Source organism: Salmo salar, chromosome 10, assembly GCF_965601325.2.
Source record: "Salmo salar chromosome 10, fSalSal1, whole genome shotgun sequence".
Classification (NCBI taxonomy): Eukaryota; Metazoa; Chordata; class Actinopteri; order Salmoniformes; family Salmonidae; genus Salmo; species Salmo salar.
Window position 1 is genome coordinate 16,795,553 of NC_138300.1, and position 141,984 is coordinate 16,937,536.

Sequence of the window (141,984 nt, forward strand, 5' to 3'; positions counted from 1 at the left end):
CAAGTAAAGTGTTAGCGAAATGGTCGTATGACAAGTCAATGTTTTACGCACATAGAATTTGGCACAGGAGCTGTGTCTATGGTTCATAGTTGTTTACTTAGCACACAGCCAGCAACTCATTAAGTCATTTGGGTGAACTATCCCTTTAAGCCACACAATATGAATCCTCTTTTTGTCTGTGTTGCCGGTGGTGAAGATTATAATGATCTATCAAAGGGTGTACTGCAAGACAGATTAAGCCATGCTGCTGCAAATTTAGAGCCCTGGCCATTTTGCTGAGTGGGTATTTTTGTAAGCAGGGCAAGATAAATGTTTCCTCCCAATTTCTTTCCCTGTCACCCATAAGCCATTAAATCCTTACGATAATAACCACAACCATTGAATCCTTACGATAATACCCAGCAGCCATTGAATCCTTACGATAATACCCAGCAGCCATTGAATCCTTACAATAATATCCAGCAGCCATTGAATCCTTACGATAATACCCAGCAGCCATTGAATCCTTACAATAATACCCACAGCCATTGAATCCTTACGATAATACCCAGCAGCCATTGAATCCTTACGATAATACCCAGCAGCCATTGAATCCTTACAATAATACCCACAGCAATTACTGTAAATCCTTACGATAATACCCACAGCCATTGAATCTTTACGATAGTATCCAGCAGCCATTGAATCCTTACGATAATACCCAGCAGCCATTGAATCTTTACGATAATACCCAGCAGCCATTGAATCTTTACGATTACACCCAGCAGCCATTGAATCCTTACGATAATACCCAGCAGCCATTAAATCTTTACGATTACACCCAGCAGCCATTGAATCCTTACAATAATACCCAGCAGCCATTGAATCCTTACGATAATACCCAGCAGCCATTGAATCCTTACAATAATACCCAGCATCCATTGAATCTTTACGATAGTATCCAGCAGCCATTGAATCCTTACGATAATACCCAGCACCCATTGAATCCTTACGATAATACCCACAGCCATTGAATCCTTACGATAATACCCACAGCCATTGAATCCTTACGATAATACCCACAGCCATTGAATCCTTACGATTATACCCAGCAGCCATTGAATCTTTACGATAATACCCAGCAGCCATTGAATCTTTACGATTACACCCAGCAGCCATTGAATCCTTACAATAATACCCAGCAGCCATTGAATCCTTACGATAATACCCAGCAGCCATTGAATCCTTACGATAATTCCCAGCAGCCATTGAATCTTTACGATAATACCCAGCAGCCATTGAATCTTTACGATTACACCCAGCAGCCATTGAATCCTTACGATAATACCCAGCAGCCATTGAATCCTTACAATAAGGTTACGTACAGCACTCGTTGTAGTTAATATTAGCAAGGTTTGTAAGTGGCTTTTAAGATTCAAGTAAATTCTCACACATTCATATTGCATTCCACTATTCACATTATATACAGATTTTGTTTTCTTTGCAATTAATGAAAATAAGTACCCTTAGGTGCCATTTTGTATTTAATTCTGCCCAGAGTGGCACAAGATCAGAGGAATGGTCATGAATGGTCATGAATGGTCATCCCTCTGTAGTACACCATAGGGAGCAGAAACACATATAGACCACTGACATGCGAGCACACAGCTGCTGCATGTAGGCTGCACTGACACACAGACACAGGCAGACATGCAAGCACTCCCAAGGGCCCTCTCTTTCCCTCTCGCTCGCTCTCTCGCACAAACGCACGCACGCACGGGCACACTCAGAGTGAGTGCTGTTATCTCGTCTGGTGCAGAGACAGAGATGGGATTGGTGGGGGAAATGAAAGGAAAGGACCAGAGGGAGAAAAGCCTATTGCAGCACAAATGACCAGGAAACTGAGCGGCGTTACAGTAGGGGAGAACATTGAGAATATGATATGTGTGGGGTTTGGAAATGGTTGACCTGGTTTATAAGATGGAGTCAGTGTTTAGAGTCAAAAATCTAGTTGAAAAGGGTACATTCAGCCACCAACTTGGTACTATAAGATTTGTGTAATAACCTGGTATAGGCCAAGGTGAAACTTGTATAACCAGCTAAATCTTCTACCAGTTCAGTTGTTGGCTTAGCTTAGTTGCCTGTTTTGAAATGGCAAGACATGGCAACAACTGTACTTTGAATTGGTGTTTCATAATCCCTTTGACGAAGTGTTGGTGTTTGGAGTGACATGTTGGTCATCCTCAATACGAGGAGCTTTGAACATATCCGCTTGCGGTGGGTCGGAGAAAAGGCTTGACACAGCCAGTGAGGCTTTCGCACCTGCGGATCAAACACACCCAATTAAAGCTCCTGAAATTTTAATCGTGGTGAATGAACTGCCACTGAGTAGGAGAAAAAAAGAGAGAAGGTGCAGAAAACGAGGTAACCTAATGATCGTATCGTGCCCTCCAGAAGCAATTTGCTCTCGCTGCGATTTGCGGCACCCCGCGTCACAATCACAAGGTTCATTTAGGGCACACAAACAACTGTGAAGGGTGCTAATTGCTGATAGTGTCACCACCAGCTAATTGCTGATATTGTCCCAACATAGTTATGGCTGTCCATTTGACAGCCATTCCGGAGGGAATGTCAGCTGAAGTGCAGTGGTTGTAGCCTTGTCAGTAGGCATACAAACATTGCGTTAACAGTTTCCACGGGGTGCCGTTCTGAGGGAAAACGTGTCATTGCTCTAGCTATCTGTGCAGTGCATAGCAGCACTACCATAACACCATACTGACAGACACAGTTTAGGGACAGAGTGACAGAAGACAGCTAAGATACTGATTGAACTGGATATGTGTTTGCCATTTCTAATCAGGACTGAATGAAGGGTTGTGACAGGAAACATAAGCCCTGTCCAGAAACAAGCCCTAACCGCTACCTCCTAGGGCAGTTGGATCCGGAAGGGAGGATATTAACAAGTTGGCAAAAATTCAACCAAGTGTATTAGAGTGTAAGTGGAGATACTGCCATAATTCTTTCTAATCTACCCAAGTGTCTAGGCTTAGGTGGGTTAGAGGTTGTTTCTGGACAGGGCCATAGTTTTAATCAATCGGGATAGAGGGCTACTGGAAAATGCTTTTAGGAGGTTCACACTCAGCAAACACAAGAAACATTTGGGAGACACAGATCATGAACAGCATTTACAGTGAGGGAAAAAAAGTATTTGATCCCCTGCTGATTTTGTACGTTTGCCCACTGACAAAGAAATGATCAGTCTATAATTTTAATGGTAGGTTTATTTGAACAGTGAGAGACAGAATAACAACAAAAAAAGCCAGAAAAACGCATGTCAAAAATGTTATAAATTGATTTGCATTTTAATGAGGGAAATAAGTATTTGACCCCCACTCAATCAGAAAGATTTCTGGCTCCCAGGTGTCTTTTATACAGGTAACGAGCTGAGATTAGGAGCACACTCTTAAAGGGAGTGCTCCTAATCTCAGTTTGTTACCTGTATAAAAGACACCTGTCCACAGAAGCAATCAATCAATCAGATTCCAAACTCTCCACCATGGCCAAGACCAAAGAGCTCTCCAAGGATGTCAGGGACAAGATTGTAGACCTACACAAGGCTGGAATGGGCTACAAGACCATCGCTAAGCAGCTTGGTGAGAAGGTGACAACAGTTGGTGCGATTATTCGCAAATGGAAGAAACACAAAAGAACTGTCAATCTCCCTCGGCCTGGGGCTCCATGCAAGATCTCACCTCGTGGAGTTGCAATAATCATAAGAACGGTGAGGAATCAGCCCAGAACTACTCGGGAGGATCTTGTCAATGATCTCAAGGCAGCTGGGACCATTGTCACCAAGAAAACAATTGGTAACACACTACGCCGTGAAGGACTGAAATCCTGCAGCGCCCGCAAGGTCCCCCTGCTCAAGAAAGCACATATACATGCCCGTCTGAAGTTTGCCAATGAACATCTGAATGATTCAGAGGACAACTGGGTGAAAGTGTTGTGGTCAGATGAGACCAAAATGGAGCTCTTTGGCATCCAATCAACTCGCCGTGTTTGGAGGTGGAATGCTGCCTATGACCCCAAGAACACCATTCCCACCGTCAAACATGGAGGTGGAAACGTTATGCTTTGGGGGTGTTTCTCTGCTAAGGGGACAGGACAACTTCACCGCATCAAAGGGACGATGGACGGGGCCATGTACCGTTAAATCTTGGGTGAGAACCTCCTTCCCTCAGCCAGGGCATTGAAAATGGGTCGTGGATGGGTATTCCAGCATGACAATAACCCAAAACACACGGCCAAGGCAACAAAGGAGTGGCTCAAGAAGAAGCACATTAAGGTCCTGGAGTGGCCTAGCCAGTCTCCAGACCTTAATCCCATAGAAAATCTGTGGAGGGAGCTGAAGGTTCGAGTTGGCAAACGTCAGCCTCAAAACCTTAATGACTTGGAGAAGATCTGCAAAGAGGAGTGGGACAAAATCCCTCCTGAGATGTGTGCAAACCTGGTGGCCAACTACAAGAAACGTCTGACCTCTGTGATTGCCAACAAGGGATTTGCCACCAAGTACTAAGTCATGTTTTGCAGGGGGGTCAAATACTTATTTCCCTCATTAAAATGCAAATCATTTTATAACATTTTTTACATGCGTTTTTCTGGATTTCTTTGTTGTTATTCTGTCTCTCACTGTTCAAATAAACCTACCATTAAAATTATAGACTGATCATTTATTATGTCAGTGGGCAAATGTACAAAATCAGCAGGGGATCAAATACATTTTTTCCCTCACTGTACAAGGGGAAAGTAGTTGGGGTGAGTGGGCTAAAGTGTGGTACCTGACAGTACTGCCCTCTGTCTCCGAAAGGTCTTTTGCTGCGTATGATTGAAGCTGACATCCACACTTCAACTACCTTCACCACTGAGTCAGAGAGCTGCAGAGGAGTCGTGATCTTGTAGAATAACTCATGCCAACAAGTAGACAGGCACACCAAAGCTCTTTCAGGCTAAAGTGATGATATCTGAGTAGGAGGTAAAGAGGGAAAATGGATAGTTGAAACCAAAAAGAAGACAGAGGATCAATGCAAAAAATGTACTCACTCTAAGCCCTGGTAAAGCAAAATGAATGGAAGGATTTTAAGTTGAAAATATGTAATCGTTTTCTCCGTTGATAGGTGGGTCACGAACCAGTGAGGATAGTGATAATTGCATGTCAAAGTCATCCATCATGGATTCGGGTTGGAGACAGAGAAAAGGCCAGCCAGGGAGAAAAAAATCCAGCGTTAATGTTTAACTGTTTGATTAAAAGTCGTGACAGGTTTCCCCGTTTTAAAAACATTTAGATACTGTATGTACAAATCTTTTTATAGCATCTACATACAGGTAATTGCCAAAATAATGGAAACACCAACATACAGTGTCTTAGTAGGGTGTTGGGCCACCACGAGCTGCCAGAACAGCTTCAATGCACCTTGGCATAGATTCTACAAGTGTCTGGAACTCTATTGAAGGGATGTGACTTCATTCTTCCATGAGAAATTCCATAATTTGGTGTTTTGTTGATGGAGGTGGAAATCACTGTCTCAGGCGCCACTCCAGAATCTCCCATAAGTGTTCAGTTGGGTTAAGATCTGGTGACTGAGACACACACATAAACACACACCCTTTAACCCCCCTATGCTCCTTTGAGACCCCTCTATCAAATTCACTGAGATCTCTTCTTCGAAACCATGGTAGCAAAAATAATGGGCAATCGGGCATTTTTATACGTGATCCTAAGCCTGATGGGGTGGTAATTGCTTAATTAACTCAGGAACCATACCTGTGTGGAAGCAGCAGCTTTCAATATACGTTGTATCCCTCATTTCCTCAAGTGTTTATTTTATCAGTTACCAATATCTTAAGCTACAGCTGAATAGCCATACTCCTGTGGGTATTGAGATATTCCCACACAAGAAAACAATGGGAGGTAATGACGGAAATAAATAGACCAAAATAGAAAAACTACCACACAATTGAAAAAACAATGCCATATTATAATTTCCTCTGTGGTATAGTCTGTAGTATATCTGTTCAATGATGAATAGTTTGCTCACAGTGTTTTTAAATTAGATATTCACATTACATTAATTCACACATTCTTCACATTGAATAGCAAAGGGAAAGAACAGTAATCTGGAAGGAGAAAGTTCTTTCCATTGGGTATACTGTACCTCCTCTCATGCACACAGCAGTTAATTGCCTTGTGATCAGGGGGATATTGAAAAGATCAAAACAGAGTTTCATTGGTAAAGAATTTACATTCCAGTTTTTCAAAACTTTGCCTCTAGAGTCTAGACCTACCCAGCCTCCAGTATGAAGCGATTTCAGTGCCAACAGAAATTGCATTTGAATTCCGTAATATTGAATTTGTAATGCGCAAATTGAATCCATAAATTGAACATGTATTTCATGATTTGAAACTGAAATGAGTGAATATTGCATTCAGTTAAAAAATTCTATTGAATATTAAAATGGGATATTTATATTTTTGGTTTCAAAATGGTAGATATTGCATTCATTGTTTGCGTATCAAGTTTACACACTATAATTTCAAGTTGATCAAGGTTTCATATACTCAACTTCTCAGATGCATTCAGATTCAGTTTCCAAATTCAAAACCAGAGAAAACATGCTGGTACTTTGCCAGCCAGGAAAAGTAGATGAGAACAGATAGAATTAAACACGCACCGTGGTAAATAGAAGTTTCTGGTGCTTTTTGAAGCCAATATGGCATGTTGAATTTATTTTCTTCCTGTGAATTTGGCTCTAGTGTTCTAACCTTTTCGGCTATAAACTATCCTGAACAAAAATATAAACGCAACAATTACAGTTCATAGAAGAAAATAAATTAATTAGGCCCTAAATCTATGGATTTCATATGACTGGGCAGGGGCGCAGCCTAGGAGGCCCACCCACTTGGGAGCTAAGTCCACCCACTGGGGAGCCAGGTCCAGCCAATCAGAACAAGTTTTCCCCACAAAATAGCTTTTTTACAAACAGAAATACTCCTCAGCTTCCTTTGTGCAGGGACAACTCATTAACCCCAATACTGTACACCTCAGGTGTGGTGAGTGTGGCTCAGGTCCCTAATGAACACATTCATTTACACAATGAGACAAGCATTCAAAAGGGGTTAACAAATTGAAAGGAAAGGAAGTCACTCAAATAAGTAAATGAGAAGTAAACCAAAACACAGCACACACTAGGAATAAATACAAATTAAAGCACTTCTAAGTAAATCTATTAAAAATAAAGCACGAGGTAAACGGAAAAATGACTAAATAGAACCATAGGCACATGGGACATGAGTTTGAGTGATGGGGTTCTAACCCAGGTCTCCTGTGTGCCAGACAATGCAACTTTTCAGGTCTCAGACAAGTCACTCATCACATGAGCATGGTCACCGAGCCACCTGTGTTATATTTCACCCCCCTTTGAGCTCCTTCTTGAAGAGACCCATCCAAGTCAGAGGACCAATGCCTAGACTTTAGCTCAACCCAGTCAGTCACATGTTAACCTTATAATGACTACCCTTGCCGGAAACTTGAAACTAACACGTCTAACACAAACCATTTACAATTTCAATGGGGTAGGGTCATCCCAAGGATCGCGGATAGCATGGACCCTTCTGTTTACCACAGTGATTGTTTGATTCTATCAGTTCTCTTCTACCTTTCCTGGCTGGCAAAGTTACCAGGATGTTGTCACTGGGTTCAAATCAAATCAAATTGTATTAGTCACATGCGCCGAATACTTACGAGCCGAATACTTACGAGCCGAATACTTACGAGCAGTTAAAAAAAAAAATACGAATAAGAAATAAAAGTAACAAATAATTAAAGAGCAGCAGTAAAATAACAATAGCGAGACTATATACAGGGGGATACCGGTACAGAGTCAATGTGTGGGGGCACCGGTTAGTCAAGGTAATTGAGGTAATATGTACATGTAGGTAGAGTTATTAAAGTGACTATGCATAGATGATAACAACAGAGAGTAGCAGCGGCGTAAAAGAGGGGAGGGCAATTCAAATAATCTGGGTAGCCATTTGATTACATGTTCAGGAGTCTTATGGCTTGGGGGTAGAAGTTGTTTAGAAGCCTCTTGGACCTAGACTTGGCGCTCCAGTACCGCTTACTGTGCGGTAGCAGAGAGAACAGTCTATGACTAGGGTGGCTGGAGTCCTTGACAATTTTTAGGGCCTTTCTCTGACATGCCTGGTATAGAGATCCTGGATGGCAGGAAGCTTGACCCCAGTGATGTACTGGGCCATACGCACTACCCTCTGTAGTGCCTTGCGGTCGGAGGCCGAGCAGTTGCCATACATTGCAGTGATGCTACCAGTCAGGATGCTCTCGATGGTACAGCTGTAGAACCTTTTGAGGACCTGAGGACCCAAGCCAAAACTGTTCAGTCTCCTGATGGGGAATAGGTTTTGTCATGCCCTCTTCACGACTGTCTTGATGTGCTTGGACCATGTTAGTTTGTTGGTGATGTGGACACCAAGAAACTTGAAGCTCTTAACCTTCTCCACTGCAGCCCTGTCGATGAGAATGTGGGAGTGCTCAGTCCTCCTTTTCCTGTAGTCCACAATCATCTCCTTTGTCTTGATCACGTTGAGGGAGAGGTTGTTGTCCTGGCACCACATGGCCAGGTCTCTGACCTCCCCTCTATAGGCTGTCTCGTCGTTGTCGGTGATCAGGCCTACCGCTGTTGTGTCATCGGCAAACTTAATGATGGTGTTGGAGTCGTTCCTGGCCGTGCAGTCATGAGTGAACAGGGAGTACAGGAGCGGACTGAGCTGGCACCCCTGAGGGGCCCCTGTGTTGAGGATCAGCGTGGCGGATGTGTTGTTACCTACCCTTACCACCTGGGGGCGGCTAGTCAGGAAGTCCAGGATCCAGTTGCAGAGTGAGGTGTTTAGTCCCAAGGTCCTTAGCTTATTGATTAGCTTTGAGGGCACTATGGTGTTGAACGCTGAGCTGTAGTCAATGAATAGCATTCTCACATAGGTGTTCCTTTTGTCCAGGTGGGAAAGGGCAGTGTGGAGTACAATAGAGATTCCATCATCTGTGGATCTGTTAGGGCGGTATGCAAATTGGATTGGGTCTAGGGTTTCTGGGATAATGGTGTTGATGTGAGCCGTGACCAGCCTTTCAAACCACTTCATGGCTACAGACGTGAGTGCTACGGGTCGGTAGTCATTTAGGCAGGTTACCTTAGTGTTATTGGGCACAGGGACTATTGTGGTCCGCTTAAAACATGTTGGTATTACAGTTTTATAGTTTTTTTCCCTCTGGTTGCACATTTAACATGGTGATAGTGCTGTTAGTGCCAGCATTGGTCTGTGGTGGTATGTAGACAGTTACGAAAATACAGATGAAAACTCTCTAGGTACATAGTGTTGTCTACAGCTTATCATGAGATACTCCACCTCAGGCGAGTAAAACCTCGAGACTTCCTTAGATATCATGCACCAGCTGTTATTTACAAAAATATATAGTCCGCTACTCCTTGTCTTACCAGACACCGCTGTTCTATCCTGTCGATACAGCGTATAACCAGCCAGCTGTATGTTGATGTCGTCGTTCAGCCACGACTCCGTGAAGCATAAGATATTACAGTTTTTAATGTCCCATTGGTAGTTTAATCTTCCGTGTAGGTCATCGATTTTATTTTCCAAAGACTGCACATTTGCTAGCAGAACGGAAAGCAGTTGGGGTTTATTCGATTGCCTAGGAATTCTCAGAAGGTAGCTCGACCTCCGGCCCCTTTTTCTCCGCCTCCTCTTCACGTAAATGACGGGGATCTGGGCCTGTTCCCGGAAAAGCAGTATGTCATTCAGGTCGGGCTCATCGGACTCATTAAAGGAAAAAAAGGATTCTGCCAGTTCGGGGTGAGTAATCGCTGTTCTGATGTCCAGAAGTTATTTTCAATCATAAGAGACGGTAGCAGCAACATTATGTACAGAATAAGTTAAAAAATAAGTTACAAACAACGCAAAGAAACAAACAAAAAAAGACAATTGGTTAGGAACACGTAAAACGTCAGCCTTCTTCTCTGGTGTCGTCTTATCATTGAATCTGAATGCATCTTTGAATCTTATCTTTGAATCTGAATTTAGAGAACTTCATTTGAAAACTGAATCCGAATGCATCTGAGAAGTTGAATATATGCAACTGAAAGCTTGAAATTATATTTTGTAAACTTGATGCACAGACAATGAATGCAATATCTACCATATTGAAACTGAATACATAAATATTCAATTTGAATATTCAATTTAATTTAATTTTAAAATTGAATGCAATAGTCACTCAATTGAGTCTAAAATCATGAAATACAAGTTCAATTTATGAATTAAATTATTCAATTTGTGCATTACATATTCAAAAACATGACATTCAAATTCAATGTCCTAACACAAATGAAAAATTATGGAACTCTTGGCACTGAAATCGCTCCATACTCCTGCCCTGCCTCACTTTCTTCCTGCCTTCCCTGTAGTCCTGTCCTGCCTCTAGTCCTGTCCTGCACTGTTTGTTTAACACGTTTACCAAACATATTACTGCCAAAGGTACTGGATCACAGATATTTGGCTCTCAGCTCAGATCACATCAATACTCACCTTATTGATGTGCAAACTGTCAAAGAGTGTAATGATATGCTTGAAATAAGATTTTGATGAAGGCCTGTCAGTGTATTCAGAAGCACAGACAAGGAAATAGTAAGAGATTCATCCAAATGGATTCTTTCATGAAATGCCAGAAAAATCAAATGAATTGAATGCCTGTCTCATGTGCACCTTTTGACCCGTCCTCTGACGCCCCCCGCCCACCCCCCCCACTCACACATTAACACTCACACAGTACACACACACACCTCATTAAAATGATAAATTGATTCACACTCCAAGCGCACATTGCAGAGCCCCTGTCGCCATAGCAACAGCCTGGGCCGTGCTCGTCTCCAGGAAATAAAGAAACAAATGTATATCACAGGGTGCTGACCGCCGTCTCTGCCCCTTGCGGTGTGTGGGTGCGTAGGTGGAGTGTTGAAACTACCAAAAGTTCAATGCAAACCAGCCGAGGAAAAGTGACCATTAGGCACTGTATGTAGAGGCTGAACGCAAGTCGCTCTCTGTGTCTGAGTCTGGTCGTTAAAGAGATACTGAGAACAAAAACACCTCCCCTTAACAGATGGCTGATATTACTCACATTTTTCATCATCCTCAGGCTTCGGCTGTTGACTCTTACATTGAATAAATCATCATCGCCTGCTACTTTCTTCATGTTAATAATTATTAAATGAAATGACACTGTACCAGGTCTCTTCCACAATCGTGTAATCACAATGCCTTTGCAATTACATATTTTAATAGTGCGTGTCTATCTGATCTGGCTTTTAATCAGACGGCATAGGAAGCCTCTGTTTGATCAGATATTGCTGGATGAAATCGTTAGAGATAAGTGTTTTTGTATCAGACGATCTGAAAAATTCAAGCACTGAGGATATGAATTTTCATTGACGCTCAAAGCTGGAATTTATCTATCCTAAAGAAAAAGCTTAAAAATGCAAGCCTGAATTCGGGTTACAATGCAGTGTACAGAAAAAAATCGACTTTGCACTGCAAATCTACAGCACGTTCCTATCTGTCTGGCAGCAAAATCAAATCAAACGGTCTTCACCAAGTGGATGCTGACCCCAGGTGTACATTAATGCAGAATTATGCTGATCTGAAATTGACTGGTAGTAGGCCTGTCTCCAGTCTCCTGTGTGTGTGTGTGTGTGTGTGTGTGCGTGCGATGAAAGATAGAGGGAGAAGGATAGAGAGATAAAGAGAAGGAGAGTAGGAGGAAGAAGGGAGGGGGGAGTGTGTTTCTCCTACACGTTGCCCTGGTAACTGCATAATGAGGCCCCAGGTGTGGACCACAAGGTTCCGTGTGCATCGTCAAGGATACCATCGGGGGATGGACGCTGTTTAACCATCCGATAGGGCAACTATTCTGCCCACTTCTAACCTTGCATTATTCATCTTTCCATGACAAAAAAAGACAATTCACAATAAGCAAGAAAACAGTTAACTCCCTTAACACGATCAATTAAAGGGCCTCTCTGCGGGTTGAGAGAACCTGTTTTGGTGGAGCATGTGTTAAATAGGCAGGGCTTCGGATGGTGGATAGCAGACCATTTCTGGGGGGGGGGGGGGGGGGGTTGAAAACTCCACCCTTGAGACTATCTAGGATTCTGCAGTTCATGTTTGGCAACATCTTTTCATATCTCTGGCTCCCTTTAATCTCCCTTTAATTGGCGAGTTTAACCAGTCACCTCATGGGGCATGCAGATCTCTATTCCGGCACCTCAATTTAAGAGCATCGTTTGAAATCCGCATGAGAGAAGAAGTTAACAGACTAAAAGAGAAGGATTAGGGAAAGTAATGATTTGGAGACTACACAATTTGCCCTGAGAATTGACTCATTAAAATGGCTGCAAAACATAGTTTAGCTTAATTTATTAAACAGAGAAGATGCAATGCTGTGTTTTGCAATGATTCCATTTGGTTAATGAAGTGAATTCCTGTACTACTGTATGTAGCTATGCATGTGTGCCTTTGTGAGTGGAGACATCCATGTGAACACGTGTGTGTGTGTGTGTGTGTGTGTGTGTGTGTGTGTGTGTGTGTGTGTGTGTGTGTGTGTGTGTGTGTGTGTGTGTGTTTGAGCATACATGCCTGTGTGTCTGTCGAGCATATTCCTCAGTAATAAATCATAGTCATTGTATGCCCGCAGGCGTTTTGGTGCTCATTTAGACCCCCAGTGGCCGTGGACACCATCCACAGCAATCTGTTTGGTGCCTGGGGCTCCCTTCTCTCTCTCCATCTCCCTGACACCAGCCTGATCGCCTAGCTAGTGAACCCCAACTCGCACGGTAATCCAGCAAATGAGCGCCTCTCCAACGGTTGTGTAGTCCGTTGTGCATTTGAGTGCGTTTAGGATAAACTACTTTAATTAAACAAATGGGGGAGAACACATTGTGCTGTTCCCAGACAAACCAATGTGTCTACTTTCTAGACAAAATAGTGGTCTGTTTGGCCTTTAATTAACTACTTATGGTAGCCTATAGTGTAATGAGGATGGATGTGTATCATGGTGGCTGAGAGTTTTAGAATGAGGAAAATAGACAGCCTTTAAAGAGCTTAATACCCCACACAGCCAATACTCTTCCTGACTCATCTCCTTTTGGAAGAAGATTCATGCATGATTCATGAGTACAGTGTTACGGTAGGCCAACTCTAGGAAGACAGACTGTGTGACCTAATCATTCTAGTCTAAGATATTGTATTGTTAGGGGACAACGCAGGGTGCTACTCAAACCAGGGACTCGGGGTATCTCTAGTGCCACTAGAGATTCAGAGTCCAGACTCTGTTGCAACCGGCCGCGACCGGGAGAACCATGGGGCGGCGCACAATTGGCCCAACGTCGTCTGGGTTAGGGGAGGGTTTGGCCGGCAGGGATGTCCTTGTCCCATCGCGCACTAGCGACTCCTGTGGCGGGCCGGGTGCAGTGCATGTTGACACTGTCGCCAGGTGTACAGTGTTTCCTCTGACACATTGGTGCGGCTGGCTTCCGGGTTAAGTGGGCATTGTGCCAAGAAGCAGTGCGGCTTGGTTGGGTTGTGTTTCGGTGTACGCACGGCTCTTGACCTTCGCCTCTCCCGAGTCCGTACGGGAGTTGCAGCGATGAGACAAGACTGTAACTACCAATTGGATACCACGAAATTGGGGAGAAAAAGGGGTAAAAAATAAAAACAAACCAAAAAGTAATGGGTTCGTTTGGGTCATAATTTACTGAATTAAATGATACAGTCGACACACTAAGGCCAGGATTCAACCCGAAATGCATTGACAACAAATATATTGCACTTGTTCAGACGGTGTCGGAAGGTCCTTTTAAAGGTAATTTACGTTTGAGCTGACATCGGCAGCATTTACCATGAATGCAATCTCTTTAACAGTGGGTAAATTCCCTTTAAAAAGGCACATGGCTGGAATTTCGTGCGCAGCACTAGAACGCGCTTTGAAAGAAGCCAGAATACAGCATATTCTAAAGTTGTTGTGAGGAATCGATGCATATTCTGATTGTAAGTTGAAGGGCTTTGGTGGACAATAAAGTCTCAGATATACAACATTTGCCACACTAGTACCTCACAGTTCAGTTACTAATGACAACTTTTAATTTCTTTCTTTTTTTGTTCTTGTTTACTGACAAAGTAGTATTTCCAACCTGACAGCCACATACATGCAGTAGTCCATCCACAGGAGTATGCTGATTTGTATACATGTTAACTTCGAGGCTTTCAACGATCAGCAAAAAGAAACCATTAAAATAACCCATTCTATTTTACACATACTGCCTCTATTGCTTTGATCAAATGACTGATGTCACTTTTCTTATTGTGGTTTCTCTTATACCATGTCCAGCCAAAAATACACACGGTTAATGCTTTAAGTTAAAAGGTACTCCCGTCGCTGTCTCAAAAGTAACATCCATATGGAAATGTTGAAATTGAAAAACACTCCTTTGCACGATTTACAGCCATTCAGTCCTCTTGGTATTCTCCATTCAAATAAGGAAGTTCATGTTACATTTTGTTGTTTTTCTTCATTTTGAAGTTAAGATCAAAGGTCTGAATTTTGTTTGAGAATCGGCACCATCACGGGCCTCCGAACGTTCTGCCGCAGAATAACGTTTTTTTTTTAAAAGCACACTGCTTGTTCAACACATACCCACACACCCATACACACAAGCACCTGACCCACTGACCCAAACACACAAAAACACCCAGACATACATGCTCACAATCTACACATTAGCAATCAAGCACTAACACCGGAGAGAATACAACATACAGTAGATGCCATTCCAACACTAGACAATCAGCCCATCGAGTGGTCATAACAGGAGAAACATTGGAAGGAAGATGGAGTCAATAAAGAAATGTAACAAAATTGCCTGGTTCGGCTCAGCAGACGGAGCTTTAATACGGTGTCCTTTTTTTGGTTTGTGTTGCGTGGTGGTGTGCTTCTGATTTGAACCTTTGAAAAAATGTCTATGTGCTCCTGAAAATACCTCAGGGTCCCACATCAAGTCAAGATGTTTCCCTCCGTCTAGCATACATCATAGTAGCTTACAACCGTTTTGCACAGCTCCTTTGATAACACACAAAGTCCGAGAGATGCATAACAGCAGAGCCCAGCTTGTCAGTCCAGGTTTTGTGCTGTTTTGTGGTTCGACTGTAAGGCTTATCAGTTAGTTAGTGACTAATCCTTATACCTCCGGCCACCTTGAATTTTTTTATAGTAGTTCTCCTGCTCACTCTTGTTTTGAAATTGAATGTCCCTCTCCAGGAGGACTAGCGCAGTCTTGCGTCGTAAAGTGGACTCCCGGCTTCTCCCGTCGTGGGGGACCTCCGTGTGGGGGAGGGGCAGAGGGGGAAGCATCTCTGGGTCTCCGTCGCCGGTGGAGGAGCACGGCGAGATGGTCTGGTGCGGCCGGAAGCTGCCAGTGCTGCCGCGAGCACCAACGCTGTCGCCGCGGTTCAGGTCGTTGAGCTCGTAGGAGTCTCGAGGGTCGCTGCCGTTGGACGCGCCCCTCCACTCCCAGGGGTTCCCGTTGCCCGAGCAGGGGGGCGGGCCACCGTGCACCACCGGGTGGTGGGGGGCGTGGGCGTCTACGGTGATGATGGCCGAATCACGCTGGGCCTCTGAGGGCGGGCGGTAGTGGGGCGAATCGGCGCTGGCCGTAGAGGAGGTGCAGGAGGAGGTGGAGGTGGTCTCGGAGGACTTGGGCGTGCCCCCTGAGGAGGAGGAAGGGAGGAGGCCCTGCTGCTTGGACATGGCAATCACCTGCATGATGCGCGGCTGGTTGGGTGCCCCGCGAATCGACCCGCCGCCACCGCTCTTCTCTGTGATGGACAGCCACTTGGCGCGGGTTAGTGCGCTTTTGGGTGACACTGGCGGGGGACCCGCCTCGGGGATGTGGGGGGGTCTAGGAGTTGCCACCACCCTGGCACTCCCTGGAGGCCCCACACTGATGGGGATTGGACCGGCGGAAGCTCCCCTGTTGGACTGCACCATAGATGGATAAAGCGAGGCCTGTGGCCCCCCGTCCTCGGACCCTTCCTCCCCCCCTTCAGAGCCCTCCTCGCTGGCATCCCGCTCGGCTTCATCCCTAAGGCTCAGACCCCGCATCTCCATGGACTTCTGCTTCCACTCCGTCACCAACTGCTGTGAGCGCATGGGGTCCATGGGCACTTGCACAGCCTTGAGCCTCCTTTGTACGGGTTGAGTAGGCATCATGGGCTCCTCTGGGCCCCCGTTAGTGCCCAGGCCCCCATTAGCGTTCATGCTAGATCTGGGCAGCGTGTTGCTGAAGGTCACCATTGTCTGCTGGCCCATGGGGCTGCGGGGCGCCAGGAGCTCCACGTCCACGCTGGCCCTTTTCAAGCTCCCGATGGAGGCCTTCTCGCGCTGCAGCGGCCGCACCATGCCCTCCAGCCGGTCCAGGGAGGGCGGTGCGGCGATCTCGTCGGCGCTCTCCGATGCTGAGGCGACACCTTTGTTGTAGACCGAGTCGTGGCCCCGCTGGGTCAGCGCTCGCAGGGCGTCCTCCTTCTGGGGGGGCGGAGCTGGCTTGAAGATGATGTCGTCGGAGGACCTGAAGTTGCCAACGGCGTGGAAAGCCTGGAAGAGAAGAAGAGAAGGCCTTGGTCGCCTGAAATCCCTCCACAGCTACTCGGCATAATAGTCCTGTGGAAAGTCATTATCGTTCACTATCATTCGTCTGCCTGGTTTATTGCCCTGCGCTTTACACTCCAGAGGAAGCCGACTTAAACAGAACTGACGAGCTAGCTCTAACCACCGCTCGCTATCTCCGATAAGAGTGAGAGAACATAGGGACCAAGAGGAAATGAGAGAAGGGAAGAGATATGAGACAGAAAAGAGCTATGAGAAAAAAATGACATACGAATGAGCGAGCATGATAAGACAAATGGGTATGTAAAGTAGGCCCCACCATAGACAGACAGAACGTCATAGAAAGACAATTCCAGAATCTGTTCAAATAATCCCCAGTCAGACGAAGGATGGAAAGAGAGTGTCTAAAATGGAGAGAGAGAGAGAGAGAGAGAGAGAGAGAGAGAGAGAGAGAGAGAGCAAGAATGGAATGATGGGCATAAAAGTGAACTCCATCCCTCCCTGAGGACAGATAGTCGTGTGAAAGCGGAACGCAAATGAGAGAGGGAGGAGTGTGAAAAACTTCAATAAGAGCAGCAATCTGGAGATATCAAAGAGCCTAGCACTAAACTGCAGGTAAGCCGTTTAAGTGGGGGAGGGAGGGAGAGATGGTATGCAGTGCAGTTTGATCAGCTGAAATTCTACATCACTGTCTGGTGAATAACACGTTCCTCTCCAGTGCTCGCCTCAAATCAAATTGCAGAATGGTTTTGGCTACTACAGGAAGTAGTCGGTAGACTCCCCTCACATATACAGTACCAGTCAAAAGTTTGGACACACCTGCTCATTCCAGGGTTTTTCTTTATTTTTTACTATTTTCTACATTGTAGATTAATAGCGAAGACATACAAACTATGAAATAACATATATGGAATGATGTAGTAACCAAAAACGTGTTAAACAAATCAACATATATTTTATATTTGTTATTCTTCAAAGTAACCACCCTTTGCCTTGATGACTGCTTTGCACACTCTTGGCATTCTCTCAACCAGCTTCATGAGGTAGTTATGAGTAATGCATTTCAATTAACAGGTGTGCCTTGTTAAAAGTTAATTTGTGGAATTTCTTTACATTTGAGCCAATCAGTTTTGTTGTGACAAGGTAGGGGTGGTAAACAGAAGATAGCCCTATTGGTAAAAGACCATATCCATATTATGGCAAGAACAGCTCAAATAAGCAAAGAGAAACAACAGTCCATCATTACTTTAAGACATGAAGGTCAGTCAATGCGGAAAATGTCAAGAAATGTTAAAGTTTCTTCAAGTGCAGTCGCAAAAACCATCAAGCGCTATGATGAAACTGGCTCTTATGAGGACCGCCACAAGAAAGGAAGACCCAGAGTGAGGTCTTCCTCATTAGAGCTACCAAAGTTCATTAGAGTTACCAACCTCAGAAATCAACAATTAACTGCACCTCAGATTGCCTTCATTGTCGAATTGCTGCAAAGAAAACACTGCTAAAGGACACCAATAAGAAGAAGAGGCTTGCTTGGGCCAAGAAACACGAGCAATGAACATTAGACCAGTGGAAACCTGTCCTTTGGTCTGATTAATCAAAATTTTAGATTTTTTTGGTTCCAACCGCTGTGTTTTTGTGAGATACAGAGTAGGTGAACGGATGATCTCCGCATGTGTGGTTCCCACCGTGAAGCATGGAGAAGGAGGTGTGATGGTGCTTTGCTGGTGACACTGTGTGTGATTTATTTAGAATTCAAGGCGCACTTAACCAGCATGGCTACCACAGCATTCCGCAGTGATACGCCATCCCGTCTGGTTTGCGCTTAGTGGGACTATCATTTGTTTTTCAAAAGGACAATGACCCAACACATGTCCAGGCTGTGTAAGGGCTATTTTACCAAACAGGAGAGTGATGGAGAGCTGCATCAGATGACCTGACATCCACAATCACCCGACCTCAACCCAATTGAGATGGTTTGGGATGAGTTGGACCACAGAGTGGAGGAAAAGCAGCCAACAAGTGCTCAGCATATGTGGAAACTCCTTCAGATTGTTGGAAAAGCATTCCAGGTGAAGCTGGTTGAGAGAATGCCAAGAGTATGCAAAGCTGTCATCAAGGCAAAGGATGGCTATTTGAAGAATCAAAAATATCAAATATTTGATTAACAATTTTTTGGTTACTACATGATTCCATATGTGTTATTTCATAGTTTTGATGTCTTCACTATTATTGTACAATGTAGAAAATAGTAAAAATAAAAATAAAAACTTGAATGAGTAGGTGTGTCCAAACTTTTGAATGGTACTGTACCTTTCAGAAATGTATGTGCGCACGAATAGCCCTTTTTATATCAGCTTTGATAGAATCCTTAAATGTCATGTTCCTAAATGTTTTAACCACCTGTCAATCCTGCAGATAAAAAAAGAAATGAAGATTAATATGCATCATCACTGTCAAATAAATGTCACAAGTCAAGATAGATGTCAATGGAAGTTAGGTCTTACCAGGTAAGCAGCGATGCCGGCCCCTATGAGGAAGCCCACGTAGACGTCGATGGGGTGGCTGCGGTACTGGGTGATCTGGGTGAGGCCGGTTAGAGCCGCCACGATGGCAAACGCAAACACCAACACTGGCTTCAGCAGCTTGGTGCTGTCTGAGATGGTTGAGTTGAAGTACATCTGCAAGTAGAGAGAAATTGAGAAAATACATGGTGAGATATTATAACAGAAAAACTCAAATACATTCCATTCTTCTATGTATATGATACATTTTATTTCTGCTCAAAAACGGGTCCTAAACCATTAAGTTCTTGAGCTATTTATAAACCAAAAATGCCTTGTACATGTTTTCCCTTAATTTAATCCACATATTTTAAGCTTGATGATAATATTTTAAGCGGTTTGAGGCAAAAATTTCAATTTAAGCTATCAAATATATATATATATGGGGGAAAAGCCAGCATGGCACAATACGTTAAGCTCTTCCTTAAAATTATATAGTTGGGACAGACTTGCGCAAGGGATTTGTACATTGAGAATCTGGTGTGAATACTTTGGTTACAATTCCACTTTATTCTCAAACAATATTAGCACACAATTCCCTAATTTGTGGCTAATCAATCTGCTATTGTACTTGACCAGCCACTGAACAACACACAAAAAAAGCCCAAAACGGAATCTGGGGAGTGATCCTTCCTTAGCATTCTCGGCATGTTTAATCAATAAAACTAGCCAATCATGTTTAGTCGCAGTTTTTGTTTATAAATTGACTTAAAGCGACAGGCACTTTTTCATTTGAGTCTTAGGGGCCTATGAGAAACACTGCCACATAAAATTTCACCTGGCCCTAGCAATACACTCTAACAGTGCTATGAACTCTCTGGATGCTTTTGCTTACATGAATGTCAATGCTGCCTCTTTAATTGGTGTGTCCACTGTAACATGTAATATGGTCCCTAACCAGGTTTAGTACATGTCGGATAAAAAATGTCACGACAGGCCTGATGGAAACAGCAAATTTGTTGGCCAAACTTTCCAAAATGTCGACAAAAACCAAATACGCTAGACAAGGAGGGATCTTGTAAGTGTAACCGATGTGAAATGGCTAGTTAGTTAGCGGTGGTGCACGCTAATAGCGTTTCAATCAGTGACGTCACTCGCTCTGAGACTTGAAGTAGGGTTTCCCCTTGCGTTGCAAGAGCCGCGGCTTTTGTGGCGCGATGGGTAACGATGCTTCGTGGGTGACTGTTGTTGATGTGTGCAAGGGTCCCTGGTTTGAGCCCAGGTTGGGGCGAAGAGAGGGACGGAACCTACACTGTTACATAAGGAGGGATCTTGTAAAATGTATTATGGCGTTGGAAGCCTTCCACAGGGATGCTGGCCCATGTTGACTCCAATGCTTCCCAAAGTTGTGTCAAGTTGGCTGGATGTGAAAAACCCAGCAGCGTTGCAGTGCGCGCCTGGCACCTACTAACATACCTCGTTCAAAGGCACTTCAATCTTTTGTCTTGTCCATTCCCCCTCTGAATGGCACACCTACACAATCCATGTCTCAATTGTCTCAAGGCTTAAAAATCCCCTTTATCTACACTGATTGAAAATTGCTTTCACCTGGATTCACCCGGTCAGTCTATGTCATGGAGAGAGCAGGTGTTCATAATGCTTTGTATACTCAGTTGGAGAGTTTATTAGGTATACCCCTACAGACAGTGAGTCTCGTGGCCGTGGCTTGCTATATAAAGCAGGTATACAGGCATTGAGGCATTCAGTTGCTGTTCGATTGAATGTTAAATGGGCAAAACAAGTGACCTAAGTGTCTTTGAGCGTGGTATGATCGGCCGTGCCATGGGCGCCGGTTCCAGTATCTCAGAAAAGGCTGGAATCCTGGGCTTTTCACATACGACAGAGTCTAGGGTTGACAGAGAATGGTGCGACAAACAATAAACATCCAGTCAGCGGCAGTCCTGTAGGTAAAAACAGCTCGCTGAAAAAAGGTAATAAACTGCATCTCAGAACGCACATTTTGTCAGTCCTTGTCATGGATCGGCTATTGCAGCAGACGACCACACCGGGTTCCACTGCTATCACTTAAAAACAAGAAGAAGCAGGCCCAGTGAGCACGTGATCATCAACACTGGACAACTGAGGAGTGGTCTGACGAATCCCAGTTCCTGTTGCATCATGCTGATGGCAGAGTCAGGATTTGGCGTAAGCAAATCCTGTCAATAGTACAGGCTAGTGCCGGGTTGTGTAATAATGTGAGGAATATTTTTCCTGGCACATGTTAGGTTCCTTGAGACCAATTGAGCAATGTTCCCATGTCCTGAAGAATTCAGGCTGTTCTGGAGGCAAAGGGGGGTCTGACCCCGCTACCTTCTGTATATCCAAGATGGCGTAGCAGTGCAGACGTGGTTTGTTGTCCTCTCGTTTACTTTTTGTATTTTTCGTCTTTTTTGTATGTATTCCAATTTATTTTCAATCTCTTTTCCATTTTTAAATTAAATATACCTTCCGGTAACCCGCCTCACACAATGTGACACGGATCCACAATTTTTTTTAGACCCTATAGCCAAAACTTTCATCAGAAGGTAGTCAGCTAATTAGCTAAGTTACTAGCTATTTAGTCATTGTTAGCCACTGCTAGCGGCCTTTACCCTCTGCTCAGGCACCAGGTGTTTTTTTAGCCTGGATAATACCTGCCAGCCTCGGACTGTTTTTCTCCACTACAACGCCAGATTCCTGTCGTAAACCCTGGACCATTGATCATCACAGCTAGCTAGCTGCCACTGAGTGACCCAGCCCCGAAGCTAGCCCTGAGCCAGACTCATCTCCCGGCTAGCAAACGAAATTACCACAACTACAATACCTCTTTCGCCATCTGGCCAGTCCCTTCGTCGACACGGCGCACCGCCGTACCACCACGACTGGTCCGCAGACGTAATTCCATCAGCTGTGCATTCAACCGGCCTTTGCCGGACGACAGAGCAGACGCTTCTACTTACCCCGGACTGCTAACTTTAAACGCCGTGTCTCCCGCGTGCTAGCGTAGTAACGACTACCTTGCGGCTTCCTTGTTTCATCTATTTCTGTACACTGGACCCTATGATCACTTGGCTACATAGCTGATGCCTGCTGGACAGTCCATTTATCACGGTACTCCACTATGTTTACCTTTGTTTATCTGTCGGCCCTAGCCCCGAACTCAGGCCCTGTGTGTAGTTAACCGACCCTCTCTGCCTATTCACCGCCATTTTACCGGTTGTTGTTGTCTTAGCTGATTAGCTGTTGTTGTCTTATCCGTTGTTGACTTAGCTAGCTCTCCCAATCAACACCTGTGATTGCTTTATGCCTTGCTTTATGTCTCTCTCAAATGTCAATATGCCTTGTATAATGTTGTTTAGGATAATTATCATTGTTTTAGTTTACTGCGGAGCCCCTAGTCCCACCTCCCACACATGCCTTGACCTCACCCAGTATAACTAGCGTGTCCAGAGATCATCTTATCATCACTCAGTGCCTGGGTTACCTCCACTGTACCCGCACCCCACCATACCCCTGTCTGAACATTATGCCCTGAATCTATTCTACCACGCCCAGAAATCTGCTCCTTTTATTCTCTGTGCCCAACGCACTAGACGGCCAGTTTGCTAGCCTTCAGCCGTACCCTCATCAAACTCCTCCTCTGTTCCTCAGGTGATGTGGAGACTAACCCAGGCCCTGCGTGTCCCCAGGCACTCTCATTTGTTCACTTCTGTAATCGAAAAAGCCTTGGTTCATGCATGTTAACATCAGAAGCCTCCTCCCTAAGTTTTTTTACTCACTGTTTTAGCACACTCCCCCAACCCTGATGTCCTTGCCGTGTCTGAATCCTGGCTTAGGAAGGCCACCAAAAATTCGGAGATTTCCATACCCAACTACAACATTTTCCATCAAGATAGAACTGCCAAAGGGGGAGGAGTTGCAATCTACTGCAGAGATAGCTTGCAAAGTTCTGTCATACTTTCCAGGTCTATGCCCAAACAGTTCGAGCTACTAATTTTAAAAATGAATCTCTCCAGAAATAAGTCTCTCACTGTTGCCGCCTGCTATAGACCCCCTCAGGACACCATATGTGAATTGATTGCCCCCCATCTATCTTCAGAGTTCGTTCTGTTAGGTGACCTAAACTGGGATATGCTTAACACCCCAGCAGTCCTACAATCTAAGCTAGTTGCCCTCAATCTCACAGAAATTATCAAGGAAACCACCAGGTACAACCCTAAATCCGTAAACATGGGCACCCTCATAGATATTATCCTGACCAACTTGCCCTCCAAATACACCTCTGCTGTTTTCAATCAGGATCTCAGCGATCACTGCCTCATTGCCTGCATCCGCTATGGGTCCACGGTCAAATGACCACCCCTCATCACTGTCAAACGCTCCCTAAAACACTTCTGCGAGTAGGCCTTTCTAATCGACCTGGCCCAGGTATCCTGGAAAGATATTGACCTCATCCCGTCAGTCGAGGATGCCTGGTCGTTATTTAAAAGTAATTTCCTCGCCATCTTAAATAAGCATGCCCCTTTCAATTTAGAACTAAGAACAGATATAGCCCTTGGTTCACTCCAGACCTGACTGCCCTTGACCAGCACAAAAACATCCTGTGGCGGACTGCAATAGCATCGAATAGTCCCCGTGATATGCAACTGTTCAGGGAAGTCAGGAACCAATACACACAGTCAGTCAGGAAAGCAAAGGCTAGCTTTTTCAAACAGAAATTTGCATCCTGTAGCTCTAACTCCAAAAAGGTTTGGGACACTGTAAAGTCCATGGAGAACATGAGCACCTCCTCCCAGCTGCCCACTGCCCTAGGCGACACGGTCACCACCGATAAATCCATGATAATCGAAAATGTCAATAAGCATTTCTCTACGGCTGGCCATGCTTTCCTCCTGGCTACCCCAACCAACAGCTCCGCACCCCTCGCAGCTACTTGCCCGAGCCTCCCCAGCTTCTCATTCACCCAAATCCAGATCACAGATGTTCTGAAAGAGCTGCAAAACCTGGACCCGTACAAATCAGCTGGGCTAGACAATCTGGACCCTCTCTTTCTAAAATTATCCGCCGTCATTGTTGCAATCCCTATTACCAGTCTGTTCAACCTCTCTTTCGTTTCATCCGAGATCCCTAAAGATTGGAAAGCTGCCGTGGTCATCCCCCTCTTCAAAGGGGGTGACACTCTAGACCCTAACTGTTACAGACCTATATCCATCCTTCCCTGCCTTTCTAAAGTCTTTGAAAGCCAAGTTAATAAACAGATCACTGACCATTTTGAATCCCACCGTACCTTCTCCGCTGTGCAATCCGGTTTCCGAGTTGGTCACGGGTGCACCTCAGCCACGCTCAAGGTACTAAATGATATCATAACCACCATCGATAAAAGGCAGTACTGTGCAGCCGTCTTCATCAACCTTGCCAAGGCTTTTGACTCTGTCAATCACCGCATTCTTATCGGCAGACTCAATAGCCTTGGTTTCTCAAATGACTGCCTCGCCTGGTTCACCAACTACTTTGCAGACAGAGTTCAGTGTGTAAAATCGGAGAGGGCCTGTTGTCCGGACCTCTGGCAGTCTCTATGAGGGTACCACAGGGTTCCATTTTTTTTATTTTTTTATTTTTTTCCTCGGGCCGACTCTTTTCTCTGTATATATATGTAACCGATGTGAAATGGCTAGTTAGTTAGCGGTGGTGCGCGCTAATAGCGTTTCAATCGGTGACGTCACCCGCTCTGAGACTTGAAGTAGGGTTGCCCCTTGCGTTGCAAGGGCCGCGGCTTTTGTGGCGCGATGGGTAACGATGCTTCGTGGGGTGTCAGTTGTTGATGTGTGCAAGGGTCCCTGGTTCGAGCCCGGGTTGGGGCGAAGAGAGGGACGGAACCTACACTGTTACATTGGTGCCGTGACCCGGATCATTGGTTGCTGCGGAAAAAGGAGGAGGTCAAAGGGGGGGTGAGTGTAACCGATGTGAAATGGCTAGTTAGTTAGCGGTGGTGCGCGCTAATAGCGTTTCAATCGGTGACGTCACCCGCTCTGAGACTTGAAGTAGGGTTGCCCCTTGCGTTGCAAGGGCCGCGGCTTTTGTGGCGCGATGGGTAACGATGCTTCGTGGGGTGTCAGTTGTTGATGTGTGCAAGGGTCCCTGGTTCGAGCCCGGGTTGTTGCGAAGAGAGGGACGGAACCTACACTGTTACATATATATATCAACGATGTCGCTCTTGCTGCGGTTGATTCCCTGATCCACCTCTACGCAGACGACACCATTCTGTATACATCTGGCCCTTCTTTGGACACTGTGTTAACTAACCTCCAAACGAGCTTCAATGCCATACAACACTCCTTCTGTGGCCTCCAACTGCTCTTAAACGCTAGCAAAATCAAATGCATGCTTTTCAACCGTTCGCTGCCCGCACCCGCACGCCCGACTAGCATCACTACTCTGGACGGTTCTGACCTAGAATACGTGGACAACTACAAATACCTAGGTGTCTGGCTAGACTGTAAACTCTCCTTCCAGACTCATATCAAACATCTCCAATCCAAAATCAAATCTAGAATTGGCTTTCTATTCCGCAACAAAGCCTCCTTCACTCAAGCCGCCAAACTTACCCTAGTAAAACTGACTATCCTACCGATCCTTGACTTCGGCGATGTCATCTACAAAATAGCTTCCAATACTCTACTCAGCAAATTGGATGTAGTCTATCACAGTGCCATCCGTTTTGTTACCAAAGTGCCTTATACCACCCACCACTGCAACCTGTATGCTCTAGTCGGCTGGCCCTCGCTACATATTCGTCGCCAGACCCACTGGCTCCAGGTCATCTATAAGTCTATGCTAGGTAAAGCTCCGCCTTTTCTCAGCTCACTGGTCACGATAACAATACCCACCCGTAGCACGCGCTCCAGCAGGTATATCTCACTGGTCATCCCCAAAGCCAACACCTACTTTGGCCGCCTTTCCTTCCAGTTCTCTGCTGCCAGTGACTGGAACGAATTGCAAAAATCGCTGAAGCTGGAGACTTACATTTCCCTCACTAACTTTAAACATCAGCTATCTGAGCAGCTAACCGATCGCTGCAGCTGTACATAGTCCATCTGTAAATAGCCCACCCAATCTACCTACCTCATCCCCATATTGTTTTTATTTACTTTGCTGCTCTTTTGCACACCAGTATCACTACTTACACACCATCATCTGTTCATCATCATCTGCTCATCTATCACTCCAGTGTTAATCTGCGAAATTGTAATTACTTTGCTACTATGGCCTTACCTCCATGCCATTTGCACACACTGTATATAGACTTTATTTTTTCTCTATTGTGTTATTGACTGTATGCTTGTTTATTCCATGTGTAACTCTGTGTTGTTGTTTCTGTCGCACTGCTTTGCTTTATCTTGGCCAGGTCGCAGTTGTAAATGAGAACTTGTTCTCAACTAGCTTACCTGGTTAATTAAAGGTGAATTATTATAATTTTTTTAAATAGTTGTGTGTGCCTAATAAACTTGCTACTGAGTGTACGTAATAACTATCATATCAAAGTAAACTTGGAGTCACGCGATGATATGTTCTGTGGGCCTCCCATTACAACTCGGGAAAGAATGCAGTTTATTAGGCTACAGATTTAAAAAATGATGGTGAACTTCACAGGATGGTGAAAGTGCACGGTGATGACCTTGATGCTTCTTTCCAATAAATATCGAGGGTCTTATTCTGGTGACATGATGATCGATGCTTGGCTGCCGTTTGACAAATACAAATGATCTTGCTCTTTTGTCCATAATAATGTCATCATGTACTGTAGGTAACCTACTCAGAGTACCCACACTGTATCTGTGAGCTGTTGGCTTGAGTGCATGTGCTGAGACCAGAGTGGGCACACTCGCTATATAGCGCAAAACATTTTTGTGACAAAACCATCAGTAAATTTGAAAATGCGCTGGAAACCCACTTAAGTTGTATTCTTTTATTCGATACATGGGCATTTAACTGCAAAATCAATATTTATGTGCACTACGTCATCACGGACAGCCTTTTATCCGCAACAAGTCAATTTGATGGAAACCCATATCTGGTGGGAAAATGCATTGTTTTTGTGCAGATTTTGAATATTTGCTTGAAAATCTGTTGCCAATGGATGGAAACCTATCCAGTGACACTTCATACGGTGCATTTGTTGCAGGAGGTGTACTTACTGATATGTACACAGCAGCAAAGGCAGACAGGGTTGCGTGCTGAGAGGGAAAGGTTTTCCTGACGAGAAAGAGAAAATATGTTTGTGGCGAGATGAAATGCAAGAGCAGCAGACAGACAGACACCATATGTCCCACAGCTTTGATCACAATGTGAAAGGGGAGAGAACAGTGCTAGTATGGAATAAAGATCACACCTACACATTGCTACAATGCGGGTTATTGTTGTTGTGGTGATGCTGTCAAGGTGTGCTGTATCTGTCTAAGTGTACAGTATCGATACATCCTTGTTTATCTGTCTATGACTGATCTGTGAATCTGTGTTGAAATACCCCAAAATGGCTTCCTTACTAACACCAATTCCTGATCACTTAGTATATCTAAGACTGGATGAGATGGATTATCTGAAAGCAAAATGGAGGAACAGAAAACCTGTCTTGGGTTTCACCTAGCCAGTCGGTTCAGATCAGTGGTCCAGAGAGGAAGAAAACAAGAAAAGTAGGCTTTTCATGAGTATTGAGACTCATCCTCTGAGGATATACAATGTTCTGTCCAAGGCTGCATTCCAATACTTAGTACGTAATTTCCTTGAAAACCCATTAAATTCATATCTATCCTTCATTTTTCCCAATGAATCTTTTTCCCTTTACACTGTTTATATTGCCTCAGTGAGAGCCTTTGAACCACTCTGTCTTTTTGATTGGGACTTCCGGCATGAGTGATACACAGAGACGAGAACACACAAAAGCTATGTTCCATTATCCAGACTAGCATACTACTAACAATGCATTCCAAAAACAATTGCTTAATTCAAACTGGTATTCTAGTATGGATACTGTAACAGAACCTTAATCCTTCCTGGGTCAGGTGGTTATGTTATGTCATGTAGCTACCTGGCAGAGACGATGGCGTGCTGGTCGTGACCGGAGCAGATGTCCTTGGTGATGTAGGGGTTTTTATCACAGGCCACCCCTGGCTGTGTGTAGTTGGGCTTGCACACAGTCAGGAAGAAGGGAGTGTGATAACCTGTGGCCAACTGAATCACATCAGTCATTAGAGCCGTGGCACACAACCCAAACACATGGACACCTGGAGAGACAGAGGGCGAGAGAGAGAAAAAGGGGAGTGAAAAGAGAGGACGGTGAATGAGAGGAAAAGAGAGGGAGGAAGAGGGGGAGCAGAAATACAGAGAGAGAGGTGGGTGGTGATGTGAAGAGAAATACGGGGAGATTGAGAGAAAGAGGAGGGAGCGGAGGAGTGACATGAGTTGAAAAAGAGAGTAGTGAAAACAAGAAAGAAAGAGCGAGAGGGAGGGAGTCATTGTCACACTGGATATATCCCTGAACAAGCGACATTCCTCCACAGTGTGGAACCATACCTACGAAGCGCACCGTTCGCCGAAGGAAGGAGTTGAAGTTGCACCCGCCGGCGTTGATGCTGCCCTCCACCCCGGGGCGGATCTTAAGCCGTGACTGCATGAAGTAGACCAGGCCCTCCCCCATCATGATCTGACCAGACGACAAGATCACACAATCAGAGATACGGCAGCACTAATCAATACATTTGGACTTGCTCATTGTGTTGAACCCCATCTCAGAGACTGGGCTATTTGAGTATTAGATTGTTGTATGTGTGAACTTGGTCCCATGTTATATGGTCCGATTTAAATGTAAGCCTATATATTTGACAACTATACTTTGTCTGAATGTTTTTACCATGAGTTCATATAGTTTGAGTGTATAATGGCTTAATTATACATAATGTTTCACATAGGCCATGTGTGGGAGTGTTTAGATGGGTACTTTTGCAGGCAGAGCAGCATCGTGCGTGTTTGTGTGTGTGTGTGTGGGTGGGTGCCTGCACGAGCGCAAGTGTGTTCAGAGGGGTGTACTCACCGAAGCGGCCGGACCAGCGAAGGCCAGGCTGAGCAGCATGAGTAGAGGGATGAGCTCATCTCCACCGTCAACGTAGGGCATGCTCAGCATGCGGTCATGGCAACGGAAGCCTACCTGGGCAGGCTGAAGCAGGTCCGTCAGCTCCAGGAAGTAGAGCGACACCATAGAAGAAGCCACAATGGGCAGCTGGGAAACAAGAAACAGGAAGTGCAAGTGTAGGTGAAAGGTTGCTGTCTGACCTATCACTATACTTACTACCACTAACTCTAATCTTAAAGATAACTATATAGAAGTTTTGCGTTTTGAACCAGAAGGGGTCCCTTAAATAGACTAACTAGATACTTGAATAGATGAGGTTCAGATCGTTTAAAATAATGACATGTGGCCGGAAAAGATAGGAAAGCAGGTCATCCTCAGCTTCAGCGTATTGACCCAAATGTATCCACCCATGATAATGACAAACCAGAAGACACAGAGAGAGAGAAATGCAGAGCGCCAGACAAATATATTCTGATGGAGTTAATCAATATGTGTTTGTTAGTTGGTTCATTCATTTGTCTGTTCGTTCATTCGTTCAGTCAATCAATCAGATACAACCACAGATTATCATTATAACATGTTGAATTTCCCCTTTTCTTTGCTATCATAACGCTGATATTTCTACCCACCTCTACAAAATAGAAGCATGGCAACAGAGTCAAGCTATCTTTCGGCGGTTTCTTCTTGGGCTTTGGGTCTCTTGGAGTCATCATTGTGACGTCTGATGTGGACAAACCTGAAAGAACACATAGTTGAAGGTTAACAAAAAAATATAGTACTGAATGAGCTCAGGGCCATTTCTTAGCTATTTTAATAGACTATATTAAAATGGATATAATGAATTTATTTATTCCATTAAAATTGATAAGAGCCCTGAATGCCATGTAGTCAAATTCAATGGTAAAACACATAGCTGTCCATGATAATGAATGAGATTTTAAAACTCCTGGGGAGCACAACTCAGGCCCTCATGTTCCGCAGTACCGCTGGGTTTCGTTTCTCCTTGGCATTGAATTGATAAATGAATGTTACTGGTTTAGTGGAGAGAGCACACACCTTGTTCCAGGTAGAAATCAGTCACAGGTTAAAAGCCAAAAACCAGCAGGACAACCAGCGGCCTTCGAGGACCCGAACTGCACCCTCTAACCTAGACACTAATCTATTTTCCTGATTCCATTGCTTGAGCATATGGTTTACAGGCACGGTAGGCCAACTTGTATAAGCCTAGTTTGCCAGTGAGTGGACACACATTGAAAGCGGATCCTTCATTGTTATATTTCACACATACAAAACCTTGATAAGCTTATTCTGGCACAGAATTGTTATTTTTTTATTATGTTTTTTTTAACCTTTATTTAACTAGGCAAGTCAGTTATGAACAAATTCTTATTTACAATGATGGCCTACTCTGGCCAAACCCGGACGACGCTGGGCCAATTGTGTGTGATACAGCCTGGATTCGAACCAGGTACTATAGTGACACCTCTTGCACTGAGATGCAATGCCTTAGACCGCTGCGCCACTCGGGAGCCCAACTAGTGCTGAAAACCCATACCTACAGAGAGGATGATGCCAAAGTAACTAACTAGTGCCGAAAACCCATACCTACAGAGAGGATGATGCCAAAGTAACTACTAGTGCCGAAAACCCATACCTACAGAGAGGATGATGCCAAAGTAACTAACTAGTGCCGAAAACCCATACCTACAGAGAGGATGATGCCAAAGTAACTAACTAGTGCCGAAAACCCATACCTACAGAGAGGATGATGCCAAAGTAACTAACTAGTGCCGAAAACCCATACCTACAGAGAGGATGATGCCAAAGTAACTAACTAGTGCTGAAAACCCATACCTACAGAGAGGATGATGCCAAAGTAACTAACTAGTGCTGAAAACCCATACCTACAGAGAGGATGATGCCAAAGTAACTAACTAGTGCTGAAAACCCATACCTACAGAGAGGATGATGCCAAAGTAACTAACTAGTGCTGAAAACCCATACCTACAGAGAGGATGATGCCAAAGTAACTAACTAGTGCCGAAAACCCATACCTACAGAGAGGATGATGCCAAAGTAACTAACTAGTGCCGAAAACCCATACCTACAGAGAGGATGATGCCAAAGTAACTACTAGTGCCGAAAACCCATACCTACAGAGAGGATGATGCCAAAGTAACTAACTAGTGCCGAAAACCCATACCTACAGAGAGGATGATGCCAAAGTAACTAACTACTGCCGAAAACCCATACCTACAGAGAGGATGATGCCAAAGTAACTAACTAGTGCCGAAAACCCATACCTACAGAGAGGATGATGCCAAAGTAACTAACTAGTGCCGAAAACCCATACCTACAGAGAGGATGATGCCAAAGTAACTACTAGTGCTGAAAACCCATACCTACAGAGAGGATGATGCCAAAGTAACTAACTAGTGCTGAAAACCCATACCTACAGAGAGGATGATGCCAAAGTAACTAACTAGTGCTGAAAACCCATACCTACAGAGAGGATGATGCCAAAGTAACTAACTAGTGCTGAAAACCCATACCTACAGAGAGGATGATGCCAAAGTAACTAACTAGTGCTGACTGTTGTCTGTTTTTGGAAAGGTATTGCTAGCCGTCTTAATGTAGGTACTGAAGAACAGCAAAATTGTGATAGGTTCTCATTTTCTTATTTTGTTTTGCCAAGAGAATGTTCCCAAAAAATGTGCCATACATTCCAGTTAAGTGATAATTGGCACCAATATCGAAATGTGTTGGAGGTTTTCATACCTCAACAGCAGTGCAATGTGGGGATGAGTGCATGTGCCACACCATCTGTTGTGTAGATTGATACATATGATATATATAGCTGCATCTCATCTTCACATTAGACCCCTGTTGAGGTCTGAGTGATTTAGATATTTAGGAATCAGAATATGTACAATATGGAGGAAAACAAAAGACAAAATAAATAAGGCTCTCTCTCGATATATATATATATATATATATATATATATATAAAAGACATTGATGACTGATTTATAACACCATGCACTGTACAAACATTTACAACTGCTTATGTCAGCTTATATCAACATCTACAGGTTGAAATAGGGTATGCGGTGATATCAACTTGCAATTGACATAGTGTAGCATTAATGCAGCTGTTATGTATGGTGTATAAATGTGTTATGTAATCCCTCAAAAAGAAAGTGCTTCCCTGAGCATATAGATGCTTGCTGTTTGTGTAGGGAAAATACAAGTGCCAAGATACTTGACAAGACAACCCTAGAGTGAGGGAGGTAAAATGCCAACAGAGGGCTCGTCTTTCATTGGGGAAAAGACATGTTTATCTAGAGGAGCCAGATTTTCCTTAAAAGAGGGAGGGAGGGAGGGAGAGAGAGAGAGAGGGGCGAGAGGGAGAGGGGTATGTGTGTGTTGAAGGGGTGGGGAGTGTGGAGAGGAGAGAAAGGGGGTGTAGACAGTGCCTCAAACAAACTGAGGTCTGTGTATGCCTGTGGTCAGAAAACCTGCTTGACAGCCAGCGAGAGGGTTTGAATGGGGAGTCTTTCAATTAAACAAGACGGATTAGAAAATGGCAGATCACAGCTGTCCTCACTGGGGCTATTGTTGCTCTCAAGTGGGAGTCAAAATGGTCCCTCAGTCTAAGACCAAAAAAAATAAATATATATATATATATATATAACCCCTGTAACTCACCAATTTTAATCCCAACAAACCAGGGACATTCTGAGGACATTCAACCACGTTTCCATCTGGTCCCTTAAGGGTTTCGGTGCAATGTTATCCCTCTGACGTTCTGAGAACATTCTAAGAACATCGCATGACGATCCCAAGGGAACGTTCTCCGGGGGACCTTTGTCTAGTTCACTTTAAGTTCCTAGGACATCACTGAGGACCATGTCAGGATCGTTTTAGGATGTTCTCAGGACGTTCATTTTACTATTCCTTAGGACATCACGTGATGGTCCCAAGGGAATGTCCTCTGGGGGACCTTTGTCTAGTTCCCTGTAAGCTCCCAGGACGTCACTGAGGACCATGTCAGGACCTTCATGTCAGGACCTTTTTAGGACGTTCATTTTACTAGTCTTTAGGACGTTGCGTGATGGTCCCAAGGGGGATTTTTTTCTACTTTCCAGTTTGTCCCGGGGATTTCCCTGAAGACGTTTTCAGGATGTTCTTGGGACGTTGTGTCATGGTCCCCTGGAGGTTTTGTCTAAATCAGTCACTGATACAGACATGGTGGAGTAGCAGGAAGATCCATAATGCTACGAACCAAGAGATTTTGAGTTCAAATCCCAGCTGAGGACATGTTAAATCGTAATTACTGTATGAATAAAAATACACAACGCTGCTGGTTATGATACCATCAGGTGACGTCCCCAGGACAAACCCGGTAACTAGACAAAAACCTCCAGAGGACCAAGACACAATGTCCTCAGGACACCCCGGGACAAACCGGGAACAAGACAAAACCTCCAGGAGATAATGACACAACGTCCAAAGAACGTCCTCGCGACAAACCAGGAACTAGATTAAACCTCCAGGGGACCATGACACAATGTCACAAGAATGTCAACAACAAAAAAACGTCCCGGGACAAACTGGGAACTAGACAAAAAACCAGGGGACCATGACACAAGACCTGACGACTTTAGGTGACCATTTCGTGACATCCCTAGGACCTCCTAACAACTTATTATTGATTGCAGGGATAAGACTGGCAGTGTATAACTAAGGCAGGATCAGACTGATAAAGAGGATTAAGCAAGTTCAATATTCCAAAACAAACGAATAATGCTACTACTGTAATACAACTTAATTAACTTAGCTATACAACTATGGTAGGTATGTAATGTAAGTAGGTAGATACAGACAGACAGACAGACAGACAGACAAACACACAGACACACACACACAGGCAGACATGAGCATAGTTGGTGCAACAATAAAACAAATTCCAAGCATTAGCTCCTAGGTGTACAGCTGCCATACAACGTGCGGTGCTTATCAATTGAGAAAAATCCAGAGATAAAACTGCTGCATTGATTTTTATCTTTTAATGTATGCTAAGCGTCAGGACACCAAAAATTAACGGCGGTTACATGGCACAACGACAAAACGTGCTGTCTGGTGAGTGAGGCAATAGCCTATACCTCAAATCCATATGGGAATCACATTTTATATGAATCACTAGGACAGGCTACCTATATGACTATTAACAGCACATGGCTGAAAATAACATGATCATTTATGATGGTTGCTTTACATGCACACAGTGAAAGTGCTATAATTAATTCGATCAATTAGCCTAGGCTATGCATATCAGACATCAAGTAAAAAATAAAAAAAAAGACATTTAAAGCATACAATCCTTGTAAGATAATAATAAAGACCAAAACTCACCTAGGCTCTACGTAAATACAAATAATAAATTGAAAATCAGCTAAAGTTAACTGATTAGATATAGCACGAGGAATAGATGTGACGGTAAGACTAGGCTACTACTGCTGCTGTCCCCCCTTTACGCGCCGCAAGAGGAAATACTGTCAACGTTTCTCACAGCAACTCAGTCCATTTCACTTTCTTTTTTCTGCTCACGTTTCACACGGAGCGATCCCGAAGAAAGCGTGTAGTGGGTGCAGCTTTGGTGGAGTGAAAATGCACGATTCCCCGGCCTCGGGAGTCTTTTGACTTGGGCAACACTGGCGATTCAGCGAGAAATGCCTTGCACCACTCCTGGTTCAAAAGGTTGCCTCGGATACTGTGGTCTCGCTCCTGACCTTGGCTAGATAGATGACAGATAATAATTGATAACCTGTCTATTTACAGCCCTAGTATTCCGTCATGGGGGAACGGGGGGCTGTCAATGATGCATCATAGGCTACTGCAAAAAGAATGTGAGAGCAGAAGAAGCGGGGAAGGGTGTGAGCGTGTAGCCTTTTGTGAAGTGCGTAGCCTTTTGTGTAGTGCGTGCGTGCGTGTGTGTGTTTGTGTTACTGCCAATGCGAGAGAAAGGCGGTTTCTTCCCCCACCATCATTTTAGGGACACATGGTGTCAGTCTGCCCTCATGCATACTCTCTCTCTCCCTCGTGTTCTTTTGATTGCTCAGCGCTGTAGTTTTAAACCAGAATAACTTCAAGGAGTCTTTGTTTGGGACCACGAACAGGCATCTGTGCAGCACGTCCATTTTAAGAGATTCTCTCACTAATCAGGTAATTGCAGCAGACACTCACTCACTACCTTTCAATGAAAAACGATCCATCCTCCTAATCTGCACCACCTGCATGCTACACAGCATTGTCCACAGGAGAGTCTGCTGTGCTTGCCTTAGCCCTACACCTCTTGCCTCTGCCTTGCAGGATTTTCTGTGGGTTTTATTTGGGGACAATATGATATACCAGCATTGCAGCCTAGACACTACCTGTGCCTGCATTATATCCCCCATAGTCCTTATTATAGGCTACAGGGATCAGTAGGCTATACCCTTTGAGCACACTTATCTATCTTTAATAACATAATTTCTGTGCACATTTGACCCTGGCAAGCTTAGCATTACAACAGGAGGGAGCAGATGGAGTCTCACTGCCATAAATGACTAATAATATACATGTCCGGAAACTCAGCATAACACAGTGCTACATGAGCAAGTATTTCCACCGAGCAAGCAATGGCACCACATTGTAAGCAACCGTGTGAGCAGGACCCGGACATGGATCCAAAATGTCACGGCGGGTGGTGTGATCCACTGCATCGCTCCACTCTGCCTGCCCGTGTGAAAAGCCTCATATCTGCACTGACACCCACGCTCAATGCAGACAGGGAAATGTCTAACAGTGAGTTGGGGAATGGAGGAGGTTGTTTAAGTGTCATCATTCCAAGCCAGAGGATCTCGGCTCACTTAATGAAGGGGATTTTTAATTGACATCTGTCACCGGTTGGTTGTCGTGGACCCCCAAGGAACAACATACATACAGTACATGCACCCATGAACACACACAAGTATCCACGCCACACACACACACACACACACACACACACCAGGGCAGCCTGCGAGGCAGACAGCTAATGAATGAGCTCCATCCAGCCGTTTAGTCTCATCCAACCAAACACTGGGCCATTAACTACTGCTGCTAGTAGCCAGGCTGGGATTCTCTTACACTCCACACCAGATACATTCCTCTTTGGACCAATAGTCTATTTACTATTTAGTCTATTTATTATTTAGATCTTTGCAAGAGCACTACACAGTGCCTACCAGCAGCCGTTGGGTTAAGCATTTATGTTTAAATATAGGTAGAAAGGTGCAATGAATTGTTTATGAATGTGTTGTCATCCTTATTTCGGGCAGCTGTACTAAAGTGTTACCCAGAAAACATCACTGGGGGGGTAGTTAGAAGGAGAGAGAGAGAGACTGTATAAAGTTCTACTCTTTATGTGGAGAAGGAAAGAAAAATGTAAAAGTGCTTTGTTATTGTCCACTCCATTCCTCCCTGGTGAAAGGTGTCACGGCCTACATTCCTGAAGGCCTTTGTTACAACAATATAATTATTGTACATTGGTTTTAATAAGGGACACCGGCCAGGAAAACCTAGTGGGAATTTGTCTACGACTTATGGCACACTGTTACTGTATGCATGTATGCTGCTGTTTTGACCTTCCTTGAAAAAAAAAGGGATTCTGAACCTCAATGGATTTCATCCTCAATTCCGACTCTGAATCTCAACCTAAATGAATAGACTAGACGAAAGTACAGTCTTCCACCTGGCATACGAAGGCAGCTCAACTCAACATTTTAATGTTTAATTGAGAACACAGCAAATAAAGGCTAATATTCCCTGTTGAGGCATCCGCTGCCTCAACACTTTTTCTTTAGTTATCAGTTGTACACAAAACGCGTGTTTTCTTTCAGTACAGCGCATTGCCAATTTCTACCCTTTGTATTCCCACGACTGTAGAAGGAAGAACCCCCAAAGGATCTATCCGTCTCGAGCTGATTAAAAAAAGCCGATAACGCGGTGGAAATGCACTCCCGTTCGCCCTCTCTCTCAGTGTTTATGGTCCTGCGTTGACTGATCGCATTGTGATTGATTTTTCCCTCTCCTCCCCCCTCCTCTTCCCTCGTTGTTCCCTCGGCTCGCTCGCTGCAGAGTCGTTGCGCGGATGCCTCGACAGAGGGCGAGAAGAAACAGCTGCCTCGCATGAACTTACACTCGACGACTCACCAGCCGCCACAGCCTGTGCCATCGGCTGCTCTGCTCAGTCAGTGGAATCAGTCAGTTCGGTTGGTCTCTCCTCTCCACTGAGCTTTCAGAGGACTCCTGGCACTGGGAGACCAACAGGAGGCATGGCTACATCCCAAGAGGAAATGCATTCCACTTGTTTCCTTATCTCCTGATCTGAAAGGACTTGGTATAGAAGAGGAATGGAGGGTTTGAAAGAAAGAGAAAAATAGAAAAGAGAGGAATGTCAGGGTTTTCAATTTGTATTATTCAATTTCTATGTTGTGCACACAATTCAGTCCTTTGCCTATGAGTGCATGTTCGCAAACAAAAGGAGACAAGGAAAGGAAGTGATCAAAGAGTTTTGGGATAAAACAGCCTGAATGTTAGGCCTAATCTCCACCCTCAGAAGGGCTAGTTAAGAGCCTTCCCACCCAGAGCCTATAAGTGCTCTCAAGTCTCACCAGCATTCACTTCAATCAAGCCTAATTCAATCACACGTCTATTATGCAACCAACATTTACAGCACTTCAAGACTGGCGTTTCAAAACTCTGATTTTAAAGGGCACTTGATTCAGGTCGCCCGACGGGCGACGTGGGCGGGATATACGCTTGAGGGAAAATGGAATGGCTCCAAAAATGCACACCAGGCGAGCTAAATCCCATATTGAGAAAGCGTCATTGTGGCAACCAGATTGTCCTGGCGTGACGGGGACGTAGCAATTGCGGGGGAAAACCTCTAATAGTCAGTGATGAGAGACTAAACTCTCCACTACTGTTACTGTATAAAACAAGATCATGAGGGGACCATAAAACACACTACAACCTTGGTATGTGGGCCTAGGAGTCCAAGAAGATTATTCTAAATCTGTTCAGTTTAACCTATCTTTCCTACGATGTCCCCAGGAAACTGTCTGACGATCTTAATATCAGTATCTGCTACAACATGAAAGATACTGCAGCTCTCGATTTAATGCTCTTTGACAGTATCTTTTGGTAACCTTATTGCAGAAGCGAGAGTAACTGTCAAATGGGATGAGTGGATCCCCTTAGGCTAATGGAATAGAAGTCAAAGCCCTTCTGTGCTGGGTCTTTTGAGTACGGTGAGCAGGGTAGTAGTCCTAAAGGGTATTACCTGACACTTCAGACTGAGGCACAACTATATGGAGAGGCTGTTCTCCAGTTGTGTGATAGAGAACCATATGTCGTACCTTTTTGATTCCAGATGTCCATTTAACCCTGGAAAATCAGCCCTGTACAAGAGATGCATTCAAATGTTCCCGAATGTTGCAGATGAAAATATTATGAATTGAGTTGACCCAATGTCCTACTTCACAACATGAAAGCATTGTATATGTTCTACAGAATACATACAGTATCTCACTGAACATTCTATAATGTTACAACCTGCTGTAAGGCCATGATACTAATTTAACCCTGAACATCGGATGGATACTATCTACTGTAGATACACACTTCTTTATACCACCTAATACCAGACACCCAGTTATCCCCATAATTAACTTCACTAAGTCACTCAGGTCATTCATTTCTCTAAGAGATATATTAACAGAACTGAATACAACTTTATTGTCCAACAGGAGATAGACAGGATAAATTGGCCTTTGGCTTCCATCTCAGAAAGGTGCCCCCATCAAGGTGACCTGATTGTGTGGAGACCTCATGAGGCGAGGGCAAGCAGCGAACCTGTCACGTCCTGGCCAGAATAAGGGTTAATTGTTATTGTAGTTTGGTCAGGACGTGGCAGAGGGTATTTGGTTTATGTGGTTCGGGGTGGTGTGTTTGTTGTAGGGGATTTGATTTATGTATTCTGGGGTTTTTTGGGCACTGTTCCTTGTTTATGTATTTCTATGTTGATCTAGCTGGTTGTATGTCTATGTTTGGTTAATTGGGGTTGGGACTCTCAATTGAAGGCAGGTGTTGTCTATTTGCCTTTGATTGAGAGTCCCATATAGTAGGGTGTGTTTGTCTTTTGTGGGAGATTATTTGTGAGCACTGCGTTATTGAGCCTGCTACACTGTTGTGAGTGTCATTTATTGTTTTGTTTTTCCTGTGGATGCTTTTTGTTTTTTTCCCATTAAAAGAATGAGTATCCGCAACTCTGCTGCATTTTGGTCCTCCTCTCTGCAACACCACGACATAATTCGTGACAGAACCACAACGGAGCGAAAGACAGGAGGGCACAGAGTTCACCTGAAGGGGTTTGGTTGAGGTGGGCAGTGTGCCAATGGTAGGAGGCGCTATTTTGGTGGTTGAATATAGAGGGGAGTTCGTCTAATATATTCTTTTGTTTTATGGGGTGAACCAAGCGGTTCTTCTGATAATATGTAAAGCAGTGGTCCATAGGAAGTATTAATTTGAGTGCAAATTTCTTTGACTTTATACTATTGGGAAATACAGGCAGTTCTCTCAAAATTGATCGAGAGACATTCCCTGGTTAAATCAATCTCATTTCACTTGGACCTGGACAAAATTGTGTTTGAAAATGATATAGATGAAAGTACATTTTAAATCATGCTTTGAAATGTTTAAATCTTCTGGTCAATTTAAATAAAAACCGACACTCTTTACCCTCAATTGGCTAGACAAGATCTTTCAAAGTTGGCCAGACTAGACAGTCAATTTCATTCCAGCTATTTCAGGGACTGAGATATGACTTCAAAGAAAATAATTTGTGTTTGAAAAAATCTCTAGTCCTTTTTTATTAAACAGAACCTCTGCTGGGAGTGGGAAGTAAAACCCTTCATTTTGATATAAAACCATCTTCAGTTAATTCCACGCATTATTAGTTCCTTCATCTAATCCCTGGTGCACATGACAGGACTAAAACCAGATTAGGTTCTATACACACACGAGATGTCTAGAGCCCCCATGTGGCACAAATTTCCAACTACATCTGACACAAACCACCAAGGGCCAAATCCTAAGTATTGCGCAAATCTCCCATTGACATCAATGCACAATTTACATGAAAATATGAGCAAAAGCGTCCAAATAGGATTCAAAGTGAAAAGTCACACCTCTCAACCGTAAGGTCCTCAAGAAGCTTTATTTTCTTGACACGTGTTTGAATATAAAAAGAGACATGGAAAAACGTGGTTCCTACTTACAGGTAGGAAACAATGATGGCATGATCACAGCCTTTCCAAATGGTGATATGTGCAATACAACTGCATCGATATCCAATACTTCATCATATTGGATATGGAATCTGTCCTTCGTGATATCTGCTAGGAGGCAGCAGTGCTGTGCAATCTACTGTCCAAACTCCAAAGGCTGATCTAGAGTCAGGGTTTGCCATGGGCTTGTCAGAGTCAATAGTTGTCCGTTGACTGATCTCAGGACAGTGTGGAGAGAATCCTTCTCCAGAGGCCTCCGCACAGGCAGTTCTTGATCCAGCGTTGCTCCCACTGCTTCATTGCGTTGGTCTTGTTGGGCGAGCGGAGCATGGTCACACAGCCACACCTGAGATGGAGAGCGAGAGGAAGAAATAGGGAGAGAGTCTTTTCCCGACCCTGCTTTTTCAATATTTATTCAATCTTCAAATTGTTGCTTGCTTTGGACCAACAAAAAGGTTCTTAAAGTGTAAAATTACATGTAGAGGGATATGCTGATGTTATGATATAATGTTAAGGTAGAAATAAGGGAAAGATGCAAGTGCTAGGGAGTGGGTGAAAGAGCAAGTGGTGTCTGACCGGGTGCAGGCTTTGCTCTCCTCTGTGGGGCAGACTCCCATGTGGAGACAACGTAGATTATCCATCCTCTGGGCCCCTGGGCTCCTGGAAACACACATTTTAGCAAATGGGCTGTTACTTTTTCAACTTTATAGCAGGCTGAGCTTCATCTGACCTTTGACCCCAAATAGTGATCCAATGACAACTGTGAATTTAGATTTTTCGCCGCAACATAGTACAGCGCTACTGCCTTGGTCACTATCCCCAATTGTAACCCTAAAAAGTCTACCAGGTACCCTAAAAAAACATTTTCTAAATGCCAGCTAGCCTGCTCCTGTGGGTCTCACCTAGAGAAGATCTCCACCTGGGCGGTGGAGTTGAGAACCGGAAGGCTGTAGGGCTTGCCAAACTGCAGCCGCAGCGGTTGCTTGCCCTGCAGCTTGCAGATGATGCCGTCGTTGACGGGCAGCCAGTCCATGCTGGGCACCAGCAGCTGGCTGGGCAGCAGGCAGCACTCGTCTATCAGTGGCTCATCAGGCTCCTGGGGGTGGCCTTCGTCCCGAGCTGGAGACATACATGTGTGAAGGACAGGCACACATACAGTGAGGTCCAAAAATATTTGGACAGCAACACGTTTTGTTTTGGCTCTGTACTCCTGCACTTTGGATTTGAAATGATACAATGACTATGAGGTTAATGTGCAGAAGGTTAGCTTTCATTTGAGGGCATTGTTATCTATATCGTGTGAACCATTTTACCAAGTAGTATTTGGTCCCATATTCCTAGCACGCAATGACTACATCAAGCTTGTGACGAGTGAGTGAGAAATGATGATGAGTGAGAAAGTTAGAGGCACAAAGATCATATCAAGACATGCTAACCTCTCACCATTACCAATAACAGGGGAGGTTAGCATTTTATATCATACCCCCAAGACATGCTAACCTCTCACCATTACCAATAACAGGGGAGGTTAGCATTTTCTATCATACCCCCAATACATGCTAACCTCTCACCATTACCAATAACAGGGGAGGTTAGCATTTTCTATCATACCCCCAATACATGCTAACCTCTCACCATTACCAATAACAGGGGAGGTTAGCATTTTCTATCATACCCCCAATACATGCTAACCTCTCACCATTACCAATAACAGGGGAGGTTAGCATTTTCTATCATACCCCCAAGACATGCTAACCTCTCACCATTACCAATAACAGGGGAGGTTAGCATTTTTTGGGGGGGTAGGTATGATATTTATAACTTTCTCACTCATCATTATTCACAATTCATTATTGAGCCATCTATTTGGCACAAAATAATCGGAAACAAAGAAAACTGCAAATGCATCCAACAAATTTGTAGTCACAAGCTTGATGTAGTCATTCCATGCTACTTTTGACAACTTTAATACACATGTGAATTTGTCCGAATACTTTTGGATATTGGGCAGGGCTCTCCAACCCAGTTCCTGGATGACTACTAGGGCTGGACAATATGGCCTAAAATCATAACTAGATTTTTTTTTAATGTTCTCTAAATAAGCTAGTTGTCCAATTAAAAATAAAATACACTGCATTTTAAACAGTCAGCAATAATCAAATGAATTCAGGGCTTGTGAAATGACACCTAGGCTAAATATAACCCTTCGACAAGCATAAGACCCACTAATAAATGACATTATTTTATCATTTTTACAATAATCACTGATCTGGTTTTCATGTCTGTCCCTTTTGTTTACAAATGTAACCACAATCATGCACAATGCACATTCACTAATAATGTCCAACTTCTTGTAGCAGGCATTATAGAAAATGAACACAGACCTCATAAACAACCTCTCAAGCACAAGCCCACATGCTACCGAGTAGCCAGTTAATCTTTCTATTTAAAGTCTAGCCAACTTGGATCTATTTGTTAGCTAACAAGGCAGAACAGTCAAATTGTTATGAACACACCCCTCTGTCCTTCTCCAACTGTTTGAACAGCACACTAGTCTGTCCACTTTGTTCAGATGTTGAAATCAAGTGGCCTACCTTATTTCTCAGAATAAGAACGAGTTGCCAAATCCTTATATAACTGTATTTTATGCTCATTGCACTTTTATAAAACGCAGACTAGATGGCTAGTATTACAGTCTGGGGTTAAAATCCTACTAGTAGTATGTGGTACCGCAATGCCGCGCACAACAGAAACTGAACATTCATTTTCCAGAATCAATGTTCATTGTAGCCCTTGATCATGGACGAAGGAGTCTTCTGTAGGGAGGAGTTTTGTTAAGAGCCTAGACGCTCAATATGAACAGTAACGCGTCGCTTGCAGTACGGTTTTGGAAGCAATTTTTTAAAAAATTGAAGTAAAACTAAAGGTTAAATTGATACACACCTTGATAGGGTTAGGGTTCCCACACGGCCATATCTCCATGTTATAGCGCTTGCTTACGGAAGACGAGAGACGAGCACCTGGGTTAATTAGCCACCTAGCTGCTCCGAACACCCGTGTGCAAGCATAACTCGGGAAGTCTAGTTTTGTCGGTTGCAGCCACCCATGTCTGTACGGATCAAAAACTGCTACAGTAAGTGTGTTTTTTATTTGAAGGATTCTTTCTGGCTGATGAAAGAGAAGGGCCATATGTTTCGAAAGCCGCGTCGCAGAAAAAAAACCTTGAATGAGTAGGTGTTCTAAAACTTTTGACCGGTAGTGTACACCCCATGCATCCACATAGTCAGCTACACATGTTCGCCCCATCCTTACAGCAGAGCCAGAGCTTGGTGAGCAGGCGGAAGAGGAGCGACATGCTGTCCTGGTTGTCCGAGGTGGCCGTGTAGATGGGCAGGCAGCCAGGCTTCAGCAGGCCCCAGATCCGGATCATCACCATCATTTCACGCAGCATGCCCAGGGACGAGCCGTCGCGCAGGAACCCAAAGCCGGGACGCACGATGGAGCCCTGAGAGAGGACACGGGTTAATACAGACAGACGGATAGAGACAGACAGCACAGACACACACTCTATACTGGCACCAACTCTACCATTCGATAGAACGCTACATTCTTTCAATGCAACATCATATCATTAATATCAAATGTGGTAAGCATGGGTTTCTGGAGCGTTGCACAATTTTTCAGCACGTTGTGTAAAGGCCTACACCGATAGCTCGAGTTAATGGAAATGTAGGAGTAAATCCACACACAAATGGTGGTGCACTGGAGACCCACCTGATTGGGTAGGTTAGCCATCAGATAGAGCACAAAGTCTCCCACCCATTGGATGAGCTGCTGCAGAGACTGGAGCGGGGGGCCGTCCAGCACAAACTCCTCTGTCTTCAGGTTGATCATCACCTTATCGATATCTACGGAGAGGGGGAAGGTCAATCTCCACCAGAATCACTGACGTCTTGAAATAAAACGGCCCATAATTGTAGGTACTAGCTAGCAGATAGGAGGGCCAGCAACACAGCCTTATGCCTACAGAATCGGTCTGGTCAACAATAACAACAGGTCACTATGTACAACTCAAGCTCGGTTACAAACTGAAAAGAGTTCCAGCCTTACATTAAAACTACATTTTGTAACTTTTTGGGTCGAACAGACCAAATTCACATAGAACATATCTACCGCGTCATTTCTATGTGTGCCATTTCTATGCTTCCCATTCTTAAATTTAGTTTTTGCTTCTTTTACTTCTGGTTTTGTACACCAGCTTCAAAACAGCTGAAAATACAATATTTTTGGTTATTGAAAAGATATTTCACAGCAGTTTAGATGGTACAATGATTCTCTACACTATACATTGGTTGAAATATTCGAATTTTAGCAACCAGGAAATTCCTGCATATTGCACCTTTAAGTGAAATTGGTGTCCGAAGTAGGATCCGTCTATTCATTGATTATACAGGTATAATGGTAGTGATGCTAGTCCTCCCACCAGTGTCAGTATTTTTGGTGCATATCTCTGCCAGCCTATCCCCGGGGCTCTTGTCTGGCGTGTTGAGGACGTGGGGCCTCAGCAGGGACTTGAGGGTGGCGCTAATGGCGATAAGGAGGAGCTTGGCGTGGAAGTCGCAGGCTCGCGCCGCCGTAGCCGCCGACAGCTTACAGAGAGAGGCCTTCACTGCGACGATGCGTGTCGAGAGCACCTACCTCAGACAGACAGACACACACACACACACAGACACACACCAGAGTATATTATAAAAACAAACAATTCCATCCCTTCATTGTCACACATTTCAGTTTGTCAAACCTAATGCCCTGCAGTGGGGATCCCTGGGTTGTGTTTTGAAATGTCAACTAACAAATTTGTCCGATAAGAACATACACTACATGACCAAAAGTATGTGGACAGTATGTGCTCGTCAAACATCTCACTCAACAACTCATGGGCATTAATATGGAATTGGTCCCCCCTTTGCAGCTATAACAGCCTCCACTGTTCTGGGAAGGCTTTCCACTAGATGTTGTAATATTGCTGCGGGGAGTTTCTTCCATTCAGCCACAAAGGCATTAGTGAGGTCAGGCACTGATGTTTGGTGATTAGGCCTGTCTCGGGGTAGAGGTCAGGGCTCTGTGCAGGCCAGTTAAGTTCTTCCACACTGAGCTCGAAAAACCATTTCTGTATGGACCTCACATTTTGCATGGGGGTATTGTCATGCTGAAACAGGACTGGGCCTTCCCAAAACTGTTGCAACAAAGTTGGAAGCACAGAAATAATGTCATTGTATGCCGTAGCGTTAAGATTTCCCCCAAACCATGAAAAACAGCCCCAGATCATTATTCCTAATCCACCAAACTTTACATTTGGTACTATGCATTCGGGCAGGTAGAGTTCTCCTGGCATCCGCCAAACCCAGATTAGTCCGTCAGACTGCCAGATGGTGAAGCGTGATTCATAACTGCAGAGAACACATTTCCACTGCTCCAGAGTCCAATGGCGGTGAGCTTTACACCACCCCAGCCAACGCATGGCATTGCGCATGTTGTTCTTAGGCTTGTGTGTGGCTGCTCGGCCATGGAAACCCATTTCATGAAGCTCCCGACGAACAGTTCACGTGCTGAAGTTGCTTCCAGAGACAGTTTGGAACTCGGTAGTGAGTGTTGCAACTGAGGACAGATGATTTTTACTCGCTATGAGTTACAACACTCAGCGGTCCTACCACTTGGTAGCTGAGCAGTTCTTGCTCCTAGACATTAGCACTTCACAATAACAGCACTTACAGTTGACCGGGGCAGCTCTAGCAGGGCAGAAATTTGACTAACTGACTTGTTGTTAAAACCTGTTGTGTATAGGGGGCAGTATTTTCACGGCCGGATAAAAAACGTACCCGATTTAATCTGGTTACTACTCTTGCCCAGAAACTAGAATATGCATATAATTAGTAGATTTGGATAGAAAACACTCTAAAGTTTCTAAAACTGTTTGAATGGTGTCTGTGAGTATAACAGAACTCATATGGCAGGAAAAAACCTGAGAAGATTCCATGCAGGAAGTGGCCTGTCTGACAATTTGTTGTCCTTCTGTTGCATCTCTATCGAAATTACAGCATCTGTGCTGTTACGTGACACTTTCTAAGGCTTCTATTGGCTCTCTAAAGCCTTCAGAAAGCAGAATGACGCGTTTCCTGTCTCTGGGCAGATAACAGGAGCAGAGTTTGTAAGTGGTCTGCCTGGGGACAGTGAGACTGGAGATGCGCGTTCACGAGACCTCGCCATTTTATTATTTTCCTCTTTGAATGAATACAACGTTGTCCGGTTGAAATATTATCGCTATTTTACAAGAAAAATAGCATAAAAATTGATTTTAAACAGCGTTTGACATGCTTCTAAGTACGGTAATGGAATATTTTGACATTTTTGGTCACGAAATACACTCGCACGTTACCCTTCGGATAGTGACCTGAACGCACGAACAAAACGGAGGTATTTGGATATAACTATGAATTATTTGGAACTAAAACAACATTTGTTGTTGAAGTAGAAGTCCTGGGAGTGCATTCTGACGAAGAACAGCAAAGGTAATCCAATTTTTCTAATAGTAATTCTGAGTTTAGGTTCCCCCGACGTTGGCGGGTGTCTGAATAGCTAGCCTGTGATGGCTGAGCTATGTACTCAGAATATTGCAAAATGTGCTTTCGCCGAAAAGTTATTTTAAAATCTGACATAGCGTTTGCATAAAGGAGTTCTGTATCTATAATTCTTAAAATAATTGTTATGTATTTTGTCAACGTTTATCATGAGTAATTTAGTAAATTCACCGGAAGTTTTCGGTGGGTATGCTAGTTCTGAACATCACATGCTAATGTAAAAAGCTGGTTTTTGATATAAATATGAACTTTATTGAACAAAACATGCATGTATTGTATAACATAATGTCCTAGGAGTGTCATCTGATGAAGATCATCAAAGGTTAGTGCTGCATTTAGCTGTGGTTTTGGTTTTTGTGACATATATGCTTGCTTTGAAAATGGCTGTGTGATTATTTTTGGCTGGGTACTCTCCTGACATAATAATGTTTTGCTTTCACTGTAAAGCCTTTTTGAAATCGGACAACGTGGTTGGATTAACGAGAGTTTTATCTTTCAAATGGTGTAAAATAGTCATATGTTTGAGAAATTGAAGTTATAGCATTTTTAAGGTTTTGTATTTCGCGCCACGCTCTACCATTGGATATTTGGCGAAGCGTTCCGCTAGCGGAACATCTGTCCTCAGGTTTTAAGGTGGCATCCTATGACGGTGCCACGTTGAAAGTCACTGAGCTCTTCAGTAAGGCCATTCTATTGCCAATGTTAGTCTCTGGAGATTGCATGGCTGTGTGCTCGATTTTATACACCTGTCAGCAACGGGCGTGGCTGAAATAGCCGAATCGACTAATTTGAAGGAGTGTCCACATAATTTTGTATATTGAGTGTATATTTAAATTTCCCGTTGCATAACATTTCACTACGGCGTGCCCTACTGAACACGACCCTGGTCCACCTACCTGCTGCAGGGCTTGGTTCTGTCTCATGTACTCTTCATGAAGCTTCTCCACCAGGTTATGGACCATGCCGGGCTGCACGTGGAGCAGCACATCCCACCAGTCGTAGCCTGTCACCATGCAGTACTCCAGCAGGAACAGCAGGTGGCGCAGCAGTGTGTTCATGTCCAACATCTGGCCCATGGAGGGAGACACACGGATCATGTGCAGCTGAGGAGGGGGAAAGAGCCAAAGCGGAGATCTAAAATTTGCCTGGAGTTTTTTTGTTGCTGTTCATATCTGGGGGCTCGCCTGACTACCAGAATTAAGGACAGGGATATGGATAGCTTACTGTTGCTAGAGAGGATACATTTTATTTTGCCTTTAGACCACACACTGCTGTAAGCTTTATTAACGCCAATGGCTGGTTGACATTCAAGGGACATTGAAGGTACAAATACAATATTTTGCCTTTTTTTTTTTTTAAACATGAGCCATCTAAGCAATACTATCATCTACCGAGATAAAAGGGTGATATGGTACTGTGTGGGAAATTTTAAGGTCCCTGCATAGTCAACGGATCTGAACGCATTGACGCACGATTGATGTGCTCCAACTAGCTAACTCGTGCTACCGTCTCTCACCTTGCCATGGTTGTCCACTCCGGCCAGGGCCAGCGAGGTCCAGGAGAACTGCAGGGCCTTGAAGTGGACGGTGTGGCCGCCGGCACGCTGCCGCTTGATGGCCGGCTCTTCCCCGGGCCGCTGGGAGGAGCCCGAGGAGGAGCCATAGAACACGCCCATAGTGTGGAGGGACAGCCGGTGGAGGATCTGGATGCTGCCATCGTGGAAGGCTAGGGCCAGGCCTGGGAGGGACCACCACACAGAATCACATCAAATGTAATTAACTTTATTGATCTTCAGAGGTGGACATTGACACCAGCAGTACACACAGACAGGAGCAACACAGTGAGTGTATAACATTACACACTTTCTCTGCCATTATACTTCAGTCTGTCTTGATACAACTATGTTGTGTGGGACACATTCAATGTAGCTCCCACTTCCCGACCATGTTTCTTGAGCATAGAATTACTTCTTCTTTGGTGGGTTTAATAGTACTGCAAATCAACATTCTGGAAAGGAGTATGCTGCCACCTGAAGTAATCAAGAGTAGATATGGAGGGTCAATGATGGGTTATTGGGCACTTACCGAGGCCTGGGCAGAACTTTGTGTCCGACGCCACCTTTAAGTCAGGGTTGGAGATGGAGATGGGCAGCTTGGGCAGAGCAACGGCCGACACGCGGTCCAGGTCATTGGTGGCTGAGAGGATGCGCCATTTCAAGATCATCGGCTGTTTCTCACCCACTGTGGGGATGGAGAGGAAAAAGGGTGAGTAAGGGTTGTGTCTGTGTCTTTATGGGGGCACCTCAGTTGTGAAATCATTAACTGGTCTCCTTTCCTTAAACTGTATTGATCTGAAAACACAATGGAGGATTCCTAAAGAGAATTTACTGTCAACTGTTCAGCTCTTTAAAGAAAGTGGACGATTGGAAACAACTTTAAACTATTGAGATACCCCCTATAGCTATACTTATATTTTCCATTAGAGTTGTTCCTGGTTTTTGTTGTTCTCCTCCTTACCTACTGGTGAGCGATGCTGGAATATGTTATTAACAGGGAGGCCTTCTTTTCGCAGTGACCAGCACTCTACGATGCTGCCCGTCTGACTGGAGGCACACAACAGCACCTAAAGGAGTATTAATATCATAGTCACACACACACACCTCAGTCAACTGGTTAACACTCCCTGCAATTTAACAGGACTTTGTATCATTCATTAAAAGTAGGGCTGTGATGGTATTGGATTTTTGGATGTTGGTTATTGGTCAGCCAAATGACTGCGTTCACCGTAGCAACTGTTCGAATAGCAAAGAGATAAAGACATTTTCAAATATTATAATAAATTCAAAGACGCACATTTCCTACTCCTGACTGCATGTGCTGCTGCTGCAGGGAGGGGGGCATTGTCTAGGCAACCAAAGACTCGTTAGCTACAACACCTGGCTCGTTTCAGCAAGGAGCAACAAAGTTTCATCACGATGTAGAGTCCAAGTTACTGTAGAGTCCATGTTACTGCAGAAACGGACTCAAACGCACCAATGTCCGGCTGTCCTGTCTTCAGTCAGCGTTTTTTTTTTTTACGCTGATGACTTATTTTATTTTCATGATGGTCTTCATTCATAACCGTCCATCACACGGTTATACGGTAATTGTGCCAGCCTTAATCAAAAGTATGCTCTACACTGTTTGAATACATAAACTCAGAAAAAAAGAAAACGTCCTCTCACTGTCAACCGCGTTTATTTTCTTACTTAACATGTGTAAATATTCGTATGAACATAACAAGATTCAACAACTGAGACAAACTGAACAAGTTCCACAGACATGTGACTAACAGAAATTGAAAAATGTGTCCCTGAACGGGGGGGGGGGGGGGGGGGGGGACAGTCTGAGCACTGATGGAGGGATTGTGAGTTCCTGGTGTAACTCGGGCAGTTGTTGTTTCCATCCTGTACCTGTCCCGCAGGTGTGATGTTTGGATGTACCGATCCTGTGCAGGTGTTGTTACACGTGGTCTGCCACTGTTAGGACGATCAGCTATTCGTCCTGTCTCCCTGTAGTGCTGTCTTAGGCGTCTCACAGTACGGACATTGCAATTTATTGCCCTGGCCACATCTGCAGTTCTCATGCCTCCTTGCAGCATGCCTAAGGCACGTTCACGCAGATGAGCAGGGACCCTGGGCATCTTTCTTTTGGTGTTTTTCAGAGTCAGTAGAAAGACCTCTTTAGTGTCCTAAGTTTTCATAACTGTGACCTTAATTGCCTACTGTCTGTAAGCTGTTAGTGTCTTAACGACCGTTCCACAGGAAGCATGGGAAACAGTGTTTAAACCCTTTACAATGGAGATCTGTGAAGTTATTTGGATTTTTACGAATTATCTTTGAAAGACAGGGTCCTGAAAAAGGGACGTTTCTTTTTTTGCTGAGTTTATGTTGTACTGGTAAGTGATAAAGCTGGAAAGAACTCCCAATAAAGGACACTTGGAAAGACAACGTGTTCACAGTGTGTGTCTCTCACCTGCTCTGAGTTCTCCCTGGTGAGGAACTTGAGGTGTGTGACGGCCGGGTACTTGTCCCTCCTGACCGGGTCTGTGGTGCAGCGCATAAAGAGCGAGGGCAGCAGCTCCGTGTCGATGCGACACTTCTCGTTGACCACGCTCACGCACACCTTGAGTAAGGATCACGATAATGGCATTGCAATAATAGTACTACTTGATAAATTACATTGGAGTAAAACTTCATATTATCGTGCATTAAACCCTCTTTACAAGAAAAGAAAATGCATTAGCATTTGTACAGTGCCGCTTGCCAGACTTATCAGAGACACGACGACTGGCTAGCACTTATGGTGTTAGCCAGTAATGTTACAAAATTATGTTGTAACATCATTGCTAGCTAATACCTTGTAGAACTGCACAGGTGAGGAGCTACTGCCGTCCGTTGCCGCCACCACGATGTTGCCCCCGCCAGTGAAGGCGATGTCGGCCAGGGAAACACGGCCCCTCAGGCGACACAGGCTCTCGCTGGCTGTCAGCAGCTGACCGTTGGGCTTCAGCAAGGACACCGTGACCAGGCCGCTCACAGTCACTGCCAGCCAACCTTCCATGGGCTTACCCCCGAACAGTGTGAGAGACGGCGAGAACTTGACCCGTGAAAACTTCTCCCCAAAGTTGGTGGAGCCCGACTGGGTGGGGGAACGTTGGAGGAGAGGTAGAGAGAGAGTGGGTAGTAGCACATTTCAACAAACTAAGTGGCAAATTACAGATATGTCTGTATATGCTTGTTATATGCAGTGCTACACAGCCATTTTACAGCACCCCTGCCAAATAATGGCATATACAGTACTGGCAGATCTCAAGCGCTTTAACCCCTTAAACTCATGGGAATTAGCCTATACAGGACTAAATTGAAATGTTTCTTACAGAAGAAATATGGAAAGCATATGCATAACCATTGTAGAAATTAAAAAGGGAACAATTAGGAGATTATGGGAAAAGAATAGACTAAAGGTGAGGACACAACAGTTCACCTGACACAAGACTGAATCCAAACATTACACTGTTGATTTTATGTGCATTTTACATTTACTGTACTTTTTGCAGCATTTGTTGATAACGAAATCTGAAAATACTCTGGATACATTCAGTAACATAATAAGAATATTCTTGGAAAATTTGGAGTAGGTGCAACATAAGGCAAAAAAAGGTCTAACTGGTGTTTCCAAGTGGCCACACACCTCTCCAAAGTGTGCACAGTTCCTAAGTCATTTTAATGCATTTTTATGACTCAAAGAAGAGTCTTCAACTATAAGGTGCATTTTTTTAGCTCTCCTAACTTTAAGTTGTTTTGACGTGAACCCAGCCCTGCATTCCCGCCTTTACACAATTACTGTTGTTGCTTACGCAATCCAAAAACGGTCCATTATAAATCGCAATCTGGGTCAGGTGGGCATAATTTGAAAGTTCTCTCTATTGCCAACATGACAAAATACAATTTTACAGTGTTAGGCTTCATACGGCAATTCAGAGAAGCAGATCGTAATTTTGGCGCGCATAGAATGGAGTCATGAGTGCATTCTGATGTGTGGGTCCGTGGCAAATTTTCTTCAAAATACAACAAACATAGGCTCATTCTGTTCAGAACAACGTAGGATGTAAAGCCATGTCATCTTGTAACTGTACATCAAACATTGTATTCATAAACATTGACACTGGGTATTACATAGGTTTTATGATATGGAAATGTGAAGTGGACATTTGGACTCACGGGTGTTTGGCTTGCTTGTATGATTTTTATTATAATCCTCAACGTATCATCTTTCAAAATACATTGAGTCCTCGTAATTTACAGCTTCCCTCACTCAGACAACAAAACATTAGCAGAAGTTGCCCAATTAGCGCGAGGAATGGGGGCAACTTCTTGTCAAGCGCAGTGCTCATGTTCAGAACGGCTGTCAGTCAAAACCCATACAGAGCTGTGAAGCGGAGACCCTGAGCTCTGACATCATGTATAGCATGTTACTGTACAGCCACTGCGTTCCAATTTAGCCGCTTATCAGTGTCTAAATCTGCCATTTTCAACCAGTATACAGGTACGAGTGTAAAGGGTTTCATTTTTTTTTAATTAAACCTTTATTTAACTAGGCAAGTCAGTTAAGAACAAATTATTATTTACAATGACGGCCTAGGAACAGTGGGTTAACTGCCTTGTTCAGGGACAGAACGACAGATGTTTACCTTGTCAGCTCGGGGATTCGATCTAGCAACCTTTCAATTACTGGCCCAACGCTCTTAAACAGTCTATAAAGCTGGTAGACACTGTGAATATGAGAATAAGCTGGTTCATTACCATCTCCACATGCAGAGCCAGCTTGACTCCATTATGCAGCCAGGACAGAGCTATGATAGGGTCTCCGTCCACTGCACTCCCTAGTGAAGTCTCCCAGCTGTTCACCAGGTGATCTGCCATCGCCCAGCACTTGATCTGCCCGTCTCCATCAGCAGACAGCAATCTGGAACCTGGAACACACAAAGACACATGAACGGATGCAACCTTTAAACTCAATACACCAGGGACACTTCCTGGCATTCCACATTAGTCCATCTGGACTGATAGGGCAGTTGCACTTTTAAAGGAATAATCCACTCAAAATACTTTTCAATAACTTGCCACATCATCATGATTATGTGGCAATTTGCTTTTTGAAAGACCTATATCTTGAAAACTTCATTGTTGAATCCAAACATTTTGGGACCGTATCAACAGTGGACTAATTAAAAATAATAATAATATATATATATATATAGTTTGAGTGGATTATTCTTTTAAGGGTGGATTTGGTGTTCAACCTTCCCAAGTTCTCTCACGTCACCCCGCTCCTCTGCTCTCTCCACTGGCTTCCAGTTGAAGCTCGCATCCGCTACAAGACCATGGTGATTGCCTACGGAGCTGTGAAGGGAACGGCACCTCCATACCTTCAGGCTCTGATCAGGCCCTACACCCAAACAAGGGCACTGCGTTCATCCACCACTGGCCTGCTGGCCCCCCTACCTCTGAGGAAGCACAGTTCTCGCTCAGCCCAGTCAAAACTGTTCGCTGCTCTGGCACCCCAATGGTGGAACAAGCTCCCTCACAACGCCAGGACAGCGGAGTCAATCACCACCTTCCGGAGACACCTGAAACCCCACCTCTTTAAGGAATACCTAGGATAGGATAAAGTAATCCTTCTAACCCCCCCCCCCCCCCCCCCCCCCCACCCCTTAAAAGATTTAGATGCACTATTGTAAAGTGGTTGTTCCACTGGATATCTTAAGGTGAATGCACCATTTTGTAAGTCGCTCTGGATAAGAGCGTCTGCTAAATGACTTAAATGTAAAATGTAATGTAAATGTGTTACTACTATGTTGACCCACCTGATTGGTCCCACTCCAGACAGGATATGACCTCGGCATGTCCAGAGTAAATGGAGTACACATCCCATGGGTGCTCTGTGTCTATGATGTGGACCATATGACTGACTTCTGAAATAAAGCAAATTGATGCAGTGCATGTTCTGCTAATCAAGTCACTAGGCGTTGAATTACATATGCAAAATGATATCCGTTTATAGGATCAAAACTGATACGGGCAATGGGATTTGTTTGATTTGCACAACAACATCAAAACTGTCAGAAGATCAGTACCAAAAGCACAGCTGTGTACCTTTCTCATCTTCCTCATTTTTTAGGTCTGTGGTAAAGGCAACTAGGTTCCTGCAGGACCAGGCACACACCAGTGGGATGGATGGACAGTGGTTGCTCTTGGGTCTCTTCTCCCACTCACAAACATAGGCCACTTCCATCATTCAGCCATACACTTGTCCACTGATTGAGCATGTGTTTTCAGTCCTTGTCCAATCAGAGAAATTGTTGTTTAATCAGTCCCTTTGCATGGCTTCATTGGGCTACACTTTGCAGATATAACACACGCAAGAGACATAATTCTAGCTACCTGCATGTCAAATTTGCTTGTATCACCTTTGCAATCGTATTCTTCTAACATCGTCACTTATTAGTTCGTTAGGTTACTTAGTTAGCTAACCGTTATATGCTCATGTAGGTTGCTCTGGATAAGAGCGTCTGCTAAATAACTCAAATGTAAATATATGTTGTAATAAAGCTTACTAGCTAATATGCATTAGCTGCTAGCTAGATGCATGCATAAACTAGCTGGTTTATAGAAATAATTATCCTGATTAGCAAGCTAGCATTAGCTAGATAGCATATAGCAATGGTAAAATGTAGAGAACCTGACCATGAAGCGACTACGTTAGACGAACTTCTAATAAAATAGTAATAATCTAGCTAAATGTACATCTCTTATTCATAGAACTAGTAGGTGAGATTTAAAATGTATTTCCTTACCATCTATCTAGCACTGTGCAATAAATCAGGGGTGTATTAATTAGTTCGATCCTGTTGCAAAACATTTTACAACGGAAACCATTTACTCCCAAAAGTAAAACGTTTTTCAACGAGAGTTTCTATTGGACAAATTGTCCAAAAAGTCCCTCCCCAGTTGTCGTATTCCGTTGCAAAACGTTTGCAAATCTGATGTTAATTTGACAAAACTTTTTGCAACGGAATATGATTAATGAATACACCCCATCCAACAACATCCTGCTACAAAACAAAATATGGGTCATGGCTAGAAGAGATACAGCTTTTGTCAAATTAACACAATATTTTCCTTTTGATAGCAGGTTACAAGAAATTTACGCAGCAGATTATGATAATTAGGTTAAGGTTAGCTAAAATACAACAAAATGTAACTTTTGACAAAATATGGATACCTTATAGCCATGAACACAAATATGGTACGGTAGGACCCCTTACGGCGAATGTAGAACTATTTTGAGTTGCCTGCAACAGTGTTTTTATATATACATTGCGTTTTCCTTGGTAGATTATAATTTCATCGAAAACGAATCACAGTTTAATCTGTCAATTTTTGTTTACACTGAGTATATATTTTTTATGATCCCTTTATAAAAAAGTGTATGGACGTTGCATCTACAGAGGGCGTTCGCGCTAATCGACTATTGTCAAACTTGACTTGCCTTGTTTGTTTTCAAGGCTTAATGGTTGATGCTAAGGAATCGTTAAACTGGTTGAGAGCATTGCAAATGGTAGAATTTAAAAAAATCGGGAATCATACTCAATCTCCATCTAAAAAGTCAAACTGAGATGATCGACATTTTCGAGGCGAACTCTCGACTAAAAAGTAACATACGGGTTATCATCGTAGAACTTGAACGTTAGATAGCCACTATAGCGTGAGCAGGGTAGTGCTAGCTAACTTGATAAACGTTTTCTTATTTTATTGGACGTTTCTGGTGAATTGCAATGAGACAAATGCATACAAGCTAAGTTAGCATACTATACTAAGAATATACATCACCATAATCGTCAATGTTTTCGCCTCGGAATGTTGCTTACCACCAGTGCTAACTAGCATGTTAGCAATGGTATGTTGCAGGTAGTTAATTAGCCGGGGTTTGAATGTTGACTGACGCTTAGTTATAAGGCCTAAAACGGCTAGTAGAGATTTGTAAAGAATATTTTAACATTCCTGTATGCGCCATTGTTAGGTTGCTACAGTAGTTGAGTTGTATTGGAACTCATTAGCGAACGTTAGCTACGCTAGTGGGGGCGCTTTGGGAGTTAAGCCAGAATGCCAGATACACAACGACCATGTCGGAAAATTTTATATAACGCACAGCCCTTCTAGACATCAAATTGGTCACCTCTAGTAATTGTGACTTTTCTATGTAAACTGACAGTTGCATTATTGCATTAAGTTAATGCAGTTTTGCACCATCCTACAATTGGAGTTGTTGGTGCCAGTGCGATTAAGTTGCGTACATAGATCCACATTTGAACTAGATTGAGATAGCAAGTCACTATCAGTCGTCTTGCCAGACATACAATGTCAGAAAACCAGGGCAACGTGAACAATAACGTCCCGCTAAATAACAATGGGGGGGCGAACAGAATACGAAACCCTAATATCAACCAGAACCCACTCATCAATGTTCGAGACAGACTTTTCCATGCCCTATTCTTCAAGATGGCAGTTACCTATGCCAGATTGTTTCCACCATCTTTCAGAAGAATCTTCGAGTTCTTTGTCCTATTGAAGGTAAGACTTTCCTCTCAGTATTTTACCTTCATGTAGGCTACAATGTCAAGAATCAGCTAACAAGAACGAACGGTAGGTTAATTAGCTTCAAATTGGTTTTGTACATGTGTGATTTCTGCTTCTCACAGGGTAACTTCTTCCAATGATAACAGAAAATGTAGGCGCTTTTAGCAACGCGGTTCTGTTACATGCACTCGCATTGCTTTCAATTGTATTGGGTTGCACAAAAAAGTCAGTGGGAAGCCAGAAGTTAAATCCAATTCCATTTCAATTTACTGTGCCTATGGGCAGGGAATTTGAGACAAAATATCTCATAGATCTTCTTAAACAGTTTCCAAACGTGGGTCTGTTGTAGACCCAATTCATCTCTGCTTACCTCATGTCAAAGTCCCCCACAAGTTATTCCTTTTTGTCCACATAATGGTGCACTTGCAGGACTTGCATTTTGACATTAGGTAAGCAGGTCTACAACAGACCCACGTTTGGAAAGTATGTTTAATAATGCAATCCTTTAGATATTTTGTCTCAAATTCATAATGACCAACCGTCCTGAAATTGTATTTTGTTTCGGACTTCCCATGGACTGTTTTTGTGGAACCCCCCAGGCTGGTTAGTTTCTCACCCAACTATAGTGTAGTTTGTTGAACCTCAACTTGACCTGCCAAAAGTGGGACGTGAATGGGTCTATGCAGCGTGCCCTCGCCGTTCTTTGCATCCTGTGATCATGCCACAGTCCAAATTCCGAATTTGTTTGGAGTGGTTCTGCTACTGCTGCTGCCTCTGTTTTGATGTGTGGAGTAGTGTGGGCCTTAGATCTTACAGTTGAGTAAAACATAAGTAATCAACCTCCACAATTGCCGCTTGATTGCATCAGATTCTGACCAAATAAACAAATCATGTACGTATTTATCTCTGCCACATCACACTGGCGCATAGGAATGGTTTGATTCAGCACAACAATAACCAAGAAAAACCTTAGCATTAGGTGGAAAGGTTGTACATGTCAAATGTATTAGTTCTAGCCACATCCTTGTCATCAACAGAGTCAATGATTGACACATCTATTCTACACAATGTATTATTATAGCCAGTAATTAGCTCGAGTTTCATCATTGCAGTAAGGCCGGCCTTTCCAAACTGTGATTAGGCTTAAACCCGGGAAAGCCTTTGCTTGTGCAACTCAGGGCATAAAGGAACACATTGACCAAAATGCACACTCATCCTCATCAGCTCCTCATGAAGGTTGCAGGCAGCATAACACCAAAGACAGGCATTTTCAGAGGGTTATAATTGCAGTGACCCTCAACTCAGTCTAGTCACTAGTGAGTCATCTCATTAGAGCTCTCCTGTCCTAGCTTTTTTCCCATATCTGTGTGAATAAAAACTATTAGAGGTAGTTAATTATGTTTTTATGCGGTCAAGGTGTGTGTGTGTGTGTGTGTGTGTACAAAGCATTAAGAACACCTGCTCTTTACATGACATGCTGACCAGGTGAAAGATATGATCCCTTATCGATGTCAGCATTTTAAATCCACTTCAATCACTTTAGATGGTGAGGAGACAGGATAAAGAATGATTTTTTAAGCCTTGAGACAATTGAGACATGGATTGTGTGTGTGCGCCCTTCAGCGGGTGAATGGGCAAGACAAAAGATTGAAGTGCCTTTGAATGGGGTATGGTAGGAGCCAGGCGCACCGGTTTGTGTGTCAAGAACTACTTCGCTGCTGGGTGGGGATGGGGGTGGTGGTGCAACTCATATTAGGAAGGTATTGTTAGTGTTGTATCAAATCAAAAGTCTAATCAAATTGTATTTGTCACATGCACCGAATACAACCTTAGAGTGAAATGCTTACTTACAAGCCCTTAATGTTGAGGACAGACGTTCCTCTAGCGGAACCCCTCGCCAACAGCCAATGGAATAGCAGGGCGCGAAATACAAAAATCTCATAATTCAAATTTCTGAAACAATCAGCTATTTTACACCATTTTAAAGATAAACTTCTAGTTAATCCAACCACATTGTCCGATTTCAAAAAGGCTTTACGGCGAAAGCATAACATTAGATTATGTTAGGACATCACCTTGACTAGAAAAACCACACAGCCATTTTCCAAGCAAGAAGAGGCATCACAAAAACCAGAAATACAGCTAAAATTAATCACTAACCTTTGACGATCTTCATCAGATGACACTCCCAGGACTCAATGTTACACAATACATGTGTGTTTTGTTCGATAAAGTTCATATTTATATCAACAAAAACCCCATTTTACATTGGCGCGTGATGTTCAGAAAATGTATTGCCTCCAAAACTTCCGGTGAATGAGCACATCAATTTACACAAATACTCATGATAAACATTGATAAAATTTACAACAGTCATTGAAAGATTTATAGATACACTTCTCCTTAATGCAACCGCTGTGTCAGATTTCAAAACAGCTTTACGGGGAAAGCACATTGTTCAATATTCTGAGTACAGAGCTCAGCCATCAAAGCAAGCTATACAGTTACCCGCCAAGTTCTGGAGTCAACAAAACTCAGAAATAGTATTATACATTTTCACTTACCTTTGGTGATCTTTGTCGGAATGCACTCCAAGGACTCCCACTTCCACAAGAAATGTTTGTTTTGTTCGATAAACTCCATATTTATGTCCAAATACCTCCTTTTGTTCGCGCGTTCAGATCACTATCCAAAGGCAAAATGCGCGAGCGCAAAACCCAAGACAAAAAGTCAAAAAGTTCCATTACCGTTCGTAGAAACATGTCAAATGATGTTCACAATCAATCCTTAGGGTCTTTTTATCATAAATATTCGATAATATTCCAACCGGACAATAGCGTATTCATTACAAAGGAAAAAGAAGGAACGGCGCGCCTGTGTGACTGCGCAGTAAACACCTCATTGGCATCAGGCAGTCCACTTGTTGAGTGAGCTCTTATTCTCTCCCCAGTAACAGTAGAAGCATGAAACAAGGTTCTAAAGACTGTTGACATCTAGTGGAAGCCTTAGGAAGTGCAAAATGACCCCACAGACACTGTAGTTTGGATAGGCAATCACTTGAAAAACTACAAACCTCAGATTTCCCACTTCCTGGTTGGGTTTTTCTCAGTTTTTTTCCTGCTATTTGAGTTCTGTTATACTCACAGACATCATTCAAACAGTTTTAGAAACTTCAGTGTTTTCTATCCAAATCTACTAATAATATGCAAATATTTGACTCTTGGCCCGAGTAGCAGGCAGTTTACTCTGGGCACGCTTTTCATCCGAACGTGAAAATACTGCCACCATACCATCATTTAAGATGTGTATATAAAAAAATACATAAATATTTAAGGATCAACAATAAAATAACAGTAGCGAGGCTATATACAGGGGGTTCCGGTACAGAGTCAATGTGAGGGGGCACCGGTTAGTCTAAATAATTGAGGTAATATGTACATGTAGGTAGAGGTAAAGTGACTAGGCATGGATAATAAACAGTAGCAGCAGTGTAAAAATGGGGGGTGGGGACAATCAAATAGTCCAGGTAGCCATTTGATTAATTGTTCAAGAGTCTTATGGCTTGGAGGTAGAAGCTGTTAAGAAGCCTTTTGGACTTAGACTTGGCGCTCCGTGTGTGTGTACATTGTGTACCAGGCCTCCACACAAGCTAACTGACAGTGGGAATCCGCCTGCCTGAGTCCGTCACCAGGCAGGAGAGAAGAGCGACGCTCTGATGCAGAGAGAAGGGGGGAGAGAGAGAGGGAAGGACAGAGGAGAAGAGAGATGGACAGCCATTTTCAGAGGCACCTGCCTGCCATAACTCGTTGGGATGCGATGGATGGGAAACAAAATGGCACGTCCCCTATCTGTCTCTGTTGTCACTGACACTTTAGCTTTGGACACAAGCATCTTTTTGATGTTCTGAGTGTTGGCTTCCTGATGAAGAGGATCATTCTAAATAAACCAGGCTCTCTAGCATAGCACCTCACGTTCCTCCTCAGCTGACTGCTCTCTGTAGGAATCTATCCTACTGCACCTTTTGTAGTGGGAACCTTCACTAAGCAGCCTCTGTGACGGTCATTTAGGCCAGGGTTTCCCAAACTTGGTCCTGGGGGCCCCCCCTGGGTACACAGCTGATTCAAATAATCAAAACTTGATGATGAGTTGGCCATTTGAATCAGCTGTGTAGTGCTTGTGCAACAACCAAAATGTGCACCCAGGGGAAGCCCCAGGACCGAATTAGGCTATTTCTCCACCATTTGATGTATAGGATTCAGGGTTGGGGGGGAACATTTTGAAAAGCAATTGACCCTGATCCTGACAGGATCTCTTTCTGCTACTCCTCAAACCTTGTATGTATGTGAACTATCTTTTGTTTCTGTTTCTGTCAATGTGGTTGTCATTAACAGTATCAGTGTTGCAGGAGGGGAAACATACAAAAATGTATCCCTTAAACTAGGGCATTGCCAGTGACCTCACAATACGATATCATCATAATTCTTAGGTGCCGATACGATACGTATTGCGATTCCCATGATCCTATATGTATTGCGATTCGATATTCCAAACATGTTGCTCACTATATGTCTGCTGCAGAGATGACAAGAGCAAGAGAAAATGAGTTGAAAACATGTTTGCTCACTTTAAAAAAAGATGGAGAACAAGCTATAAAATGAAAAATACCAGACTTTTGGCGCAGGTAAAGCCGACTAAGACTACCTATCAAAGTATCTATATAATATTGCGATATGTAACTGTATTGATCCCCCCCCCCCCCCCCCCCCCCCCCACAATAAACATCTGTAAATCCCAATATCGCCCTAGACAATCTGCAAGAGTTTAACGCCCTCCACCCTCTCTCGCTCTACCTGTCTCTACCTCTACCAGGCCCTGTTTGTGCTCTTCATCCTGGCCTACATCCACATCGCCTTCTCCCGCTCGCCCATCAACTGCCTGGAGCACGTGCGGGAGAAGTGGCCGCGTGACGGCATCCTGCGCGTGGAGATCCAGCGCAACTCGTCGCGTGCGCCCATCTTCCTGCAGTTCTACGACACGGACGGCTTCCAGGGCCTGGTCAAGGAACCAGAGGGGGAGGGAGAGGGAGGAGGAGGGCTGGGCCTGGCCGCGCTGCACCACGAGGAGGAGGATGACGAGGAGGAGATGACCCTGGAGATGTTTGACAACAGCTCTGTGCAGGTGAGGGTGAGAGAGAGGGAGGGAAGCAGGGATGGGGGCTTGAGAGGAAGGCTAAATGCAGAGACGCCAATGATCCTGCTACCGCGTGCCCCTGTCCAGAATAATGACCATACAATGACCTTCCATTGTTCACACAGTGCCTTCAGAAAGTATTATTCCACATTTTGTGTTACAGCCTGAATTCAAAATTGATTACATTTGTTTTTCTCACCCATCTACACACACTATCCCAAATGTATTGACTCAGGTGTGAATACTTAAGTAAATGAGATATTTCTATATTTTATTTTCAATACATGTTAGAATCACCTTTGGTAGTGATTACAGCTATGAGTCTTTCTTGGTAAGTCTCTAAGTGCTTTGCACACCTGGATTGTACAGTATTTGCACATTTATTTTAAAAATTCTTCAAGCTCTGTCAAGTTGGTTGTTGATCATTGCTAGACAGCCATTTTCAAGTCTGGCCATAGATTTTCAAACTGATTTAAGTCAACTAAAACTAGGCCACTCAATGTCATCTTGGTAAGCAACTCTAGTGTGTTTGGCCATGTGTTTTAGGTTATTGTCCTGCTGAAAGGTGAATTTGTCTCCCAGTGTCTGTTGGAAAGCAGACTGAACCCGGTTTTCCTCTAGGAGTTTTCCTGTGCTTAGCTCTATTCCATTGCTTTTTATCCTAAAAAAACAACCTCGTCCTTGCTGATGACAAACATACCCATAACATGATGCAGCCACCGTCATGCTTGAAAATATGAAGCGGTACTGAGTGATATGATGGATTTGCCCTAAATGTAAGGCATGATGTGTTCAGGACATAGTTAAAAAAAAAAAAATCCACATTTTTTGCAGTTTTACTTTAGTGCCTTCTTGCAAACAGGATGTATGTTTTGGAATATTTGTATTCTGTACAGGCTTCCTCCTTTTCACTCCGTCATTTAGGTTCATATTGTGGAGTAACTACAATGTTGTTGATCCATCCTCAGTTTTATCCTATCACATCCATTTAACTTTAACGAAATCCCTGAGCGGTTTCCTTCCTCTCCGGCAACTGAGTTAGAAAGGACGCCTGTATCTTTGTAGTGACTGGGTGTATTGATACACCATCCAAAGTGTAATTAATAACTTCACCATGCTCAAAGGGATATTCAATGTCTGCGTTTGAATTTTTACCCTTCTACCAATAGGTGCCCTTCTTTACGAGGCATTCGGAAACCTCCCTGGTCTTTGTGGTTGAATCTGTGTTTGAAATTCACTGCTCGACTGAGGGACCTTACAATTATCTGTATGTGTGGGGTACAGAGATGAGGTAGTCATTAAAAAAATCATGGTGAAGACTTATTGCACATAGAATGAGTCCATACAACTTATTTAGGCTTGCCATAACTGAGGTTGACTTTATTGACTCAAGACATTTCAGCTTTTAAATTTTTATTAATTTGTAAAAATGTTTAAACATATTTCTACTTTGACATTATGGGGTATTGTGTGTAGGACAGTGACACATATCAATTTTAAATTCAGGCTGTAAAACAACAACAATTAGCAAAAAGTCGGGGGGGTCTGAATACTCAAGTCTTTTTCTCCTCTCTCGCTGTCAGTTTGAGCTAGACATCGAGCCGCGGCTGAAGCCCTCGCTGAGCGGCATCGGCCTTGGGGGAGGGGGCCTCAACGACAGCCAGGACCTCTCCTTCAGCCAGTCGCCCACTAAAGGTATGCAGCCGCTGAGGGAGACAGTCTCCGAGATTGAGATGCTAACACGAGCAGGTAAACTCAAACCCCCCTCACCCAACCCTACCCACCTGTCTACACCCCTAGTGAGTGAGAATCCTCAATCCTCTCCTCTCACCGTTCCTTTCTTCCTCCTCCCCTCTTCCTGCAAGCTAGCTCCCTTCCGGGCATCTTCTTGTCTTTGGTCACCCCCTTTCTGCCATGATTCCATTCCAAAAATGTGTTCCCTTGTCTTCTGCCACCTCAACGACTTCCTGTAGCTGTTGTTGTGATGGATCAGACTGTTTGAATCTGGCAGTGTGGCCATGATGCCATCGTATGTCCTGCAGTGGGCCCTGGCTGTGCCAAGACGAAGACTGTGTTGAGCTGACCTTTTGCAGCTCGATCCAGCAGTAGCAGTCGAGAGCCAGGCTCCAGACTTTAGTTTAGGCCCTGTTTGTGTCGTGTCTGTGTGCCCTTGCATTGGCTTTAACAATTCTAAATGGCCTTTGCATAACATTTTCTATGTGCTATGTATGCATGTTTTGTGTTTTATTGCTGTAAGTCTGACTCCTTTCCGTAATTTGCTTTTAATTAAGTCTTGGCAATGTGTTTCTGTCAATGTTTTGCCATTTTAGGTGGGCTCTAACTAGTTTAAATATGAGTTCTAATGCAATGCAATTGTGATGTGGGGTTGGTGGGTTGCTGTGTGTGTGTTCTTTGTTGGTGTGGTAATCTGCACTGCTTACCTGTAAGTGTGTTTCTGTCTGTGTGTGTGTCGTCAGTGTGGCCTCAGGAGGAGTACATAGTTGAGTACTCTCTGGAGTACGGCTTCCTCCGCTTGTCCCAGACCACCCGGCAACGCCTCAACATCCCCGTCATGGTCGTCACGCTGGGTAAGTGGTTATAAAGCCTACTTAACACTGTCATAAGCATGATCGCAGATGTCATGAATGGTCTTAGCTAGATGAGCGGTGTTATTAAACCTGTCTAAACTCATAAACATGACATACATATCAGGTGTCATACATATTCATATCTGGGTAAGCTCTGTCATAAAGCCTACTAGAAACACTCAGAAGCATGCCATAGGATGTGTCATAAACAGTGATGGGAACTAATGTTGCTAAAGTGATAGGAACTATGACCACTGACTTGCAAGTTAGCTTGCCAAAGAGCAGCAGTAGTTGGTTAGATCAGTAGTTACCGATGAGCGGCGGTAGTTGGTTAGATCAGTAGTTACCGATGAGCGGCGGCAGCTGGTTAGATCAGTAGTTACCGATGAGCGGCGGTAGTTGGTTAGATCAGTAGTTACCGATGAGCGGCGGTAGTTGGTTAGATCAGTAGTTACCGATGAGCGGCGGCAGCTGGTTAGATCAGTAGTTACCGATGAGCGGCGGTAGTTGGTTAGATCAGTAGTTACCGATGAGCGGCGGTAGTTGGTTAGATCAGTAGTTACCGATGAGCGGCGGCAGCTGGTTAGATCAGTAGTTACCGATGAGCGGCGGTAGTTGGTTAGATCAGTAGTTACCGATGAGCATGCTGATGTACTCAACCTCTGGTGGCTAAGATGGACAGGAGCTAGCTAGCTGCTGACTTTTATTTGGAAATATTTTAGTATTTGGGCCATAGATCATATTGGCCAACGCAATGGTGCTTTATTAAGCAGTCATCTTAACGAAACTCAAAGCTGAAAGCGCTCTCAGACCACCCTTTGTTGCGCGCCCACGGCTAACTTTCACATTAGAATTTTAGCAGACACTCTTATCCAGAGCTTTAAAGGCAAGCGCAATCAAAGTATCGCCAGCAAAACACTTCACTCAACATCGTACTCAGGCACACTAAAAAGCCTGGTAGAATTAGCACAGATGCAGTGTTCTGAGGACAGGAGGTGCTGTCTGTGTGAGGCTTCGTATCCTAATCCTGCGCGTGTGTGTGTGTGTGGTGGGCGCGCGTGCAGACCCCATGAAGGACCAGTGCTTTGGGGACGGCTTCAGCCGCTTCCTCCTGGATGAGTTCCTGGGCTACGATGACATTCTGATGTCCAGCGTCAAGGCCCTGGCCGAGAACGAGGAGAATAAAGGTACACTGTGGTTAAGGGTGGAGGTCTGTTTCTCCTGCATGTGTCTTTCCTTGGTGGTATGCAAAACTGTGTGTGAGCGCGTGTCTGATCGGTGCTCTGTGTGTGTGAACAGGCTTCCTCAGGAACGTGGTGTCAGGGGAACACTACCGATTTGTCAGCATGTGGATGGCCCGCACCTCCTACCTGGCTGCCTTTGTCATCATGGTAATATTCGTAAGTATCAGTCTCCACACACCATTTGTCAAAAGTGTTCGAAATCCCAAGTGTTCAAAATCTTACGTGTTAAAACATCCCAAGTGTTCAATTTAGCCCATGAGAAGCCTTTATTTGGGTTCCTTATCTAAAGTTTCACCAAACAATACATTTTTATGATAAATTAGCTGGTGCTAACTACACGCTCTCTGGGTTTCTCATGTAAAGAAGAAACGTAAGATAAGCTTTATGTGCTATGCCTCTTTAAAAAATTAAAAGGGGGGAGGTGAAAAGTAAGAACGAGGCATTCCATTGAAAGTTTCATTTTTGTTTTCCTCTGTATCTGCAGACCCTGTCAGTGTCTATGCTGCTGCGCTACTCCCACCATCAGATCTTCGTCTTCATCGGTGAGAACACACACACACACACACAGACCCCTCTAGCAGCCTTGAAAGACACACTCCGTGCCGCACATCTCTTTGACCCTACGGCGAACTCTCTCACCTTTGACCCTTTCCGTCTCACCAGTGGATCTGCTGCAGATGTTGGAAATGAACATGACCATCGCCTTCCCAGCAGCCCCTCTGCTCACCGTCATCCTGGCTCTCGTGGGTAAGAGTGTCTCGTCGTTTGAGCCACCATGCAACAAGCTGGGTCTTGTTTTTTGAAATTATTTTATTTACGAATGAACAGTGGTTAAGAAGAAACGTTCCCTATTTCCCAGGTATGGAGGCCATCATGTCGGAGTTCTTCAACGACACCACCACCGCCTTCTACATCATCCTCATCGTGTGGCTAGCCGACCAGTACGACGCCATCTGCTGCCACACCAACACCAGCAAACGGCATTGGCTGAGGTGAGTCCAACACGCCAACACCAGCAAATGCCATTGGCTGAGGGAAGCCGTGCATACCCTCCAATATCTCATAAAATGGGGATGGGTTGACGAGAAGGGAACTATTTGGCGCATTTCTTTGACTTCAGCAAACAACTGATCACTTTGTCTCTCCAGTTCCAGGCAGTCCTTCCATTCCACAGTCAAGCCAGTCCAGTGTGATGCTGGTATTTTCAGCTACTCTCTAAGGAGGTTGTCTCTGTCTCTCCCGCAGGTTCTTCTATCTGTATCACTTTGCGTTCTACGCCTACCACTACCGCTTCAACGGCCAGTACAGCAGCCTGGCTCTGGTCACCTCCTGGCTCTTCATACAGGTGAGACACGGCAGGGAAGGAAAGGAAGGGTTGGATGAAAAAAATTAAATTGGGGACATTTTTTAAATAAACTGGAGAAAAGACACTCCCAAACTAGTGTACTAGCCCACACACGCCTCCAGCGTTTTGAATAGGAAACACTGGAGGCTTTGCATTTGTTTCAAGGGGTCTACACACTGAGCTGGAAAGTGCTTTATCATGTTATTGTGCTGTTATACCGGCTTATTATTCATTAGATGTTACTGTAATCTAAGAACATAGAACCGTATTTGTTTGAGTAAATAGCAATGAAAGTCATATTGGGTTAGAGTGGGTTTTTAAACCCAATTTTAAACCAATTTCCTGAATAAATCAATTTCTCTGTAGTAGCGACTGTGCATGATGCTAATGTTTCAGCCCTCATGCTAGTGGCTGTCCCAAAGAGATTAGCACCCTAGGCTACATTTTAGCCAATGTAACGATTCGCCTGTGATTTGAGATCAGACCCCTGAAGTCATGCCAGCCACAGCTCTTGTTGGAGTTTGTAACCCTTCCAGCCTCTCCAGGCCCAGTTTCTAACCCCATTACTTAAAAACAGACTTATTTTAACCCCTACATACCTCTCTTCTTCATCCCTCCATCCCTAGCACTCCATGATCTACTTCTTCCACCATTACGAGCTTCCGGCCATCCTGCAGCAGATCCGCATCCAGGAGATGCTGCTGCAGAACCAGCAGGCGGGCCAGGGGGGCAACCAGACGGCCCTGCAGGACAACCTTAACAACAACACCACCGCAGCAGCTGGAGGAGCAGCTCCAGCCCGGGGGGGGGCAGCCAACGGCCAGGTCCGACTGCCAGATGAGCCACAGGCGGCCCAGGCCCAAGGTACAGCGACCCAGTCTAACAGCCTGGCCAGCAGCGCTACGTTAGAAGGGGCCCAGGAAGAGTTGACGATGACGACGGAGCTAGACTGGATGGCGGAGACGGCGGCCATCATCACGGAAGCCCTGTCCTCCTCCTTGGCTCCCCAGCTGGAGAGCACAGAAGGGGGGTTGCTGGGGGAGGCCGGAGAGGTGGGGGGGGTCATGGTTTCTGAGGCGGGCCTCAGCGTGGTGGCGGAGATTCGAATGGAGGGAAGTGGTGGGGGTGGAGGAGGAGAGGGCACAGATGGCCCCAATCCCAGCTTGGTTGCAGTGGAAATCAAAACCATAGGGGCCTGCAGCAGCAGTGCAGCGGGCTCAGGCCCGCCTCTTCCTCCCTCTCCTTCAATGGGAGGACTTCAGGAAGCAGAGACTAGCCTCTCTAGTGTCAGTCCTTTCCTTCTTCCTCCTTCTCCTCCTCCACACACAGACTGCAGTAGGGCAGGGGCTGGGGAGCCAGAAAGCCCTGGGCAAAGCCCCACAGACTGGGAGCCCAAGACAGAGGAACCCTCCAGCCCCACTCCGTCCTGAGCCCCCCTACTCCAACTCACTTACGTATGCTCCCACATGCAGAGGCAACATGTCTTCTCCCCCCTCAATTCCTCTTCCAACACCGCAAAATTGCCGCCGTGGCTATATTACTGTAATCTCATTCTTATGACACCAAGGAGAAGAGAGGGATGGAAAGCTAAGAAGAGCCCCCCCCCCCCCCCCATCCACTCTCCTCTAGGATCACTGCTACGGAAATGTTTTGTTTTGCTTTTAGTTTCCCCATCCTTAGTGGGACAGTGACTTTTTCCATCCGTCGCAGAGTTTTCGCTCAAATTATGTGTGAGATGCACCAACTTTGCTGCAAAGGTGTGGAATCGTTCGTGAAAGGCTACCATGACATTTTGCCATGTGATTTTTTTTTTTTTTGTTTGTTTATGATCGAAATTGATTTGTAAAATAGTGAGGCGGCAATCCTATTGCGTTGATGTACAATTCCTTAAAGGATGTTTCTGTTGGTTAGGTGTCTCGACGGGCTTTGGAAATGGCAGTGTACTCTATGCGTTTTCTTTTTGAGAGCACAGTGGACTACCATGCCAGTCATCACAAGGCTGCAACACATACTCTTATCCTAGTCATTCATTCCATCTGGTCCTCGAAACCCAGAAAAAGAAAATACGAATACAACCCTGCTTTTCTGAGTTGCTCTAGTGTCTGAGTTGGTCATTTTTCTTTCAGAACTGTAGGCTAGTAATGTTGCTGTGGTTTGTGTAGATACTTAGTCACGCACCACTTTTTCACAGGCGCTCAACTCCTCCAGTTTGGAGGTTGTAGTCGTAACTGGCAACCAGCTCCACAAGTTAGCGCTAGCCCTGAGTGGAGCATCATGGGAAATTGAGTTTTCATCCACTCTTCGGGGGTGTTAAGTAGACCTGCTTGCTCTTGTTCAGATCCCCCCCCCCCCCTCTGCTTCTTTTACGACGATTGGCAGTTGCTCCCTGTACATCTTGAGCTGAAGAAGAGTGGCCATCGTTGCGGTTTCTCTCATCTTAACCCCTTTTGAGTGAAACTGCGTCATTGGTCCGCCCCTGGGAGCTTTTCTGTGTACTGCTAGCCAACCAATTCTCTCATCACCATGTTTTGTGTTTGTCTTTCACATTAGAATCGCTTCACTAGTCATGTGCAAATTAAACAGAATCAACCTGAAGGCTCAACCATTGCCTTAAACACCCGTTTCATGGTCTTCAAACAAGATGATTTAAGTCAATATTTGTCCCCATGGCCCCTTAGACCGTATTCCAAAAGAGGAGCGTGTGACTGTAAAAAAAGAAATGCGCTTCATCACAAGGAAGTTTTCTGGATCACGGCATCAGCTGACTGAGGCCCACTCCAAGCTCAAACACACAAATCGTTGCCCCAGACTGGCACAAGACAATACCAGGCGATGTTGAACAGCTTTAGGGTAAAGCCATTGTACCCAGCCAACCCATCTCCATTACATTTGTCATTGAGATCTACCATTCAGCTGCCCAACTGGATAGTTGTGACGATAAGGCATATATTGGACCCTGGGGGGCATTTAATTTTGTAGAAAAATATATTTAGAATTAATATTTCATCTTTCATCAATGTTCTTGTTTCAAAACTTTCAGGAGATTATGATAAAACTGCAGAATGTTAAAAAAAAACCTTCCACGACTGTTGTGGCCACTGCTCTATTCCATAGCTCACGGGAGACTAAATAACTGGCTTGTAAAATGCTACTGTGATGCTCGGTGTATTTGCTAGGGTCTAAAGACAATTTTATTTTTCTCCTGTAATCAGATGGACCTAACATGCATCATGCTTCCCCATTTCTGGAACTAGCTGACCACGGTACTAACATGGAACAGGGTATAACACAAGTTGAGAGGTTTTGACATTGTAACTTTATAGACGTAGACACTGTCAGGGAATGAACAGTAGTCATTGACAGGTGTGGTCGACGGCTTGGTCCTCAGCTGTTTGAACTGAGAACGATCTCCTGACCAGAGAGCTTTTATTTTTGAATGATACTTTATATGATTCCGAATGAGAGATTAGTGCAAGTTGAGATTGCCCTTGTTGGCCCCATATCAGAGGAAAATGGGTTATATTTCAACAGCATGGCGATAATCAAGGGACATTTCGCAGAATATCATTGTTCGAGTTCTATTGAGACACGAGGGGTTAGAATAATTTCTGCTCAGTGAGTTGGGTGGAGATGTAGTCAAGGCTATGCAACGGGCAGGACAGAGGACGTGGTTATGGGATGAGAAGGTTGTCCAAATTGTGCAATATGACAAGTCCTTTTAAAGAGAAGTCTGAGTTCATTCTAGGGGAAGCTTTTACCGCTAAGAGAGAAGAAAAATTGTTCCATCAATGAGGTTTTCTGATCAGTTTCTTTATCTGTGCCTATATTCCGTTCTGTGAGAGAAAGCGGGATGATTGTAGCCTTGCAACAGTTGCTATCCATTTGTAGTTAATTTTAGACAATGATAAACGAATCCTTCGATCTGTGATGGACTAGATTCCTCTCATTCAAATGTATTTAACTGTTCAGTAAACCAAGTGCAGTAGAAGCATTCTTTGCACAAAATGCCGTTGGTGTGGTTATTTCTGTTTGTGTGTCCTAGTATTGATCATGGAAATCCTAGACACAAAGTATGTTGTCCACCACAATATAATATATATTTTACCTTTTTATTTATCCAGGAAGTCCCACTGAGGTCAGGAGACCTCCCTTGTAAAATCAAATACAATTTTATTGGTCACATAAAATAGGAACTTCCTGGGTATTGTATGTTGACATATTTCAAATCCTGTCACATGGATGTCATGTCACATCCATATTTGGATCATGTTCATGGGGAACCCCCTGATTGACAAAAGGATCCTATATCAGAAAGGAGAAATGACACCCTGTTTACTTGTTTAAAAGTGAATACATGTTTAGAGTTAATGTGTAATAGAGCTCGCCAGCTTGTAGTCCTAAAAACCAGAAATGAGTTACCTCCTGGTTCATTCAGCCATTCATCTGGGGAAAGAATAGGGTTTTGGGATAAATGCCGAAAATAAGGTTAACACAGGCTTAGAACATCTTTGGGCTGATGTTTTGTTCTGAGTCAGTTAACGTGACGTTTTGTGTGCTAATTTTTCATTTTCTTTTATTGCATAAATTCTTGAATTCTCAGTGACGTTAGCTGGTAAAGATTCTCATAGAACAAACCGTAAAAGATCTAAGCCTGCGTGTATCGCGGACATTATTTTTGGCGTTTGTCCAAAAACCTTACAAAAAACTCAATTTTCCCGTAGGCTTTTTGCCAACCAACCATGGTGGACTTAGTAGCCTACAAAAAGACGTCATTACTATTGCTCTCTATACACTGCCAGACATCAAACATGCCTAATACCTGTTATTCTATCACTGAAATCACTGAAATTTCCCCCTCAGTACCGAAAGGTAAAAATACAGACCACACAAAGTACACAATACAAGGATTCACATTTCAACCTTCGTCACAACCAACACTTTCATCGGACTTTTATTCTTGAAAAACATGTCAATCAAGGCCAGTGAACAATATCGATTCGGATCTCAAAGGAAATAAAACATACGACGCACCACTCCTGATTCCTCCGTGGGAGTCGGGGTCCTGTGGCAGAGGAGAAGAGAGGAGTGAGCGCTACAAAGTTTAATGGCTCAGTTCACAGAACAGATGCATGGGTGGGCGTGCTGGTACCTCCAGCCCCACCGCATTGGCACGATATACTGTATTCAAGTAGGCCTGAGGTTGCACGCATGTTACCAGCCATATGAGGCAGTTGGGCAGCGTAGAGCACAAGGAATTCCCAATGCCCTAGAAGCTCTCATTTTTCACCCAGTAGCAAAAGGTTGAAAGGTTGGTGTCCAGGGAAAGAGCTGCCATGCTACGGCATCAGGATCACAGGAAAAGGATACATCCAAACAAAGGGAATCCAGCTGCTTTCAACAAACCCCTCCCCTTTTAACCCCTTACTACACCATTGATTGGTCCGTGTCCAAACACCAGAGGGGCATCACCTCTTCTCGTTGGTGTGTTTGGCGGGGGCTGTGCGGACTGTGGGCAGGGCCTTGAGGACAGGGTCTGTCATGGTGGTGGCACAGCGGGTGGAAGGGAGGGACGAGGTGGTTTTGGTGGAGGTGGGGAGGGATGCTGCGGCTAAAACCACGGGGGGCGTTCCTGACACTATGGGTGCAGAGCAGGCGGCCTTCTCCTTGGCCAGGGAAGTCTGCAGCTCAGCCCTCCTGGCCAGAGCCGTCCTTAGCTGATCCCGGATCAGGTCGATCTTCTCCTGTAGCTCTTGTAGCTCCCCTGGCCTTGGAGGAACGCCCAAGGAGGAAGATGAAGGGATGGATGAAGAAGAGGAGGAGGGGAGGGAGAGCACCAGGTTGGCAAAGGAAGTCCCGAAGCCTCCGTTTGCGCAGACACGTGTTGCCTGGTTAGCCCCGGGGATACCTTCCCCCCCTCTCCCCCCTTCGGACTTGGTCACGGCCCGGGCTAGCAGGCGGCGGCTGTTGAGGGTCTCCAGGTTAAAGTGGACACGCTTGTTGTCCTTAGCGGCTGCAGCAGAGGAGTCCCTGCTGTTCTCGTTGTTCCACTTGGCCGATGCCTTGGAGAGAAGGGGGTCAGGGGGAGGCTGGGGGTGCTGGTTCTTCTGGATGCAGCAGCTACTGGGAGATAAAAGGCTTGTGTCAGTAAAGAAAGAAAGACACTGGTCTGGTGTCAAATCAAGCCCTAGTAGTGTGTTAGCTCGCTTTGAATCTGTAACTCAGCAATATGACTGCCTCCTCTCATTACCGCTGATGGGTAAAAGGGCCAATAGGATTCTACCTGTCCATGTCCTGTCAGATCACTCATCATGGAAGAAAGGTAAAGTTAGTACTTTTTTTTTAAGGTCTCCATAATGGCAGCCATTTTGTCACCTTTTCTCTGTGTTGGTGTCCTGCTTCTTCTTCACGTCCTCATAGGTCTGGTTCAGGGCTCGGTGGATTTTCTGCAGAATAAATGGGGCTATAGTTACACTGACAGCCAAGGGATACAGGGGGTTGAAAAGCTCCACACTGTTTTATTCAAAACGTGCAGAATTGACACCATCTTAGAAATTGTAATTACTTTTCCCCTCTCATTAATAATCCTCAATTGGGGAAGGAGCTTAGAAGACCTCCGGGTACTTAAGCCAGGCAGATTTGAAATGTCAGTCCTTTTAATGTTCAACTTGGACTGGGCTTCCAAAATGGTGGTTATCTAAGTCAACAGCAGATGGCGGTGTTGCCTTAATGTTTTCAAATGACAGCCAAGGTGATTTATAGTCCCAATGACAGTCTAGCCAAGAGCATGAGAAACCTACACCATAAACAACATTTTACAAGCAATAACGGTTTGTTAATATTGAATTCACAGTGGATATGTGAAGTGTAAGTGCTTTTAGATATAGAGTTTGTAAAACATGCCAGGGAGAGCCACACATTTTGTTCAAGTAAAAAAGAGCACTTTAAAAAGGCCAATGAAAGAAACTATGAAAAAGTCTGAAGACTGAGGCAGGAACAGGAAGGTTCTCAAGGCACTGGCTTACTGTGAAAGGATATTGTATTGATACAGACTTGCTGCCATTCAAACGCACACACACAAACTCTCCTTTGGTTCACACACACACACTCCCTCCCTCCATCTCACCTGGCTGGTGTGGAGCCAGTACTTGTACTTTTGTCGTCGTCGGATGCGGGGCAGCACCATGTGGTAGAAGGCGTGCTCCCCAGCCAGGGTGAGCAGCGACGTGGCCACGCCCACACACAGCAGCACAAACAGCCCTGAGAAGTGACGAATGCCCATCTGGAGAGTCTGTAGGGGGAGGGGACAGTTGGGTTACTTGGACAGGGTTAACACACGTAACACAGGGGGTTAACAATATAGTCAATTGATTGTCAACCTCCGGTCCATGGACCGGATCTGGTCCTTGGAATGATGCTGATCGGTACAATGAGAACCTTGTCATTAGATCTCAATCGAATGGATACTTAGCATAGTTTCAGGTCTCAAATCTTTAGTGATCCTGTATGGATCAGTCGGGTAGAGCATGGCGCTTGCAACACCAGGGTTGTGTTTGATTCCCAGGGCCAGCCATACATAAAATGTATCCAAGTATGACTAAGTCGCTTTGGATAAAAGCGAAATGGCATATATATTATTCTGCACTGACACCCCCTGTTTTTGCCTCTAAGGGGCAGTTTATTCATCTTGATTCAGACAGAGATTGTCCATAGATATCCAGTTAGAGTTTTGACACGAGGAGGCTTCTGTCGGCCCCTAGAGATGCCTGGAGGGGTCCTGCGTAGGAGAACTAATCAGAATGTAAAAAGCCTGGTGGCTAGGGCTATTACGATGACCGTATTACCGCTACACCGGCGGTCATGAGTTAAATTACCTACCCACTGGGCACACACTGTAACGTTGAATCAATGTTGTTTCGACATCAATTCAATAAAATGACATTGAACCAACGTGGAATAGACGTTGAATTGACGTCTGGGCCCAGTGGGTAGGCCACTCACTCCAGAACTGCGCTCTGTAAATGAATGGTGCTGATGGTCGACGGTAGCCGACAAAACTTGCTAACGGCCATCAAGTCGCTAATGGCCTGGTACTCAGCGCTCTATTGTCCCTCTAATTACTCTGACGTCAATGCGAATGCAATGGAAAATCAAATCAAACAGCTTTTTGATGTGTGGAATGAACTAAGTGTTCCTATAAACCCAGTCATTGTGTAACATTTCTATAGGCTATGGAATCCCGTGTGAAATCAGAGTTTGATGGCGTCTATTAAAAAGAAGAGGATCCCAGCTTTCACTAATTGAAATGGATGATGCTGTGTTCCCATTAGAAACCCGAGCAGTGAGCCCACTGAGTGACACATGCCTGATCTCTGTCCCATGAAGGTTTTCAACCTCCATGCCATGGGCTGCCTTCGGGAATATTCTATTTCCTGGTATTCTATTTGGTTCTAGTTTATTCTACTGTGTTCTCATTGTATCTCTATAAGCCTACACTTCTACTCTACTCTATTTTACCCTGTATGATTAGTTTCTACCCTGTGGGCTGCTGCAGAGGCCCTTTTTGAATTGCAGCAGTGCTTAGAGGGAATTTAGCCTAAAAGCGAATTTATGCTTGATCTGTAAATGTGGTCGGAGGCGCCGTGTGACGCAATTGCGGAGCCGTACCACATTGCCGAGCGCCTTCCAAATGTTGTAACAATGTGGAGGACCTGTATCAACACAAACTCACTTCCTTGACAACTTCCATCTCAACAGCTCTACTCAACAGCTCTGCGCTGCCCCGAAAAAGTGTAAGATGTATGAATGCCCTGACTTTCGCATAGGCCGTTTCACCGTAAAGGCTGCACGGCCAATGCAGACGCCGGATTGACCATGCAGTGCCTTTTAGTCAGGACAGTGTGTGCTTGAGACGGTGTGTGCTTGAGACGCACAGTGTGAGCAGTGAGCACCCTGTCTGAGTATCCACCTTATGGTGGACCTGCCTGCCAGCCCATACAGCAATACATTACAGTAGTTGTATAGTACAGTGCACCTCCATAGTTGTATAGTACATCTGCATAGTTATACAATACATCTAGCGTGTTAAGGTTTAACAACATTTGTTGTTGGGGATGTGCTGTGTATATATACAGTATACACTGAGTGTACAAAACATTAGGAACACCTTCCTAATATTGAGTAGCACCCACTTTTGCCCTCATAACAGCTTCAATTCGTCGGGACATGGACTCCACAAGGTGTCGAAAGCGTTCCACAGGGATGTTGGCCCCTGTTGACTCCAGTGCTTCCCACAGTTGTGTCAAGTTGGCTGGATGTCCTTTGGGTGGTGGACCATTCTTGATACACATGGGAAACTGTTGAGAGTGAAAAACCCAGCAGCGATGCAGTTCTTGACACAAACCGGTGAGCCTGGCATCTTCTACCATACCCCGTTCAAAGGCACTTCATTTTTTGTCTTGCCCATTCATCCTCTGAATGCCGCACATACGCAAATTTAACCTGTCTCCTACCCTTCATTTACACTGATTGAAGTGGATTTAACAAGTGACATCAATAAAGGATAATAGCTTTCACCTGGATTCACCTGGTGAGTCTGTCATGGAAAGAGCAGGTGTTCTTAATGTTTTGTATACTCAGTGTCTATGCAGCCGCATTGTCTAACACTGTTTGACACTTTTCCGAAAGGAGAGAGAACTTTTCAGAGGAAATCTTCTAAACCGAATGCAGACCTCCTGCCTCTCTCTCTGATATTATCTGTAGAGGTTTGGATGTAGGTGGGAGGGAGGGGGGGGGGGGGGGGGGGGGGTAGACGATGGCAGGCTTGTTTCCGAAGTGCTGACACAGTGAACCCCAGGGGTTCAGTCAAGGCCCACCCCATCTCTCCCTCCACCCCTCCCTCCCGACATCCTTCACTCCGTCCCTCCTCCCATTTCATTCTGGGACTCGGCCAAGAAAGGGAGCTGCCAGTCTCAGCCTCGTGCCACTCTGCTCCCTCTCTCATTTTCTCTCTCTACCACTCTGCTCCCTTTCTTTCTCTCTCCCTTCCAGTCTACCACTGTGCCCCCCCCCTTGCTCTCTCCCCCTCTTCTTCTTACCCACTTCATTCACTCGCTCTCCCCCATCCATCGGTCACCCCCCCCTCTCCCATCCTTCTCTCTCCCTCCCCATCTCCACTCTACATTCTCCCCCTTCCTTCTCTCTCCCTCGCACTGATCCAGTCGTGTTTGGTATGCAGGGGGGATAAGTTTTAATGGGATGAGTTAAGGCCAGAGTATGGATGGTGTTAGCCTGTCGAATGTGTTTAAGAGTGGGCCCATCCTCCGTCATATTGTTTCTGGGCAGCCGTAGCTCATCTCCCCCTGTTCCCCTCCCCACTCCGCTGTCCCTCAGCCTTTCCCCTCAGAATCCGTGTGAGGGGAAGGATTTGGAATGGAAATGAGGAATAATCTGTTCAATGCGGACCACAGCAATTCTCGACCTCCTAATTATAGTAAAATAGTGAAACACATTAAACTGTAAAATATATAAAATGAAACTGTGAAAGATTTAGATGAAACTGTGAAAGATGTAAATTAGACTGTGAAAGATATAGATGAAACTATGAAAGAATAAACTGTGAAAGATATACATGAAACTGGGAAAGAACTGTGAAGGATATAGAGGAAACTGAAAGATATACCCTAGATGTGTGGTTTATAGGGCGTTTTTTTTAAACTTGTGCTGCATTCACTCCTCGGATTTTCTCACATTGATCCAAGGCAGCTTGAAAATTACAGTCTGCCAATGTATATTTTGACATTTCCAATTCTAAATTTGAGCATCTTTAAGGGGCCGACATGGCCAGGTACACGATGACAAAAAAAAAGACTTCAACGTTTATGACATCACAGTTCAAAGGAACGTCGCCCGGGGCAAATCAATAAACCAAAAATCTTTCCTCAGCGGTGCTAACAGAATAAACGTTATTGTCAGTCGTGTCGTGTGCAGCTCAGTCGAGACGAATGGTAGACGTTGTCATGTGGGAAACATCCGTGTTCTACCATCCATCCCTCAGTCACTCCCCAAAGTTAAATCGGATGATAATTTGATAATTAGGTAATGATAAGACTAGGAATGGCTTTGATGTTTCTGCACAGATGGCTAGGATCACTGCTTGTCTCGCTCTAGCACCGTTTTCCCCATCCTGAACACGCACACCTACAGGCACACACACACACACACACACACACACACACACACACACACACACACACACACACACACACACACACACACACACACACACACACACACACACACACACACACACACAGCCTCTCTCCACACACACTCTCTTCAATGGGTCTGTGCAGACCACAAATCACTGCGAGCTGATATGGTGTTGGCATTAGAAAAGCAATCCCAGAGTCCTCAGCTGCTGTCTGTCTGGGGAGCGAGAACCAACAGGTAAACAGCCCACATCGTCATGCTGATGGGACCAGATGGTTGCCCCAGTAACAGGGCAGCAACAATAATAACACTAGCGTAAAACGATTCAAACAACCAGTTATGTAGTTAGTAACAGACAATGATGTATATAAACACTTGTCTATACTAACAGAGCCATTGGGCCAGGGCAGTTATACCAGCTCAGTAAGTTAGTAGCCTTGCTGAGCAATCCGGAACGGCTAAGTAGCCTTGTGCAAGCCATAACGGCTCATAGGAGCAAGAGCCTATCTCCTGTTTCTGTAGCGTGAGGCAGCTTGATGTACAGGTATACCCCCTGAACAGGACTCTAGTCTATCGCAGGGCTTACCCCCATATATCTACTTAATGCTAAGTGCCAAGCAGAGACGCATTGGGTCCCATTTTTACAGTCTTTGGGATCACTCGGCTGGGGATCAAACTCCCAACCTTCTAATCTCAGGGCGTGAGTTGGAGTACTATACTAGCTAAGTGCTTGAGGTTAAAGGATAACTTTAGGATGACACACAATCCTGAGAGGATATCATAGACACACACACACACAGAGGCAGAATCTAGCAATCAATATTTTCCCTAAACATCTGACACTGACGGATTCCAGACCGTCTGAAGAATGTCTGCAACCCAGACTTGCATAGCTCTTAGAATGCATGCCCAATACATTGCTTCATTCAAGTGGTATGCTAGTGTGGATATTAGAACAGAGTCAAACATCCAGTTTGACATGTCCAGATGTATGAGAATGGCCAAATCCAATGTCCATCAACTGTCTGCAACCAATGTGGTGTGCCTACAGGGGGCGCCACTCCGCCACAGCCACACTCTAGCCTGGCACCTGATCTGCTGGTGCTGTCTGCACAAACAGATCTGGGCCCAGGCTGATTTTGATGGCCATAGAAGTTGACAAGATAGGCCAAACAGATCTGGGACCAGGCCACAGACAGACACTCACCTCGGTGACGGCGAACACCCTCTTCCCACAGGGCACCACCTTGTACCACTTGTCGTGCAGCATGTCCATGTAGCCGTCTGACTTGTAGCGACTGATGAACTCTGACACGTTGTTGGTCAGAGGGGAGTTCTGCGGTAGGCCTATTCCATAGCCTGGGGGGGTGGAGAAAGAAAGCATAGTACAATGGTACAATGGGTATTGTAGTTTATAGAAATTCATGGAAATCAAATAACTACTATAAGCTTAGTAAAAAGGGTTCTTCGTTTGTCCCCATAGCAGAACAATTTTTGGTTCCGCGTTGAACACTTCGGCGGTGAAAATGGTTCCACGTAGAACTTTGTACAACAAAAAAAAAGGTTATTTTCAGAAGGTTCTCCACTATGGTTCTAGGTAGCACCTTCTTTTCTAAGAGTATAGATGAGATTATTCGATTATTTCTATGGTTTAATTCTATTTGTTCAGGTGATCCCATTGAGATGAAAAGTCTCTTTTACAAAGGAGAACTGTCCTGTGAAGGAAGCATTCAACCATTTGTTACATTAAAGTAGGCACAATAGGCGAGGGTAAGATATCGTTAGACGCAAACAAATGAAGAACAATGTAAAAGGGTGGTTATGGAGGTAAACAACATGTTTACAATGTAAGCATGTAAATATGTTAAAGTTTTGGTGCGTTCCCTTCTATAGCACAAGTCCCATAGCTTTGCAATCTGGATAGAAACACTGACGAGTACGTCTCACATCTGCTAAATAAACAGACTTTATTTTGGAGGTATCCATTTTTACACCATTCCACTTCAAATGCCCTAACTGCTTTAAAGATTTCTTTAAATTGTTTCGGGGGAGAACTGAGCAGCGGCCTGTACTCGTATCATTCCAAACTTCATGCAGAGTGAGTTAACTGGCAGACCTAGTCTGGATCCTCTCCTCCTCTCCGCCTAAGGATATGAACACGTCATAAACCATGGCAAAACAAATCATAGAATTATAAGAAATGAGCTGTAACACTGCGACATTTTCTCTCAGCCTCATGGTTAAATGTGTAGAATAGCAGGAAATTATCTTTAAAACAGCAACATTTTCTCTCTCTCCCTCATAGCAAAATGTATAGAATAGCATGAGATTAGCTAAATGGGGAAGGGGGGGCCCTGCGAAACTGCGGTACGCTTCTGATCCAAACCAAATCGGATGACCTTACCTTCAACCCTTTCAGAAGGGGAACACAGGGCTTTGGTTATTATTATAGCTAAACCAGAGTTCAGCCTCCATGTCGCTCCATAAAATGGAATAATTCCTCCTCTACCTATACTGCTATTCCTGTACTTTACTCCTTTGAAGTTTTTAATGACATTTTGTGAATGAGATTTTCGATATCGGATTCTTGATTTACGTGGAAGGATGGAAGGGAAAAAAATCCCCATCTCGTGGTCGTCGTTAGCAACAGGAGTTTGAGGAAAGATTGATGGAGGAAGACAGAAACAGGACAAAGAAAAAGTGGAGTGTTCGGCACATCCATTATCTAATGACAAGGAGTGTGTGTGTGTGTGTGTGTGTGTGTGTGTGTGTGTTGGCTTTGACAGCAGAATTAATAATGAGTTTTGGTGGGCTGGGGATAACAGAGAGTGAGAGCCCAAGGATCATTGAGACACAACAACTCATTCTATCTCTCCCTCCTCCCTTCTTCCCTCCCTCATCCCTTCCGTCCATCTCAACATTTTTATTTAATCAATGGAGGGGTTTACCTCTGCCTATCCATCCCCTCGTCCCTCATGGCTAATGTCTGTCAGTCATCTCCCCTTCCACTCCTCCTCACTCTCCCTCACTCCCCCCTACCCCTCCCAATCAAGACGACAGATGCCAGACAAGGCTCTGACATCAACACGTTTCATCAGAGCGAGACGGCCCGAGCATGCACACACACACACGAACACGCACACACAGTCAAGCACACACACACTGTCAAAGGCGTTTTGGAATGAGGATATGCGCATATGCGTATGTGTGCGTGCGTGTCTCTCTCACAGCCTGTCTGTCTCTGTCTGTCTGCCTGCCTGCCTGCCTGTTTGCCTGCCTGTTTGCCTGCCAGCTCCAACAGGTAAAAACAGCTGAACTACTACGCTGTGTAAAGCATGTGCTTCAGTCTAATACTCTTAATTAATGCATCGGAGATCCAATAAACATCCCTCTGTTTCCCATAAAGCCAACAGAGTCGGGCCCCTGCGCTGGCACAGGCGTCCCTGTAGCCCAGTGTTAATGACGATGTTGTGCTTAGTAAAGGTCCTCTTTGAATCACAGTCATTAAATACTGGGTGGCTTTAATCACCAAATCGAAAGAGTCCTGGCACCTTCCAGTTCCACTGTCTGTAGCCCACTACGACTCAGTCCAAAAACCAGAGACAAATAAAACCCTGAAGAGGCGGGGACAGAGATTCAGAAAGTCTTTTGAAAGAAGGAACTCTGTTTAAAGTGATAGCTCATGGCTGCATTTGAGCGGATCAATTGTTTTAGTATCTGGAAATGAATAAATAGAGGACTAGCTGCCAACCCGAAAGAGTGTGTGTGTGTGTGTGTGTGTGTGTGTGTGTGTGTGTGTGTGTGTGTGTGTGTGTGTGTGTGTGTGTGTGTGTGTGTGTGTGTGTGTGTGTGTGTGTGTGTGTGTGTGTGTGTGTGTGTGTGTGTGTGTGTGTGTGTGTGTGTGTGATGTGATGTGATGTGATACTGGATGGAGCAATGAATACCGTGAAGAACCATGTAGATAAAGTGCAATGGAATAGCGAGGGAAGGTAGAAAATACAATTAGCAGAGGGGAGAGATGAGCTAGAAGAGGTCTAATTGAGCAAAACCCCAATTACTGTTTTATTGTGGATGACTGTCTAGAGGTCAGGGCCCAAAATGGAGGAATATTCCTCACCTCAAAACCCAGGGAAAAAGAGCAGGAGTTACATTACATGAAAAGAGGTGTCAATCTGGTTCCACACAAAAATCCCTCTTGCCTTGTGAAATTACTAACCTGGAAAAATCACCCCGCAAGAGAAACCAGTTGATCAAGTAATCAAGTACTCATAAGGCTGTTTTATGAAATATTGTGATGTAAAGGAAGTGCTTCAATTTTTTTAGTAGGGGGGTGGGTTCTTTTCAGGAAAGCAGTGAAACAGCTTGAGTCAAATTCAATTTCATTGCAAAGTCATTGCTCCCCCTATCGCCATTCCAGAGTGGGTGACTTAGTCTCATGAAAGATATCTGGCAGACAAAATTCATGAGTTTAAAATCTGCAAATGAGAGGAGGGAACTTTCGCCCCAGTCTGAGGTCCTGAGCGCTCTGGAGCAAGTTTTCATCAAGGATCTCTCTGTACTTTGCTCCATTCTTCATTCCCTCAATCCTGACTAGTCTCCCAGTCCCTGCCGCTGAAAAACATCCTCACAGCATGATGCTGCCACTACCATGCTTCACCGTGGGATGGTGATGGTGCCAGGTTTCCTCCTGACGTGATGCTTGACAATCAGGCCAAAGAGTTCAATCTTGATTCTCATGGCCTGAGAGTCCTTTAGGTGCCTTTTGGCAAACTCCAAGCGGGCTGTAATGTGCTTTTTACTGAGGAGTGGCTTCCGTCTGGCCACTCAACAATAAAGACATGATTGGTGGAGTGCTGCAGAGATGATTGTCTTTCTGAAAGGAACTATGGAGCTCTGTCAGAATGGACATTGGGTTATTGGTCACCTCCCCTGACCAAGGCCCTTCTCACCCAATTGCTCAGTTTGGTCGAGCGGCCAGCTCTAGGAAGAGTCTTGGTGGTTCCAAACTTCTCCGATTTAAGAATGATGGAGGCCATTGTGTTCTTGGGGACCTTCAATGCTGCAGATATTTTTTGGTACCCTTCCCCAGATCTGTGCCTCGACAAACTCCTGTCTCTGAGCTCTACAGACAATTCCTTCAACCTCCTGGCTTGGTTTTTGCTCTGACATGCACTGTCAATTGTGGAACCTTATATGGACAGGTGTGTGTTTTCCAAATCATTTCCAATCAATTGAATTTACCACAGGTTTCTCCAATCAAGTTGCAGAAATATCTCAAGGATGATCAAAAACAGGATGCACCTGAGCTCAATTTCGAGTCTCATACCTAAAGGTCTGAATACTTACGTAAATAAGGTATTATTATTTTATTTTCTATACATTTTGTATAAACATTTCTAAAACCCGTTTTCGCTTTGTCATTATGGGGTATTGTGTGTAGATTGATGAAGATTTTTTATTTATTTAATCCATTATGGAATAAGGCTGTAACGTAACATGTGTAAAAAGGGAAGAGGTCTGAATACTTTCTGAATGCACTGTATATGTGTGTAGTTATCCCACGAGTCGTTCCACCTCAAAAACCACAGAAAGAGGATTTCGGCACCCACCATCTCAGATTGTTCTCAAATCATTTCTGTAGTTAGTAACAGATACGATTAGCATTCACGAAACATTATTTTGTGGAAATATATCGCTGAGAAATTAAGCTACAGTAATTGATTGCACCCAAAATTCTATACAAAATTCTTGCAGCCAATAGAATGTTATATATAAATATATATATATATATATATATATATATATATATATATAATATATATATATAGGGGATACAACCATCCCAGCTCTGCAAATGTTGCTGTGAAGAGACAGAATCATTAGATCATTTGTTTTGGTACTTCCCATAAGGAGCTTGTTTTTGTTCGCAGGTTCAGGAATGGCTGAAGAATTGCAACATATACCTGGAGCTAACTCACCACTGTTGGGTGATTTAAAAAGTCATAGTCAATTGATCAATAATAATACACTTAGCAAAAATGTTTATCTTTAATTTACAATCTGTAGAAACTATGAGAATAGCAAGTTTCAGAACTTTTGTGAAACATCACAGCACAGTTGAAAAATATATGGCAAATTCAAATCGAAACTGGATGGTGTTCAGAAATAGATGGGAGATGAAGGATCGAACTAACAAACAAAAGATAACTATTGTAAAATATACTGTGTCCATGAAATCTATATAGTATGTATAAGATGGAAGTAGAAGCCTAAGTGTTATTGTCCATTAGTTTACTCCAATTAGGGAAGGGGTGGCAGAGTTAGGGGAAAATATTAAAGGGAAATATATATATTACAAAAACAAAATATGGAGGATTGCAAATGATGCAGACAATTACATTGATAGAAACCACCATCTATCTGCAATATTAAAGCTGATCTACCCCCTAAAAAAATCTAAGAAATACATATATAGTACCCAACATCAGATTAGGACCAAACTTCTTCCTACCAATGAGTAAGACATGAGGAATATAATTTTGGGGGTCAAAAGCCACCCATGGTCATGTGTGGTCATCCTCACAATGAACGCAAGTCCTCCATAAAAGCAATTCAGTTTGTGCTAATAGCAACCTAATGCTTCAACCCAACTCTCCTTGAATAGTCGAACAAGTGGCTGCTCTCTGCGAGGGCTATTCCTATGCAAGACTTTTCCTACAAGCCCAAAACTTTGATGGAGAAATGGGCTAGGGACTAAAATGTTGTGACAACCCTAATAAAATAATGAATTGCATGGCAGTCTTATGTTTTTCAATAAAATTATCAGGAAACTATATTTATTGTGATAAGTGACATTTACCATTAAAACCAACGCAAGGTTCATCTGTGTTCAGGTGTGTCTAGAGGGCGGTATTGTCCAGCTGTGGGCATAATAAGCACAGTTCCTTCCCCACATTCAGACAAACGGTTGTCAAAGGGTGGCGGATATGAAAACAAGCACCCTCTTATAAAAAAGAGTTCCAAAACGGTTCTTCGGCTGTCCCCATAGGAAAACCCTTTTTGGTTCCAGGTAAAACCCTTTTTGGATTCCATGTAAAAGCCACTGTGGAAATTGTTATACATGGAACTAAATAGGGTTCTTCAAGGGGTTCTCCTATGGGGACAGCCGAAGAACCCTTTTGAGTTCTAGATAGCACCTTTTTTTCTAAGAGTGCATGAGCATTTTTAGTTTTATCCCAGTTTTCAGGGTGGTTCTCTGCCCCTTCAGGAGATAATGTATGGGAGACTGGCAGCGTGCTCCATCCAGAGGCAGTTTCACCATGAGGACAGTGACGAGGGGGTACGGTCTGCAGTTCTCTGTGTACCCTCCTCCTTTTTGTAGCGTCATTACGTCAATGGTCCCCGAGGTCCTAACGCTTGTCTTGAGAGAGGAGATTTCCTCTCTTATTCAAAAGCAGGCTATTCCGGTGGTCCCCGTGTAAGAAATACAGAGCAATTGGTACAGCCAGTACTTCTTAGTCCCAAAAGCGATGGAACGCTGTGTCCCATCATGGACTTGCATATTTTAAGCAAGCACCTCAAGGTTTGCAAGTTCAAAATGCTCACAATTTGCCGGCTATTCTAGTCGGTGCATGCCAGCGATTGGTATATAGAGCTGAATGATGCGTATTTTCATGTGGCTATACATCCTCCCCACAGAAAGTTTCTGAGGTTTCATTTTGAGGGTGTGGCCTACGAGTTTCTGATCCCGCACCTTTCTATGGCGGTGGAGGCGGCTTTGGCACCAGTGCTATGATAGCTGTGGTCCCTCTGGGAATTCTGTTCATGCATCTATTTCAGCTCTGGGTGATTTGCTACGTGTCTGGACGCATCTCGCTGGACAGCTCAAGGCATCCCTGTCTTGCTTAAGGGCTTGCATAAGCCTCACTCGGCTGGGATGAGACCCTTATCAACTACGACCACTGCTGCCACTCTCCCCCGGGCCTCAGACAACCCTGGAAGACCCTTCGCCAGCAGCCACAATCTGTCTCACAAAGTCAGCTCGACGCCCAACAGATGTTGAGCCTAGCCGGCGACAATGGTCACACAAACTGGTCCGAGCCAAAGCCTCCTGAGCGTGTTTCCACCCCAGGCAAACAGGACAGCCCCTGTGAGTATCTTTAATTTTCATTGTAAAACCACATGTCCTAAGGGCACAGTCAGAGGTTCAAACTCGGCTGGTTAGCCTTTTTGAACTTACTTTTTCCAGAGAAATTGGTAATTGAAGTCACTTGCATTATTTACCACTCCCGGGGGAGAGCTATCTGTCCATCTTACTGAAGGAAGGAAGCACTGGCTATACAAGCAGAGCAGAAATAGTGGGGTTTTCAGCCAACACAAATTCTACCCAAGCAAGGACGAATTACCTACACAAGCAGAGCAGAAAGTAAGCAGAAAATAGTTAGCTTTTAGCAAACACAAAACCGATACCAAGACCCAAAACTCAAACATCTAGGGGGACGAGTACTCTCTCCCTACTAACAGACACCTAAGTCGCAGCTAAATCTCGTAGTCTTCGTGTGCTTGAACAGTTAGTAAATTGCATGGCACGTTCTTCCTTCAGGCGAAATATCTGCATATCTGAAGAGCGAAATATCTGCATCCATTGGCCCGTTGGGTGTGATTTCTTCAGGTGAATATGATTGGTCGTTGACTCCCATAGTATGTTATGCCGAGTGACTGGCTGAAAAGGAACTATTGGTTTTCTACCCAAAATCTACTTAATAAACACAAGAGACCAGCTAAATTTATGAAAATGTGGCGGTGTAGCAGGAACAGCAGCATCTAGTGGTCAGAACCTGGTACTTTCACACTACTTTAAGGTAAATAATGCAAGTGACTTCAATTACCAATTTCGCTGGACAGGGTTGGAAAAACCATCATCAGATTCACAGGGAATACATGACATAGTATGGAGAAACAATGCTCCAAGTCGCAGCTTCATACTACTTGTCAAACATAGAAAACTGATACTGTATACTGGTTGTTGGGGTGGGATTGGCATGGGCTGTGGGAGGGTCTGTGGGTGGCTATTGTTTGGGGGGGGGGGGGTTCTTCTGTCTTTCTCATTAATAGGAAAAGGTTTGGTCCAAATCGGATGTTGAGTACTACATTTATTGGACTTATCTGAATCTTATCAATTAAAATGGCCAATTTGGGTGCACTCAATTAGCTTCATTTCTCAGAGATAAAATGCTATTTCACCAGAATAATGTATAAGGAATGCTAATCTTGCCCGTTTCTAACTAAAGAAACCATTTCAGAACAATCTGAGATGGTGGGTGTCATGGCTTGCTGAAATGACATGGAACGACTTTCACGGTTTAAACATTTCAGGAGGAAAAGGTAAAAAGCCAATCAGGAGTGTGTGTGTATCTGTGTGTGTTTGTGTGCATCCTGCCCAGTGACGAATCTGAATACACAGCATGAGCTGACGTTCTACATAGCCAACACCGCAGGCCTGCCCTTTCAGGCTAATAAAAACAGCGTCCAGATGACAGCCTCTTCCATTACTGTTCCCCCTCTTCCCCATTCCTTCTATTACCGCTCCCCACCTCTCAAATGAAAGTGACGTGTCCCACGGAAACTAAATAAGCCATATCAATATCTTATGACAGCTAAAGTTTACAGCCCTGCTCCTTGATTCTATATCTCAGTAGGTATGCAATATTGGGTCAGGGTCAGGGAGGGATGCTTCTCTGAAACAGTGCTCTTCAATCCTGGTTGAAGTTGGGACCCACAGGGCATGCTGTCTTTTGTCCTATCCCTGCACAAATACATCTGATACAGATAATCAAGTACTCATCGAGACCTTGGTGAACTGAATTAGGGTTGTGTTATTAAGGCATGCAAATTACGTTTAGTTCAACATAAAAAATGTTTTTTGTTTCTTACTAGTTCAAGAACTGGTATGTCTTCATTTCCTTCCGTTTCACGCAGGGTTGGAGTAAAAGCCTGCACATTCTGTGGGTCTCCAGAACCCATTACTAACTGCTATAGAAAAGGTTGACGGTGAAAAGAGAACCTTAATGCGTGGACAATGTGGGAGCAGCAATGCAGAAAGGCGAGGCGCGGGAGTCTATTTCCACTTATTCCTCATAATCCTGCACCGGCTCTCAGAGACAGGGGTGTGGTGTTGATTCCGACAAAATAGCAGAAAACATATTTGAATAATTACATATTCAAATCAAAAGAATGTGAATTTGAGATGTGGGCAAACTTAAAAACAGGGAGAGGACGGGGGAATACAAACACACAGACAAACAAGTGCATGCCCACCTATACACCGGGGCACTCAAGCAAACACACACTCGCACACACACATAAAAAGAGATGTACATTGTAACGCACATACACATAAACATGCACAGGCAGACATACAGCCAGCATACACACACAACAGAAGATAAGGGCACCACAGACATCAAGTTTGAGGTCAAAACCCCTGTGTTGGGGTGCACAGGGGTTTCTTACCTTCGATGGCGAAGGGTTTGCCCACGGTGAGCAGCTTGCAGTCTGCGTCGATGGACACCTCGTAGTCCAGCAGGGCCTTGTCCATGATGAAGGCATCAAGCTGAGGGGGATCTACCCTTCAACACACAGGGAGAAGGGGTTATAGACAGAGAACGGGGGACAATGGAACGAACCACAAAACGCATGACAACAAAAGTCATGTCCTAAACGCTAGGCCTACACACCAAATGGGCCACGTCCCAATCGCCACACACCAAACAGAACACGTCCCAATCGCCACAAACCAAAAAGGCCAAGTTTGAAATAGATCACGTCCCAGTCCTACGCACCACACACCAAACAGGCTATGTCCCTAACAAACCTTTAACCAATCGCCACAAACACTCGTCTCTGTACCTCATCCGGCCTTGGGGACATTTCCTCACTCATTCCAGATGTAGCACATGACCCTCGTCACCATCATGATTATACTTCATGTCTCAGTGTAAATGGGGGACCACTAGGGAAATTGGGCAGAAGGAGAATCGTAAAGCAAAGCCATTAATCGCCTGTCCGACCAAACAAGACTGGAATGAATGCAGAGTACACTGACTGAGGTAATGGCAAAATGGGAGAACACCCAAATCAGGCACTCAACTTCTTTTATGGCGTGACCCCTGACTAGGCACATTAGCTGAACCAGAGAGGATTATGTGTCATGGGAACTATCGTAATGCAGGCTAAAGATGTCAAAACGCCACATTGTTATGTGTGTCAGCTTTCAGGTCCTCTGCCTTCAATTGTAAGGAGTGGATGACCTCTTGGGTAAGAAATCGCCTGTGAATATTACTGGCAATTTTCTGGCACTTTGGCTGTTTAATCAAACCATCCATCAAACCATCCACTTAGAGGAGTTGTATTGAGTTGTATTGCAACTGATTAAGAGCCTGGAACACAAGCTACAGGTCTTTGTAAACTCCCGTCTCAAACAAATCCTGCTCATATGGTTGCCTGAGCGGATCTCTAATATAGACCTGTAAAGAAAATCAACCAGAAGCCTGTTTCGAAGTGGAGACGGGTTGGTCACACGGCCCAGAGAGGCCCGGAGAGCATTGCAAATCCTTGGAATCCTCAAGGAAAGTGAAGAAGAGAACGTCCAACAGTGACCTGGCTCAGGTGTCTAGAAGCAGGACTCAAGAAGATCCACTTGTCATGGCCTGAGGCAAAGAATGCGGCCCAAGACCGGCAACAATGGAAACCTTTAGGACAGGCCCCATGTTCCTCCAGGGACGAATAGGAGTAGCCCTTTACACTCGTACCTGTATATGGTTGAAAATGGCAGATTTGGACACTGATAAGCGGCTAAATTGGAACGCAGTGGCTGTACATTAACATGCTATACATGATGTCAGAGCTCAGGGTCTCCGCTTCACAGCTCTGTATGGGTTTCTACTAACAGCCGTTCTGAACTTGAGCGCATGCTCGACAAAATGATGCCACCATTTCTCCTGCTAATTAGGGAACTTTTGCAAATGTTTTATTGTCTGAATGATGGAAGCTGTAAATTATAAGGACTCAATGTATTTTGAAAGATGAGATGTTGAGGATTATAATAAATACGGCTTTTATGTCATACAAGCAAGCCAAACACCTGTGAGTCCAAATATGCACTTCTCATTTCCATAGCATAAAACCTATGTAATACACAGTGTCAACGTTTATTAACACAATGTTTGATGTACAGTTACAAGATGACATGGCTTTACACCCTACGTTGTCCTGAACAGAATGAGCCTATGTTTGTTTTAATTGTAAAGAAGATTTGCCGAGGACCACGCATCTGAATGCACTCATGTCTCCACTCTATTACGATCTGCTTCTCTGAATTGCCTAGTAAAAGCCTAACACTGTAATATTGTATTTTATCATTTAGCTAGTCATGTTGGCAATTGATCGCGCTATCAAATTATGCCCACCTGACCCAGATGGCGAATTTATAATTCACCGTTTTTGAATTATGTAAACAACAACAGTAATTGTGTAACGGCGATGAAGCAGGGCCGTGTTCCAAAGAAAACAACTACAAGTGTGCTTGCTCTAGTTCCCCAATGGCACAGCTAGGAGAGCTCAGAAAAGCACCTTATAGTTGAAGACTCTTCTTTGAGTCATAAAAGTGCATTGAAATGACTTAGGAACTGTGTACACTTTGGAGAGGTGTGTGGCCACTTCGAAAAACCAGTTAGACCTCTCACTCAAACACTTGTCATCTTTTTGTCAAATTTTCCAATAATATTCTTATCATGTTAATGAATGTATCTAGAGTATTTTCAAAAACAAATACGGCGAAAAGTAAAGTAAAGGTAAAATGCACATAAAATCTACAGTTTGGATAAAATCTGCAATTTGGATTCAGTCTGGTGTCCTCACTTTTAGTCTAATAATTGTCCCATAATCTCCAAACTGTTCCCTTTTAATTGCTACAATGGTTATGCATATGCTTTCCCTATTCTCTTCTGTAAGAAACATTTAAATGTAGCCCTATCCATGTAGGCCAAATCCATATAGGCCGAGTGTAATTAAGGGTAAATCCATTTAAATTCTATCACTTTTTGACAACATCCCTTTTGATTTAAACAAAACTTCACATATATGTTTGCCCATGGAAGAAATGGTCAGAAAGTGACTTTTTGGACCTGAATGCCAAAACATGCAGGAGATAAAGGTGCTTAAAGATGACCTATTTTCCATACCTCAGCATACCATGAGACATCCATGTCTTCATCACTGGAAAAGATAAATGGTTGAGTTTGACATCATTTGAAAGTTTACAAACAGGGTTGTCAAACTATTTTATAATTTCTTGAAAATATATATATATTTTTTACCTTTAACGTAAATTAGAACCTATTTTTACATCATCTGAGGTTTTTGTGTTGTGCCCACCATTGGTTGAGACACAACGTGCTCTTAAATAGAGGGTGGTGTCATTTCAGTCATAAAAATATATTTCGTAGAATGGACCTATTCCTTCAGAACACTGCAATTCAGCTGGTGCTCCATTGAAATTGAAATCAAATTGAAATCGTCACTTCTAATTACTATCACGGAGATGGCCACCATCCACCGTCGAATGTTAACACAAATGGTCATATCTATTCTATCTATATTTCTTTGATTTCAATAAGTTTCTGATGGAGAATTGACAGTATAATTTTTAACCAACTGATATTCCCATTGAAGTCAACATTCTCTGATGTGTGGGCCTCAAAAACATCTTTGTGGTACCATTTGAAAGTTCAAATTTCGATTTTATTCCCATTTTAGTTCATTTGTTAGCCAAAACATGACACCCACCCTATATTCAAGAGCACGCTCTGTCTCAGACGATGACAGCCACAACACAAAAACCTCAGATGATGTATAATATGGTCTGAGCACCAACATATGCGAATATGAAAAAAAAGAAGTTTATTCGTTTTTAAATAATTGACGTTTAAGGTTAAAAAAAGACACTTTTTTTATATATATATATTTTTTCAGTAAATTACAAAGTTGTTTGACAACCTTGTTTGTAAGCTTTTAATTGATATCAATCTCAACTGTTTATCTTTTCCAGTGATGAAGAAATGGATGTCTCATGGTATGGTGGGGAATACAAAATAGGTAATCTTTGAGCACCTTTACCTCTTCAATGTTTTGGCATTCAGATCCAAAAACTCACTTTCTGGCCACTTCTATAATGGGTAAATACGTATAGAAGGTTTCGTTCAAATAAAAAGGGGTGCTGTCAAAAAGTGATTGAATTCAAATGGATTTACCCTTAAGTAAGTATTTGCAACACAATTCAAAACAATATCTGTATATGGCTACTGGCTAGCATAGTCAAAAGATCTAACAAAGCAAAGATAGGCGGATACACATTCCACACAGTCACACACACAAGCTCAAATGCCAGCTGTCTTCTCTCTCCTCGTTTGAATTGAACTATAACCTCTGTCATCCACCTGAAGTTCAACCCTGTGTAGAGAGACATTTTGTTTGTGTTTGCTCCCTTTCACATTTCATCTTTTTTTGAAGCAATACCACTGGGCTCTCCTCTCCTTTGCCTTTCTCTTCTGTCTGCATGGATGACAGACCTTTGTCTGAGAACCACAACAAACACTTCTCCCGTAGGAGGGAGAGAGGAAGACAGAAAGAATTCAAAACTGTTTCTTGACAGTAGAAAGAGAAAGTGCCTATCTACTCTGTGTTCTACTTTATCCACCTCTAGACAAATAACTTCAACAACCCTTATAAACACTCACAAGAATTTGGGGTGGCAGGTAGCCTAGTGGTTAGAGCTGGATTGAATCCCCAAGCTGACAAGGTCATAATCTGTTGTTCTGCCCCTGAACAAGGCACTGTTCACCGGTAGGCTGTCATTGTAAATAAGAATTTGTTCTTAAATGACTTGCCTAGTTAAATAAATAGCATTTCTTTGGCTATAGAGCAGGGGTGCTGTGGACAATCCTACTCTTGGAAACCTACTTGACCTTGATTAGCTGAAATGGGTATGTGAGTGTAGGCCTGGAACAAATCTCGCACACCCTGTAGTCCTCCAGGAGTGGGGTTGTATATGTTTTGATCTCTTACTTGAGGGTGGACACTCCATCAGGTGTGGTGGGCTCATTGTAGCGCCTCATGTACTCGTGCATCTCTGGGAAACTCTTCTTCATGTACTCCTCGGCACTGCTCTCCCTCACCGTCCCAAACCTGAAACCATGGGACGGGTGGTGGAGCTAGGGAGGAAAAGAAAGAGGGAGGGAGAGGAGGAAGGGAGAGGGGAAGAGAGGGAGATTGGGATGGGGGAGAGGGAGCTGAAAGAGTTAATAATCAAAACAAATAATTACAGACACCATTAAAATAACCATTAAGTGTGGGTCTCACCTTGGCGTCGTGGATCCCCGAGAGCTCCTCGAAGGTCTTCTCGCCGACCATGACGGCGGCCAGGTTGGCTGTATAGCTGGACAGCACCAGCAGGCAGAAGATGGCCCACAGGTTCATAAGAAACCGACCCGTCCAGCACTTAGGAGTCTTGCTGGAGACCGTGCGGCCGAACAGGATGGCGTAGCACAGGTTGAGCGCTGACGAGTAGGAGAAGACCCGCAGGCGGTTGCGTCCGTGTGGCGTCATGCCAAAAGGGCTTTTCCACTCGTAGAGGGTGAGGAAGAGGGCGGTGATGTGCAGTGCCACGAAGATACCCACCCACATGGACCAGTGAAGGGGCCACATGAAGGCGCCAATGGGCGCCGCTGTGTCCTTGCTGCGCACCAGGATGCCTAGCGAGGTGGAGAAGAAGGGCGAGGTGAAGTCGATGACGCGGCTACGCACTGAGTTAATGCTGAATGAGGTGACGGCCATGTCAGCCACGCCATTGAGCAGGTCACCCACCAGCCCTGTCCAGCGGCCGCTCTTCGACGCTCCATACTTCCCGTCACCCACGATGTACAGGTCGTACTCAAAGCGCAAGTCCTCGGCCAGTTTCTCCAGCAGGTCAATGCAGTATCCGTAGCAACACTTACTGAAGTCCGTGGGTAGGAAGGTAGAGTTTCCCGAGGCACGCTCGCTGAAGTAGCTCTCCAGCATGTCCGAGCTGTTCGTCCCTGCGTCCAGGCAGTACTGTCCCGCCGGGCAGTTCCCGTCCTCATCGACTTCCCGCGTGAATACAAAGGGGTGCTCCACCAGGGTAACTACCCGCACCCGGCTGTCTGCCACAGGCATGCCTGGCTGCCACCGGCCCCCACTCCTCTGGCCCTCCCCCCGGTCGTGGCCCTTGCCATTGGGACCCTGCCAAAGGCTCTGGTCCTCCACCTTCAGGCGGCCCCCCTCCCAGCTGCCCACCGTCACCCAGGTGGGCTGGCCCACCGCATCCCGCCGCAGGCTCCAGATGTGGAAGCGCTGAGAGGTGAGAACCCGCGACAGGTTCCTCTGCACCGACACCGGCCCTGTCAGCCCTGAGAACGACGTGTTAGACAGGAATCTATGGGCCAGAGGAGATCACATTAGATTCAGGCTATTTATTGCATGCACTTGTGAGAGTCTGAAGCCAGCGCATAATAAATCACCAGTGTTTCCCATATATTATTTCTTATGGTGGGGGGAGGGGCATGTATGGACTCCAATCGCTTCTTGCCAGAGGGATAGTGAGTCAGACTGTACAGGTTCAAACTTACTGTACAAAATGGATGGACAGTGAACTGCATAGCAGACAGTGACACATCTGACCTGCAGCACAGTCTAGACAGACACCAGTACTGTAGTACAACATGTCAAAACTCGGATTGGCATCTATTGAAGCCAAATTAATCCATCCTGCACCTGCAGCAAGGCCAACCGCGTATCATCACAACCCTGACTGACAGTTAGATGTTTTCCCGTGGCTAGGATTAGCTGTTTTCTGACTGGCACACTTTGGGCTTCCTCACAGACTGTAAACTCTAGGCTCAGCTTTGTCAAGAAAAATGTAGTGTCTCACGGGGCATGCCACATCCTTTCTATATGGAAATGTAGGTCCTATTTGGTTGAGACATTGAACAATGAGATTTCAAACTTTATTCGCAAACTCAAAAAGACAGCCAGAAGTTTGTTGAATTCCCAATGTGTTATCCCTATGCTTTCTACCATTTTAAAAGTAAAACCAAATTCCAATGGAAGAACAATGTCTGATTTTTGGTTTAATGTCATCGAAATGTGTTAGCTGCGCTTTCAACCTTTTTAAAAGCACAACAAAGCTTAAATGGGAATACAATGTCTGATATTTGATTTCTTTAAATGACTGTACATCGTGCAAGTTGATCACTGCTGTTCAAGACTCTGATTATTACGACAGATGGGAAGATCTGCGACATTTGCATGCTATATTGAACATGCACGCTTTCTATGATTACATAAGAAGACATTTAGAGTTACATTAGTCTAACCTCAAAATGTTGAATAAATACTGTTACATTAGTTTGTAAAATAGCCTTAACTTTAGGCTATTTACTGTATTAGAAAAAGATGATTGAATTGTGTTTGGTTGACAATGGAGGATAGTTTCATCTGAGCCACTGGCTTAATCCTATTCTTTAACTTAGATTTTTGGTTTAGTTGGAGACGATATTGAATTGTTTGTGTGTCAACAAATTCCAGTTTATCTACAAATGAATAATTTATTTATTCAAGTTTGCCTTCAAATTAATCATTGATATGTTGGATTCACATCTCCATCTCAAATAAGAATCAATGTTAAAGTGCATTTGAAGTTTGATTCGATTTAGTCCTATTCTTTAACTTAGATTTTTGGTTGAGATGGAGACGTGAATCCAACATATCAATGATTAACTTGAAGACAAACTTGAATTAAAACCAGACTAAGTCAGTGGCACAGATGGAACTATCCAAGCAGAAGATACAACTCCTTCAAGTGTTGATATTTGTTTGCCTTGTCAACCAAACACAATTCAATCACCAGTTTGTCTACAAATGAATCACTGATATGTTGGATTCACGTCTCCATCTCAACCCCCCAAAAGTTTAAAAATAGTACTAAATCTAATCTAATCAAACTTTAAATTGTACTTTAAATAAAGTTAGATTTTATTTGATCCAGGTCATTTGTTAAAGTGAATTTAAAGTTTGATTTGATTTTAGTCCTATTCTTTAACTTTGATATTTGGTTGAGCTGGAGACGTGAATCCAACATATCAATAATTCATTCGTAGACAAACTGGATATTGAATTGTGTTTGGTTGTCAACGCAACCAAATATCAACATTTGAAGGAGATGTGTCTTCTGCTTGGATAGACGTGTCTTGTGCTCTGTTAAGCCTACCTTTATGAATGACTACGATAGCAACATTGAATATATTTAGTTATTAAGACGTCTCTCAACAATCATTCTCACGATAGCATATTGGTAGTAGTCAGTGACACAATTAAAAGCTGGGCTTGGTTAAAACCCTGGATGGGAGACCAAATGAATTGCTGTAGATCAACTCTCCAATAGGAGGTGCTGCCCAACCTATTGTTTTTTTGTTTGTTTGATAGTTGGTATAACGTTGAACATCTGAAATTGTTTCAAAGGTTTTTTATTTTTTTATTTCACCTTTATTTAACCAGGTAGGCTAGTTGAGAACAAGTTCTCATTTGCAACTGCGACCTGGCCAAGATAAAGCAAAGCAATTCGACACATACAACAACACAGAGTTACACATGGAATAAACAAAACATACAGTCAAAAATACAGTAGAACAAAAGAAAACAAAAAGTCTATATACAGTGAGTGCAAATGAGGTAAGATAAGGGAGGTAAGGCAATAACTAGGCCATGGTGGCGAAGTAATTACAATATAGCAATGAAACACTGGAATGGTAGATGTGCAGAAGATGAATGTGCAAGTAGGGATACTGGGGTGCAAAGGAGCAAGATAAATAAATAAATACAGTATGGGGATGAGGTAGGTAGATAGATGGGCTGTTTACAGATGGGCTATGTACAGGTGCAGTGATCTGTGAGCTGCTCTGACAGCTGGTGCTTAAATCTAGTGAGGGAGATATGAGTCTCCAGCTTCAGAGATTTTTGCAGTTCGTTCCAGTCATTGGCAGCAGAGAACTGGAAGGAAAGACGATCAAAGGAGGGGGTGGGGGTGACCAGTGAGATATACCTGCTGGAGCGCATGCTACGAGTGGATGCTGCTATGGTGACCAGTGAGCTGAGTTAAGGCGGGGCTTTACCTAGCAGAGACTTGTAGATAACCTGTAGCCAGTGGGTTTGGCGATGAGTATGAAGCGAGGGCCAACCAACGAGAGCGTACAGGTCGCAATGGTGGGTAGTGTATGGGGCTTTATGCTAGTGTAAAGGTACAAATTCAACATATTTTATACATGGTTTGTCTAAGTTGAACATTGGTTACAATAATAACAATCATTGGGTTGAAATTTCTCCCTCAAAACAACAGCTGATGACTTTTTCAAATCCACGTAGATTTGACAAAATGTCTGCCTCGGATCTATGTTTAGCGAAACATTAGCCCCTAGTGGTTAGCCCTCCAATTAGTTACGGCATATGGGTTTAGCTTAGCCTAGCGAAGGGGTCTCTTCAGGAAATTCAGATCCAGCCAATCCCATTGGCTAAGGGCAGTTGTGACAGTCATGTTGAGTCATGAGGAATGTGTGCGGCCATTAATAACTGAGGTGGCGCCGCGTGACTGCTGCTGAACTCCTTACCATCGAAAAGAAAAAGGCGGAGGGATGGATGAATCAGAAAAAGGTAATTTGGCTCCATACCATTAGGTATTTAATTTCTCCCTATCTCAGCCTATATAGCCCTCCACCTCCCCTCCTTCTCCTCAGTCCCATAAGGGAAAAGGAGCTGAATGCCATTACATCATTACATTGAAAGGCTATGCATTTCTCGTTACCAGTAGGTACGGGTTGTAATTACTTAAAAGCCCCACCCCAACCTGTACCTTTTGGGTATCTCTACTGCTCCTCTCTTTACTCACTACCATCCCTCGTGTATTTCTCTCATATTCCATTCCTTCCTCCCCCGAAGCCCTTTTCTCTCTAATAGCTGTTCTGTTATGTGTCTAAGTGCCATCATGATTATGACACTTCATCATGGAGTTGTTCTTGAGCAAAACGTTGTCGTAAGCTCAACATCGTCGATCTTTACTAGGCACTAGGCACCCGGTGCAATCCCATTAATTTGATGGCCCTCTTAAATGACTTGGTAGAACTGAATATAGTTATAATGGGGTGATTTCCAAAATGTTTCTCATACGCGGAGACGCCGTAATGTTGTAATCATTCTCCTCTGTGTTGAAGCCCCAGGCAACAAACCCTACTTCTGAAGCTTACTGCTTACTGCTCACCACGGGAAAATGGCTTGCCTTTTTACGCCAATGAATAAATGTGATACACCAGTACTCTAGCAGTCCAGCCGCCACCACTTATTTTCTTCATCATTTCCACTATATTATTTTTCTCCAACATGTTTTAGCTGAGTCGGGGTACAATTGGGCCCAATTGTAGCTTATCCTATTGTGTTTTTGTGCTGAGACACTGTCTGCATGGCTAGCTTGCGCGACTGTTGTTACTCTGGTCCGTGGCAGATACAGCGGGTGTAAAGCTGTGTGCTGCTGTCGCTCTGCTCTGAGCCACTGAGAGGCAGAAAGGGCTGTGGGCTCTTTTGATAAGGAAGCCTGCCTGCCTGGCTGGCTCCCCTATTGGGGAGGCAACTGACTGGAACTCATGAATAAAGCTTAAAGCCCTACCCTCCTCCACTTCATGTTTGTATTCCAGCTGGGTGTACACGCGTGTGTGTGTGTGTGTGTGTGTGTGAGTGTGAGTGTGTGTGTGAGACAGGAAGGGAGAGAGAGAGTGTGAGTGCGTGTGTGAGTATCTGTCTGTGTGTATGTGTGTGTGAGAGAGAGTTAAGTGTGTGTGCGTGCGTGCGTGCGTGAGTATCTGTCTGTGTGTATGTGTATATGTATGCATGCGTGTACAAACAAACTCTAGCCTCTCTCTGTACACAGGAGGCTGCATCTATCGCTGTGTTTGGAGGAGCTGCTCTGTGGTTAGGGGTGACTAGCAGTCTGACCTCAGCAAGAGATCGGCCTATTTGCAAACACTGGGAAAGAACCACTACTCAACTGTCTACAGCACTTACCAAGTCCATTATAATAATATGGACCCAAAAGCACTATATTCAGACACAACTTGGCTAAAAGGAGGAGATGTAAGAGTACGTATGTATGTATGTACGGTGCATTTGGAAAGTATTCAGACCCCTTGACGTTTTCCACATTTTGTTACATTTACAGCCTTATTCTAAAATTGATTAAATTGTTTTTCTTCATCAATCTACACAATCTACACATAATGACGAAGCAAAAACAGGTTTTATACATTTTTGCTTAAAATGTTTTTTTTTTATTAAGTGTTCAGACCCTTTTTATTCAGTACTTTGTTGAAGCACCTTTGGCAGCGATTACAGCCTCGAGTCTTCTTGGGTATGATGCTACAAGCTTGGCACACCTGTATTTGGGGAGTTTCTCCCATTCTTCTCTGTATATTCTCTCAAGCTCTGTCCGGTTGGATGTGGAGCGTGGCTGTACAGCTAATTTCAGGTCTCTCCAGAGATATTCGATCGGGTTCAAGTCTGGGCTCTGGCTGGGCCACTCAAGGACATTGAGACTTATCCTGAAGCCACTCCTACGTTGTCTTGGCTGTGTGCTTAGTGTCGTTGTCCTGTTGGAAGGTGAACCTTTGCCCCAGTCTGAGGTCCTGAGTGCTTTGGAGCAGGTTTTCATAAATTATCTCTCTGTACTTTGCTCCGTTCATCTTTCCCTCGGTCCTGACTAGTCTCCCAGTCCCTGCCGCTGAAAAACATGCCCACTGCATGATGCTGCCACCACCACGCTTCACCGTAGGGATGGTGCCAGGTTTCCTCCAGACGTGACGTGACGCTTGGCATTCAGACCAAAGAGTTCAATCTTGGTTTCATCATACCAGAGAATCTTGTTTCTCATGGTCTGAGAGTCTTTAGGTGCCTTTTGTCAAGCTCCAAGCGGGCTGTCATGTGCCTTTTACTGAGGAGTGGCTTCTGTCTGGCCAATCTACACTTATGGGTTCAACACAGGTTCTTCTAAGTACCTTATGGTTCCTGGCACTGAAAATGGCCCCCAAAAGGTTCTTCCAAGAACCCCATAGGAGGTGGGGCTCATTGAGGAACCTCCTTAGTTGGTGGGGGTTCTTGCAGGAACCTAACTGCCAAACTTAAACAGGTGGATTTTAATTTGAAAGAACAGCAGGTGCAGACACTTAACTGAAAAATGTAAAGATCTCCTCAGTTGAAGGTAATGTTTATCCCTTGTATGATCTAAATTAATATTGTTTTATGGTGATACCATCTATCTTTTTATATTTGTGTACATCTTTCTAAAATAGAAAATGGACACAATTCAGTGGATATTAATCAACAAAGAGCTACGCATATGTAGGCTATAAGAATATGTTGAAGGCTAGCTGAATTGGGTGCAGATGACTGAACTGCTCACTTTGGTGTCTGCAGGTATACAGACAAGGAGGCATAGAAAGGTATGTCAATTGGTATTGGTATTGGTTACGCACATTTACCATCCTCCCTTACCTATTCAATGAATATCCTATAGGCCTCTACATTATGGACATGGTATGTGTATGAAAACCATCTTTTGTTAATTACATTTTTGGGTATTGACAGACTCCACCCTCCCTACACCTCGGATGAATATAACAAGAAACCTGTTCGATCACCATGCACTGCAAAATCATACTGGCTATGGATTAAGAAATTTGTCTTGGCCCCTTAGACCCTCAGAAACTTTTACAGATGCACAATTGATAGCATCCTGTCGGGCTGTATCACCGCCTGGTACGGCAACTGCACCGCCTGGAACCGCAGGGCTCTCCAGAGGGTGGTACGATCTGCCCAACGCATCACTGGGGGCACACTGCCTGCCCTCCAGGACACCTACAGCACCCGATGTCACAGGAAGGCCAAAAAGATCATCAAGGACATCAACCACCAGAGCCACGGCCTGTTCACCCCGCTACCATCCAGAAGGCGAGGTCGGTACAGGTGCATCAGAGCTGGGTCCGAGAGACTGAAAAACAGCTTCTATCTCAAGGCCATCAGACTGTTAAATAGCCATCACTAGCCGGCTACCACCCAGTTACTCAACCCTGCACCTTAGAGGCTGCTGCCCTATAGACATGGAATCACTGGTCACTTTAATAATGGAACACTAGTCACTTTAATAATGTTTACATACTGCTTTACTCATCTCATATGTATATACTGTATTCTATTCTACTGTATTTAGTCAATGCCACTCCGACATTGCTCGTCCTAATATCTATATATTTCTTAATTGCATTCTTTTACTCTTAGATTTGTGTATTGTTGTGAATTGTTAGCTACTACTACACTGTTGGAGCTAGGAACATAAGCATTTCACTACACCCACAATAACACCTGCTCAATATGTGCATGTGACCAATTTTTTAAATATATTTTTTTAAATGGAGAACATCAACACGGCAGAGGATATAGCCATTGGACTTGGGGCTCTGCTCGGCCTTTACCTCATATTTTGATTTTTGCCACTAAAATCATAATAAACACTGAGAACTAAAATATTGTGTTGCTGTTATGCATATTGTTATCATTAATAATAACAGGGGGGGGGGGGGGGTAGTTCAAAAATGAACCTCAAAACGTTCTTCAACACGTTCTTCAAAACGTTCTTCGAGGATCCATTAAAAGGGATACTTAGAATAACTTATAGGGGTTCCCCTAAACCCCTAAAGGATACTCCAGGAACATTTTATTTTTAGAGTGTACCATAAAGGCCTGATTGGGGGAGTGCTGCTCTTCTGGAAGGTTCTCCCATCTCCACAGAGAAACTCTAGAGCTCTGTCAGAGTGACCATCGGGTTCTTGGTCACCTCTGTGACCAATGCCCTTCTCCCCCGATTGCTCAGTTTGGTCGGGCGGCCAGCTCTAGGAAGAGTCTTGGTGGTTCCAAACTTCTTTCATTTAAGAATGATGGAAGCCACTGTGTTCTTGGGGCCTTTCAATGCTGCATAAATGTTTTGGTAACCTTCCCCAGATCTGTGCCTCAACACAATCCTGTCTCGGAGCTCTACTGGCAATTCCTTCGACCTCAAGGCTTTGTTTTTGCTCTGACATGCGTGCCTTTCCAAATCATGTCCAATCAATTGAATTTAGCACAGGTGGACTCCAATCAAGTTGTAGAAACATCTCAAGGATGATCAATGGAAACAGGATGTACCTGAGCTCAATTTCAAGTCTCATAGCAAAGGGTCTGAATACTTATGTAAATAAGGTATTTTTGTTTTCAATATTTAATAAATTTGCTAAACAAATTAAACATGTTTTCGCTTTGTCATTATGGTGTATTCTGTGTAGATTGCTGAGGATTTTTTTTTATTTAATCCAATTTAGAGTAAGGCTGTAACGTAACAAAATGTGGAAAAGGTAAAGGGGTCTGAATACTTTCCGAAGGCACTGTATGTACAATATATATGTATGCGGCAGGTTGCCCAGCGGTTAGAGAAGCAAGCCAGCAACCGGTTCGAATCCCGTGTCTGACGGGAAAAATCTGGTAGGAAGAGAGCTGGCAATCGGAGGGTTGCTGGTATTAAATCCTAGATGCAATTGTCTGCCGTTGTGCCCTTGAGCAAGGCACTTAACCCCCCACAACAACAGCTCTCTGGGTGCCCTGTGTGGCAGCACCCCGCACCTCTCCAAATCCTGTGTATTTATGTGTCTTTCGGAGGGAGTTAAAAGCGGAAGTCAAATTTCAGTTGGACGCTGTGTGCAATTGACCAATAAAGTGATCTCAAACTTAATGTGAGTGTGTGTATGTGTGTAAAATAATCCTTCAAACCTCCAGAGACTTTGCGAGTGAAAGGTTAAAAGTAAACCAGCTTTACCTGGCGAGGTACTGTCCGGACGATGGCACCTCGTGCTTGTTGGGCTTGTCGTAGCAGTTGACCATGTTCTGGATGAGCGCCAGGTCGGGACGCACCACTGTGGCTGCTGCCACAGCTTGGCCCACCAGCTGCAGCGCGTCGCGGATGTAGAAGTCCAGCGGCTTGCGCTCCACCTCACCGTAGGCTAGCAGCCCCAGGGGCAGGCCGATGGAGTGCAGGGTGTCGGGGCTCAGCGGGTAGCCCAGCACCCAGTGCACTGTGGGCAGCGTAAGCCCCAAGTCCTGGGCACTCCGCAGCACCGCCGCTGCACACTCCGGGTCGGCCCCGAACAGCAGCACCGCGGCCGGTGGCAGGATCTGACTTGGCCCCTGCCCCCGGAAGTGTTCCGAAAGGAAGTCCTGGATTTCGGATTCTGTGGGTCCGGCCCGGGTGAGGTTGAGGAGGGCTCGGAGGTGCCAGCGGGTGGCGCCCCAGCCAAGGTGGCTCTGGAGCTCCAGTAGTTCCAGCAGGCCAGCCTCCTCCCAGCCCTGGCACAGCACAGCCATACCGTCCTGCCAGCCGCTCCGCTGGAGGATAGTCAGCAGCAGCTCTGACAGGCCTGACGGGGGGATCTGCGTAACCATCTGCAAGTGGAAGCGGTTCTGGGAGGAGATAGAGAGAGAGACAGAATAAGAAGATTGTCAGATCTGAAGAAAAGGACTGGAGCATGAGTCACGCAGTTGCTATAATCAATGATAGCATTGCTCACCCTTTGTAAAGCACAGTGAGGGTATGACATAGTGGTTATGTTACATTTGGCAGAGCAACCTACATACTCTATTGACTTTACACTCTTTTCAGTATGACATTTGCTTATAAATGAGTTGTGAACCATCAATGTAGGGCTTATAAAATGCATTATGAAGGCTTCATTTTCAAAAAGGAAAATAGATCAAGCTGGATATAAGAACCAAAACAAATTATTCGGTGAAATATTTTCGGAGAGACTACAACTCGACTCACTGACTCAAATTCAAACGCCCTCTGTATGTTAAAGGATGGAGAAAAAATGTTCTCTTTAAAAATGGTTATCTTTATAATCCCTTTTTCATTAAACAAAACTTTGAGCTTATGCTCTCCTTAGTCACACTTTGACTCAAAAAGCTATATCAACAGATGAAAGTGCTGATTTCAATCCATCTGTTTCAAAAGCCTTTGATTACCGCCACATAGCCAGGCTACCCGTCTTCATAACCCTCCCTGACATGCTGCTAATTTGCTCTGCTGCAGCAAGCACAACAGGAGAGATTAAACGCACAAATTGCAATTCATGCTTTGTCTCGTCGGGTTCCCCCTTGTGTTTGTGGGTCTCCGTTCGTGTTCCCCTCTCTCTGACAACCTCAAACATTACATTAAGCAGACGCTCTTATCCAGAGCGACTTACAGTTGTGAGTGAATACATTGTCATACTTTTTTTGTGTGCTGCTCCCCCATGGGAATCGAACACACGACCCTGGTGTTGCAAGCGCCATGCACTACCAACTGAGCCACATGGGACCCAGTCACTGGGACCAGTGCGTCAGAGGAGAAGTTAGGTAAACGTTAGATACACGTATGTTTGCAGGCAGCATCCACAAAGCATTTCAATGACGCTCATCAAAAGTTTCAGTATTCTTCTGCTCCAGATAGAGAGATCAAGGCTTTGTTTCTCCTGCAACTGAGGGAGAAGTAGCTTTGTATTCAGCTCCTCCCTTGGCATAGAGGAAAACAAAAGATATGGAGCAAAACAAAAGAGCTGATCGTGGACTTCAGGAAACAGTAAAGGGAGCACCCCCCTGTGTACACGTCGACGGGACAGCAGTGGAGAAGGTGGAAAGTTTTAAGTTCCTCGGTGTACATATCACTGACAAACTGAAATGGTCCACCCACACAGACAGCGTGGTGAAGGCGGCGCAACAGCGCCTCTTCAACCTCAGGCGGCTGAAAAAAATGTGGCTTGTAACCGAAAACCCTCACTAACTTTTACAGATGCGCAATGGAGAGCATCCTGTTGGGCTGTATCACCGCCTGGTACGGCAACTGCACCGCCCACAACCACAAGGCTCTCCAGAGGGTGGTGCGGTCTGCACAATGCATCACCGGGGGCAAACTACCTGCCCTCCAGGACACCTACAACACCTGACGTCACAGGAAGGCAAAAAATATAATCAAGGACAACAACCACCCGAGCCACTGCCTGTTCACCCCGCTAACATCCAGAAGGCGAGGTCAGTACAGGTGCATCAAAGCTGGGACAGAGAGACTGAAAAACCGCTTCTATCTCAAGGCCATCAGATTGTTAAACAGCCATCACTAGCACAGAGAGGCGGCTGCATACCGACAGACTTGTTATCATTGGCCACTTTAAGAAATGGAACACTAGTCCCTTTTAATAATGCCACTTTAAGAATGTTTACATATCTCGCATGACTTATCTCATATGTATATACTGTATCCTACACTATCTATTGCATCTTAGCCGCTCTGTCACTGCTCATCCATATATTTTAGATTTATATATTCTCAACCCATTCCTTTACTAGATTGTGTGTATTAGGTTATGTTGTGGAATTTGTTAGATATTAGGTGTTGTTGTGGAGTTGTTAGATATTACCTGTTAGATACTGCTGCACTGTCGGATCTAGAAGCATAAGCATTTTGCTACCCTCGCAATAACATCTGCTAACCATGTATATGGGACCAATAACATTTGATTTGAATAGACTGATGTTGCCCTCTAGAGCAGGGGTGGGAAACCCTCTAGACCAAGGTTGGGCAGCTCCCTTTGTTTCATGAGCTGCTGAAAACATACGCTCCACAAGTACAGAGTGAACAAAAAGGCCATAAATGTGTCTGTAGTTCACTTTGAAGTGTACTGTGCACCTCTTTTTTTTTAACATACTTGTTAAAAGAATATGACTTTCTTTCTATCATCTCGACATTGCTTCTCTTCTTGTGGGTTGTGTTGGCCCTTAGAAAGAATGGTGTTCAGATTCTCCACCTTTTGATGAGCTAAAGCTCAAAATCACAGCTTACTATCAACTAATGTGTCCGTTAGTCAGACTTGACAATGACACACACATGGCACACAACCAAAAATCCTGTCATCAAAGCATCTTACTTCTTATGAATATTCATACGTACCTTTTGTGCCAGTTTTCGCCAAACCATGTGAGGGGTGTTTTATTATATAATTTATTATAACTACCAAACCAATCCTCTTAGTCAAAAAAGGATACCATCACACTGACTGTTGCCTCCAAATAAAAGGGAAGGATTATCGTTATTTGTGCCACATCTCAACCATATCTTCACCAAGCTGGATGTAGTACAGTTTAAAAAAGCCTCTGATGCCTGATTTAAATCCAATTGGCGACAGATTTTCAATATGCGCATTTTCCTACCAGAGATGTTTCTATCAAATTGACTTATTGCGGATAAAAGGCTATGCGTGATGACATAGTGCACATACAAATATATTTAGCTTTTGAATTCCAATGTACCGAATAAAAAAGTTAAATAGAGCACACTCGCATTTTAAACTCTGTTGGCTAGAGTGCACGTATAAAATGAGATTATTATGCAAGATAATTTGTATTTCTCAAATGGCAGCCAAGCATCGATGATCATGTTACCAGAATAAGACCCTCGATATTTATTGAAAAGGAGCATCAAGCGCATCACCTTGCACTTTTACCACCCTGTGAAATTCATCAAAATGTATTTAATCTGTAGCGAAATAAACGACATGCTTCCCAGTCGTAGTGGGAGGACCACACAACATATCATCGTGGGACTCCAAGTTTACTTCGATATGATGGTTATTATATAAATTTTTGCGCATAAAAGCGTTTCCACAACATTCCTCGCATAATTAATTTGACATACACAAAAGATCCCACCTTTTCTAGCGTATTTTGTTTTGTCGACATTTGAAAAGTTTACCAAAAAACATTTCCTGTTTCCATCAGGCCTGTCATGAAATGTTTTATTCGCCATGTACTGTACTTGACTCGCATAAAAAGGTTGAATGGAACGCTTGTTCGTGATTTAGAAAAATCCTGGACGTTGGTTGATTCAATCAAATATCATTATTTCTCACCCCATGTGAATAGATTTATTTACAATGTAATTATCCTTTTCACAGGTGCACTAAACCCAGCCCGTCACCAATTCAATGAAAACCCTCAATAACATCTCACTGAGACCACAGGAGTATACCATATGTGAGTTCTTCCTGTCTTGCAAAGCCTTTTGAAAATGACAATGTAGAGGTGCATTATAGAGGTACTCTCAGAGCACACAGAGGTCAACAAGGGTAACTAATGGCTCCAATAACCTGAGGGAGGACAAAAGAACAAGGACATCATCTCATAGTGTTTGATTGGAACCTGGAACTCCAAAGGGAGAAGAAAAGAGAGACCGAAATAGTGGGTGACCACAGAATGACAGGATCCATTTAGAATCCAATCTTTCTTAGTCCTGGAAATGGAAATAAATGGAAAAGGGAAATTGAGGGAATGAAGATTTTAAGATTCTGTCCCAATTCCTTTACCACATGGCAGCAGCCAAAAATCTTTCTCTAACATTTGACTAACAGACAGCGGGGCAGTCATAATTGTGACCCAGGGGGTTCTGGGTACCTCCATCACAAATCCGGACATAAACATTAAGTATATGAAGGTGTGCATCACAATAAGAGTTACACATTCTTATGTTGATACAGCCAACTATTTCAAGAGCACCCCCAGGAGTCACTGTGTAATTCATTCTAATACTGATGATGACAGGAGGAGAATATGGTGAACGGGAAGTAGACTAGAGGACACTTGTAAGTGTTTGCACCTATGCAAAGTTTGCTCCCGTCTTTTTCAAAAGGAAATAAATGACAAAGATAAAAACATGACTGTCTTTTATCTACCCTTTCCTTTTAGATCTTATCCCTCCCCCAATATCCTTGTTTTATCTTTAGTTGAAACGCTTCTGTTTTGTTCCCCCCGAATATAGAGAATCATGAACCTCCCTTTGTTTACACTTTACCTTACGATCTTATCTGTCTCCCAACACTTGTTTTACCCTTGGTTCAAACTGATATATTTTATAACCTGTGGAATAGGAATATAGCAGGCAGAAACTGTGCACTGGTGTGAAGGCTGAGTAAATCCAGCCCTAGGGAAAGGACAGAGTTCAGATAGATATGGAATAGAGGTGAGTGAGGTGGAGCACCCAAGGTTCCTATTTATTCTCTGTACTATGATTTTTTTTATTTAATACCGCAACCATTTTTATTTTTCATTTATTCATGTTTGATAGAATCGTACAGGGGGAGGTCATTCAGAGTTGAGGCAGGAATCATAACGTCATGTCAGAAGGAGTATCCCTGCAAACAAAAATACGTCATTAGGACTTCCCCGGAACATCACAAAATGGTTGTCTAAAGTGGTCAGGACGTTGTGTCATTGTTCATGAGGTTTTGTCTAGTTCCTGGATTGTCCCGGGGATTTCCCCGAAGATGTTTTTAGGACATTCTTACGATGTTGTGTCATGGTCCCCCTGGAGGTTTTGCCTAATTCACGGTTTGTCCCAGGGATGTCCCAGAGGTTGTTTTTAGGACATTTTTGGGATGTTGTGTCATTGTACCCTGGAGATTTTGTCTAGTTCCCGGTTTGTCCCGGGGATGTCCCAGAGGTTGTTTTTAGGACACCATGGGATGTTGTGTCACGGTGCCCTGGAGGTTTTGTCTAGTTCTTGGTTTGTCCCAGGGACATCCCAGAGGATGTTTTTCGGACGTTCTTGGGATGTTGTGTCATGGTGCCCTGGATGTACAGTTGAAGTCGGAAGTTTACATACACTTAGGTTGGAGTCATTAAAACAAATTTTTCAACCACTCCACAAATTTCTTGTTAACAAACTATAGTTTTGGCAAGTCGGTTAGGACATCTACTTTGTGCACGACACAAGTAATTTTTCCGACAATTGTTTACAGACAGATTATTTCACTTATAATTCACTGTATTACAATTCCAGTGGGTCAGAAGTTTACTGTGCCTTTAAACACCTTGGAAAATTCCTGAAAATAATGTCATGGCTTTAGAAGCGTCTGATAGGGTAATTGACACAATTTGAGTCAATTGGAGGTGTACCTGTGGATGTATTTCAAGGAAGAACACCATCCCAACCGTGAAGCACGGGGGTGGCAGCATCATGTTGTGGGGGTGCTTTGTTGCAGGAGGGACTGGTGCACTTCACAAAATAGAAGGCATCATGAGGCAGGAAAATTATGTGGATATATTGAAGCAACATCTCAAGACATCAGTCAGGAAGTTAAAGCTTGGTCACAAAGGGGTCTTCCAAATGGACAATGACCTCAAGCATACTTACAAAGTTGTGGCAAAATGGCTTAAGGACAACAAAGTCAAGGTATTGGAGTGGCCATCACAAAGCCTGGAACTCAATCCCATTGAATATTTGTGGGCAGAACTGAAAAAGCGTCTGCGAGCAAGGAAGCCTACAAACCTGACTCAGTTACACCAGCTATGTCTGGAGGAATGGGCCAAAATTCACCCAACTTATTGTGTGGAAGCTTGTGGAAGGCTACCTGAAACGTTTGACCCAAGTTAATCAATTTTAAGGCAATGCTACCAAATACCAATTGAGTGTATGTAAACTTCTGTCCGACTGGGAATGTGATGAAAGAAATAAAAGCTCAAATAAATCATTCTCTCTACTATTATTCTGACATTTCACATTCTTAAAATATAGTGGTGATCCTAACTGACCTAAGACATGGAATTTTTACTAGGATTAAATGTCAGGAATTGTGAAAAACTGAGTTTCAATGTATTTGGCTAAGGTGTATGTAAACTTCCGACTTCAACTGTATGTCTAGTTTCCGGCTTGCTCCGGGGACGTCACCTGATTGTCACAAAGAAAGGGGGTGTTATGTTATGTTTTGCTGACTGGAGCCTATCTGACCAATGTCATATCCCTCATACCGATCTCTCTGCACTCACGCGAGATATAGGTTTACAGTATGTAGCCAAAGAGCAACCTGCAAATGACCCATCCAGGAACTCTGGCCTCACTTTGGAGCCTTCAAACACATTTGACTTCTAAAAAAGAAAGAGGTTCTGATAGACAGTGGGCTTTGTGTCTAATGCAGACTCCTCTACTCAGCACAAACCTGAATGTATTCTACATTTCAAGTGTTTATCTGCCTTATAATAGTTTTGCCAAGTGCATTGTCAAGTTCAGGCCTATAGCTAAGAACTTCCACAGTACTCTACAGATCACTCAAACCCAAGTGAGCGTGACCTGAATATGAAAAACAGGGAATATGCAACAGAAGAGATGCTTCTCATCTGAGTTTAGGCTTTATTAATTGGTTTCTTTGTGAATGTTCATCCTTTTCAGAATGGAGTAATATCTCAGATGGAATGTGCCTACGTGGGCCTATAATTTCACGTGTGGAATCTTGCCAGCTACCACAGCATAACAATATCAACCCGTTCCATATAGTCATTTTCTGAAACTATGGCCACTCAAGTCATTGTTATCTACAGATATAAGATCTTAAGTTGATTACCCTGTTGCAGGACATGTTTTACTTAGTCTATTTTAGGTTTAAAAAGGCTTCTGAAGTTTGTAATTTCCACTTTTAAATTTCAGACATGATTTTCCCCTTATGAAAAATGTACCAACCCCTACAAAAATGTCCATTATTTATAATACATATAATAATTCAAATTTCCTGCTTCTGAATGATACTTTTCCTGCTGTAGCAAACTGTCTCAAATGAAGATCCTATATCTGTACGACTACCATAAAAGCCATTTCTAGAGAGATTGCTCATCATGACAAATGTAGCATTAGATCATGTTAGAGTAGTAACATCACGATAATAACATAGAACAAATTATATTCCAGAGGGCTCCATCTGACGATTTTCTCATCAGTGATGGAATCCATAAGAGGGATTTAAAACCAGTCGTGTAATGTGGTGAAAACTCTTAAGTCATCTCTCCGGTACAAAATGCATTGAGCAGATTAGGCTAGACTCCAGGGCATACAGACTAGCAGTTTGATTAGCTTCTCTTAACCAAGCCTAGCTAAAAAAAACGGTAGAACTGTAGAAAGGTGCTGGTAGTTCATGTTGGTCGGTCTGAGACAGGTGCTGCATAGAAATCTGATCTACAAATCACCTCAATCAGAAATACTATTGAGCTGCCTTTGCACATCCTTATTGTGAAAAGATGATCAAATCTGTGAAACCCCTTGTTAAAGCCACGCCACAGATCAGGTGGCAGTTACCATTCAATCAACAAATGAATAAATTGGTTACCACAGAGTTCAACAAACACGGGCAGTTACATTCACCAATACCCGCCACTTAGTTTACAAACAAAAGTTGCTCAAAGTGGGTGAGGAGAGATCGAGAAGTGTGACTTTAAGGCCAACCCTCACGAGCAAGCAGGTGGTGAGAAAAAGCAATGTTACTTTCTCCAACATCACTGCTATTTTATAAAACAGTACATTACATTAGTCTTCTGTGAATGAGAAGTAGCATAGAGACACTAGGAAGGTTCAAACCTGACTGGAGCGAAGACAAAAGAAAAGACGGGCAGAACTGATGGACCTTGACGTCTTTGACAGGAAACAAAAATTGACAATAATGATAAGAGAAGAAAACCTCATGTGGAACATTGGAAGAGAACAGCAGTAAGCCTTTTACAGCTGAGGTAAAACTGAATTCATATAAAAGACTATAAAGAATTGGAACAAACCTATTTAGTATTGGCAGACCATGTTTAATCTTAGGAATGCACTATTCTCTTGAGCCAGACTCAAAAACTTGTATTGGCTCAGCCTTCTGGCCATAGCTAGACTAGAAATGCACATACAATATTAAATATTAGAAATGCAATATGAGAGAAATGTCTTTCCCATCTCTTTCTTGGCTTCTTAGTTTGCTTATGCAACTCATTTCCAAACATGCATGATGTGCAACCACATTTTTACATATACATCCAATATGTTTGGAAATGAGCCCACCTAAATACTAAAATAAACATGGTCTGATATAGTTTCAAGTTTCATTAGTCGTATGTACAGGATACACATAGTATACACTGTGCAACAGAACGGTACCTCGCAGGTTCCTTCTCGACAATAAAACACCATTAAGAAATAATAAAAGATAAGAATACGAACAAAGTAAATGGCAACTGTATTTTCTTACTGCTGAGAGATTTTTCTGATTAAAATAATTACAGTTTTCTGAATCTGATATGAGATTGACTGGTTAGGGAGTCATTTCTAGCAGAGGAAGTGCAAACAAACTCAGTAGTTTCTTGCTGCACTGCTGTTATCCTCAAACATGACAATGAAAACCCCAGAATGCATTCTGCTATGGACATGTTTCTTGCCCCCAAAAAATACATTCCAGAGAACTGAGGAGACAAGTGTGGGTTTTCTGAGAGAGGCAGTCTTGTTTACACTGCCTTCCAAAATAATTCATACCCCTTGTCAACTATCTACACATAATACTCCATAATGACAAAGTAAAAGCATGTTTTTAGACATTTTAGCAAATTTATTCAAAATGAAATACAGAAATACAGTATTTCCTTTACATAAGTATTCACACCCCTGAGTCAATACTTTGTAGAAGCACCTTTGATTACATCTGAAGTGTACAATATTTGCCCATTATTATTTGTTTAATTCTTCAAGCTCTGTCAAGTTGATTATTGATCATTGCTAGACAGCCATTTTCAAGTCTTGCCGCAGATTTTTCAAGCCAATTTAAGTCAAAACTGTAACTAGGCCACTCCAAAACATTCAATGTTCTCTTGGTAAGCAACTCCAGTGTAGATTTGACCTTGAGTTTTAGGTTATATTCCTGCTGGAAGGTGCATTCATCTCCCAGTGTCTGTTGGAAAGCAGACTGAAGCAGGTTTTCGAATAGAATTGTGCCTGTGCTTATAGCTGTATTCTTGTAATGCTTTCTTTAGGAGAAGTATTGGAGTCAGGCGCAGGACACAGGGATGAGTGCCAACAAAACGTGTTTACTGAAAACCATAATAAAACTTCTCCCACAGTAATAAAACATAGTTGGGAGAAACACCTCCAACAACTACAAAACAGGAAACAATCACGGACAAGACAAACAGGAAAGCCAGAGGGTTAAATAATGAACATAATCAGGGAATATGAAACAGGTGTGTATAATTAAGACAAAACCAAACGAACAGGGAAACATAGATCGGTGGTAACTAGTAAGCCGGTGACGTCGACCACCGAACGCCACCCGAACAAGGAGAGGGGCCGACTTCGGCGGAAGTCGTGACAATTCTGTTTCTTTTTATCCAAAAAACTCTCCGTAGTTCTTGCCGATGACAAGCATACCCATAACATGATCCAGCCACCCCCCTGCTTAAAAATATGAAGAGTGGTACTCAGTGATGTGTTGGATTCGATTTGCCCCAAACATAACGCTTTGAATTCAGGATATAAAGTTGATTGCTTTGCCACGTTTTTTTGCAGTATTACTTAAGTGCCTTGTTGCAAACAATATGCTTGTTTTGGAATATTTCTATTCTGTACAGGCTTCCTTCTTTTCACTCTGTCATTTAGGTTAATATTGTGGAATAACTACAACGTTGTTTGTCCATCCTCAATTTGTCATATCACAAGCATTAAACTCTGTAACTGTTCTAAAATCACCATTGGCCTCATGATGAAATCCCTGAGCAGTTTTCTTCTTCTCATGCAACTGAATTAGGAAGAAGGCCTGTATCCTTGTAATGACTGGGTGTATTGATACACCATCCAAAGCCTAATAACTTCACCATGCTCAGAGATATTCAGCGTCTGAGTTTAATTTATTTTTACACATCTACCAAACAGTGCTCTTCTTTGCAAGGCATTGCAAAACCACCTTGGCCTTTGTGGTTTAATCTGTGCTTGAAATGTACTACTTAATTGAGGGACCTTACAGATAATTGTATGTGTGTGGTACAGAGATGGGGTAGTCGTTCAAAAAATCGTGTTAACCACTATTATTGAACACGAAATGAGTCCATGCAATATATTATGCGATTTGTTAAGCACATTTCTACTCCTGAACTTGCCATAACAAAGGGGTTGAATACTTTTCGACTTAAGACATTTCAGCTTTTATTTCTTTATTAATTTAAAAAAGTGTCCACAAACAAAATTCCACTTTGACATTATGAGGTATTGTGTGTAGATCAGTGACACAAAATCTCAATTTAATACATGTTAAATTCAGGCTGTAACACAACAAAATGTGGAAAAAGTAAAGGGGTGTGAATACTTTCTGAAGGCACTGTAGCTGGTATTGCGCTCAGCTGCGAGCCCGATTGTACATGTAAATGACTGTGTTTATCTGTCCGGTGCAGAAAGTCATAGGCAATATCAAGGCAGGGTGTTTTAAATTGGCTGCCATAGGGGATTAGTGGTGACTGGGACATTAACAGGAGAGGGATGGCCATCCAGCCTCCATATTAAGCGAGGCGCTCTGTTCAGAGAGGAGGTAATGAACAGGTAATCCTGAGGTTCTGGCGGTACTATACAAAGGTCTTGGAGGCCCAGGCCGAGCGGTCACACTTGAATCCATAAAATCATTACACTGCAAAATACAACAAGCTCTGAACACCTGACACCATGAGCATTGAGCCTTTGCAAGAACAGAAAAAAAGTATACGAATTTGAACTGCTGCAAAATGTGTATTGCAGTCTTCACATTATCATTCTTAAAGGTGCACTCTGCAATATTTTCCACTATAGGCACTTGTGGGTAAAACAAGGGACTCCCCCTGCATTTTTGTCGATCCCGGAAGTATCGTCTCGATTCTAGTTTGAGCAGGGGGAGGGGCCGTCAGCCCCTCAAGTGTCCCCTCGAAAAAAATATTATTCAAGTTCAATTTCAAATTCCAACCATGGTGTCTTTTGCAATAACATCACGTACTTGATGGTGGTGTTGAAAATGGCTTACAGTAATCACTTTATGAAATTAATCCGGAATCGGAAACAAACTGTCTCTGAGATTTAAAGAGATGTTGGTATTCCATGGTAATAGGATAATAAAAAGAGGAGATCGTGTCAGCTATTGTAGCCAAGTCATATACCCGGGGTATTGAGTGGGACAGAGGTAAAAGAAGATTCAGCAGGTGTTTCCCTCACTCACACACAACGAGAACGAGCGCGCTCGTTGTGTGCGAGGGACACAAAGCCCAAACATCCACATCTGTTTGCTATTAACATCTTGCCAATGTAGCCGAAGGGATAAAACCTAGGTCTCTGGCCAACCCAACATCTTAACCATTCAACTAAGAGGCCATTTTTCTTTATTCAGTAAAGATTTTGTTCTTTATGGCCAAACCACAAACACAGTCATCCTCATGTTTACATGTCATGGCCCTCTCATTATGTTAAGCTGGGTTGAGGTCATATTGGGAGAAATAGTCAATACTCAACGTTTGTCCAATTACACAGCTTGCTGAGGAGATTTACAATGGCTAAGCAAACCTATCAGTATAGGCTGGGCAAACACAGAATTCAAACAAGCTTTTCACTTGGCACCAGAATGCTACTAATAAATTAGCTACTAGCATAGGAGTACGGCTGGAATAGGATGGGGTTAAGGCTCTTTGCATAGTAGATCATATAAATATTGGGAAAAGCCATTCAGAATGTTGACATTCACGTTGGACATGATGACACATTGAACAGAATACTGTATGCATGGAAAGTGAATATGCATAGAAGGTGTGTCACAATCGCTAAATGTGACCACAACTGAAGACACCGCAACATTTTTGGAGACAGGTGTTTGACACGAGAGCTCTACGGAAATAGAAAAGGGTGTCAAAGCGGTTACTAACTCATCGTAAACAACCTTAGCTAGCTACAACTACACCAAATATACATTTATTTTAAGCCCAAATCCTGACCAATGTCCTTAAATCATTCATTTGGAATGTCATTCAAGGCCTGACATTTGCAGGTGACAAGTTCTGCCTGTCATCACCAAATGGACAGGGACCAAGCCAAACACATGATGGATGGTCCAATATCACTCTCTACTGTACTAGAATTAATTATGTAATGCTGCTATAGCGTCTGCATGGCATCAGGTCTGCAGCCACTACATCCAGCCGAAGTGAAGGCCTTTGGCAGTCTGATTTGTGTTGTTTTGCTTCCTTGGCAGCCGGAAGATCGATGGATGAACTTACTTATGCCAAATTACAATTTGTCACTCGGCATACATCTCTGTGATAAGGGCCAATAGAACACCTTTATGGGGAAATGAATTCAGGTCGTGAATCACAAACAAGCCCAATCCGCCTACGGACGCTCGTAGTTATTATGCGTTTGGAATGGGGTGCCTCTGTAAATAGGAACATTGAAAACTGATTTAATTTTTTTTTATTTCACCTTTATTTAACCAGGTAGGCCAGTTGGGAACAAGTTCTCATTTACAACTGCGGCCTGGCCAAGATAAAGCAAAGCAGTGCAACAAAAAAACAACAACACAGAGTTACACATGGGATAAACAAAAGTACAGTCAATAACACAATAGAAAAATGTACATACAGTGTGTACAAATGAAGTAAGGAGGTAAGGCAATAAATAGGCCATAGTAGTGAAGTAATTACAATTTAGCAAATTAACACTGGAGTGATAGATGTGCAGATGATGATGTCCAAGTAGAAATACTGGTGTTCAACAGAGCAAAAAAAGTAAATAAAAACAATATGGGGATGAGGTAGGTAGTTGGATGGGCTATTTACAGATGGGCTATGTACAGCTGCAGCGATCAGTAAGCTGCTCAGATAGCTGATGCTTAAAGTTAGTGAGGGAGATATAAGTCTCCAACTTCAGAGATTTTTGCAATTCGTTCCAGTCATTGGCAGCAGAGAACTGGAAGGAAAGGCGGCCAAAGAGGGTGTTGGCTTTGGGGATGACCAGTGAGATATACCTGCTGGAGCGCGTGCTACGGGTGGGTGTTGTTATGGTGACCAGTGAGTTGAGATAAAGCAGAGCTTTACCTAGCAAAGACTTATAGATGACCTGGAGCCAGTGGGTCTGGCGACGATTATGTAGCGGGGGCCAGCCGACAAGAGCATACAGGTTGCAGTAGTGGGTGGTATATGGGGCTTTGGTGACAAAACGGATGGCACTGTGATAGACTGCATCCAGTTTGTTGAGTAGAGTGTTGGAGGCTATTTTGTAAATGACATCGCCGAAGTCGATGAGGATAATTTTATCGGTAGGATAGTTCTACAAGGGTATGTTTGGCGACGTGAGTGAAGGCTTTGTTGCGAAATAGGAAGCCGATTCTAGATTTCATTTTGGATTGGAGATGCTTAATATGAGTCTGGAAGGAGAGTTTACAGCCAGACACCTAGGTATTTGTAGTTGTCCACATATTCTAGGTCAGAACCGTCCAGAGTAGTGATGCTAGTCGGGCGGGCGGGCAGCGATCGGTTGAAGAGCATGCATTTAGTTTTACTAGCGTTTAAGAGCAATTGGAGGCCACGGAAGGAAGGTTGTATGGCATTGAAGCTCGTTTGGAGGTTTGTTAACACAGTGTCCAAAGAAGGGCCAGATGTATACAGAATGGTGTCGTCTGCGTAGAGGTGGATCAAGGCATCACCCGCAGCAGTCGGCCCGAGAATTGAACCCTGTGGTACCTCCATAGAGACTGCCAGAGGTCCGGACAACATGCCCTCCGATTTGACACACTGAACTCTATCTGAGAAGTAGTTGGTGAACCAGGCAAGGCAGTCATTTGAGAAACCATGGCTGTTGAGTCTGCCGATAAGAATACGGTGATTGACAGAGTCGAAAGCCTTGGCCAGGTCGATGACGACGGCTGCTCAGTACTGTCTTTTATCGATGGCGGTTATAATATCATTTAGTACCTTCAGCGTGGCTGAGGTGCACCCATGACCAGCTCGGAAACCGGATTGCACAGCGGAGAAGGTACGGTGGGATTCGAAATGGTCAGTGATCTGTTTGTTAACTTGGCTTTCGAAGACTTTAGAAAGGCAGGGCAAGATGGATATAGGTCTGTAACAGTTTGGGTCTAGAGTGTCACCCCCTTTGAAGAGGTGGAGGATCGCGGCAGCTTTCAAATCTTCAGGAATCTCAGAAGATACGAAAGAGAGGTTAAACAGACTAGTAATAGGGGTTTCAACAATGGCGGCGGATAATTTTAGAAAGAGGGTCCAGATTGTCTAGCCCAGCTGATTTGTATGGGTCCAGGTTTTGCAGCTCTTTCAGAACATCCGCTATCTGGATTTGGGTGGAGAAGCTTGGGAGGCTTGGGCAAGTAGCTGCAGGGAGCTGTTGGCCGGGGTTGGGGTAGCCAGGAGGAAAGCATGGCCAGCCGTAGAGAAATGCTTATTGAAATTCTTGATTATCATGGATTTATTGGTGGTGACAGTGTTTCCTAGCCTCAGTGCAGTGGGCAGCTGAGAGGAGGTGCTCTTATTCTCCATGGACTTTACAGTGTCCCAGAACATTTTGGAGTTAGAGCTACAGGATGCACATTTCTGTTTGAAAAAGCTAGCCTTTGCTTTCCTAACTGACTGTGTGTATTGGTTCCTGACTTCCCTGAAAAGTTGCATATCGCGGGGACTATTCGATGCTAGTGCAGTATGCCACAGGATGTTTTTGTGCTGGTTGAGGGAAGTCAGGTCTGGAGTGAACCAAGGGCTATATCTGTTCTAGTTCTACATTTGTTGAAAGGGGCATGCTTATTTAAGATGGTGAGGAAATTACTTTTAAAGAACAACCAGGCATCCTCTACTGACGGGATGAGGTCAATATCCTTCCAGGATACCCGGGCCAGGTCGATTAGAAAGTCCTGCTCGCAGAAGTGTTTTAGGGAGCGTTTGACAGTGATGAGGGGTGGTCGTTTGACCGCGGGCCCATAACGGATGCAGGCAATGAGGCAGTGATCACTGAGTTCCTGATTGAAAACAGCAGAGGTGTATTTGGAGGGCAAATTGGTCAGGATAATATCTATGAGGGTGCCCATGTTTACGGATTTAGGGTTGTACCTGGTGGGTTCCTTGATGATTTGTGTGAGATTGAGGGCATCTAGCTAGATTGTAGGACGGCCGGGGTGTTAAGCATATCCCATTTTAGGTCACCAAACAGAACGAACTCTGAAGATAGATCGGGGGAGATCAATTCACATATGGTGTCCAGGGCACAGCTGGGAGCGGAGGGGTGTCTATAACAGGCGGCAACAGTGAGAGACTTATTTCTGGAGAGATTAATATTTTTAATTAGAAGCTCGAACTGGTTGGGCATAGACCTGGAAAGTAAGCCTGCAAAGTTCTGTCAATCTCTGCAGTAGATTGCAACTCCTCCCCCTTTGGCAGTTCTATCTTGATGGAAAATGTTGTAGTTGGGGATGGAAATCTCAGAATTTTTGGTTGCCTTCCTATGCCAGGATTCAGACAGGTCAAGGACATCAGGATTGGTGGAGTGTGCTAAAGCAGTGAGTAAAACAAACTCAGGGAGGAGGCTTCTGATGTTAACATGCATGAAACCAAGGCTTTAGCTAGTTGCGATGATCCAATGCAAAGGTCCAGAGCTTACGAAAGGAATTCGGCAGACTATTCCATCAATCCATTCAGCTATTGTCTCTGGGACATTGATTAGACAGCTCATGCATAGAAGCCCAAAGTGGCACAAATATCCTGGCTTTCTAATAGAATACATCCCAAATAGAGGCACAACTGTCTATGCTTACTTATCTCAGTTCAAAATGCATGTTTGACTAATTTAAGGTTCATGCCTTCTGTTTAAAGTTCCAATCCTGTAACCTTAGCTTCCAGCCCAAGAATAGAGTTGGGGAGCCCAATAGGAGAGAAAGGGGTAGGGGAGTGAGACAGGGGGAGGGAGGGTGATAGTTGGTGACGGGGTGGGAGATACCCTCTCCCAGGAGTGGTCTGAGGGCTGATTGCACCCGAGACCGAGGGGGAGGCTGCTATGGCCTTTTCAGCCATTGACTCTGATTCAATCCCTCTGATCTCTCGGCCCTGCCTGTGTCCTCCTAGTCTCGTACGAACTCGCAAGCTCACAAAACAGAATGCGAGCTCCAGAGATCAAGATGGTTCGTACGAGGCTAGTGTCCTCCTGAGGTCACAAACTCACAGAAAATAGGAATTCTGCTCTTTTTCAGGACCATGGAATTAAATATTGATCAGGGTTCGTATATTCTCTCTTTGTTCAACCATGGCGGCTCTTGAATTTCTGTGAAAGTGAGTCGAGTTGCTGCTTTCTTGTCAACAGCGACTCGCACCATTTCAGAATGAGTATGAGTGACAGTTGGAACCGTTTGTTATGAAATATGGCAGAAAGTGGAAAAAGCCCAAACAAAAAGAGAAATTATTGTGACAAATGACATCTGCCGGGTTTCAAGCGATGTGTTTCCGCATGTAACGGGGACCCACACAAACACACAAATGGTAAATTAGTGTTTGCTTATCTGAGCGCCTCAGAGAGAGGGAACAAATGTCTTTCTTTGTATTGTTCTCCACAGTACAACATGTAATGTATGAATCGTAGTGAATGGTTGGTGCTTTATTCTCTCTAGACGTTTTAGGACTGTATGGGGGGGGGGTATTTCAGTGAGCTTAACCCTTTGAACAATCCCAAATTCATTAGGTCTGCCCATGTAATAGCTAAAGGGACATTTCCATTCTAAACAACTCTATACAGCACTGAGTTAGCCCATTTTAAAAACCTTTGCACCACACACAAATCCGACTTATTCACCATAAAACACAGCACCTTAGTTTCAAACTAAAAACAAGTTTTGTTTTGCTCACAGCCAATTCGAAACCTAGTAATAGCACCCGAGCTCTCCTTCCACCAGACAATGATTACCAACTCCTGCTTTGCAACGTTCGAAAAATGACAAAGAGATCAGTCTGGATTTCTAGTATCTTGCTGGCCCTGAACATGTAATGAGGATATATTAATAACCTTCATCAGTCAAAAGAAATAAAAATACATTATAACCATCATCTATTCACATTTTGTCATTTAAGGTAATCACAACTTCACCGGATAGATGAGCAGATGAAAGCAGATGTTATAGACATTAGTCTGTGTATATATTTAATGCTGTGGAATGAGTAGAAACAGTGGGAGTCCTCCTCTCAGTCACTACCAGTCTAAAGGGCAGGCCGATCATCAGAGCGCACCGACAGTCGGGAGCTCAAAACCAGCCCCTGGCAGTTCCCCATCAAGCATGAAGAGACACAATGTGAAAATGGAATTTTATATCCATTTAAATGCCATCAAATCTTATTGGATTCATGAGTTATACTCCCCCATAAGGTACAGTGCCTTCAGAAAGTATTCATACCCCTTGACTTATTCCACATTTTGATGTGTTACATCGATTTTTTTCTCTCACCCATCTACAGTTGAAGTTGGAAGTTTACATACACTTAGGTTGGAGTCATTAAAACTCATTTTACAACCACTCCACAAATTTCTTGTTAACAAAATATCGTTTTGGCAAGTCAGTTAGGACATCTACTTTGTGCATGACACAAGTAATTTTTCCAACTATTGTTTACAGACAGATTATTTCACTTATAACTCACTGTATCACAATTCCAGTGGGTCAGAAGTTTACATACACTAAGTTGACTGTGCCTTTAAACAGCTTGGAAAATTCCAGAATATGATGTCATGGCTTTAGAAGCTTCTGATAGGCTAATAGACATCAATTGGAGGTGTACCTATGTATGTATTTCGAGGCTTACCTAAACTCAGTGCCTCTTTGCTTGACATCATGGGAAAATCAAAAGAAATCAGCCAAGACCTCAGAATTTTTTTGTTGTTGACCTCCACAAGTCTGGTTCATCCTTGGGAGCTATTTCCAAACACCTGAAGGTACCACTTTTATCTGTACAAACAATAGTACGCAAGTATAAACACCATGGGACCACGCAGCCGTCATACCGCTCAGGGAGGAGACACGTTCTGTCTCCTAGAGATGAATGTACTTTGGTGTGAAAAGTGCAAATCAATCCCAGAACAACAGCAAAGGACTTTGTGAAGATGCTGGAGAAAACAAGTACAAAAGTATCTATATCCACAGTTAAATGAGTCCTATATCGACATAACTTGAAAGGCCGCTCAGCAAGGAAGAAGCCACTGCTCCAAAACCGCCATAAAAAAGCCAGACTACGGTGTGCAACAGCTCATGGGGACAAAGATCGTACTTTTTGGAGAAATGTAGAAAAATAGAACTGTTTGGCCATAATGACCATCGTTGTGTTTGGAGGAAAAAGGGGGATGCTTGCAAGCCGAAGAACACCATCCCAACCGTGAAGCATGGGGGTGGCAGCATCATGTTGTGGGGGTGCTTTGCTGCGGGAGGGACTGGTGCACTTCACAAAATAAAAGGCATCATGAGGCAGGAATATTTTGTGGATATATTGAAGCAACATCTCAAAACATCAGTCAGGAAGTTAAAGCTTGGTCACAAATGGGTCTTCCAAATGGACAATGACCCCAAGCATACTTCCAAAGCTGAGGCAAAATGGCTTAAGGACAACAAAGTCAAGGTATTGGAGTGGCCATCACAAAGCCTTGACCTCAACCCTATAGAAAATGTGTGGGCAGAACTGAAAAAGCGTGTGCGAGCAAGGAAGCCTACAAACCTGACTCAGTTACACCAGCTCTGTCAGGAGGAATGTGCCAAAATTCACCCAGCTTATTCTGGGAAGGTTGTGGAAGGCTGCCCGAAACGTTTGACCCAAGTTAAGCAATTTTAAGGCAATTTTACTAAATATTAATTCTGACCCACTGGGAATGTGATGAAAGAAATAACATCTGAAATAAATAATTGTCTCTACTATTATTCTTAAAATAAAGTGGTGATCCTAACTGACCTAAAACAGGGAATTATTACTAGGATTAAATGTCAGGAATTGTGAAAAACTGAGTGTAAATGTATTTGGCTAAGGTGTATGTAAACTTCCAACTTCAACTGTACATACAATGCCCCATAATGACAAAGTGAAACATGTTTTTAGAAATGTTTGCAAATTTATAAAAAATGAAATACATAAATATCTAATTGACATACGCTACATGACCAAAAATATGTGGACACCTCGTCGAACATCTCATTCCAAAATCATGGGCATTAATATGGAGTTGGTCCACCCTTGGCTGCTATAACAGTCTCCCCTCTTCTGGAAAGGATTTCCACTAGATGTTGGAACATTGCTGCTGGGACTTGCTTCCAGTCAGCCACAAGAGCATTAGTGAGGTCGGGCACTGTTGATGGGAGATTAGGCCTGGCTCGCAGTCGCCGTTCCAATTCAGGTCGGGGCTCTTTGAAGGCCAGTCAAGTTCTTCCACACCGATCTCGACAAACCATTTCTGTATGGACCTTCCTTTGTGCATGCGGGCATTGTCATGCTGAAACAGGAAAGGGCCTACCCCAAACTTTTGCCACAAAATTGAAAGCACTGAATTGTCTAGAACGTCATTCATTATATGTTGTAGCATTAAGATTTCCCTTCACTGGAACTAAGGGGCCTAGCCCAAACCATGAAAAACCACCCCAGACCATTATTCCTCCTCCAACAAACTTTACAGTTGGCACTATGCATTCGGGAAGGTGGCATTCTTCTGGCATCTGCCAAACCCAGATTCATCCGTTGGACTGCCAGATGGTGAAGCGTGATTCATCACTCCAGAGAACGTGTTCCCACTGCTCCAGAGTCCAGTGGCGGCGAGCTTTACACCACTCCATGGCTGCTCGGCCATGGAAACCCATTTCATAAACCTCCCGACGAACAGTTATTGTGCTGATGTTGCTTACAGAGGCAGTTTGGAACTCGGTAGCGAGTGTTACAGCCGATTTTTACTCGCTACGTGCTTCAGCACTCGGCGGTCCCGTTCTGTGAGCTTGTGTGGCCTACCACTTCACGACTGAACCGTTGTTGCTCCTAGACGTTTCCACTTCCCAATAACAGCACTTTACAGTTGATCGGGGCAGCGCTAGCAGGGCAAAAATATGACAAACTGACTTGTTGGAATGGTGGCATCCTATGACAGTGCCACATTGAAAGTCACTGAGCTCTTCAGTAAGGCCATTCTACTGCCAATGTTTGTCTTTGGATATTGTATAGCTGTGTGCGCGATTTTATACACGGGTGTGGCTGAAATTGCCAAATCCACTCATTTGACGGGGTGTCCACATACTTTTGTATATATAATGCAATATATATATATATATATATATATCCATAAAGATGTTTTTTTTTTTATCAATCAGTATATTTGAGTTTAACCATAATATTTGGATTAACCTCTCTAGGGTAGGGGGCAGTATTTGCACGGCCGGATAAAAAACGTACCCGATTTAATCTGGTTATTACTACTAACCAGAAACTAGAATATCCATATAATTGTTTGATTTGGATAGAAAACACCCTAAAGTTTCTAAAACTGTTTGAATGGTGTCTGTGAGTATAACAGAACTCATATGGCAGGCAAAAACCTGAGAAGATTTCTTACAGGAAGTGCCCTCTCTGACCATTTCTTGGCCTTCTACACTCTCTTTATTGAAAACTGAGGATCTCTGCTGTAACGTGACACTTCCTACAGCTCCCATAGGCTCTCAGAAGGCGGCAGAATGTCGAATGATGACTTTGTAGGCCATGGCTGAAAAACAGTAGCGCATTTGGTAAGTGGTCGATCAGAGAACAGAGAACGCGCGTGCACGTGAAGAGTGCATTTTAGATTTTTAGTCTTTGAACGAAAACAGGGTTTCCCGGTCGGAATATTATCGCTTTTTTACGAGAAAAATCGCATAAAAATAGATTTTAAACAGCGGTTGACATGCTTCGAAGTACAGTAATGGAATATTTAATTTTTTTCTCACGAAACGCGCCGGGCGCGTCACCCTTCGTCACCCTTCGGATAGTGTCTTGAACGCACGAACAAAACAGAGGATATTTGAACATAACTATGGATTATTTTGAACCAAACCAACATTTGTTATTGAAGTAGAAGTCCTGGGAGTGCATTCTGACGAAGAACAGCAAAGGTAATCCAATTTTTCTTATAGTAAATCTGAGTTTGGTGAGTGCCAAACTTGGTGGGTGTCAAAATAGCTAGCCCGTGATGGCGAGCTATCTACTCAGAATATTGCAAAATGTGCTTTTGCCGAAAAGCTATTTTAAAATCGGACATAGCGATTGCATAAAGGAGTTCTGTATCTATAATTCTTAAAATAATTGTTATGTTTTTTGTGAACGTTTATCGTGAGTAATTTAGTAAATTCACCGGAAGTTTGCGGTGGGTATGCTAGTTCTGAACATCACATGCTAATGTAAAAAGCTGGTTTTTGATATAAATATGAACTTGATTGAACAAAACATGCATGTATTGTATAACATAATGTCCTAGGAGTGTCATCTGATGAAGATCATCAAAGGTTAGTGCTGCATTTAGCTGTGGTTTGGGTTTATGTGACATTATATACTAGCTTGAAAAATGGGTGTCTGATTATTTCTGGCTAGGTACTCTGCTAACATAATCTAATGTTTTGCTTTCGTTGTAAAGCCTTTTTGAAATCGGACAGTGTGGTTAGATTAACGAGAGTCTTGTCTTTAAAATGGTGTAAAATAGTCATATGTTTGAGAAATTTAAGTAATAGCATTTCTAAGGTATTTGAATATCGCGCCACGGGATTCCTCTGGCTGTTGAGTAGGTGGGACGATTTCGTCCCACATACCCTAGAGAGGTTTTAACTTTTGTTCTGTCTTTTCTGGAGGATAAAATGTAAATTGTAACCAGCTGTGCGGGCACTTGCCTTTGCAGTTGACGGGCTAATAACATATGGATTATGGAATAACATATGGGCCAACGTAAGCTTGCTAGCTGGGTTAGGCCAGTATTGGAACCACTGAAGCATGACCAGGCTCTACTCTAGTCCAACACATTAAGACAATACCCAGTCTAAAGGTTCAGACAGGGAGGCCCTGCTTCTGGAGTCACCACTTGTTCTAGCGTCACCTCATATTTACAAACCTTTGAATCACAACCAAAGACAGAAAAATGAGAGTATTCAGGTAACAGAGGTGTGTGTCAAATGTGTGAAGCATTGAGTATGCCCAACCAATCTCCCCAACTCTGAAATTCATCTCATAAAACTGCTGTGGTGGAAAAAACCTGTCGCGATCAGATTTGCCGATGATCCATCAAAATTAAAGGAATGTGTTGGCTTGCGGCTCTTGATGTTCAGCGCGCGGGACAATGAGACCCCAGTTGTTTAATGCTTCAGTTCCGTGGGGAATGAGTCAGGAAAAGGCCCAAGGCAACACAGGCAGCAGTGTCGAGGCAGCCGGGTCGTTCCGTTAAAAACGGTTAGCAAAGGGCTGCAGCAGCATCCATTACTCCAATTCGAAACAATAACACAGCTATTATGACCGTCTGAAGCTTCTGGAGAGTAAAGGATTTGCTCTAATACACATATGGAAAATGATCCTTCACATATGGCTGCTATATAAATATTAAAAGACTCCTGTGGCCCCAAATGACTAATTAAATAAAACTTGAAAATAAAGGCTATTTAGGGACACACAATTACAGATGATCCATTTTGGTAAATTACCTTCTCCCAACTGCAGTCAATGTATGAACACTATAGCCATTACAATTCTGATGGTAAAATATACAGTATCTCCTTTACATAAGTATTCACACCCCTGAGTCAATACTTTTGTAGAAACACGTAGTGTATGTTGGAAATGTTCAATTTGGAAAACAAAGGCAATAATATGTTTAACTGAAGTTAAGGATATTTGCCACATACATTACTGTAATAGCTGTAGGAGGGAAAAAACTCTCCAGTCAGGAAAATTGCCTAACAAAAAGCAGCTCATAGTGTGGGATGAATTCCATATGTTATTGATAATGTGGACCAAAGACACTTAAGTCTATACCACTTTCAGCTACTTAACATTTTACATTTTAGTCATTTAGCAGACACTCTTATCCAGAGCGACTTACAGTAGTGAATGCATACATTTCCTTTTTTTTTTCGTACTGGTCCCCCGTGGGAATTGAACCCACAACCCTGGCATTGCAAACACCATGCTCTACCAACTGAGCCACACGGGACAAGAGGGCAAAAGAGCTAATATCAAACATGAAAAAGTACTACTGTTTATTATAGAATTCTGTAGTATACTGTAAATACTATACTCCCCACTGTACCATCCCTAGATCATGTGTAGTACATACTATATCATTTTGTAGTATACTGTAGAATACTATACTACACACTGTAGTATCCCTCAATTGTGTAGTGCTTACTATATAATTTTGTAGTAAACTGTAGTTTATTGTAGAATACTATACTCCACACTGTAGTATCCCTCGATCACGTGTAGTACTTATTTTATCATTTTGTATTATACTATAGAATACTATATTACACACTGTAGTATCCCTCGATCATGTAGTGCTTACTTTAGAATTTTGTAGTATACTGTAGAATAATATACTACCCACTGTACTATCCCTCGATCATGTGTAGTACTTACTATAGAATTTTGTACTATACTATAGAATACTATATTACACACTGTAGTATCCCTCGATTATATAGTGATTACCATAGAATTTTGTAGTACACTGTAGAATAATATACTACACACTGTACTATCCCTCGATCATCTGTATTACTTACAATATAATTTTGTTGTATACTGTAAAGTACTATAGTAAATACTACAAATTATTCCGCAAAATAACACTGTAGTAAGTACTACAGTAATATCCGCAAAAACACTACAGTTTTATTATCTATATTAAATCCGACAGTATTTAATTTCAATATACCCCACCCATTCCCCTCCCCCATAGCCACAAGTTGTGCCACCTATGAGTAAGAAACCTACATGCCAAGTATAGACCATATATTGTGTTCCCTACAGGTTATAGTAAAGATCAAAAGCCCTGAGCTATCTGTTCAGAAAACTAAATTGTATTTTATTTACAGTAACCTTCATTTAACTAGGCAAGTCAGTTAAGAACAAATTATTATTTACAATGACGGCCCAGCAAGAAGCAAAATGCCTCCTACAGGGGCTAAGGCAACAACACAGCATGGTAGCAACACAACATGACAACAACACAGTAGCAACACAACATTGCAGCAGCACAAACATGGTACAAACATTGTTGGGCACAGACAACAGCACAACGGGCAAAAGGTAGAGACAACAATACATCACGTGAAGCAGCCACAAATCAAATCAAATTTTATTTGTCACATGCGCCGAATACAACAGGTGTAGATCTTACAGTGAAATGCTTACTTACAAGCCCTTAACCAACAATGCTGTTTTAAGAAAAAGCCTAGAAAAAGTAAGAAATAAAAGTAACAAGTAATTAAAGAGCAGAAGTAAAATAACAATAGCGAGGCTATATATAGGGGGTACCGGTACAGAGTAAATGTGCAGGGGCACCGGCTAGTCGAGGTAATTGAGGTAATATGTACATGTAGGTAGAGTTATTAAAGTGACTATGCATAGATAATAACGGAGAATAGCAGCAGCATAAAAGAGGGGGGACAAATAGTATGCAAATAGTCTGGAGTAGCCATTTTATTAATTGTTCAGCAGTCTTATGGCTTGGGGGTAGAAGCTGTTTAGAAGCCTCTTGGACCTAGACTTGGCGCTCAGGTACCGTTTGCCGTGCGGTAGCAGAGAGAACAGTCTATGACTAGGGTGGCTGGATTCTTTGACAATTTTTAGGGCCTTCCTCTGACACTGCCTGGTATAGAGGTCCTGGATGGCAGGAAGCTTGGCCCCGGTGATGTACTGGGCCGTACGCGCTACCCTCTGTAGTGCCTTGCGGTCGGAGGCAGGGCAGTTGCCATACCAGGCAGTGATGCAACTCGTCAGGATGCTCTTGATGGTGCAGCTGTACAACCTTTTGAGGATCTGAAGACCCATGCCAAATTTTTTCAGTCTTCTGAGGGGGAATAGGGGGAATAGGATTTGTTGTGCCCTTTTCACGACTGTCTTTGTGTGCTTGAACCATGTTAGTTTGTTGGTGATGTGGACGCCAAGGAACTTGAAGCTCTCAACCTGCTCTACTACAGCCCCGTCGATGAGAATGGGGGTGTGCTCGGTCCTCCTTTTCCTGTAGTCCACAATCATCTCCTTTGTCTTGATCAAGTTGAGGGAGAGGTTGTTGTGCTGGCACACATGGTCAGGTCTCTGACCTCCTCCATATAGGCTGTCTCATCAGTGTCGGTGATCAGTTCTACCACTGTTGTGTCATCGGCAAACTTAATGATGGTGTTGGAGTCATGCCTGGCCGTGCAGTCATGAGTGAACAAAAGAGTACAGGAGGGGACTGAGTATGTACCCCTGAGGGGCCCCCGTGTTGAGGATCAGCGAGGCGGATGTGTTGTTACCTACCCTTACCACCTGGGGGCGACCCGTCAGGAAGTCCAGGATCCAGTTGCAGAGGGAGGTGTTTAGTCCCAGGGTCCTTAGCTTAGTGATGAGCTTTGAGGGCACTATGGTGTTGAACGCTGAGCTGTAGTCAATGAATAGCATTCACACATAGGTGTTCCTTTTGTCCAGCTGTGAAAGGGCAGTGTGGAGTGCAAAAGAGATTGCATCATCTGTGGATCTGTTAGGGTGGTATGCAAATTGGAGTGGGTCTAGGGTTTCTGGGATAATGTTGTTGATGTGAGCCATGACCAGCCTTTCAAAGCATTTCATGACTACAGACATGAGTGCTATGGGTTGGTAGTCATTTAGGCAGGTTACCTTAGTGTTCTTGGGCACAGGGACTATGGTGGTCTGCTTGAAACATGTTGGTATTACAGACTCAGACAGGGAGTGGTTAAAAATGTCAGTGAAGACACTTGCCAGTTGGTCAGTGCATGCTCGGAGTACACGTCCTGGTAATCTGTCTGGCCACTTTCCTCAAAGCGAGCATAGAAGTTATTTAGCTCGTATGGTGGGCTCGTGTCACTGGGCAGCTCTCGGCTGTGTTTCCCTTTGTAGTCTGTAATAGTTTGCAAGCCCTGCCACATCCGCAAGCCCTGCTTAGCATCTACTTCATCTGACCACTTTTTTATTGACTGAGTCACTGGTGCTTCCTGCTTAAATTTTTGCTTGTAAACAGGAATCAGGGGGATAGAATTAGGATCAGATTTGCCAAATGGAGGGTGCGGGAAAGCTTTGTATGCGCCTCTGTGTGTGGTGTAAAGGTTGGTATAGAGTTTTTCCCCTCTGGTTGCACATTTAAAATGCTGATAGAAATGAGGTAAAACAGATTTAAGTTTCCCTGCATTCAAGTCCCCGGCCACTAGGAGCGGCACCTCTGGATGAGCGTTTTCCTGTTTGCTTATGGCGGTATACAGCTCATCGAGCGCGGTCTTAGTGCCAGCATCGGTCTGTGGTGGTATGTAGACACCTACGAAAAATACAGATGAAAACTCTCTAGGTAGATAGTGTAGTCTACTGTACAGCTTATCATGAAATACTCTACCTCAGGCGAGCAAAACCTCAAAACTTCCTTAGATATCGTGCACCAGCTGTTGTTTACAAATATACATAGACCGCCACCCCTTGTCTTACCAGAGGCTGCTGTTCTAGCCTGCCGATACAGTGTATAACCCGACAGCTGTATGTTATTCATGTTGTTGTTCAGCCACGACTCGGTGAAACATAAGATATTGCAGTTTTTAATGTCCCGTTGGTAGGATATATACGTGCTAATAGTTCGTCCAATTTATTACCCAGCGATTGTACATTGGCCAATAGTATGGATGGCAAAGGCAGATTAGCCACTCGTTGCCTGATCCTCACAAGTCACCCCGATCTCCTTCCGCAAAATCTCTGTCTCTTTCTCCTGAGAATGACGAGGATGAGGGCCTTTTCGGGTGTCTGGAGTAAATCCCTCTCGTACGACTCATTAAATAAAATATTCATCCAATTCGAGGTGAGTAATCTCTGTTCTGATGTCCAGAAGCTCTTTTCAGTCATAAGAGACGGTAACAGCAACATTATGTACAAAATAAGTAACAAACAATGCGAAAAAACTAACAAAATAGCACGGTTGGTTAAGAGCCAATAAAACGTCAGCCATCCTCTCCGGCGCCGGTAGGAGTGTCCTTGATTGAGTCTTTGAATGTAGAGATGGAGATACAACTGTCCAGTTTGAGTGTTTTTTGCAGCTCGTTCCAGTTGCTAGCTGCAGGGAACTGAAAAGAGGAGCGGCCCAGGGATGTGTGTTCTTTGGGGGCCTTTAACACAATGTGAATGGCGAAACGGCAGTGCTTAATTTCAGCCGGAACAGGATCCGGCACCTCTCAGATTTGACTTTGTTTGTTCCGGTACCTATTTGCCCGTATCCGGTACCTTTCGTGGCATGATTTATTAATTGTTTCACTGATTGCACTGTAGAAATTCTTGTAAAAGCGATCAGCATTAAATCAAGTTGCCTCCTTGTTATTTCTCCCGCCCCCCAGAAAGACCATCATGTAAAAGCGTGGTGATTCTACTGTGTAATCATACTATCCTGCTACACTGATTCCAGACCTGCTCTCTTATGTACATAGAGGTTAAGAGGAGTGCCGGTGGCGTAAGTAACTGATCTTGACACAGGTCCTGGTAGTGGTGGTCAGCTAGTGAAGAGGTCCCTACCTAATCACGTCACGTAGCCTAGGCTAGTCGTCTCGCTACTGAATTTGAATCGTGGGTAAGCCAAATAAAAAATGGATAAGACAAGGCAATCGAGTTTGATAAAATGGTTCAAGTCCAAAAATCCAGAGAAAGATGGTGAATCGATCCCAGAATGAGCCAGAGCACTTTCAGTGCCGGAGGAGAGGAGTGAGGGGCAAAATGTTCCTGATGGCAATGCCTTACCTAACAGCGCTGCTAATCCCTCCAGTTCAGCATCAACACCAGCACCTCCACGAGGCTAGAAGGTCAAACTCAGCGGGAGAGGGAGACGGGGAGCTGGAGAGGAGGGGGGCAGTGCATCCACCAACAAAATGCTCAGAGCGGGTGCAATTTGCAGTTCAAGAACAAGCAAACGTATAACCCCTGGCTTGTCATGCAGGATTCAAAATTGGGCTGTACAACATGCAACATGGTTAGGGAGCTTGGGTCTAGAAACGACTGGAGGGATTAAACTAGCAAAAGAGTGGGTGGAATGTACAGTAAATTCAAATAATCTGCCTCAGACGTAAAAAAAAAAAAACAACGACAAAGAGCCCACAGAAAAAAGTATTTGAACATGCCCAAACCAAGGCACATTTGGTGGCAGCAAGCCTTGTAAAGAAGGCTAAAGAGTTAACACTCAAAATGAAAAAATAGACACTACAGCCAGTCTTCAGAACAGCCTTAGAAGGAGGCTAAACGTCACAGCCAAAGGCCCGCTCATGGCTTTGAGCAAGAAATTGACTCTCATGAGTTAAATGGACATGAAATTGTGGGAGGTTTTGAAAACTAAGGTAGGATTTAAAAAAAAATGTTTTTATCTGTTCTGTACTGTGAAGTTAATCTGAATATGTTCTTCATATTATCACATAGGCAGGAGGCCTATATATTCTCATATGTGTGTTCTGCTGTAGCCTCCATAGATTTATTTTATTTGAAGTTATATTCCGATATTGTGATAGTTGTTCTACTGCTACATCGATGTCGTGAAAATTATATTAAATGTAAGCCCCACAGCTGAGTGTGTGTGCATATGCATTAGGCGGGTGTTCTGCAGTGTCGTCTAAAAATGTTGCTGTACATTGATGTCTAGAAAATTAAGCTATAAGAAATTCAGACTTGTGTACGTCCTGCAGCTATACTCAAGTATGTAGGCATACTGCAGTGACGTCTAAAATGCTTTGAATTAATCAGCACATTTTTTCTCAATATGTTCCGGGACCTCAGAGGCCCCCGGATACAGCCCCCACGCCCCCTCTCGCGCTCACTATATGTTCTGGGACATCCCTGACTTACAAATTAAGCACTGCAAAGCGGGTGTTGAATGTGGAGGATGAGGGCTGCAGTAGGTATCTCAGATAGTGAGGAGTGACGCCTAAGAGGGTTTTAAAAATAGGGATCAACCAGTGGGTCTTGCGTCAGGTATACAGAGATGACCAGTTTACAGAGGAGTATAGAGTGCAGTGATGTGTCCCATAAGGAGCATTGGTTGCAAATCTGATGGCCGAATGATAAAGAACATCTAGCTGCTCGAGAGCACCCTTACCTGTCGATCTATAAATGATGTCTCCGTAATCTAGTATGGGTAGGATGGTCATCTGAATCAGGGTGCGTTTGGCAGCTGGGGTGAAAGAGGAACGATTACGATAGAGGAAACCAAGTCTAGATTTAACCTTAGCCTGCAGCTTTGATATGTGTTGAGAGAAGGACAGTGTACTATCTAGCCATACTCCCAAGTATTTGAATGAGGTGACTACCTCAAGCTCTAAACCCTCAGAGGTAGTAATCACACCTATGGGGAGAGAGGCATTCTTACCAAACCACATGACCTTTGTTTTGGAGGTGTTCAGAACAAGGTTAAGGGCAGAGAAAGCTTGTTGGACACTAAGAAAGCTTTGTTGTAGAGCGTTTAACACAAAAACCGGGGAGGGGCCAGCTGAGTATCATCTGCGTACAAATGGATGAGCTTCCTACTGCCTGAGCTATGTTGTTGATGTAAATTGCGAAGGGCGGGGGGCCTAAGATCGAGCCTTGGGGTACTCCATTGGTGAGTGGCAGTGGCTGAGACAGCAGATGTTCTGACTTTATACACTGCACTCTTTGAGAGATATTGAAACCTCTTTGAGAGAGGTTATGTAAAAATAGCTCTTTGCATTTGTCTGGTGGGTTTCCTGAAGAAGAAAGCCCCTGCTTCTATGTCAAAGATAATAAAACAAAAACACTACACTACAGTAATGTCTGCAAAAACACTACAGTAAATACTACAATATACTACAGTAATGTCTGCAAAAATACTACAATGAATAGTATATTTGTATAGTATATAAATAGTAATAGTACAGTATTTAAACAATAGTATTTTTTATGTGGGTACAGCCTGTAGGGAGGGCAAAATGTGTCTGTTCATTGTTTCAGTGTAATCTATTGTTCATTCCTTTGTGTATTTATTGAAACCCCAATTAAAACAAATGGATTCATTGTCACACCTTGATCTGTTACACATGTCTTTGTGCTTGTCTCCACCCCCCCTCCAGGTGTCCCCAATCTTCCCCATTATACCCAGTGTATTTATACCTGTGTTCGATGTTTGTCTGTTGCCAGTTCGTTTTGTTTTCGCGAAACCTACCAGCGGTTTTCCCCTTGCTCCTGTCTATTCTAGTTCCTGTTTTCTAGTTTTTTCCAGTTTTGACCTTTCTGCCTGAGCCTGCCTGCCGTTCTGTACCTTGCCAACCACACTGGATTATTGACCCATGCCTGCTCTGACCCTGAGACTGCCTGCCGTTCTGGACCTTTTCAACCTATCTGGATTACTGACCTCTGCCTGCCCTTGACCTGTCATTTTGCCTGCCCCTGTATTAGTAATAAACTTTTGTTACTTCGACACTGTCTGCATCTGGGTCTTACCTGAAACGTGATATTCATGGGAATTTATGGGGTTTTCAATCTAACATTTAATCCTCCTGTCAAAAGAGCATGTTCCAGGAATGAGGTAAGAGGGGGAACAATTGAACTGAGTATATTGATGTCAAACCATTAAACAAATCAATTACAGACTGACATTAATGCTGTGGTGTATTTCACCATTATAAAACAACACATTTGTCAACGTTAAGTTTATCACCTACCATTACGCAGAGATTACCTTTTGGCTAACCTCGTTTTGCACAAAGCTCTCTCTCGGAGAGGGAAACAAATGTATTTAAAGTGCTCGGAGAAGACACAATAAAGCCTTTATTTATTTCTCCCACAACAGTAGACTCGTTCAATACATCAACTCTAAGTGATATTACAGCTGTTTCCTATTTCCTTCCCAAAATAAAATAACATTTAAATGTGACATTCTTTCACTTGAAGAGAAGAAACAAAGCATATCATACATAAAAGGTGAGAATGCCCAGCTCAATAAGGCCCGCACTCAAGGTAACCTTCTTCTTAACCATGTTTACAGCACAGGTTGACATTTATTGTCATAAATGTTGCCTTGAATGCAGAACTGATTTTCGCTAAATGGGCAAAGTCAAAATTGTCTGTATCGTAAAAATTCATGAAAACAAAAATATGTGGTCTTAATTTAAGGTTAGGATTAGCAGTGTGGTTAGGGTTAAGGTTAGGGTCAGGTATTTTTTTTAATTATCCATGATCGGAACAAAATACATTTTCGTGTGCCAGCACGCATTTGTCTCATGTCAGTCAGTCAAGTGAGGTGCTACAACTCAACTGGCTAGTTTGCCTGTCTGTAAAGAGAAAGGCGGGCTCTACGTTGATCCTGCTCCTCTGATTGGATAGAAGTAAGGCGTATTTCTCTGTCCACTTGCCCGATCACTTCCACTTCTCTGTTTCGGTCTAATCATTCAGACTACTGCTGCTTCTTGTTAGCTTGTTACTATGATACATCAAATGCCAAGAACATTTTCTATCAAGCTATCAATGTGCATAATATCTAACAGGGTTGGGGAGTAACGGATTACAAAAAAACATAACTGTAATCCGTTACGTTACCAACAAAAATATTGTAATCAGATTACAGATACTTTTGAAAAGCTAGATGATCACTTCAAGGATTAGTTTTAATTCAGAAAGGATGTTTGCAAAACAAAATCCATAAACCGAATGGTCACATTGTCATGCCCTAACCATAGAGAGCCCTCTGAGTTCTCTATGGTGTTTTAGGTCAGGCCATGACTAGGGGGGTTCTAGGTATTGTGTTTCTATGTTGGTGTGTGAGTATGGTTCCCAATTGGAGGCAGCTGAATGTCGTTGCCTCTAATTGGGGATCATACTTAGTGTGTCCCTTTTCCCACGTGCGTTGTGGGATATTGTTTAGAGTTAGTGCCTATGTGTGCTACGTATTGGCACGTTTGTTAAATCTTTGTTGTTGTTTTGTAAGTTTCACTTCTGTAAATATGTGGAACTCTACTCACGCTGCGCCTTGGTCCGCTTATTTAAACGATGGTCGTGACACACATGCTAAAACTCACACACTTTTGATAGACTTAAAGGGGCAATCTGTAGTTGCTACATCCATTTTTTGAATTTATAAACTACATATATAAACTCAGCAAAAAAAGAAACGTCCGCACTGTCAAATGCTTTTATTTTCAGCAATCTTAACATGTGTAAATATTTGTATGAACATAACAAGATTCAACAACTGAGACATGAACTGAGTTCCACAGACATGTGACTAACAGAAATTGAATAATGTGTCCCTGAACAAAGGGGGGGGGGGGGGGTCAAAATCAAAAGTCACAGTCAGTATCTAGTGTGGCCACCAGCTGCATTAAGTACTGCAGTGCATCTCCTCCTCATGGACTGCACCAGATTTGCCAGTTCTTGCTGTGAGATGTTACCCCACTCTTCCACCAAGACACTGGCAAGTTTCCGGAAATTTCTTGGAGGAATGGCCCTAGCCCTCCAATCCAACAGGTCCCAGGCGTGCTAAAAGAGATTGAGATCCGGCCTCTTCGCTGGCCATGGCAGAACACTGACATTTCTGTCCTGCAGGAAATCACGCACAGAAAGAGCAGTATGACAGGTGGCATTGTCATGCTGGAGGGTCATGTCAGGATGAGCCTGCAGGAAGGGTACCACCTGAGGGAGGAGGATGTCTTCCCTGTAAAGCACAGCATTGTGATTGCCTGCAATGACAACAAGCTCAGTCCGATGATGCTGTGACACACCGCCCCAGACCATGACAGACCCTCCACCTCCAAATCGATCCCATTCCAGAGTACAGGCCTCTGTGTAACGCTCAATCCTTTCATTGACAAACGCGAATCCAACCATCACCCCTGGTGAGACACAACCGCGACTCGTCAGTGAAGAGCACTTTTTGCCAGTCCTATCTGGTCCAGCGACGGTGGGTTTGTGCAAATAGGCGACGTTGTTGCCGGTGATGTCTGGTGAGGACCTGCTTTACAACAGGCCTACAAGCCCTTAGTCCAGCCTCTCTCAGCCTATTGCGGACAGTCTGAGCACTGATGGAGGGATTGTGAGTTCCTGGTGTAACTCGGGCAGTTGTTGTTGCCATCCTGTACCTGTCCCGCAGGTGTGATGTTCGGATGTACCGATCCTGTGCAGGTGTTGTTACACGTGGTCTGCCACTGCGAGGACGATCAGCTGTCCGTCCTGTCTCCCTGTAGCGCTGTCTTAGGTCTCACGTCTCACAGTAAGGACATTGCAATTTATTGCCTTGGCCACAACTGCAGTTCTCATGCCTCCTTGCAGCATGCCTAAGGCACGTTCACGCAGATGAGCAGGGATCCTGGGCATCTTTCTTTTGGTGTCAGTAGAAAGGCCTCTTTAGTGTCCTAAGTTTTCATAACTGTGACCTTAATTGCCTACCGTCCGTAAGCTGTTAGTGTCTTAACGACCATTCCACAGGTGCATGTTCATTAATTGTTTATGGTTCATTGAACAAGCTTGGGAAACAGTATTTAAACCCTTTACAATGAAGATCTGTGTAGTTGTCTTTGAAAGAAAGGGTCCTGAAAAACGGACGTTTCTTTTTTGCTGAGTTGATATCCATTGATTCTTGAAGAATATAACTTATAAATGCCCCATGAGCTTAGTTCAACTGTCACACTCCATGAGAACCCAAAATATAAGATTGCTTTTCTCCAATGTTTGTAAACAGTGTAAATGTAAACAAACACTGTATAGTCTCATAACATGGTTAAAACAATAATTTTGATATCATGGATGGTCAGTCCTTGCATCCATAGCTTTGTCTAATAATCTGAGAGTGGTTACATTTCTCCAGGCCCATCTCTCAGCTTTTTACCAAAACAGTTTTGTTATTGTTTCATTGGTGGATTTGCCCTTTAAACAGCTGCATATTATTAAGATATCAAAGTGTCACCAACAAAAAGGTAAACAATAGGCCTATAGCAAATGCAGCATATGGCATTAATTTTTCACATGTAAATAGCACTTTTCAGTAGTGCTCAAAGTATAACATTCCATGAGTGCAGCATTTCTTTTCAACTCAAATCAATGAGCCCAATCAGTCCTCCATGACAACAAAATCATAAAAAACAGAGTAGGGCTTGCTAATAAGTCCTCGTTTTGTGGTTATGCCCAGGTAAAACTATTTGGCTAATCTATACTTCCATAAGTCCTATTCTTGAAGATCAAGGAGTATAACATTTTTTGGAATGACTGGAATTTTGATAGACTTTGGTTTTTAATGTAAAGATATAATTTAATCGTATTATTATATGTAGTAGAAAGTGATGGGTTAGAAGAAGCCTACATAACCAACCCATAAAGTAAAATGTAACATCCATATATGGCCAGCTATGTCAACTTTACCATTGATTTATCCTGCAATAGAGGTCATTCAATTGGTAACATACATTTATGTCTTCTAATGCCTCTTAAAGGGAAAGTAATCTAAAAGTCACTGAATGTAATCAGATTACTTACTGAGTTTAGGTAATCCAAAGGTTACGTTACTGATTACAATTTTGGACAGGTAACTAGTAACAGTAACGGATTACCCAACCCTGATATCTAACAAGCGGGGTGAGGGTAGGGGAAAAAATGAAACGCAGAACCTGTCTACCCACTGCAAATTGAGGACACACAGGTCAGACACAGACACAGACACAGACACACACTCACACACACACACCCCTCCGCGGCTCCTAATCTGCAATTTGTTTGGTCTATAAACCTGCAGGGATACGGGTAACCTATTTTGCCAACATCTACTTAGCCATATTAAAACGTTAAAAACATTTCTGATCACAAGTATCATCCAATCCGACTATCAACTGTCAATTTACAGAGAGGATTACAAATACGAGTATGCATAGCCCCGGGAAGTAGTTAGGGGATGAGGGTGCTGCAAAGCAGATACATGTTTTAATGCCTGCGCAACATAGGGCTATATCGGTCCGGTAATACAGGACTAGTAAAGGCCCAGTGCAATACTTTGTGAATAGTGCCAGTCAAAAGTTTGGATGCACACACTCATTGCAGGGTTTCTACATTGTAGAATAATAGTGAAGACATCAAAACTATGACATAACACATATGGAATCATGTAGTAACCAAAAAAGTGTTAAACAAATCAAAATATATTTTATATTTGAGATTCTTCAAAGTAGCCACCTTGATGACAGCTTTGCACACTCTTGGCATTCTCTCAACCAACTTCACCAGGAATGCTTTTCTGACAGTCTTGAATGAGTTCCCACATATGCAGAGCACTTGTTGGCTGCTTTTCCTTCCCTCTGCGGTCCAACTCATCCCAAACCATCTCAATTGGGTTGAGGTCGGGTGATTGTGGAGGCCAGGTCATTTGATGTAGCACTCCATCACTCTCCTTCTTGGTCAAATAGCCCTAACACAGCCTGGAGGTGTGTTGGGTCATTGTCTTGTTGAAAATAAATGATAGTCGCACTAAGAGCAAACTAGGTCGGACGGCGTATCGCTGCAGAATGCTGTGGCAGCCATGCTGGTAAGTGTGCCTTGAATTCTAAATAAATCACAGACAGTGTCACCAGAAAAGCACCCCCATACTTCACAGTGGGATCATCTGTTCACCTACTCTGCGTCTCACAAAGACATGGTGGTTGGAACAAAACATTCCAAATCAAGCCAAAGGACAGATTTCCACCGGTCTAATGTCCATTGCTTGTGTTTCTTGGCCCAAGCAAGTCTATTTTTATTATTGGTGTCCTTTAGTAGTGGTTTCTTTGCAGCAATTCGACCCTGACGGCCTGATTCACGCAGTCCCCTCTAAACAGTTGATGTTGAGATGTGTCTGTTACTTGAACTCTGTGAAGCATTTATTTGGGCTGCCATCTGAGGTGCAGTTAACTCTAATGAACTTATCCTCTGCAGAAGAGGAAACTCTGGGTCTTCCTTTCCTGTGGCGGTCCTCATGAGTTTCATCATAGCGCTTGATGGTTTTTGCGACTGCACTTTAAGAAACTTTCAAAGTTCTTGACATTTTCCGGATTGACTGACCTTCATGTCTTAAAGTGATGATAGACTGTCATTTCTCTTTGCTTATTTGAGCTGTTCTTGCAATAATATGGACTTGGTCTTTTACCAAATAGGGCTATCTTCTATATACCACCCCTACCTTGTCACAACGGAACTGATTGGCTCAAATGCCTTAAGAAGGAAAGAAATTCCACAAATTACCTTTTAACAAGACACACCTGTTACTTGAAATGCATTCCAGGTGACTACTTCATGAAGTTGGTTGAGAGAATGCCAACAGTGTGCAAAGCTGTCATCAAGGCAAAGGGTGGCGACTTTGAAGAATCTAAAATCGGAAATATATTTTGATTTGTTTAACACTTTTTTGGTTACTACATGATTTCATCTGTGTTATTTCATAGTTTTGATATCTTCACTATTATTCTACAATGTAGAAAATAGTAAAAATAATGAAAAACCCTTGACGGAGCCGGGAGATCAGAGACAGCTGTTGAGTACTGTATCGCACTGAAC

General features: G+C 43.6%; 4 protein-coding genes and 1 long non-coding RNA gene across 10 annotated transcripts; 2 read left to right on the forward strand and 3 right to left on the reverse strand.

Annotated features, from left to right (window-relative positions):
- Window positions 1-14,230: 14,230 nt before the first annotated feature.
- On the reverse strand, window positions 14,231-35,350 carry plppr3b (phospholipid phosphatase related 3b). Its single transcript, XM_014216052.3, has 8 exons — window positions 34,857-35,350; window positions 30,071-30,177; window positions 29,403-29,588; window positions 28,886-29,015; window positions 28,401-28,596; window positions 27,511-27,568; window positions 19,280-19,453; window positions 14,231-16,763 (listed from the first exon to the last, which is right to left on the reverse strand). The coding sequence occupies exons 2-8, from the start codon at window positions 30,152-30,154 to the stop codon at window positions 15,342-15,344; spliced, it is 2,250 nt and encodes a 749-aa protein (XP_014071527.1). The 5' UTR covers window positions 30,155-30,177; window positions 34,857-35,350; the 3' UTR covers window positions 14,231-15,341.
- Window positions 35,351-35,542: 192 nt separating this feature from the next.
- LOC145858567 (uncharacterized) lies at window positions 35,543-39,793 on the forward strand. Its single transcript, XR_014378985.1, has 2 exons — window positions 35,543-35,666; window positions 37,602-39,793. It is a non-coding gene; the product is annotated as an uncharacterized LOC145858567 (long non-coding RNA).
- Window positions 39,794-40,724: 931 nt separating this feature from the next.
- LOC106613614 (mediator of RNA polymerase II transcription subunit 16) lies at window positions 40,725-56,100 on the reverse strand. Of its 4 annotated transcripts, none has more exons than XM_014216057.3 (16): window positions 55,849-56,100; window positions 55,148-55,332; window positions 54,859-54,963; window positions 53,795-53,964; window positions 51,849-52,130; window positions 51,465-51,614; window positions 49,968-50,073; window positions 49,536-49,691; window positions 48,968-49,188; window positions 48,348-48,554; window positions 45,297-45,507; window positions 44,588-44,721; window positions 44,126-44,318; window positions 41,716-41,932; window positions 41,390-41,473; window positions 40,725-41,159 (listed from the first exon to the last, which is right to left on the reverse strand). In XM_014216057.3, exons 2-16 carry the CDS (start codon window positions 55,287-55,289, stop codon window positions 41,033-41,035), a joined length of 2,505 nt encoding a protein of 834 aa, XP_014071532.2. In that variant the 5' UTR covers window positions 55,290-55,332; window positions 55,849-56,100; the 3' UTR covers window positions 40,725-41,032. The 4 variants fall into 4 exon arrangements, with proteins under 4 accessions (XP_014071532.2, XP_014071529.2, XP_082812874.1 ...); XM_014216054.3 differs by having other exon boundaries at window positions 54,859-54,966; XM_082956748.1 differs by lacking the exons at window positions 54,859-54,963; window positions 55,148-55,332; window positions 55,849-56,100 and adding an exon at window positions 54,497-54,649.
- A 424-nt stretch (window positions 56,101-56,524) lies between these two features.
- Window positions 56,525-72,006, forward strand: tmem259 (transmembrane protein 259). Of its 3 annotated transcripts, none has more exons than XM_014216059.3 (11): window positions 56,525-57,625; window positions 62,501-62,809; window positions 64,405-64,516; window positions 65,299-65,409; window positions 66,474-66,596; window positions 66,709-66,809; window positions 67,138-67,195; window positions 67,317-67,400; window positions 67,513-67,645; window positions 67,899-67,998; window positions 68,625-72,006. In XM_014216059.3, the coding sequence occupies exons 1-11, from the start codon at window positions 57,413-57,415 to the stop codon at window positions 69,426-69,428; spliced, it is 2,148 nt and encodes a 715-aa protein (XP_014071534.2). In that variant the 5' UTR covers window positions 56,525-57,412; the 3' UTR covers window positions 69,429-72,006. The 3 variants fall into 3 exon arrangements, with proteins under 3 accessions (XP_014071534.2, XP_014071535.1, XP_014071533.2); XM_014216058.3 differs by having other exon boundaries at window positions 56,526-57,625; window positions 64,405-64,570; XM_014216060.3 differs by lacking the exons at window positions 67,899-67,998; window positions 68,625-72,006 and having other exon boundaries at window positions 67,513-67,649.
- A 927-nt stretch (window positions 72,007-72,933) lies between these two features.
- LOC106613616 (glutamate receptor ionotropic, NMDA 3A) lies at window positions 72,934-104,881 on the reverse strand. Its single transcript, XM_014216062.3, has 8 exons — window positions 104,219-104,881; window positions 94,624-95,716; window positions 94,330-94,475; window positions 89,719-89,834; window positions 80,414-80,565; window positions 75,122-75,286; window positions 74,371-74,441; window positions 72,934-74,115 (listed from the first exon to the last, which is right to left on the reverse strand). The coding sequence occupies exons 1-8, from the start codon at window positions 104,839-104,841 to the stop codon at window positions 73,464-73,466; spliced, it is 3,018 nt and encodes a 1,005-aa protein (XP_014071537.3). The 5' UTR covers window positions 104,842-104,881; the 3' UTR covers window positions 72,934-73,463.
- Between the last annotated feature and the right edge of the window lie 37,103 nt (window positions 104,882-141,984).

What these genes read in the sequence shown, in the direction of transcription:
- plppr3b (XM_014216052.3), bottom strand. Translation starts at nt 30,154, where the DNA reads ATGATGACTCCAAGAGACCCAAAGCCCAAGAAGAAACCGCCGAAAGAT. An exon ending in CATGCTTCTATTTTGTAGAG is followed by an intron (nt 29,589 to 30,070) that starts GTGGGTAGAAAT and finishes CTTGTTTCCCAG; the next exon opens with CTGCCCATTGTGGCTTCTTC. An exon ending in TTGCTGCTGTGTACATATCA is followed by an intron (nt 19,454 to 27,510) that starts GTAAGTACACCT and finishes CTCTACTTGCAG; the next exon opens with ATGTACTTCAACTCAACCAT.
- LOC106613614 (XM_014216054.3), bottom strand. Translation starts at nt 55,289, where the DNA reads ATGATGGAAGTGGCCTATGTTTGTGAGTGGGAGAAGAGACCCAAGAGC. An exon ending in CCAGGGAGAACTCAGAGCAG is followed by an intron (nt 50,074 to 51,464) that starts GTGAGAGACACA and finishes ATACTCCTTTAG; the next exon opens with GTGCTGTTGTGTGCCTCCAG. An exon ending in CACCAAGCTCTGGCTCTGCT is followed by an intron (nt 41,933 to 44,125) that starts GTAAGGATGGGG and finishes GTATGTCTCCAG; the next exon opens with CTCGGGACGAAGGCCACCCC.
- tmem259 (XM_014216058.3), top strand. Translation starts at nt 57,413, where the DNA reads ATGTCAGAAAACCAGGGCAACGTGAACAATAACGTCCCGCTAAATAAC. An exon ending in TCAGATCTTCGTCTTCATCG is followed by an intron (nt 67,196 to 67,316) that starts GTGAGAACACAC and finishes CCGTCTCACCAG; the next exon opens with TGGATCTGCTGCAGATGTTG. An exon ending in CCTCCTGGCTCTTCATACAG is followed by an intron (nt 67,999 to 68,624) that starts GTGAGACACGGC and finishes CTCCATCCCTAG; the next exon opens with CACTCCATGATCTACTTCTT.
- LOC106613616 (XM_014216062.3), bottom strand. Translation starts at nt 104,841, where the DNA reads ATGGTTACGCAGATCCCCCCGTCAGGCCTGTCAGAGCTGCTGCTGACT. An exon ending in GATGGAGTGTCCACCCTCAA is followed by an intron (nt 89,835 to 94,329) that starts GTAAGAGATCAA and finishes TGTGTGTTGAAG; the next exon opens with GGTAGATCCCCCTCAGCTTG. An exon ending in GACACCAACACAGAGAAAAG is followed by an intron (nt 74,116 to 74,370) that starts GTGACAAAATGG and finishes ATCTCCCAGTAG; the next exon opens with CTGCTGCATCCAGAAGAACC.